At 39.8% G+C, this 144,179-nt stretch overlaps 1 protein-coding gene across 1 annotated transcript; it reads left to right on the top strand.

Moving 5' to 3' along the window:
- Window positions 1–26,499: 26,499 nt before the first annotated feature.
- On the top strand, window positions 26,500–134,491 carry LOC128650031 (histone-lysine N-methyltransferase SETD7). Its single transcript, XM_053703686.1, has 8 exons — window positions 26,500–26,633; window positions 46,734–46,863; window positions 75,246–75,447; window positions 78,047–78,233; window positions 93,262–93,343; window positions 99,270–99,387; window positions 121,131–121,288; window positions 134,015–134,491. The coding sequence occupies exons 1-8, from the start codon at window positions 26,594–26,596 to the stop codon at window positions 134,193–134,195; spliced, it is 1,098 nt and encodes a 365-aa protein (XP_053559661.1). The 5' UTR covers window positions 26,500–26,593; the 3' UTR covers window positions 134,196–134,491.
- The last annotated feature ends 9,688 nt before the right edge of the window (window positions 134,492–144,179 follow it).

Raw genomic sequence — 144,179 nt, 5'->3', positions numbered from 1 at the left:
AGGACAGAGACTCCTATTTTGCAATAACTTTTCATTTACTGAACAGACAGCAATTAAAAGCATTGAAAATTTTGAATAAATAATACAGAAAAAATCAACCAATGATATCACAGTAACAGGTTATGCAACCAGATAACATCCAATAATATAACATCCAAAGGTATAAGAGGTAACAGTCCAAACAGCTAATTCTCTTTTCACTTTGCTGAACAGACGTTAAGTATTATTTAAATTTCATTATTAAATAAATAATGCGTTTTTATTATTGTATTTGATTATTGCCTTTATTTTATTTTATACATTTTTTCCTTTGTCTACTGTTGTTTTCAACTTTTTTTTTGCCCCAATATCGTTTTTTTCACATTTATTGCTTATTTGTTTATCACTAATTTGTTGTTGACAGTTTGTTTTGAAATATAATTTTGTATTTGTTATAACATCAGTTTATCATCGTTTTCGTTCGTTTCCCTTTACCTACGGTGTTTCCCTGCTCCTCCGGTGTCCTCTAACCTTCTATGTCAGGGTTTCTTCATTGTCGGCCCTTTTCTCCGCCCCCTGTTAGTGACGCATCACTTTTTCCTTTCCCGCCCTCAGACCCGCCTCAGTCCTGTCAGCCACGGTCATTACCTCACTGGTTCTCTCTAGATTTTGAGTTTGGCAACTTTTGTTGCAAATCGTTTTGTTTTTTATTTTCATAGTGTGTCTTAATTTTACTTGTTAAGTATTTCATAGCTTGCCAATTCCTCTAATATTAACTTTAGCTGTGTGGTTAATTTGTCAGCCTTTAGTTCACAAGGTCCTAGGTTTGATTCCCCATATTTTCAAGAAAGATATTTCATTTAAATTTTAGATTTTAACTTGTATATGAATTAAAAAAATTATTTCAAATTTAAACACACATATTTATTAGCTGATTTAATATTTTATCTTATTCTAAATATCTCTAATGAAAACATATCTGAAGTTTCTAATAAATCTTTGCAAGACATTATGTCTTCTATGACTTGTCTTCAGCAACAAATGCAGTCTGTCATGGCTGCAGTTAATTCCTCTAGCACTATTCCCAAAAAAGCGACCAGTAAAAGAAAACATTTAAATTCTAATACTAATGATAACTCTACTGTCATTTCTACTGACAAATTAAATAAAAGTCTGCCTAGTTCAGACAATGAGTCCGCGCTTATAACAAAATAAGAAAAATACGGCTAGATTTAGAGTTTTGTCGGTAACGACCCGCGTAGCTAACGCCGGCTTTTTTCTGGCCGCACCATAAAAATAACTCTGGTATTGAGAGTCCACATAAAGGCTGCGTTAGGCTCCAAAAAAGGAGCGTAGAGCATTTTTAACGCAGCTTCAACTCTCGATACCAGAGTTGCTTACGCAAGCGGCCAGCCTAAAAAACGTGCTCGTGCACGATTCCCCCATAGGAAACAATGGGGCTGTTTGAGCTGGAAAAAAACCCTAACACCTGCAAAAAAGCCGCGTTCAGCTCCTAACGCAGCCCCATTGTTTGCTATGCGTAAACACTTCCTACGTCTGCACCTAACACTCTAACTTGTACCACGAGTCTAAACACCCCTAACCTTACACTTATTAACCCCTATTCTGCCGCCCCCGCTATCGCTGACCCCTGCATATTATTATTAACCCCTAATCTACCGCTCTGGACACCGTCGCTACTTACATTATCCCTATGTACCCCTAATCTGCTGCCCTAACATCGCCGACCCCTATATTATATTTATTAACCCCTAATCTGCCCCCCACAACGTCGCCTCCACCTGCCTCCACTTATTAACCCCTAATCTGCTGAGCGGACCTGAGCGCTACTATAATAAAGTTATTAACCCCTAATCCGCCTCACTAACCCTATAATAAATAGTATTAACCCCTAATCTGCCCTCCCTAACATCGCCGACACCTAACTTCAATTATTAACCCCTAATCTGCCGACCGGAGCTCACCGCTATTCTAATAAATGTATTAACCCCTAAAGCTAAGTCTAACCCTAACACTAACACCCCCCTAAGTTAAATATAATTTACATCTAACGAAATTAATTAACTCTTATTAAATAAATTATTCCTATTTAAAGCTAAATACTTACCTGTAAAATAAATCCTAATATAGCTACAATATAAATTATAATTACATTGTAGCTATTTTAGGATTAATATTTATTTTACAGGCAACTTTGTAATTATTTTAACCAGGTACAATAGCTATTAAATAGTTAAGAACTATTTAATAGTTACCTAGTTAAAATAATTACAAAATTACCTGTCAAATAAATCCTAACCTAAGTTACAATTAAACCTAACACTATACTATCATTAAATTAATTAAATAAAATACCTACAATTACCTACAATTAAACCTAACACTACACTATCAATACATTAATTAAATACAATATCTACAAATAACTACAATGAAATAAACTAACTAAAGTACAAAAAATAAAAAAGAACTAAGTTACAAAAAATAAAAAAATATCTACAAACATAAGAAAAATATTACGACAATTTTAAACTAATTACACCTACTATAAGCCCCCTAATAAAACAACAAAGCCCCCCAAAATAAAAAAATGCCCTACCCTATTCTAAATTACTAAAGTTAAAAGCTCTTTTACCTTACCAGCCCTGAACAGGGCCCTTTGCGGGGCATGCCCCAAGAAGTTCAGCTCTTTTGCCTGTAAAAAAAACATACAATACCCCCCCCCAACATTACAACCCACCACCCACATACCCCTAATCTAACCCAAACCCCCCTTAAATAAATCTAACACTAAGCCCCTGAAGATCTTCCTACCTTGTCTTCACCATACCAGGTTCACCGATCGGTCCTGAAGAGCTCCTCCGATGTCCTGATCCAAGCCCAAGCGGGGGGCTGAAGATGTCCATGATCCGGTAGAAGTCTTCATCCAAGCGGGGCAGAAGAGGTCTTCCATCCGATTGAAGTCTTCATCCAGGCGGCATCTTCTATCGACATCCATCTGGAACGGAGTGGCAGCATCCTGAAGACCTCCGACGCGGAACATCCATCCTGGCCGACGACTGAACAACGAATGACGGTTCCTTTAAATGACGTCATCCAAGATGGCGTCCCTCGAATTCCGATTGGCTGATAGGATTCTATCAGCCAATCGGAATTAAGGTAGGAATATTCTGATTGGCTGATGGAATCAGCCAATCAGAATCAAGTTCAATCCAATTGGCTGATCCAATCAGCCAATCAGATTGAGCTTGCATTCTATTGGCTGTTCCGATCAGCCAATAGAATGCGAGCTAAATCTGATTGGCTGATTCCATCAGCCAATCAGAATATTCCTACCTTAATTCTAATTGGCTGATAGAATCCTATCAGCCAATCGGAATTCGAGGGACGCCATCTTGGATGACGTCATTTAAAGGAACCGTCATTCGTCGTTCAGTCGTCGGCCAGGATGGATGTTCCGCGTCGGAGGTCTTCAGGATGCTGCCGCTCCGTTCCAGATGGATGTCGATAGAAGATGCCGCCTGGATGAAGACTTCAATCAGATGGAAGACTTCTTCTGCCCCGCTTGGATGAAGACTTCTACCGGATCATGGACATCTTCAGCCCCCCGCTTGGGCTTGGATCAGGACATCGGAGGAGCTCTTCAGGACCGATCGGTGAACCTGGTATGGTGAAGACAAGGTAGGAAGATCTTCAGGGGCTTAGTGTTAGGTTTATTTAAGGGGGGTTTGGGTTAGATTAGGGGTATGTGGGTGGTGGGTTGTAATGTTGGGGGGGTATTGTATGTTTTTTTTACAGGCAAAAGAGCTGAACTTCTTGGGGCATGCCCCGCAAAGGGCCCTGTTCAGGGCTGGTAAGGTAAAATAGCTTTTAACTTTAGTAATTAAGAATAGGGTAGGGCATTTTTTATTTTGGGGGGCTTTGTTGTTTTATTAGGGGGCTTAGAGTAGGTGTAATTAGTTTAAAATTGTTGTAATATTTTTCTTATGTTTGTAGATATTTTTTTATTTTTTGTAACTTAGTTCTTTTTTATTTTTTGTACTTTAGTTAGTTTATTTCATTGTAGTTATTTGTAGGTTTTGTATTTAATTAATGTATTGATAGTGTAGTGTTAGGTTTAATTGTAGGTAATTGTAGGTATTGTATTTAATTAATTTATTGATAGTGTAGTGTTAGGTTTAATTGTAGGTAATTGTAGGTATTTTATTTAATTAATTTAATGATAGTATAGTGTTAGGTTTAATTGTAACTTAGGTTAGGATTTATTTGACAGGTAATTTTGTAATTATTTTAACTAGGTAACTATTAAATAGTTCTTAACTATTTAATAGCTATTGTACCTGGTTAAAATAATTACAAAGTTGCCTGTAAAATAAATATTAATCCTAAAATAGCTACAATGTAATTATAATTTATATTGTAGCTATATTAAGATTTATTTTACAGGTAAGTATTTAGCTTTAAATAGGAATAATTTATTTAATAAGAGTTAATTAATTTCGTTAGATTAAAATTATATTTAATTTAGGGGGGTGTTAGTGTTAGGGTTAGACTTAGCTTTAGGGGTTAATACATTTATTAGAATAGCGGTGAGCTCCGGTCGGCAGATTAGGGGTTAATAATTGAAGTTAGGTGTCGGCGATGTTAGGGAGGGCAGATTAGGGGTTAATACTATTTATTATAGGGTTAGTGAGGCGGATTAGGGGTTAATAACTTTATTATAGTAGCGCTCAGGTCCGCTCGGCAGATTAGGGGTTAATAAGTGTAGGCAGGTGGAGGCGACGTTGTGGGGGGCAGATTAGGGGTTAATAAATATAATATAGGGGTCGGCGGTGTTAGGGGCAGCAGATTAGGGGTACATAAGGATAACGTAGTTGGCGGTCGGCAGATTAGGGGTTAAAAAAATTTAATCGAGTGTCGGCGATGTGGGGGGACCTCGGTTTAGGGGTACATAGGTAGTTTATGAGTGTTAGTGTACTTTAGAGTACAGTAGTTAAGAGCTTTATGAACCGGCGTTAGCCCAGAAAGCTCTTAACTACTGACTTTTTTCCTGCGGCTGGAGTTTGGTCGTTAGAGTTCTAACGCTCACTTCAGACACGACTCTAAATACCGGAGTTAGAAAAATCCCATTGAAAAGATAGGATACGCAATTTACGTAAGGGGATCTTCGGTATGGAAAAGTCGCGGCTGGAAAGTGAGCGTTAGACCCTTTTTTGAGTGACTCCAAATACCATAGTTAGCCTAAAACCAGCGTTAGGAGCCTCTAACGCTGGTTTTCACGGCTAACGCCAAACTCCAAATCTAGGCCTTATTCCTCTGGGGATTCTGATATTGTTTCTTTTATAACCAGGAAATAAAAACTTAAGCGCAAAATTGATGTTGACTCTGATTCAACAACTGAGTCTAACGACTCCTGTACTTTTGACAAATTTTATGATGATAAAGATTCTATTTATGAGGATGTTTCGGACTCATCGTCCTCAGATGACGATTCCCCTAAATATAAAAGATCCAAAAAGTCTAGTAAGTCCAAAAAACCTAGATTATTAGATAATGCTGGGGAATCTTATTTAGACCCTGATGATATAGAACACCCCAGGTCCTCTAATTGGAGAGCATCAAAAAGAGTCTCCAAATGTATTGCTTTCTATATAAGGAGACCCCTTTCTAAAAAATCTAAAAGTATTTTAAGGGCGGAATGTCCTAAGCCAGAGTTACCCAGTTTGGCTCATGCCACTCCCGAAATTGACCTTAACTTATTGAAATTTATTGGCACAAAAAATTTTAATATCAGGAAAGGACCTGACAGGTTTTTGAAGGCCTGTCAGGATAAATTACTGGATACTTTGGGTCCAGTGACTAAATTATTGGAATTATCTGAGGATGCAATTTCTAAGAATTCTCAGGTTGACCCTGCTGTGATTAAACAATGGGTTCAGCGTTTGGTGTATTTAATTGGTGATTCCAACTCTGCCTTATCCTGTCAAAGAAGGAGAATTTTACTTAGGAAGATTGATCCCAAATTGTCAGACTTTGCCCCCAAAGAGATGGGTAGAAAGGCTAAAGGTTTTTTATTTGGAGATGCAGGACTAAAAGAACTGTCCAATTATGTTTCATCCCTAAATTCACTTAATAAAATTAAAACTCAAAGAAAATATTCAGTCAAAACGACAGAGTTTTTGACAGGGCCGGGAAAGGAAGTGGCCGCTTTCCTGGCCGTTCATCATTCTCCTCAAGGCCTTTCTTCCAAAACAACCAAGTACCATCAACACCATTCAACAACTTATTTCCTACAAGAGGCAGACAATGGCCAGCAAGATCATTTAGAGGAAGACCTTTTAGAAGACCATTCTCAAGTAAGTTTGAACATTTATTATTCCATTCCTTTTCCCCCTCAAAATGTAGGAGGCAGACTTGCCCTATTTATTCACAATTGGAAGAGTATAACACAAGACCCATGGGTACTTCAATCAGTATCAGGTCTCCATCTTAATTTCATATCAATCCCTTATCAGTCTGTTCTTCCAAATCCAATTTTCTTCTCCCTTTCAGACTATCTTCTACTAGACCAAGAGATATCAGATTTAGACAAAAAACAAGCTATAGAATTAGCTCCATCAGAAAAAGATTCATCAGCAATAAGTTTCTGGTCAAAAAGAAAGAAGGATCTTTTTGCCCTGTTATAAATCTAAGAAATCTAAATTTTCATCTAGAGTACAATCATTTCAAAATGGAGGGAATTCATCTCCTCAGAGACTGTCTCCTTTCCAAGGATTGGTTAGTTCGTTTAGATTTGAAAGATGCTTATCTTTCTATCCCCATTCATCATTCCTTCAGAAATTTTTTGAGATTTCTGTGGAAAAACAACCTTTGGCAATTTACATGCCTTCCTTTTGGGCTTTCTTCTACACCTTGGGCATTTACAAAAATCCTTCGTCCTGTAGTTGCTTGGCTACGAATGAGAGGTGTTCGTCTCATAATCTATTTGGACGATATCCTTATCATGCATCAGGAATGTCATTGTTTGATTTCTCATCTCAAACTAACTATAAATCTCCTTCAGAAATTAGGATTTGTTTTCAATTTTGACAAATCAGAGATCCAATCCTCCCAGTCTCTAAAATTTCTTGAATTTCTTATAGATACCCAATCTGCAACTTTGAGTCTTCCTTCAGACAAAATCAACAAAATAAAGAAATAGATATCTTACCTTCTCAAGAGACCTCTCTTTCCAATTCGGACTTTAGCCCGTATTATTGGTCTTCTTTCATCATCTATTCAAGCAATTTTTCACAGCTCCCCTCTATTACAGAGCTCTTCAAAGATTGAAGATTTTTTATCTCAGACAAGATTTCTCTTATTTTCACAAGATCTCCTTGTCCAAAGAAGCAAGATCAGAGTTATTATGGTGGTTAGCCAATTTAGAGGCTTGGAATGGGAGAGCAATTTTTGGTTGTTCTCCCGAAATAATTTTGGAATCAAATGCCAGCAAGTCGGGTTGGGGAGCCAGATTGGGTTCTTCCATCACTGGTGGAAAATGGACTTCAGAAGAAAAGAGTCTTCATATAAACTGTCTAGAACTTTTAGCAGGTTCTTTTGCTGTGAAGAGCTTTATTCATTCAGATCGTCCTATTTCTGTCTTACTCAAGATGGACAATATTTCTGCTGTCAGGTACCTCAACCGTTTAGGAGGTACTACATCAAAAATATTGTCGGATCTAACTTCAGATTTTATCCATTCTTGTTTAGATCGCAACATTTATATTCAAGCGGAATATATTCCAGGTCAAAACAACATCATGGCAGATTGGGGTTCTCGTCATCTTCAGGATTCCAGCGATTGGAAACTAAATTCCAAATGTTTTCAGATTCTGTTTTACCGCAGAGGTCCTTTCTCAATAGATCTCTTTGCTTCCTGATTGAATCATCAACTGACTCCATATTACAGTTGGAAGCCAGATCCCTTTGCTCTTCTTCATGCTTTTCTTCAGACATGGCCAGAGAAGGGAGCTTATGCATTCCCTCCTTTTTCAATGATTCCTCAGACAATATCGTTTGTCAGGAGAAATCTTATTTCAGTTCTTCTCATAACTCCATGGTGGTCAGCCCAATCCTGGTTTCCAGCTCTTCTAGAGATGTCACACCTTCCTCCTCTCCTTCTTCCTCTACAGCAAGATCTTTTGTTGGACCCGACAGGATAACCTCACTACCTCGTTGTTCAAGGATCCCTTCGACTGATTGCTTGGATGATTTCAGGGGTTCCTGGTCATTTGAAGGACTTTTGGAATAAAAAGGGGGCATATTGTATTTAAAAAAATTTTTTTTTAAATACAATATGCCCCCTTTTTATTCACCAGTCACTATCCGTTGTTAAGGATCAACCTTAATATGCCAGTTCACATCACTTGCATTCGTCACTATAGGGGACTGGGTCTGTGCCACCTATTGTAGTTTCGCTATGCCCTTCTTAACCATTTGTTTTCCCGTATGAGTTTTAATTTTTTTTATGTATTTTACATAATTGTCTCCCTTATGAGCTTTGCCAACGCATATACAGGGGACACTCCTCTCCATGCCTGTAACATTTGGACATCCTGTATCAGTGTACCTAGCCGTACCTGTCAGCTGTTTTTTGCTGTTTTTTTGCTGCTGACATCATAGGGTTCTGTCTCCTTCAACCAATTACCATTCACATAGCAGTTGTCTTGGGGGCGTAGGATGTATCTAGATACGCATGCGCAGGACACCTTGCCTATCGCGCCTATGATAACACATCCCAGCAGTAACTCTGTAAACCCCTCAGGTATCTACCAGCTCCGTATCTGTGCGCATGGAATTATTCACTGGTTATGTTATGATCACGGGTTTGGGTAGTCCCACTTACTACCAGCGCTACACGGACACTGTTATGAATATGATAAGTCTCATTACATATGCTTAGGACACCCCCTGTAATATATGCCCCGCAGTGTGATTACTGCTTAGGTTTACACCATACATAAATATTTTTACCTGCTTGAATTTTGGTGACCTATAGCCCTATATATATATATATATATATATATATATATATATGTGTATTGATTGCTCAGTATTAGCTGGAAATGATACCTTTGATCTCAGCAGCACTCAATTACTGCTTTAATTACTGCTTATCTGTTACATATTTGCAATCTATGCAGAATACTATTTGCTACTAGGTGCTATGTTTGATAAATAATAGAATCTGCCGTTGACTATATGACTACATGAATATACCCATTTGTGTTGTATATGTACTTTGATGCAATGTTTACATTTTTGGTGTATTTTATGTCTTGCAAATTTTTAATTCGTTTGGATGGTGTTTGTTGACACTTGGTGGTTGCCTTGGCAACAGTTTTGGCGGTTTTTCTACACTGGGGGAGGGTTTTATATAACAGTATAAATGTTTGCTTCATTCTATGTACTTTGGTCTGATGAAGGGGTGTATTCCCCAAAACGTCACTGAATAAATCCAGTATTGTCAAGACCAGTGAGTGCTGTCTCCTGATTTCCATATATATATATATATATCCTTCTCTATGTCTCTCCCTCACCCTCTTGTTGTCCCTCTCGCTATTGCTTTCACTGTCTCTGTCTCTGTGTCTGCATCAAGATGAATCTTTGTGAACAACACATGGCTCTTGCTAACCAATCAACTCCCTTGTTAGTACAGAGATTGGCACCTCAGTTGCAGTTAGTGCCAGTCTCACTATTTAAAAGATTGCTGCTTTATAGCAACTGCATCCCATGAGTATGTTGTGGCTTTACATCCAATTTCTAGGTCTAATAAAAAATAATTATATGGTGACATTTCCTATCAAATGTGTTTTCCTCAAAAAGAGTGCAAATTATTATTCATCTCAGTGGCATTTTTGGTCAGAGTGTCTTCTTAACACTTTTGATAATGATTTACCAATTCTACAATACAATATAATTTTGAAAAGCTATTTTGCTGTCACTCAGGGTTTTTAAAAACAACACCTGCTTTACTGTAGGACTATAGTCAGTGCTTTATAAGTCATATATATATATATATACGTAATAATCATATGCTATATAACCATTAAGGCTTGCAATCATCACCTACTCCTAGTGACTGTAACTAACAACTAGGGGACGAATTATCAACCCCCGTATTGAGCCATATTCACCTGTTAAGACCGCTGCTCCTTAAAGGGACATTAAACCCAAATTTTTTCTTTCATGATTCAGATAGAGAATACAATTTTAAACAACATTACAATTAACTTCTATAATCTAATTTGCTTCATTCTTTAGATATCCTTTGTTGAAGAAATAGAAATACACATTGGTGAGTCAATCACACGAGATATCTATGTGCAGACCCCAATCAGCAGCTACTGAGCCTATCTGGATATGCTTTTCTGCAAAGGATATCAAGAGAATAAAGCAAATTAGATAAGGGAAGTAAATTAGAAAGTTGTTTAAAATTGCATGCTCTTTCTAAATCACGGAAGAAAAAGTTTGGGTTTCATGTCCTTTTAACTCGCCTGCCACCTCTGAGGTGGTGGACAGAAATCATCCCAATCGGATACTATCAGGTTGGTTGACACCCCCTGTTAGTGGCCGATTAGCCGCAAATGTGCAGGGGATGGCATTGCACAAGCATTTCACAAGAACTGCTTGTGCAATGATAAATGCCAACAGCGTATGCTCTCTGCATTTATCAATGTGCGGGGGAAATGATCCGATACAGCGAATCATGTCCGCTCGCACTTTGATAATTCGGCCCCCTAGACTGTTTCAATGTGCAAGTTCTTGAAAAGCCAGTTAACACAGTTGAAATATATGTTGGTACTTGCTTTGAAGGGATATGAAATTCAAAAATGTATTTTGTGATTCAGATTAGATTAGATTAATTTTATTGTCATTGTACAAAGTATAAAAACAAAGACAATGAAATGTAATTGAGTATCTAGCCCGTCCATAACAAAATGTACTATAAGATGGTAAAGCCAATAAGTGAACAAGAATAAAATTATCATCATACCCATAAGTGCATGGTACTTTCCAAAAGAGAGAAAAATATATACCACAGAGAAATATGTAAGGTGCATTGTGCAGCAAAAAAAGAAAAATTACAACCTAGAAGAGGCTAAGTGTATATACATACATTAAGAGTATGAGGCCTATCTATGAAATGTCTGTCGGACCTGATCCGACAGCACGGATCAGGTCCGACAGACAACGCTGAATGCGGAGAGCAATACGCTCTCCATATTCAGCACTGCACCAGCAGCTCACAAGCAACGCCGCCCTCTGCAGACTCGGGCCGCCAGCAGGGGGTGTCAATCAACCCGATCGCCAGAAACACTGGGCGTCAAGCTCAATTCGGAGATTGATAGATAGGTCCCTATGACTCACAATAAATATATATAAAATGCATGGATTACAAGGAGAAACTAAGTGTATATATACATTAATAAAAATGTGATATGCAGTGTTTATTAATGTAAATAATGAACAATAAAGTTCATCAAAAGTGCACTGTGCAATGTATATGTAATGAATTTAAAAAAAGGACAGTAGAGTCCTTAATACTAATGATAAGTTGATAAAAGTTGACAACAGAATAAGGATATACAAAATAAGCAGCAGTTATAGTCAGAATCTTTCAATGTAAGATTAAAAAAGTCAATCACAGAATTAAAAAAAAAAATAAGAGTTTGTGTTTAACAAGGTAGCAACTCTGGGAAAAAAACTGTTCCATAGCCCGGCTGTCTTGCCGTGCAGACTCCTATATCTCCTCCCAGATGGTAAAAAGGGCAAATAATCCATTACTAGCATGGAAAGGATCATTGATAATACAGTGAGCCTTTTGGAGGCTTCGTCTGCACTGGAGGTCCTCGATAAGAGGTAACTGAACACCAATGATATACTGGGCAGTTTTTCCACCTGTTGCAAAGCCCTACGGTCAGAGTTAGTACAATTTCCTTACCACACTGTAATACAGCGATAAAAATTGAGCAGAATCTGAGGGGACAGATTAACTTTTTTTCAGTGTCCTTAAAAAAATAAAGACATTGTTGCGCCTTCTTCACTAGGATAGAGGTATTCAATGTCCAAGACATAGCTTCAGAAATGTGAGTTCCCAAGAATTTAAAACTTGTCACACATTCAACCATAGATCAATTTATATAGATAGGCATATGTGTGAAGCGTTTGGTCTTTCTTTAATCAATAATGATCTCTTTGGTCCTTCATGGTATTGAGATCCAGATTATTTTCAGCGCACCATGTCACCAGGTGCTTTACCTCCTCCCAATAGGCTGTCTCGTTGTTGTTACTGATCCGACCTACTACAGTAGTGTCATCTGCAAACTTAATAATGTCATTGAACACATACCTAGGCAGGCAGTCATAGGTGAAGAGGGAATATAATAATGGACTCAGTACACAACCTTGTTGAACGCCGGTGTCAAGGTAGCAGAGATATGATTGCCTATCCTCACTGACTGAGGTCTGTTTGTCAGAAAATCCAGAAACCATGAATAAAATGTTTGTGTTTTATGTCCCTTTTACTAATTAAAGCACTGAACACTCCTACTAGAACATTTATAGAATATAGGAAGACTCTATGATTTAAACTTTTATTGGGAGAGTCCCAGAATAGTTAGAAATGGAGAATGAAGACAGAAAAAAAGACTGTGCACATAAACCATTGTCTTTAACTGACACAGTAAAACAGCAAGCAGATAAGCATTTATTTGGCATCATATATGGTAGCACATTTACGTAATAAACGTTATGGGGCAGATTTATTTATCGATGTGTGCCGCACATCGATAAATGCCAACAGCATACGCTGTCTGCATTTATCATTGCACAAGCAGTTCTGGGGAACTGCTTGTGCAATGCCGCCCCCTGCAGATATGCAGCCAATCGGCCGCTAGCAGGGGGTGTCAATCAGCCCGATCGTATAGGATCGGGCGGATTGAAGACTGCAGCCTCAGAGGCAGCGGACAAGTTATGGAGCAGCGGTCTTTTGACCACTGCTTCATAACGACTGTTTCCAGCTAGCCTAAAGACTTACGAGGAAACAAGGGCATCAAGCACCATTCAAAGCTTGATAATTCGGCCCCCTATATCTGAAATCCATTTAACCTTAACTTTCCTACTGTAGGAAGGAGTGTGGCTTCAAGATTTTTTTATTATTATTATTTATTTATTTTTTTGTAATTTATTCTTCTTTTTCAAGGTATTTGTTTGCACCTTAGACACATAGGTTACTTTCCTATTGCCCCTCATTATCACAGTCCATAGGTTGAATGTACACCACTAGTAACTAATGATTGGTATACTAAACAGTCTATCCAATGAAGCTGGCAGGACTGTATCTGAGTGTTCCGGGAAAATGTAGTCACTGCCGGGAATAAGCCTACTTGGGTGACATCAGCATTAAGTCACTTATTTTATCAGTTTTTCAAAATTTTAAAGTAAATAAGAAACAATGAAATATTTTAATCAAAACCTGAGAGTTTGTAACTAAACTGCATTTTAATTTAACACTTAAAGTAACCTTTGCAGATAAATTTCTACAGGTGTAACAGGGATATCAATGTTATTTTGTATTCATTCTTTTGTATATACATTTCTGTGTATACATTTACTGAACAAAAACTAGTATCTTTCATAGAAATATGACAAAGAAGAAGCATTTTTTTTTTTTGCATATCTGTTAAACTAAAAATGCATTTTTTTAATTTACAGCAGCTCCTTAGTGGAAACTGTGGCTGGTTAGTATAGCACAGAACTACATAAAGAACTGCACTACCTGTGCACCATAGGTTTAGCTCTCGAGAGATAAAAGTCTATTATGTGTAAATGCTTTGTATACTAAACCGTCCATCCAATGAAACTGGCAGGACTATATCTGAGTGTGCCGGGAAAATGTAATCACTGCCGGGAATAAGCCTAGTTGGCTGACATCAGCATTAAGTCATCCATTTAATCAGTTTTTCCAAATTATATAGTAAATCAGAAACAATTAAGGCCCAGATTACAAGTGGTGCGCTAACTCTTTACAAATTGAAAGTAAATGTGAACGCATGACATGAGCGCAATGCGATTTACTCTAGAATGATTAGCGCAACCTCAGAGCTCTGGTTAACTGTTACGCAAAACAAAAAGTGTCACAAAATACATTGAAAATACATTTAAAAGTACAGTTACACTCATAATAACACTGTCTAATACAAATATTAACACTATCTAATAAAAAATAACAAGAAAAAATATTGCACAAAAAAATTATAAGGGCTCAAAGATATGAGGTCTCATGTGTTAAAAAGAAAAACAAAAGTAAGGCAAAGGGCTTTAACATATTGCATTCCACTTATTAATACCAGTGCACGCAAATGTGCCCAACGTGTGCAAAAAGCTTTCTTCTAGCAGAGTTAGCGTGTGAGCAATAAATAGCACTCCACTCGTAATCTAAGCCTGAATGTTTGAATCAAAATCTGAGAGTTGGTAGCTAAACTTAAAGTAACCTTTGCAGATCAATTTCTACAAGTGTAACAGGGATAATAATGTTATTTTGTATTCATTTTTTGTATATACATTTCTGTGTATAAATTTACTGAACACAAAACTAGTATCTTTCATAGAAAATGTCAAAGAAAAAAGCATTTTTTTTTTTTAGTAGATCTGTTAAACGCAAAAAAAAAAAAATGTATTTACTGCAGGTTCTTAGCGGAAACTGCGGCTGGTTAGTAAAGTACAGAATTACATAAAGATCTTCACCACTTGTGCACCATAGGTTTAGCTCTCGAGAGATAAAAGTCTATTATGTGAGCAATTCAGATGTAGCGCTCCCTAGACTATCGCCTGAGCAATAACAAAATAACCCAGTGCTGATTTTATATTAATATGCAAGACTACTGGGCTACCTCACTGGATCATGAACTTACTGTATATGTGGTTGTACCTCCTCAGATTGATCACTACAAGGAATATCAAATATGTCAAAAATTTCAAAAAGTGTTAACAATAAAATAATGGCTAGAACAATTATAAATACTGTAATACTAATGTACCAAAAGATGGTATTGTTGCATATGGTAGCATCCTTTACCCAATTATGAGTCAGATTACGAGTGGATCACTATATAACGCTCCTGCTCGAGAGTTAAAGGGACATTATGCACTCATTTTTTCTTTGCATAAATGTTTTATAGATTATCTATTTATATAGCCTATAAAGTTTTTTTTTACAAAAATGTATAGTTTTACTTATTTTTAAATAACATTGCTCTGATTTTCAAACTTCTAACCAAGCCCCAAAGTTTTATGAGAATACAGTCAGCTACCTCTACTCCAGCTTGCTCCTGTTTGTGTAAAGGGTCTTTTCATATGCAAATGAAAGGGGAGGGGGAGTGTCTTATTTCCCACTTGCAGTGGGCTTTCCAGCTACCTTTTCAACAGAGCAAAACTGAGAGCTTCTAAGTAAGTTTTTAAACAGTTTTAAACTGGATTTTTATATCAGTATCTGTGCATCTTATTCTTTATAGTAGTGTCTATTACATGCAGTTATATGAAAATGAGTGTATACTGTCCCTTTAACTGTGCTAGTAAGCTTTTCATGCTCCTTGAGTTGTGCTCGTATTATGAGTTGAAAGTAAACTGTTTTCACTCACTTACCCGATGACCGTAAAAAGCCAAAGTTATAATATTGCATGCACGTTCACGTATTCCCCTATAAAAGTCAATAGAGCAAAAAAAGGGGAAAAAAACCTAACACCCTACTAGCGCGCACACCTGATCACATATTCGAACGTGCGCTAATCCAAATGTTAACTCTACACTCGTAATCTGGCACTATATTATATATTGCAAAATGAATGTGTCTTAAAATTAGACAAATGATGAGGGTGTGGCCGGGTAGTAAACAGTTGGTCAGAGGCCTCAAATTGTCTTTGCATTATGAAAAAAAATAGTTTCGGTCAATTGTGCTATTAAACTGTTATAAGCATCTGAAATGTTGCTCTAGACACTGAACTCTGAAGAGTATGAACAAGTCTGTGTGTTACAGTAACAACAACGTTTGGGAAGGTAGTGATGATGATGATGTGCTAGAGATGATATATTTCAGTATGTGTTTTTCTAGGAAGTGATGAGTAACTGAGTCTCTGAGGAGAAACACTGATGAAATGAACCAAGCAGTAGAAGTACAGAGAATCAGCTGCAGCAGCTGTCACATGTGAGCAGAGGAAACATTACAGAATACTAACTGGCAGACAGGGGAAACCAAAGTAAAGGGATTATTACTGAGCACAGACTGGTAAATGTGAAAAAGTAACCGGAAAGCAAAACAAGAGAAGAATATGACTAATCCTAAACTGAACGGTGTTCAGGTGAACAGATCTTAGGGCATCCAATAGCCTGGTGTAGAACCTTGTGGCTAAGAGCAAATAAAGGGATTTAAAGTTCTTAAAGGGGCATTATAGTGTGCATGAGTGTATTTATATTTGAATAGAAGCAGTTTTGCAATATATTATCAATATATTATAATCAACATATTTCATCAGTATCAACAAAAATGCTTCTAGTAAAAGCTATAACTGTTTAGCAGTACACATGCATATGCTGTCAATGCATACCTGCATTCAAACACCATGCCTGGTCAACTCCAGAGCAGCAATGCACTATGGGAACAGGCTGTTAAATGGTGGCTATGCTATGGCTCTTGTCATTAAATTGCTCACATAATAGACTTTTATCTCTTGAGATCTAAACCTATGGTGCACAAGTGGTAGAGATCGTTATGTAATTCTATACTAACCAGCCACAGTTTCCACTAAGAACCTGCTTTTTCTTTGACATTTTCTATGAAAGATACTAGTTTTTTGTTCAGTACATTTATACACAGAAATGTATATACAAAAAAAGAATACAAAATAACATTATTAAAGGGACACTGAACCCCAAAAAAATTATTTCATGATTCAGATAGAGCAGGCAACTTTCTAATTTACTCCTATTATCAATTTTTCTTTGTTCTCTTGCTTTCTTTATTTAAAAAAGAAGGCATCTAAACTAAGGAGCCAGACAATGTTTTGATCAGAACCCTGGACAGCCCTTGTTTATTGGTGCTGTCCAATCAGCAAGGACAACCCAGGCTGTGAACCAAAAATGGGCCAGCTTCTAAACTTACATTCTTGCTTTTCAAATGAAGATAGCAAGAGAATGAAGAAAAATTGATAATAGGAGTAAATTAGAAAGTTTCTTAAAATCGCATGCTCTATCTGAATCATGAAAGAAAAAGTTTGGGTTTAGTTTCCCTTTAAATTGATCTGCAAAGGTTACTGCTTTATAGCTGACTTTAAGTATTTGTTTAACCTTTTGCGTGGGTTAAATACATAATTATATGCAAGTAATATAATACATAAGACCATTTTCTTTTAGTACTTCTATGTCAGAACTTTTTTAAGGGCTGTATTTTTTTCACCAAATAAACCTAGCCAGATTTCAAATGGCAAGATTAAACATGCATTTTTCTGCCACTAAATTGTGAGCAAGTTTTTTTTTCCATCTGACTTGAAAGAAAACCCTGAGCACATTTAAGGAATGCATTGTTCCAAATCTTCCCCAGCACTGCAATACATATTTATTTACATAGGAAAGGTAATGTATATAATGTTCCACATATATTCAAACATAATGCACATTGCTATTTTATTTGTTAACCGTTTCATGGCGTTAGGACGTTATATGCTGTCCTAACAGCGCTGAGCTTTAACACCGTTAGGACTGCATGGGAGCCTCCTCCTTTTAGATAATAATAAATCTGGGGGTGCCTAGCAGTGTAGGCAGTCCCCCATCATCCAATCCCGGCCTTGAAATCACATGATCGCATCAACGATCACGTGATTTCATTTTACCAGCAAGTGTTTACAACTGAACTTCCAGTTGCCCCCCCCCCCCCCCCCCCCCCCCCCCCCCGACATGAAAGGGTTAATGCAGTAAAGGGTAAAACTTGTGACATGGAGAGAAGTCACAAACATGTTTTTTTTTTTGTTTTGTTTTTTTTATAAAAGAAAGAATCAAAGATAGATAGATATTAGGAGTAAGAACTAGCAAAAACTAGTTGAAATTATAAGTAGACATTGCAGAGAAAGGGAAATGAACCAGAAGCTAATTCCATACAAACATCTGAAGTTATTGTACAGTTGCTAGACAGACCCTACAGCAGAACATGGTATGAGCTACAATCAGTAACACTCTAGGGGGAGGCAGAGTCCTAGTCAAGCTATGGGAGCCATGCACACAACACTCAGAGGGAGGGTCTTAGTCAAGCTATGGGAGCCATGCATACAACACTCAGAGGGAGGGTCTTAGTCAAGCTATGGGAGCCATGCATACAACACTCAGAGGGAGGGTCTTAGTCAAGCTATGGGAGCCATGCACACAACACTCAGAGGGAGGGTCTTAGTCAAGCTATGGGAGCCATGCATACAACACTCAGAGGGAGGGTCTTAGTCAAGCTATGGGAGCCATGCATACAACACTCAGAGGGAGGGTCCTAGTCAAGCTATGGGAGCCATGCACGCAACACTCAGAGGGAGGGTCCTAGTCAAGCTATGGGAGCCATGCATACAACACTCAGAGGGAGGGTCTTAGTCAAGCTATGAGAGCCATGCATACAACACTCAGAGGGAGGGTCTTAGTCAAGCTATGGGAGATATGCATACAACACTCAGAGGGAGGGTTCTAGTCAAGCTATGGGAGCCATGCACACAACACTCAGAGGGAGGGTCCTAGTCAAGCTATGGTAGCCATGCACACAACACTCAGAGGGAGGGTCTTAGTCAAGCTATGGGAGCCATGCATACAACACTAAGAGGGAGGGTCCTAGTCAAGCTATGGGAGCTATGCATACAACACTCAGAGGGAGAGTCTTAGTCAAGCTATGGGAGCCATGCATACAACACTCTTCCTTTCTTTTATGAACCCGCTTTCGGCTCTCTAACCTTGCCTATTTTTTCTCATAAGGTGGATTAACACAGTTGCCACTTGCTTAATTAACAGCTGGTTAATTGATACATTGAAATGTGTTTATATATATATATATATATATATATATACATACAGACCTTCAGACCTATAAGCTTTTTGGACATCCTATTCCAAAATCATGGGCATTAATATGGAGATGCCACCCCTTCTGTGGCTATAACAGCTGCAACTCTTCTAGGAACAATAATTGGACGGTGTCTGTGGGAATTTGTGCCTATTCAGCCAAAAGAGCATTTATGAGGTGAGAGGCTGATGTTGGATGAGAAGGTCTGAGTTGTAATCGGTGCTCCAATTCATTCAAAAAGGGTTTAGTGGGGTTGAGGTCAGGGCTCTGTGAAGGCAACTAAAGTTCTTCAACATCAAACTTGTTGAACTATGTTTTCATGGACCTCACTTTGAGCACAGGGGCCTTCCCAAACTGTTGCCACAAAGGTAGAAGCTTGATATGTGCAATTCATTTCGGATCGATTCGGAAATTCGGAAATTCGGAAAATTTGGCAAATTCGGAGATTCGGATCGAACAGAATTTCCAAATTAAAATACTGTCGAATTTACCGAATAAATCCGTTCGGATTTATTCAGTAAATTCGGATGGCCATGGATTACACTAGTATTGTACAGTATATTAGGTTATATCACTCTGCTATGGGTTACACCTAATATACAGTACATAATACTAGTCTAATCCCACCTAACACTTACCGAAATTCCGAATTTCCGAACCGAATCCAGCCGAATTTCTTCGAATCCGAATGAATCCGAAATGAATCCGAACCGAATCGATTCAAAATTTTCCGAATTCGAATCGATCCGAACCGAAATTCGAAAAATTCCGAATCGATCCGAACCGAATTTTTTCGCCATGCACATATCTAGTAGAAGCATTTATTTTTATCCTGTAGCATTAAGATGACCCTTCACTCAAACTAAGGGGCCAGGTCAAAACCCGAAAAAATAGCCCCAGACCATTATCCCTCCTCCACCGAACGTTATTGTAGCCAATTTGCATTCCAGTAGGTAGTGTTCTCCTGGCATCCTCCACACGCAGATCCTACCATCAGACTGCCAGATAATGAAGCATAGTTTATCACTCCTGAGAACACATTCCAGAGTCCAGTGGCCGCATGCTTCATACCACTCCAACCAACGCTTAGCATTGCAAATGTTGATGTGTGGCTTATGTACAGCTGCTCCGCCATAAAAACCCATTTCATAAAGCTCCCAACACACAGTTCTTACCTGACGTTACTTCCAGGGGCAGTTTAAAACTCTGTATTAAATTATGCAATAGCTAGACAATTTTTCCACTACACCCTTCAGCACGCTGGGATTTTGTGTGGTCTACCACATTATCGTTGAGCTACTAAGCATAGTCGCCAACTGTCCTGTTTTTTCCATGAGAGTCCTGTTTTTCGCTTTTTGTCCCTGCATTTTAAGTCTGTCCCTTGTTCTATTTAGTCTGTATTTAGTTTAATAATAGTGTGTGCAGTACACCATAGGTGCCGGCCCATTTTTGGTAGCCACCAATCAGCAAGTGCTACCCAGGTTCTGAACCAAAAATGGGCCAGCTCCTAAGATTACATTTATGATTTCTCAAATAAAGAAACAAAGAGAACGAAGAAAAATTGATAATAGGAGTAAATTAGAAAATTGCTTAAAATTACATTCTCCATCTGAATCATGAAAGAAAAAACATGGGTTTCATATCCCTTTAATTATTTTGACATCTCTATGCTTTTTTATGTTTGATTGGGAACTAAAACTCTGGTAGTAATGCAAGTTATCTGTCATTGAAAGTTGTAGATTATTTATTGATGCTGCCCTCCTGGTTACAGCACCATAAAGATCAATATCTGCAAACTTACAACCCTCACAAATGTCTACAGAGCCTAACTTGATTTGACTGATTTTTTTCTGAGCATGCTTTTTATACTAAAGAAAAACACTTTTATTAGTGGGTCACTCAAGTTAAAACTTTCATTACTCAGATAGAGCATGCAGTTTAAACAACTTTACAATGTAATTCTATTATCTAAAGTGTTATGTTGTCGTGACATGTTTGGTTGACAAGCATACCAAGGCAGGCTTAGCAGCTGCAGCATTGCACTACTAGAAGCTAGCTTTTGATTGGTGTCACCACATTTATGCCTCTTGTCATTTCTCACCACCAGATGTGTTCAGCTAGCTCCCAGTAGTGCATTGGTCCTCCTTTAACAAAAGATACCCAAAAGTAAAGTCAATTTGAAAGTTGTTTAAACTTGTAAGAAATATCAGAATCATAAAAGAAACATTGTAGGTTATATACCCCTTAACGTTGCAGTGATTTTTCCCTAAAAAAAAATTCCCAATGGTTGCTTACTCTAAAGATAATTAACTATTTTACTTAAAATTCAATATTTCCAGTCACACGATACTGCTAAGTTTCAAAGAAATTTGTTCACCCAACACAAAGTAAAGTTTATTATATGGTGTGTGAACGTAAAGCGACAGTCTACTTGAAAATTCTGATTGTTTAAAAAGATAGATAATCCCTTTATTAACCATTCACCTGCTTTGCTTAACTAAAATTGTTATTTTAATATACTTTATAACCTCTAGGTTTGCCTGTTTCTAAGCCCCTGCAGCCTGCCCTTATCTCAGTGCTTTTTGTAATCTTTTAATACAGCCAGACAGTACTAGTTCATGTGTGCCATACTAGTTCATGTGTGACAGTACTAGTTCATGTGTGCCAGACAGTACTAGTTCACGTTCTAATTCCCGTGGAGAATGATAATAGTTTTACAAAAACCAGCACTGATTGGGTAAAATGCAAGATTGTAAAAAGAACTGAGATAAGGGGGCAGTCTGCAGGGGTTTAGATACAGGTAATCATAGAGGTAAAAAGTATATTAATATAACTGTGTTGGTTATGCAAAACTGGGGAATAGGTAATAAAGAGATTATCTTTTTAAACACTAACAATGCTCAAGTAGACAGTCTCTTTATTTGTATTTGCTTAGGTTTTTTTTAAACATTTTTGACCTACTTAGATTAAACAAAAACTCATATTTGTCATGGCATGTACCCTTAGCTTTACCCTTAGAAAGCATTATATTGTGCAATGTGTGTGTGACTGTATAAATATATATATATATATATATATATATATATATATATATATATATATATATATATATAAATAAAAACTTTTTGAGTTTGTAGTATGCATCCACCCCTTTTTTTCTCAAGGGGAGATCTGGGATACTCCTTCCCCAATAGTTTTTTTTCCCCAGAATTAAATGATATTAGTTTGTAATAAAAAAAAAACGACTCCCTTTCACAGTGTGAAAATGATTAGCCATAGGGCTCCATTTAAGAAGGGCTGGACAGACAGGGGCGGACATCTTTGCCTCTGTCCGCTCTTCATCGCTGCTACCAGGCAGCAATACGCTGTCCACATTTATAATTGCACAATTCACTGTGTGTGCAACACCATGAGCAGGGGCATCAATCTCCCGGGTCTCCAGGGGAAATAAGAAATGCCACTTAACAGTTGGTGTAGCAGGTTAAGAAGCAGCAGTCTCATGCGAGCCTGCAGCCGAAGGCGCTCTGAAGCTACATTTGTAGCTGCTTAACATTTTAATGCGGTTATGCCGTTGTATTCCGTCACAACAGCACTGGGCTTTAAAGCCGTTATGACGGAATACAACGTCATCGCAAACGGCTGTCCTGAAGCCTACTAGGCTTGCAGGATTTGATCGCAGTCTGGAGGGCGTTCCTAGCGTCATAGGGACGCCCCCCAGACCCGATCCCATAAATGAAATCTCGCGATCGTGATTTAAATTTGTCTACATCGGAACAACTTTATAACCCTGTCATGAAAGGGTTAAATGGAGCTCATAGTGTGATCTGGAGAAGAAAATAAAAACAGTGTGTCTGTGTGACTTGACTAGACACTAGCAACCATTCAAAGGAGGGCTACAAAATACTTCTCAGAGGAGAAGAGAGGTAAACAGCTGCACCGCCTCAACAGCAGTACCACTATATTAAATTGTATTTGGCCAGCCCTAGTTGCTGCAGCCCACTGGGAAATCTGCTGGTGTCCTGGTAGGCCAATAACTGCTGATTGCCATGTACTCACCACCTGCAGATGTGCGTCTTTTAAAATAAACCAGCACATAACAAAAACATACAAAATGTATTAATCCAGTATAAAATGAAAGGTTAGCCTTCAAGAAAGTTGCAAAACTTTTTAAAAGCAAAGAAATGTATGTATGGATATTACACACACGCGTGCATCTTGCATACTTGCCAACTGTCCCGTTTTTGCCGGGACAGTCCCGGAATTTGGGACTCGGTCCCGGCCATTTAAATGTCCCGGACTGTCCCAGCAAGTTAGTAGCAGGCTGCAGCTTTTTGCTTTACTGCGATCATGTGTGCCACTCCTGAGCCCTCCTCCTAATTTTTCATGAATCTCTCGCGATTGCGCGGTCAGCGACAAGCACCTGTGACGTCACCATGATCATCACGTGACCATCCCACGTTGCCGCTCACTGGAGCAGTGCGACCAGCCTTCTCACACGCGACAGCAGAGGAGGACAGCCAGGAACAGTCGTGTCTCTGTCACACACACCCAACTCAGAGACAGTCGAGTAGACTCAGAGAGCCGATCAGTGACCAGGTGAGACTCAGCCCTGCATGAACCGGGGGCTGCTGCAATAAAGCCAGCTGCTTTTGTTAAGGTGACAGACCGTGAATCACCATTATTTAAAAAATAAAAAAAATGCTGTGACTTCACTGTTTTGTTAAGGTGACAGACCGTAAATTAAAAAATAAAAAAACTTGACAAGTTGTGTTTCTAAGTTAAAGTAATTAAATAACAAATAAACTACCCAGGTAGTCATGATTTGCTAATAACAGGGTTAATTAACAAATAAATGAAGCTACAACCTTTACTACATTCAAAATATTACAGAACCAACAGCAGATAATAACAAAATAAACTGTATATAACAGTGGCAGATTATTTGCTAATATCAGGGGTAATTCAAAAATTAAGAAGCTTTTAACTGAAAAATATCTACTTTTATACACAGTTTATTTGTTATATATGCTGGTTGTATAATAGTAACAGATCATTTGCTGTACCCTATTGTATTCATTAGAATGAAAGGAAAGGTGAAAATTGCTTGTCCTTCCTCTTGTTCTTGTTACCTAACTCTGTCTTCTGACTTGCCAAAGTTCCAAGGTCAGTTAAAATCTCTGCAAAATGCCATTAAAAAGGTTGAGAATAACCTGTTTATTAGTTTTTCACATTTAACCAGTGTCCAGTATATATTATAATCATACACAACTCTGGCCTTTTTTCTAACTTTATTACTTAAACAGTTCAAAATGTTTAAAATAGTTATGTGCCAAACCAAATCTGAGCTAAACATGAGGTTTTCAAAGCAAGTTCTTAAATTGGGTCCAGTATGGGGAAAAAAGGAAAACTTTGACAGCCCCCATCCCCCCTACATAATATTATATAGCCCTGTCACCCAGCATAATATCTAGCCCCCATCCCCCCTACATAATATTATATAGCCATGTCACCCAGCATAATATCTAGCCCCCATCCCCCCTACATAATATTATATAGCCCTGTCACCCAGCATAATATCTAGCCCCCATCCCCCCTACATAATATTATATAGCCCTGTCACCCAGCATAATATCTAGCCCCCATCCCCCCTACATAATATTATATAGCCCTGTCACCCAGCATAATATCTAGCCCCCATCCCCCCTACATAATATTATATAGCCCTGTCACCCAGCATAATATCTAGCCCCCATCCCCCCTACATAATATTATATAGCCCTGTCACCCAGCATAATATCTAGCCCCCATCCCCCCTACATAATATTATATAGCCCTGTCACCCAGCATAATATCTAGCCCCCATCCCCCCTACATAATCTTTTGCGCCTTAGTGCTAACCCTGCATGATAAATATCTGGTCCCCATGTGCGCCTGCCTCCTGCATATATCTGGCCCCATGTGTCACCCAGCATAATATCTTATCCCCATGCCCCCTCTACATAATATCTGGCCCTCATGTGCATGCTACTTGTTCCCCATGTGCCCCTACACTCTGGCCCCCATATGCCCCCCTCCCTGCATAATATCTGGTCCCTAATGTGCCCCTGCAAAATGTTTGTCCCCTATGTTCCCTCCTGCATAATATCTGGTCCCCACATGCCCCCTGCATAATATCTGGTCCCCACGTGCCCCCTGCATATTATCAGGTCCCCATGTGTGTCCCCTTTACAGTGTCTAGCCCCAATGCTCTCCCTGCATAATATCTTGTCCCCATGTGTGTCCCCTGTACAGTGTCTGGCCCCAATGTTCTCCCTGCATAATATCTTGTCCCCATATGCCCACCTTCACAGTGTCTGGCCTCTATGTGCCCCCCCCCCCTGCATAACATATGGCCCATTTGAGCCTCACATCACACAACTAAAAATCCCACACTTTGCAAAGTGTCAGCATTTTCTGCTCATTCCTGCAGCAGAGGGCAGGAAAATGTGTATGGCCAGAGTGCCAGCTGTTTGTACAGGATGTATATAACCCATCTGTCTGCTGGTGATATAACTCCTTATTAGCTGCTCTAGATTTCTCCCTGTTTAGTATGGCTATATATTGAAACAAATGCTACATATAATAGGCGGGGCTTAATTATGCTAATTATGTGGGTTTGGCAAAGTGGGCGGTACTTTAGGGCAGAGGGTGTGGTAAAATATTTCATGCAGGTAATTGATAGCTGCAAAGTGTCCCTGGAATTTTTTTTCAAATGTTGGCAACTATGATCTTGTTTGCTGCTATTGTTTTTCATATGCAGCAACTCAACTCTGGGCTTGTTAATCCACAATTTTCAGATATAAATTACAGGAAAAGAGATCGAATTTATATTGCAAAGTTGTTCTAATACAAAAAAATTAAATTACAATATCAAAGTGTTTACTGTCTCTTTAATAAAAAAAATATTGCTCTCTCTATATATTATTTTATAATACCTATATTCAAATTTAATTAAAGTGTAATGTAAATCTTTTGAAGGGAGGGGGAGGTGGGGTTACATGCTTGAACATCGATGATGATATATTTTTTTTGTGGGGGGAGGCACAAAAAAAATCCCCAGGACAATTAAAGCTTGTATCTTTCTCCCTTTGTTGCTATGTATATTATATATTGTATATTTAATTTGTCAACATGAAACAACATTATACTTATTTTTCAACCATTAGCTCGGATCCAAAGTTGGCTAATAGAAGAACACGTGAAATATAGATGAGGAGCCTTGTAAAGTAACATGCAGTTTAGTATGATTCAGTAGATGATGATGAGCAACTGTACTAAACCACCTTAAGAGAGTAAGGGGAGAGGGGCTGTGTCAGATATGGGGGCGGGGTATGGAGCTGGCTTCTGTGAGAGATACAGGAACTGCTAGGGATACAAAGCTTGTCGCCACAGTCACACGCTCTCTTTAACTTGTCAAGCACAGAGGAAGCCATGGATAGCGACGATGAAAATGTGGAAGAGATAGTGGAAGGTTGGTGGCTTTATATTTAGATCTCTAGGCTCTGTGACTTTATTTGGAGATACACTTGCCTAGGATGCATGTGTGATTTAGGTGGCTGTATTTTTTTTTTAATAAAATATTTGGAGCAGCAGAATGCGGTAAGGAAGAAAGGGGTTATGCACAAAGTATTAGCTGAAGACTAAATATAATATATAGTAGCACTTGGAATGGTCGATTCATAGGAGCCTATCAATAAGCAGAACTGAAGCATGCAGTCCATAGAAGGGAAGAGGAGAGTATGCTCACCTAGGATAGGGCACACAGCTAGGAAGGCAGTGCATGTGCACATATCCACTGGAAGAAAGCTTTTTTTACACAGGGTGGGATCAAGGAAGGATTTCTGATATATATATACTGTGTGTATGTATATGTGTGTGTGTATGTATGTGTGTATATATATATATATATATATATATATATATATATGTGTGTATATACTGTGTGACTGTGTGTATGTATGTATATGTGTATATGTGTATATGTATGTATGTATGTATGTACGTGTGTATATATATATATATATATATATATATATATATATATAGGCTGCAATGCTCAAATAATCTGACTACAGAATTACTGCTAACAAAATAAATAACCATACTAGCTACAAAAGTTAAAATAAGCCATTCATTATATAAAATAGGAAAATGATTTGCTTTACATATTGTGGAATGGATAAAATATGAGGCGTTATCTATTAATGAACTAGGCCAAACACTGCTAGCAAACCTTGTTTGTAATTGTGTTACACTTATACATATTTATTCTCCCATAGCTCAGGAAATTTGTGTATAAAATAAGTTGCTGAACTCACAGTGTGCCTATTAATAATGAGAACATTCTCAAACAGCAGCAGCAGCTGCTACGTCTGCACACGAGTCTCTCAACACACAAAAAGAAAACAAATGATACTGAAATGTTGTTGCCAAAGAACAAATGTACTGTTTTATGTGGCTGTACAAATGGTGGCAAATATCGCTTGTAACTATTGGGCATCTCCATACTGATTATACAAGTCTGTATTCTAACACGGCTGGGAGGTAAAATACATAGACTTTGTGTGCTGCTTTTCTCTTGTATACGGACAAATGGTGATCTTATAAATTGGTAGACACAAATAGTTTGATTAATATAACTGCTTTTATTTACAGAAATATTTTGCATTGATAATGATTTCTGCATAATGTATATCTTTAAACATCTCACCCTTGTTTATATAACTATAATACATATCTGCTTGCACTGGCACTTTTTATGTCTTATCATCTTATCAAGTTCCAGGAGTAAACATTTGACAATATGTTTAAATAGTGATACAATTAAATGCTCTAATTCATGATTAGTCATTTTATAACTAGTGACACAGAAAATCTATGTGTTTTAACCACCACAAAGGGGTTAAACTCACAGTTAAAGTACAGCTAAGGACCCACAGAACACTGCTGGTCCATAGTGGAAACAGCTGCTAAAACATCAGCAGTGCTAGTCTCAAGACCCAGTTGTGTAACTAGAGCTGCTGATTGGATCAGCGGCAGTTTGTCACCTCACTTGTGATAAAATGGCATGCTCTAATGAATTTTGTCACTATAGTAGCCCTTTAAAGGGACATGAAACCCAGAATTATTATTTAAGTTTCAGATAGATTATACATTTTTAAACAACTTTCCAATGTACTTCTTTTATCAAATTTGCTTCATTCTCTTGGTATATTTTATTGAAGAAGAAGCAATGCACTCCTGGGAGCTAGCTGACCACATTTGTAAGCCTATGAAAATGGGCATACAAATTCAGCCACCATCAGCACCAAGCTCTTGAGCCTATCTATGTATGCTTTTCAACAAAAGTATACCAAAAGAATGAAGCAAATTAGAAAAAAATTAAATTGGAAAGTTGTTTTAAAATTGTATGCTCTATCTGAATCATGAAAGAAAAATGTTGGGTTTCATGTCCCTTTAACTGTTTAAAGGCGTTAAGCACATGATAAAATAAGGGGATTTTGTATATAATTGTTTTACACTAGAATGCCCCATTTAGCCAAGGCCTTGTGGGATAATGTTTTAAAACAACCCTGGATGTCAGTAATTTCACTTACTGATTAATGGTAAAGACCGTGCAGTCCTGTTTTTTTTTTTTATCATTTTAATTAAAAAAAAATGAACACACCTAACACACTATAGCCTGTGGTTGCTATATATTGTAACCGTTCTCTTGTTAGTTGTATACAAACATTAGTTTTACCCATAGGAAAGACTGGATTAGACACATACCAGTCCTCTGTCAGAGTAATGAAATTATTATTTATAGATAAATATCTTGATAAAATCAAATCCATTTTTTAAGAGTAAAGTTTTACAAACTTTTTTTCAATAGCGAGTTAAAAACTGGTATAAAATGCTTTTATGTCTTTATTGGCTGCTTCTTCAAGGAAAAATAAAATATTTAAAATGAGAAATATGTCTAAGCCTACAGTGTCATGAGACGGTCGTACTGAAATGCAATGCACAGGCATGAAAAGGTATCTAGGCAGTTAGAGGTGATGTCTGTGGTATACAGACTAGACACAGCTATCTTATGCTGTCTCTGTATTCTCCAAATTCTTCATCTGCCAGCCCAGCATGTAATCTCTTCAACTCTCCTTTCTCTTCTGTTCTTTCACTCTGAATTCCTATCTGCAAATTTGTATTCTCCTATTCTGCTTAGATCAGTTAGTGTAGTAATATAGGAGGTTAGAGGGAGAAATATGGCACTGGGTATGTTTCCAGGCACCTTGTGGGTCTTGTAACTTATTACTTAACATTTTCATCTATTTTCCTATGAAGTACTCAGGGATATACCTGATGTACTGCACTTCCAATTGTCCATAGAGCTGCTCAGGAAAGTGCTTGCTAGATCACATGTGGTTCCGGGAAGTATGTGACTTTGTGTGACACTGACTGTATGAGTATACATACACACATACATACACACATACATACATACACACACACACACACACACACACACACACACACACACACACACACACACACACACACACTTATTTTTTGTTAAAATGTTGCTAATTCTGACAACAGGTCTGTGGTGAAATGTAGTATCAAATATAACTGTATATATTATAGATACTATTCTCATGAATAATACTTAACTATGGTGTGTGTTAGAACATTATAGAGTAATGATCAGTTCCTGCAAGATATTAGTAACCTAATATTTCAAGAGAGTCCATGAAACCCACATTTCAGATATATGTAGTAAGTACAGTAAATATTTTTAGCCCTGTAAAACAGCTGCACATATCCGAGGTACATAGCACAAAAGTTATAGATTCAGCAAATTCCTTGTGATAGATTCCAGAGGTTATATGGATTTTAGCTTTCTCTGATTATGTTCAAAACTGGGACCAGTTAAATGTCAGCGCTGTCGGAAAGCACACTATTTAATTGATTCAGCATAAAACTAGAATAATCTTCCACTGAAAGCAAGTGCACAATGTGCTTTGCAAAACCCTTAGAATTTTTTTTGTGTGTTCATTGTCAGTAAAGCTGATATTCTGATTGGGTTTGCAGTTTTATTTCAAGTAACTTCATTTTGTGGTTATGGAGAAAAATATGATGCTATAGTTTTCAAGCATTAATACTGATGAACACTGTATTAAAGTTTATTTTTATTTATTAATTTGCATATAGTATATATCCACAATTAAAGGGACATAAAAGTGCAAAAAGACAGTGTCCTAATATATTAAAGCATTGTATTATTGCACTAGTGCTTACATATAACTGTTTTTAATGTTTTAATTTAATGATATACAGTATGACTTAAAGGGACAGTCAACACCCGAAACAACTTTATCCCATACCTTCGATCTGCCAGACGATGCGCCTGCACTGCATCCCATTTTCAACACCTCTAGCGTTTATACGAGTAATAGTCCAAAGCACATACATTTTTCTAATGGAGATATGGCAGCCATGCTCCCCCCACCGTTGCGTAGTAAGTTTCAGTTTAATTGAATCAGCCAATCAGAATCGAATCCTCAGCTGGATTCTTAACACGCGTTCATGCTTGCACTTCCGATTTTGGTTTGAAAACTTACAGAACTTAAAATGCGCATGCATCGGGGGGCGGAGCCTGATAGCAAGGAGAGCAGACGTGTATGTCTGGAGCTCCTCTGACATAACTTGTTAAAAAAGGGGCAAATATCCAACTTTTGCAACAGCATTATTTTCAAAATACTCTGGAAGTAAAGATGACCACGTATACCAGCCCTTTAGTGATTAGACTAATGATCTAAGGACTTTGAGCCACCTCAGAGACAGTACGTTCTGAGGCCTTTAGTAACTGCCTGGATTGTATGGATGTGATCTCTCCAAATATCTACGGAGTACTATCCTCTTTACTTATGCCAAATGGATCCGGAGGCTGCATTAAACAAATTTGAGGCTACCGTTTGTGGGATGCTGGAGGAATACTACTCTGAGATTAGCCTGTCATTTGCACAGCTCCTTGAACGGATTTGCACCCTATACGGTGCGCAAGATGGCGGCGGCAAATTAGGAGTCATTACAGCAACACACTTGAATCCCCTACAGATGCAAGATGTCTATACACCTTTAGAAGCAGCTGATGTCGGGGCAGAAGTGAGCAAACCTTACATCGGAACAAGTGGAGAGAGATCGCAAGACGGCATAAGAAGGTCAGCTCTCTTATATAACGCACCGGATTTAGAGGAAAAGACTGTACACGCGGAGGCCCCAGGAAGAGTTAAAGCACATGGTGTCAACTGTGTAACTGAACTGAGCACTGCAGTCTACCTGCTAGAAGATGACCACGGCTCCCCAAGTCTGCATCATAAGGGAGTGATCAGGAGAGAGACTATCGATAGCCTGCCAGTAGCAATAACATTCCCAGAGAGATACGGTATGCAGGTAACCCCTGGGCTCATGCTTCCAGTAAGCTTAGACGCTCCCCACGGATATTCCTCTCCAGTTACCGGAGTCGGCTAAAGCAACAGAGTTCACTGCTGTTGAGGAGTAATAAAAATTCAATACTCCAGATACTCTCCTTTATTGAACTTACAATCCCCAGACGCTCATTTGGATCCTTAGTGCCTTGTGGACTTCTAATATGGAGGCTACCCAATATGCTCCCTCCTTCTTATGTGTCCCACTATTAGGTAGACCATAACGCAGTGTTTTGGCTAGCACATTCTTGTATACTATTAATGTACTTAATATTCTTGGTTCTCATACCGGTTTATGGTATCATGTTATACTTATGAGAAATCGCCTCTGCCAACCTTCTTATCATGGATACTGGGCTACGTCTCTAATATATCACAGTAATTAATGATAACATTACGATTTGATATTTTATTGTGATGTGCATTACGCTATTGGGGTAACCATAATTTTTTCAAATATCAGACTGTTTATACCCTACCTAGAGATTAGCCAGATCCGTTAAACTAGTGACACACCAGACAACATTGTTACTTGCTACTTAAAATTTTGATTTATGTATATAGCTCTACATATATGCTTACATTAGAGTTGAAGGAAGAGCTATCTCATGTCAAAAGCTCCCCCATGAAAATTTCATTGTGGGGGGGGGTGAGGTTTTGGAAGACTGTGTGAACTTTACATATTATTTTGTTATTAATGTACAGCATGAATAGTTTATTATCGCAAGTCTTAATGTTGCCTTTTTTCTTTTTTTTTTATGTTTTATATTAATCAGCTTATAGTTATACTGGTTTAGGTTTAACAACTTATATAACTTGGTTCTACTGCTGCAGATTACATTTATTATTTAGAGAGGTATCAATGTGTATGACTATATTTTGCTCCAGTGGTTTACCCACATGAGATATGTTCTAGACCCAGTTTTTGGGTTTTGCACAATACCTATTGCAGATGAATGTGCTTAATAAGAGAGTCTTGTGACTTCATATGCATATATATCCACCCAAGATTATTTCAAGGGAGGCAGCTATTTCTTTTATAATACATACGCCTAACATCTTTAGTGATATTCTATTGGGTCAGCGGCCGGGACCTCAGAGTATTACCACCTAACCCATGCAGCACAATATTAGATAGGCTTCACAGCAATGTAATATACTGGATAGACTTAACAGCAAATTAATTAAAGCACTGCAGGACATATGGAGCATTGCCCACAATGTGGAAGTAGACCCTGAAACACTGCTATATTCAAAGCTTTCTGGAGATATGTAATAGTTACACCTCATTTTATTAACTATTCTCCCCTAAGCTAGCCATGCCCCTCCGTATTAATTAAATGAACAACAGGTTGTTATCTTGAAGCCCAATTCTGTGACTATATAACTTTGCCCTTACGCACTCCGGTCACCTTAATATTACTACATCCTGTAAGGCTCTTGCCCGCTGCACCCCCTTTCCCCTTTCCCGCTAACTTGGCCCAAACGTGACCAAATTATAAATAATCCGCATTAGCCCCAATCCTTCTTTCTTGTTAGAATAGATAATTTTATGAATGGCGATGTGGAGAACATACACATTATTTCTATTAACCTTTACTTCTATCCACATGCCAAGAAGTAGATAACAGTTATTATTTAAACTGTTTATATAAAGTTCAGCTTCTTGGCTATTGTTCACCCCTATTCTTTGTGAACAAATAAGCGGTATTTATCCGCTGTTGTTATTATATTGTCATAAGTTGCTCCTATATCTCTTCCTTACTTATGTAGTCTCTGAAGACGGTTACCTACCGTATCCACTAAATAGGAGCAACATATTATGTTTTCCTATATTTTGTATAGTTTTAGATAATAAATACACCTTTATATTATGTTTACTATATCACTCTATAGGATGTATAAGTTCCTCAGGATGTTTGAGTTATTGAAAGACTTTTTTTTGTGTTATGACATAGGAAACGAAATAGAAAAGAGGTAAACACAGAATGTAAATGTTGCACTTCTTGTCTACAGCCAATGTCTTATCAATACCATGTGTGTTATGTATTATAGTAAGCCGCTGAATGTATACTGTTTGGTGTTTTGTATACTTGATATTACCTCAATAAAAAACTTTGATTATAAAAAATAAATAAATGCGCATGCGTCAACGGTTCATACATGAACGAGTGTGGAATTTAGTAAAGAAGGGGATGAAGGAGGAGGGGGAGGAGCTTGGCTGCCATATCTCCATTAGAAAAATGTATGTGATTTGGACAATTACTCGTATAACGTTAGAGGTGTTGAAAATGGGGATGTGGTGCAGACGCATTGTTGTTTCAGGTGTTGACTGTCCCTTTAAATCCTCAGACTTTTTATATTTGTTATCCATATGCAAATTATGTGCATTACTAGCTGCAGGTGCATGACTAGCCCTTTTCGTCATGAAGGGGATCGCCGATTAAACACTGTTTTCGGCGATCCCCCGCACTACAGGCCGGGGATCGTTGGTGGCCTAGTGGGCGGCGCTCCCAGGCTTCCTGTGGTGACGACACAAAGCGGGCAGAACCAAGAAGCTTAGTGTAGCTGCAAGGGAGCCAGATGGGGTAGGTTTTCAAAACCTTCAATCTCTGTTTTCTTAGCAACTACAAATCTCCAAGAGCCCTAATTTTTAAAGTGGATCATTTGCACTTTCAAATGGTGGTGGTGGTCTTAGTAGTTATACAAATAAGTTGTTAAAAAATAAATTGAAACAAAACATAGGGATTTTCTATGGAATGGGACCTTTTTATGATTAAAAAAAAAAATCTGGATTTTCTAGACTAGAGACCCTTAATAGTTTATTTTCTAGTAGAGTAGTCCCTCTTTATACAAACAAAATTATTTTTTTTTTTTTTAGTCAGGTGATATCTGTGGGAACAGTGAAATCCCTGCAAAAAGAAAAGTGCTTTTATTTAAGTACAGAAGTGATTCATGGTTTACTCTAAGCCCTGGTTTCTCAACAGCCGGGCCGTGGCCCAGTACCAGGCCGTGATAGCCCTGCTGGTGGGCCCCGACCTGTCATGCACCCACTGCACACTCTTACCCCACTGCACACCAGGGGCAGACTGAGACCAATCAAAGCCCCAGGAACACTGTCTCACACTGACCAAAATGTATTAAATTTTATGCAAATAAACATGGTAGCCTCCCTGACCTGCCCCTCAACCTCCAGGGCCAGACCCCACACTCTATGGCCCTCACAGCGACAGACCCCCTCCAGGTCCCCCACTAAACCCACACTTATTTGCTTAGTTACTGATAGGGCAACTGAAAACTCCAGCTTAAGGAATGCACCAGGATCCGTGGAGATGCCATTTGTGGGCCCCCCTACTTGCTGGTAGCTCAGCCCAGGTCCTATTTGCCTGGCTGATCAGCCGGCCCCTGATATATATATATATATATATATATATATATATATATATATATATATATATATATATATATATATATATATTCCTTTGAACTGCATAACACAAAAACATCACATGATCTCCCCATAAGCTATTAGGGCAGGTTTATGTCAACACAAAAGTTCATTTTTTAAAGTGGTAATGAGCAATGTTGTTTTGGAAATGAGGTAATCAAGGTCAATGGTTTAAAATTGCATTTTATCATGTGCCACTTTAGGTGTCATCATAGATATAAACTTTAAATCTAAGATGACCCCCAAAGTGTCATGTATCAAATGTATGTATCAAAAAAAGAGGAAATGGTGCACTACACAGCGCTAATCCCCTATTTCACTAATGGTAAGAGTGGTCACATAAAAAGATTATTTATATAATTGTGCAGTGAAATAACTAAATATCCCTGAAGTGTATATGAGTACTAATGTACCCTACACACAGATATATAGTATAGTTGCAAATACTCTGTTACTGCAGAAAGAGTGTTGGAGAATGAAAATAAAAACTAAATACAGCTACTGGGTACCATTTAAAACTAGTTGTATCAAACAATAGATCCACAAATAGTATATTGTACCAACAGTATATAATGACAGGAGGGGTCACAGTGATCTAACACCTCTCAGTTCTTTGTTGGATGTTCAACAGAATAGCTCACACTGTAAACACGTAAAGAATAGATATATAAAGCATATGAAACTTGTAAAAAAAAAGTTCATAGGATTAAGTAGTATGCTTCTTTATCGTGAGATAAAACACTTCTTAGCTGAGCATATACACAATTGGACCAACAATCCTCATTTGCGCTCACAGCCTACTTACATCGACAAACCTCATTCCTATGAGGTAAGAAGTGGGTGTTGTTACACGTATCCCGCTGTATTAGTCTCCGGGCGGCTGCTTTAGTTTGTAGGTGGTGACTTGCCAATCTTTCACAGTATCGGTTTTCTTTTTCAAGTTTCCGTTGATATTATGTGGAATGAAAGAGACAAATCGCACATAGCATAATATTGTTTGTAGATAAAGAAATATTTATTGTTAGCCACAGTAAAAAGGTACTCACAAACGTGACCTCAGTCTATATGAGGTATCAATAGCGCATATGATATATAGAAACAGAATACCAGATTCCAGCTAACAGTCCGTTACCATGATAAATCAAGACATTAAAAAATGGATAAAAGTAAAATAAAACTTTCCAATGCTTTCCAGTCCAGTATAGAAATTATTCCAATGAACAGCGTTATAAAAACACGCTAAATATAAAATCAAGCAGCCAGATTCAACACTATAGAAACAGCCTGACGCGTTTCAAAGTTGTAAATAACTTCTTCAGAGGCAATTGCCTCTGAAGAAGTTATTTACAACTTTGAAACGCGTCAAGATGTGTTCAGCTAGCTCCCAGTATTACATTGCTGCTCTGAAGGTAAGCACAAGGATATAACTGTAAAAGTTTCATATATAAAAAATCAAAGCAATAAATATATAATACATTTACAATATGCCTATAGAGGCAAAGGATACATTTAAATCAATCCCAGTTTGTATTTTATATGTAATTAATTCAGACCCAATCAATTGATTCTTCATACCTCCGATACAAAGCTGCAATATTGTGTGTGTGTGTGTGTGTGTATATATATATATATATATATATATATAATATATATATATATATATATATATTATTAACAATCAACCCCAAAGGTAGGAAGAAGGAACGCTTCACTCTCCGGTCTGTTCAAAAAGAGCTTTATTACATCTTCATATATCAATCATACATCCCAAACGTTTCGATACCGGTTGGTATCTTGTTCACTGGGTGTTGCAAAAATGTTTGTGTCCCAAAAACGGCTCCTAATCTAAACCATTTTTGAGGGTATTCACCTAATGTTTCAATGTTTCCTCTGACCCTCGCCGTATCAGAAACACATCGTCTATGTATCTCACATATAATTTAATGTGTTCAACTGTTAAAATGTGCATGATTTTGGTCTCATACCAGGACATGTAGAGGTTGGCATATGCGGGAGCCATATTTGAACCCATTGCAGTTTCTGATACTTGTAAAAAGAAATCCTTCTCGAATTTAAAAAAATTCTTCTCCAAACAAAAATTGAGAAGTTCAAGTAAGAACTCAATGGGTGGTCCCGCATATGCCAACGATTCACTCAGCATGGACCTGACAGCCTGCACACCGCCATCATGTGGGATGACGGTGTACAGACTGTCCACGTCCATGGTAACTAAAAGATCACCTGGTTCCAAACATTTCCAGCTTAGTAATTTTCTGATAAGTGAGGGGGAGTCCAATATAAAGGAATATGATTCCTTTACAACAGGTTGCAGGTGATGATCGATGAAAATGGTCACATTAGAACATAAAGAGTCCCGGGCAGGGCAGACACAATAGGCCTACCGGGAGGTTTTGTCAAAGTTTTATGTACTTTTAGCAACAGATATAGTACTGGAATTACCAGAAAGGGAGTGGTCATAAACTCAAATTCATTTTCATCGATCATACCTGCTTCCTGGACGCATTTTAATATGTAGTCTAATTCCTTCTTAAAGGAATTCATAGGGTTACCCCTAAGTTTACAATAGACCCTATTGTCGATAAGCCTCATCCCTGTAGTCAGAATAATTTTGAGCAACGATTGACCCTTCCTTATCTGCCGCATGAATGATGATAGAGTAATAATTTTTTAACTTTGTTAATGCCACTTTTTCACCTCTAGATAGATTAGGGAAAACTTTTTCCACTTTGGCTTGTTCACATGTATCACTAATCATGCGAGAGAAACTGCGAATAGAGGGGTTAAGGTTCACCGGGTCAAATTTACTCTGTGCCTTAAATCTGCTGGATATGGTCTGTTCATTGTCCTTAAAAAAAATCTTTAATCTTTAATTGCCTCTGTAGTTTGTAAACATCTATATTCATTTGAAATTTATCTAATGTTGGCGTAGGGACAAAGGACAGACCCTTATTCAGCAGACTTTTTTTCGTCAGCGCTCAGAGGGCGATCACTTAGGTTGTAAATAATATCTAACTCCTTTTTTTTTTTGTGTGGATTTTTTCTTTATATCCTCCCCTCCTCGACTGCTGTCTTGGTCGTTTTTGTTTCCCTGGGAGTGGGGGTTTCTTGGAGGATCTGGTGCTTACCCCGCCTAAAGGGTGTCCAGTATTTTCATTAGTATTGACTTCCTCAACATCCCCTTCTGATGAGTCCCCCCCACTACTATCCACTGTATCCGCAATGTTTTTATTATTAAAACGTCTCCTACGTCTGTATTGGGGTCTATTGTCGTCTTTTCCATAGAGCCATCTGTAGACTCTTCTTTCCCTATAATCAGTTTCCACAGTCGTTAATTTGTTATTTTTGAATGATAATAAATCATTCCTGTACTTGTTCACCTGTCCTTGTAGTTTTTTTACCCAGTCTTCCCCTGTATCTTCAGTTAAGATTTGATAGCTCATCTGCTTAACCTCATTGATCTCAACTCTAATTAAATGTAATAGTCTATTTGACTCCTCTATTACCAGCAGAATAAGATCATACAAGCATTTGTTCAGGATTGAACACCATTTTTTACAGAAATCTGGGTTTGACCTACCAATGGTAGGGATATTCTTTATACGGAAACCTTGTGGTATATTCTTATTGCGGTGGTAATTTGACAAATACACAGTGTGTAGGTGATGATCTATTTCCCTTTTTTGCAGATTTAATAATTTATGATATACATCCAGAGGTGTTTCCCCACTCAGCTCATGTAAGTCAGTGGTTGCTAAGATGCGTTCTGCATCTGCTTCAGTGTAAACAAATGATTCTCTATTCACAGTATCATCTCCTGTGTTAGACATATTGGTTGCAGTAGATCCCAAAGCCTCCATAATTTACTAACAATGATTGTATATGTTTAACAGTATTAGTCAGGTCCCAGGTATCCCAGTGTATCAGGGTAATATCACTTTAAAAACACATTTGTTAAAAGCAATAGCAGCAACATTTCTTGTTTAAAATAGCTGCAAATAACAGACAGCACTTGTCAGGGACAAAATAGGCAATAGTAGCTGTACAGTTATAATAATAACCAAAGTCTCAAAGCAAGATCAAAGTCATATATATAACATGTGCAGGGTGCAACTTCAACAATATTATGCCAGTATCAATTTTAGTGCACTCACTATTACTTCAACATCCGCCGGGGTGCTGCGTGGAAAACAAATAGTATTAACAATCAACCCCAAAGGTAGGAAGAAGGAACGCTTCACTCTCCGGTCTGTTCAAAAAGAGCTTTATTATATCTTCATATATCAGTCATACATCCCAAACGTTTCAATACCGGTTGGTATCTTGTTCACTGGGTGTTGCAAAAATGTTTGTGTCCCAAAAACAGCTCCTAATCTAACCCACACACCTCTCACCTGTTTATACCCCTAAGTGCTGATGTCACTTCTGGTGTATCGGGAACAGGCTCCACGCGCAGATAACACGGCAAGTCTTCAAACACATGGCTAATTTGCATAGCCCAGCCTGCTTAGTGACGCATATCATCATGTCAGTCACATAAATTCTCTAGACATGCGCATGTCGTGTGGCAGCCCATCCAGATCACGCCAGGAGGTTGTATTTAAAAAGAAACTAAAATCGGATTACTAAATAATCCAAATATCTAAGTATTTTTATTCTAAAAGTGTTAAACAACACGCAATAGGTTCCCTGATAACACTTATCCTGAGTTAGCCAAGTTGAACGCTTACATTAGTATCCCATCAACGGACATAATCATATGCCAACCATTGAGTTATATAGGTACTCATTTTTAACCAATATGATGAGCAAAGGGAAAAAATACAACCTCCTGGCGTGTTCTAGATGGGCTGCCACACGACATGCGCATGTCTAGAGAATTTATGTGACTGACATGATGATATGCGTCACTAAGCAGGCTGGGCTATGCAAATTAGCCATGTGTTTGAAGACTTGCCGTGTTATGTGCGCGTGGAGCCTGTTCCCGATACACCGGAAGTGACACTTAGGGGTATAAACAGGTGAGAGGTGTGTGGGTTAGATTAGGAGCCGTTTTTGGGACACAAACATTTTTGCGACACCCAGTGAACAAGATACCAACCGGTATAGAAACGTTTGGGATGTATGACTGATATATGAAGATATAATAAAGCTCTTTTTGAACAGACCGGAGAGTGAAGCGTTCCTTCTTCCTACCTTTGGGGTTGATTGTTAAAACTATTTGTTTTCCACGCAGCACCCCGGCGGATGTTGAAGTAACAGTGAGTGCACTAAAATTGATACTGGTATGTATATGTGTGTGTGTGTGTATGTGTATGTATATATATATATATATGTATGTGCCAAATGGCTACTTACATAAGATAGAGCTTTCCTAGCGCTAAGCTAAACATACAACTGTGTTTAAATTGTGTGCTACCCCAGTACACTGCATCCCTTCCAGAAGAATGTCCTCGGTAAGGGAAGTGTAACATTGTATACCACAGTGACGTGCTGTGTATCACAAAGTCACTCGGGGAATGAACCACTTTATTCATAATTTGGGTCGAAAACATTTTGTCTTAATGCGGATGGTGACGGATAACAATCTGATAATCGCATATGCAGGCAACAGTGCAATCATCAAACGCTCTAACATATTATTGCACGTTTGTTTTCCTATGAATGATTTCCAGGAACATATTTAGGAATGTATGTAAAACTCTCTTTATAAAAAAATACCAGTAATGATCTGTTTGTTATTGGCTAGCTATGAGGTGCATTGTGTAAGAAAGGTAGCGGCTTAAAAAAAGTACTTAAGATTTTAATAGGAATATGTGTCCTGTAATTGTAAGGGACGCGTAATTAAACCTTTTTCAATATTCAAACAGAGCATGCAATAAAAAAACAACAACTTTACAATTTAAATAAAGGTAGTGACTCTTAAGTCAAAATTTCACTTTTATGATTCAGATAGGAGCTTGCAGTTTTAAGAGTTTTTCCAATTTATTTCCATTATCCAATATTGTGCAGTGTGTGTTTTTGCATACTTTCTGAGGCACCAGCTACCAATGAGCATGTGCAAGAGTTCAGTGTATACTGGGCCGGCAAATTAAAGTGCAATTTAAAAATTGTCACAACAAACCGTACTAAAATTCAGCATAAGTTCTATTGCAATGCCCTTTTATTATTCATTATATCATAATTTGTTGATTATGTAATTCTACTGTATTTAATGGTATTTGCTTTATTCACTTAGTATCCTTTGTTGAAGAGTAAACCTAGGTAGGCTGATAGGAGCTCAGGAGAGTGCACTTGTCTTTAGCACTCTATGGCAGCAGTGTTTGCAACAATGTTAGGATATCAAATAATGGGGTTTATTACAATCCTTTAGAAAACCTTATCAAATTATTTATCTACAAAAAACTACTTCAATAGTGAATTTTGTACACTTTTCTAAAGGATTGCGATTTTTAATATAGGATACATCACAGAAGCACGCCCCAATTATTAATCTTGTGGAACGGTTTTGCTTTCTTTTTGTTACACTGAGAAGTGAGTTTTGTTCATACAAGTGCTATGGGCTACTTATGTTTAACTTTCCTGAACAATTGTGTCATTTCAGTTACGATACCAATTTTTTGTTTAACGGATGACGCCATTTAAAGGGACTTCTTCAAGTAAGAAACAAGATTGTTATTTACCCTGAACTTTACATTTGGACTTTCTTACTAGAGTTTGTGACATTATTTTGTGCACTATACAAGTTAAAGGGACTTTTTCTCATGGGACCCTTTATACCATGCTCAGGGGAACTAAAGTAGCAAGCAGTAGCTGGTCTGCCCAGGGGATATAAAGGTAGGGATCTGAGAGAGATGCTGCAGGGTCTGAAATGTGAGTCGTTGTTTTTTTAATTTGTATTGTTGCACTTGCTATTATCAAAACTGATTTTAAAAATTAGGCTGGCACACCTGGTATTAATTATCTCCCGATGTAAACCTTTATGTATCACTCAAGTATGCATGCATTGTTACATATAGGTTATTACTGCCTATCAATATGTAATCATTGTGTAGAATGCAGAATCTTTTTCAGTAATCTACTATAAAAAAAAAAAAGCTTAAAGGATTACTTTCTGTTATAATTTTTAAGCTAAACAACTAACATATTAAAGTTAATAAACATTAATTAAAACCTACTGACCTATATTTTCTCCAAAACGAAGTTTCATAACGTTATAAAAGTTATATCTTTTATTCGCCGATGATGTCACGTTATCCTGCCCACTATTTTCAGCACTGAGTGTTCAAAATACTTAAACCAATAACTTTGTGTTGAAAGCGCCATTTTGAAACCTAGGTATTGTAAACGGATTGGTACAGAGCAAAGGATACCCACGGAGTGGGTTTGGAAAACAATTAAATTTGCAGACAAGATTTCTGATATACGGTAGAGATATGTTAATGAAATGCTATTGATAAAAAGCGTATTTGGGGTGGGTAGTTAGTAACAGGCATAAAAAATATTTACTTACAGCAGCCCTTTAATTTGCTTGCCGACCATTTAATAACCTTATAATAGAGATTAGAAAAAATTTGAAAATGTGCCCAAATACATTTATACTAATAAATGATTGCTAAATGAGCTGCTTTTCACATTGGTACTATGTAAGTACGGCTGCATGGATATATTCCTTCTCACCCGGGCAAACCCTGTGCAGCTGGAAGAATAATCGCCTTTATGGCAGACAACAGAAGCTACTGTGACAGCAGGCAGACAATAGAGATGATTAGGAAGATGAGAAATAAAGGGTCTTAAAACTTGCTGTGGAGCAGTGACAAGAGGTGATATAGCTACTGTGGTGTAGTGCGTGTGTGCTGCTCTTTTTCTTGTTTTCACTGAACTGTACTGAAAATGCTTATCTGTTAATAATACGTAACAGGAAAACTAGTCCTGTTTGTCTGAAGCTGTTTGGCCCCAATGTAATCACCACACTATAATTCAGTAAAGGGGCATATTACTCACTTTTTTTTTTTCTCTCGTGCATATGAAATGCAAATAGTTAAAGCTCCTACGCTTTAAATTCCTGCTTTTTAAATAAAGATAGCAAGAGAACGAAGAAAAGTTTATGTTGGAGTAAATTAGAAAGTTGCTTAAAATTGCATGCTCTATCTGAATCATTAAAGAAAAAAAATTGGGTTTAGTGTCCTTTTAAGTGTTTTTAACATGTATGGATAAATCGGCTTCTTGAATCTGTGTACATATGGAACAAGGACAGTAGGACACTAAAAGGCACCATATGCAATGCAGAATTGGAAAGCACAGGGGTGGCAAAATGCAGAACACCACCTCTAGAACAACAATTTGAATAAGTAACTTATTGACCATGATTGAACTTCTCATAATTCAAAATGTAAATGTCATTTTTATGTAGCAAATAGTCTGCTTACTCTATACTTCTAATGACCAGTAGAAATGCATAAATTAGCAACAGTGTTCTCCCCAGGGCCTTTTTTAGCGGGAGCACCACCCAATTTATGTTTAGTTATACAATTAATTTTTTGCATTGGATAGCTTAAGTAACATTTATAAATGACAGAAATTTTTATAATATTGCAAAGTATTACACTGCCCCCACCCGGCAACGTCAGAATGCTACCCGGCTGAAAACAAATTCTGTGGTGAACACTGAACAAGTTGATATGAGCATGTGCAAGCCTGATAACTGTGCATGCACAAAGTAGTGCGGCTTCTGTAAAGGTTATACAAATCCTGCTACCTACAGACCATAACAACTATATTTATACTGAGCCACTTCATCAAGCAGCAACTGTTTGTAAGGCAGAATTAGTATTAGGAGTTTAATGTCTGACCATGCACAAACTATGAAGGCTATGGACAGGAAGCACTACAAACATACAAAGTGGCTTAAATGACTGAAAGCCCATTGGCTAGAGGTGTGGTGTTCTTTAAAGGGACATCAATGTCAAATATTAAACTTGCGTGATTCAGATACAGTATACAATTTTTAAAATCCTTTCCAGTTCACCTGCTGTCAGAGCTCCCTGCTTTTCTTTGGTCTTTTTTGTTGATAAGTTTCAATAAGCACATACTGAGGTAGGTTCGAGAGTGTGCCTGTGCTTACATGTTTCTTTAGGATTCTAGGGCATATTCCTGGCTCTACTGAGCGGGCCTGTTTTTTACTCCTAAACGCATTGTGGGAACGCTGTCTATTCACAACCGGCCCAATCACACTATTAAACACAATTTAGCTTGCTACAAGACCAGAGCGGGATCGAGCTACATTGAGTTTAATAGCGCAATCGGGCCGGCTGTGACTAGACAGCGTGCCGGCGATGTGCTTAGGAGTTAAAAAACAGACCTGCTCAGTAGAGCCAGGAGTTGCTTTCTGTAAAATTCAATTTTCGTTGTAAAACTTCTCTCTAATCCTTTGCTTTAGAAAGCTGGCACTAAGCTAATCCTATGTAATTCTGCACTATGTGCAGAATTATATAACATTATTTGCTAGGTTTACTGCCCCTTTAAACATTGTAGAGACTCTACCACCCAGCTTACTCGCTTGTATTAGTCGTCTTCCAAGTATATTCACTATGGGTGTGGTACAAACCTTTACTTTACCTATCTAAGTACTCTTCAGTTACCAAAATTTGATCATTCAGAGCAAATTTTCTCCCGTCATTATTTTTTCTTGGCTTCTGCATAAGTTTTTTTATTTATTTTTATTATAATTTATGCATCTTCTAGGGCAGTGATTTGCAACCTTTTTTTTGCCGTGGCACTTTTTTACATTAAAAAAAATCCTGCTGCACACCACCATCCCAAAATTTTACAAAATCACACATTGTAGCCTAATACAGGAGATTTTTTTTATATATATATATATATATATATATATATATATAATATATATATTATACCTGTCTCTTTGTAGTAGTTTTCCAAATTCCTTCAGATAGACAAAAAAAAAAAAATCATGTTAGTGGTCCACGGGATTCAAAATTGTGATTTTAGTGGTCCCTGAGGTCCAAAAGGTTGGTGACCCCTGATGTAGAGAATGCATTAGAAATTGTGCTAAATTTAAAACAACATTTATGACTGAAAATAAAATCTTATTATGCAATTCATATTTTTTTCCACTTGTGCAGGAAATCTTGAGTTTAACGAAACATTACTATGCATAAATTACATGCTCTAATTTGTTAGAATATCTAATTTGCACTACTCGCCACAAAACTCTAGGAAAAGGACCTTGGGAGCCACACAGAACTGCTGGTCCCCAGGAGAAAATGTCAGGCCTGACCTTTAGACACCCACCCAGGGCTCTGCACTTTGTACATGCAGTGTTCATCTTGTGTATATGAAGAAGTGTTTGTGGCATCCGGAGGTGAATATATAGTTTTACTCCTTATATAGGACACACTGTATTTTGGGACATGGCTTGCAATAGAGAGGGCAGGGCATACAAAAGGAGGGGCATAAGGATGCTAGGCTGAAAAGACACACAGATTTGTCTTGCCCAGGGCCTTACAAATGCTAGGGGTGGCTCTGGAAAATGACCAGTTAACCAACTGGCTGATGGTAGCCATATGGCCCTTCCAATCTCCAGCTGTGTTCAGCTCAGGGCCTGCATTGTTTTTGGCTCCATAGTACGACATTACCTATGTGTTTATCCACTTTGCGGTCGTTAAATACATAGTTACTCAGTAAATAGTGCAACAAATACATTCTCTGATAAATCAAAACGGTCCATTTTGCACTATTTTGTCCCTTTTTTTTTAATATCTACTTACATTAAAGAATTAAATTAGTAAGTTAAAAATTGTAGCAGATCAAAATATTACCTAACATATTTGAAGACAAATAAGCAATAATTAAAAGCAAATATTTCTAGTTTTATTTTATAACTCTGCAATACACAGTCAGAATTTTTTTTTATTTACAGTTAAAGGGACACTGAACCCAAATTTTTTCTTTCGTGATTCAGATAGAGCATGCAATTTTAAACAGCTTTCTAATTTACTCTTATCAATTTTTCTTCGTTCTCTTGCTTTCCTTTTTTGAAAAGAAAGCATCTAAGCTATTTTTTTGGTTCAGACCATGGAAAGCACTTATTTATTGGTAGGTGAATTTACCCACCAATCGGCAAGAACAACACAGTGTGTTCACCAAAAATGGGCAGGCATCTAAACTTACATTCTTGCATTTCAAATAAAGATACCAAGAGAATGAAAATAATTTTATAATAGGAGTAAATTAGAAAGTTGCTTAAAATTGCATGCTCTATCTGAATCATGATAGAAAAAAAATTGGGTTCAGTGTCCCTTTAACTGCATTATTACTTAACTAAATATGTAACAGAGTTAATCTGTTTTCAGAAAGTGTGATCCCACTCCCCTGCTCTGTTTGCATTGTGTAGGGTGTATCATAAAGGGATTAGCTAAGACCTTTTTAGGGTTTAAATACTGGGAAAAAGGGTAAAATTAAGATTTCATACTTTTTATTTTTTTTAATATTTGTGCAGTTAAATCCTGACAAATTTTTAATTTGCATGAGCAAAACAAACAGTGCACAAGACAATAAGGATTACTGAACATGTTGACATTAGTATAATATTTGTTGTGTTCTTGCTTCTGTATAGGCAGTCTCGATGACGATGGATTGCCACATGGTTTCTGCACGGTCAGCTACAGCTCCACAGATCGTTTTGAGGGACATTTTGTACATGGCGAAAAAAATGGACGTGGCAAATTCTTCTTCTTTGATGGAAGGTAGGTATTCATTTTAAAATGTTAAAATGTGCATCTGGACCAAGTTCTGGTAACCCATAGAAAGCAGCTTTATTTAAAGGGACACTGAACCCACATTTTTTTCTTTCGTGATTCAGATAGAGCATGAAATTTTAAGCAACTTTCTAATATACTCCTATTATCAAAATTTCTTAATTTTATTGGTATCTTTATTTGAAATGCAAGAATGTAAGTTTAGATGCCGGCCCATTTTTGGTGAACAACCTGGGTTGTTCTTGCTGATTGGTGAATAAATTCATCCACCAATAAAAATGTGCTGTCCAGAGTTCTGGGCCAAAAAAAAAAAGCTTAGATGCCTTCTCTTTCATATAAAGATAGCAAGAGAACAAAGAAAAATTGATAATAGGAGTAAATTAGAAAGTTGCTTAAAATTGCATGCTCTATCTGAATCACAAAATAAAAAAATTGGGTTCAGTGTCCCTTTAACCCTCCTTTACTATTGGGCCCTCTAATCCTTCTGTATTTGTTTCATACATTTTTGTTCTGTCTATTAAACATATTATTGTACTTTTATCTTTTTGGACAGCTCTGTGGAATTTGTTTGGTGCTTAATAATAATACAAGTGTCCTTGTCATTGTGACTAACTTACCTTCACTCAATAAGTGGTTTTCAGGTGTACTTAGGACCCAGTTCTCTAAAGTTCCCCAGCATGGAGTTAAATCATTATGCAAACCCCCACATGGGCAGACCTCATTCAATAAAAATAAAAAAAGTGGGACTGTGCCTGAGAATCCCAGCAAGTGGCAAACTGCCTCTTATAGGGTTTAAATACTGGGGAAAAAAGGGGAAAATTAAGAAGCTCTCTGGAATGTAGAATCCCGCAGGTGAACAGAAATGTAACGGGTACCAAGGATTGATAACATTTTTTTTTTGAAGCACTTATAAATCGGATTGTGCTGTTTTCAGCGTTCTTTACTTTATATTCACATCTAATTTCCTATACATGTCTTTTTCTATACGACTGCAATTTGTGTATTTTGAGACAAGCTTGCCAGCTCAAATTTGGTAAGAAAAACAGTGAGACCTGCAGGCATAACCTTAGATGTGATAAGACCATGTGAGAACTTAATATAGATCTAATGAACACCCTTGTTCAGCCCAGTTGTTAAGGCTTGGAGACATTTTACAAAAAAGTAAAATACTCTTTGAATTTAGTACTTTTTGTAATGATTTTCACTTACTATTTTATTTTTGCATTATATTTCATATTAAATGCTGTGTTTATTGTGTACATTTTTTTTTTTTTTCCCATCAATTTTTTTTTTTTATAAGTTTTACTGCATAATTTATTTTGGTATTTTGCTATGTACTCGTAATACAATTTTTTTTTTTGTGTGTACTTTGATTATGATTTTTAGATCATGCTTTCAGTATGCTTTTTATACTGTAAATTTTATTGAGCTCAATACTGTAATGTATGTGTTTTCACACTTTGTAGCACTGACAGATCTCTTTGGAGAGTCTCACCTTAGTGGAGAGCTTTACAGAATCAGTCCCTTAGGGCCCAGTTCTCAAAAACCCGCATGGAAAGACTGAAGAGAGAGGCAAGAGAAGAGAATTTTGGTTTTTCTGACTTTTTTCAGAAAATTTTTCATAGATAGGGAATCTATTATGGTCCCTAAGAAAAAACACCCTTGTAGCTGGAACAAGGGAACTCTTTTTCAGATTCACTTTCGAACCGTGGGAACGTAGAAAAGACAGCAAGATCTCTGTATGAGAGTTTGCTTGTTGAAAAGATGTCGCCTGAACCATTATGTCGTCCAGGTATGGCGCCACTGCAATTCCCCGATATAATATCAGAAATTATTTCTGCAAGACCAGGTCCGAACAAGGTCTTCCCCTTGTAAGGAAGTGCTAGAAGCTTGGACTTAGAGATAACATCAGCTGACCAAGAGTTTAGCCACAATGCCCTGCGGGCTAGTACAGTGGAGCCAGACATCTTGGCTCCCAGTCTAATAACTTGCATGTTAGCATCAGAAATAAAGGAATTGGCTAGTTTGAGAGCCTTAATCCTATCTTGTATCTCCTCCAATGGAGTCTCTACTAAATGATTCAGACAAGGCGTTGCGCCAATAAGATGCTGCACTTGCTACTGTAGCAATACAAACAGCAGGTTGCCATTGAAGACCTTGATGAACATACATTTTCTTTAAATAAGCTTCTAGTTTTTTGTCCATGGGGTTCTTAAAGGAGCAGCTATATCCTCTATAGGGATCATAATTCAGAGTAGAAATAGCCCCATCTACTTTACGCACCGTGTGCCAAGAATCTTTAATGGAGTCAGCAACAGGAAACATCTTTTTAAATACGAAGTAATCCCTGGCTTCTCTCATTCCTGGTACATAATCACACGGTCTGGGACAGGAAAAACCTCCACAGAGGAAGGAACATCATACTATTTATTAAGTTTACTAGACTTCTTAGGGTTGACAATGACATAAGTATCGGAGTTGTCCAAAGTAGACAATACCTCCTTTAACAGTACACAAAGGTGTTCAAGCTTAAATCTGAAGTTTACTTCTTCAGTATCAGATAAAGGGAAAAATACTGTCCGAATCTGAGATTTCACCCTCAGAGGCTACAGGCGTATTCTCCTCATCCAGATTTATGAGGGAGGGCAACCTGCGTAGCAGTATGTGGAACAGAAACCTTACTATTTGAATGTCTAATTTTCCTCTTGCCTTTTCCAAGCATAGGAAAAGCAGATACCGCAAAAGATACCTGTGCAGCAAAATCTGCAGGCAAATAAACTCCTCCAGGAGGCTGCGAGGAACTGCAGGGCACTGTATGGGACGCCATAGAGGCTTGGGACGTTTGAGGAGAAAGCTGTGGCATTGCCTGAACAGCATCATCCTGAGAGACATTGGGCTCAGAGGGCAACAATTTATCTTTAAATTGAAGTGTTCTAGCTAAGCATGCAGCACAGAATAGAAGAGTCTTGGTCCATGTCCATAATACTAAATAAAAAATTCCCCAAATTGTAGATATTTTTTAAATACACTGTCACTATAAGAATTTTTAATACCACAATTTGATTGCCAGAAGTCCTATAGTAGATCGACACTGAAGAGACTGAAATTCAATTATGCCGATCCGCTCCGTGAATATCCGACAGCAGAGATCAGTCACATGACCGGCAGAGAGGAAACTACGCAGCAGTGTTTCCCGCTGCCTACAACATAAGATGCAAGTAGATGCAGCTGGTTTCAAACTCAAGCAGTTTGTCAGTTAGCCTGTTCTAGCTAAGCAAGCGAAGAAAACCAACGGCCAAATTTTAAGTTTATACATAAATCCCTGTATAAAACATAAGCCACACACATACTAATAAAGCATTTCAACAAAATTAGCCCAAAGAGGAAAAACATCCCAATAAGGGTAAGATTAACCCCTAGTCTCAACATACATAATGTGCCTGCCCACTGCCAAAGAAAATCCTGTATAAAGGATTTTGAAAATGTCCCCATCTACTACATATTATTCTGAAGTGCAAGTCTCCAAGACCTAGAAGACAAAAGAACTTACCTGCAGTCTAGTTGTCCGCCAGGAAGACAGCTCACAAGGCGTGAAAGGACACATACTCCTTACAGAGACCTGTAGAAAAAGAAAGAACAGAGTAACCAACTCTGGCTTTCTGTATCATGGGCAGCAATGTGTTATGAAGTTGTGATATAGTCCTTGCTTTGTTTCCTAACTGCTTAAAAGCTACCACTACTCAACTGAAGAGATTGACGTGGACTCAGCTAAACCCAAATCCTTGCTTGCAGGGAAAAGTCCCCAAAAAAGGAATTAATTTCTTCAGACACCAAACTTCACCTCCTCCATTGACAGAGGCAAAGAGAATAACTGGGGATTATGGGTAAGGGAGTGACACTTAACAGCTTTGCTGTGGTGCTCTTTGCCTCCTCCTGCTGGCCAGGAGTGATATTCCCACTAGTAATTGAATGACGTCATGAACGTCATATCTTAGGAAAGAAAACAGGCTCTGCCTCCTTCCTTCTCAGATGGGGTGGAGCACCGTCGTCGAGGGATAGCTGTTTTGCACTTGCGCAGTGGAGCCAACTAAGAGGCCGCATTTGAGATGCCTCTATATGAAGTTTTTTTTAACCGTGCTGCAGATACAAACCACCACTGGGTGCCGCAGCAGATCGGCTACTGGTAGCAAATCGTGCTACAACATTGTGCAATAGAGAGAAAGCCGACCTCTATGCTGCCTCTCTCTATTGCACAATATAGTGGAAAGTGGGGGGAAAAATGTAATTTTTAATTTTTTTTTTTAATTTTTTTTTTTTAAATAAAATTTCAATTTGAAATTTAAAAATGCCCCAAATGGCAGGTGCGGCAGTACCTCACCTGCCTCCTACGACTGCATGAGAGATAGAGAGAGATATATATATATATATATATATATATATATATATATATATAATTTCACAGTTTTATTTAATCAGTTTTCCTTTTTTCATCTTTGTAAGCTAACACATTTATATCGCGCCCCCCCTTTTTTTCTTTTCTCTACATAGCGCAATAGAGAGAGGCAGCATAGGGGTCAGCTTTCTCTATATTGCGCAATATTGTAGTATGCTTTGCTACCTGTAGCCGATCAGCTGTGCCACTTGTGTGTGGTTGTTTCTTTTGTTTTTTTATTTGCTACAGCGCGGTTAAAAACTTAAAGTGAAAGTAAAGTTTGAGCCTCTAGAACACATCAATCTACTCTATATGTCAAATATACTGAGATCGCTAACTTTTTTTTTATTTTTTTTTTATTCATTTTATATTTTCAACTTTATTTATCTATAGAATTTCCTACCGTTACCGCGCTAACTCCGCCCATCATCTACTTCCTTGATTTCTTTGTGCTGACGTATAGAGCTGTCACACCCGCTCCATACGTATATGTAAATCCGCGTTCACATTGAACAGGTCTAAAACGAGCATGCGTCAATCACGCTAGCAACATAGTATTGAATGAATACCAATAATGTATTGATTCAGTACTATGTTATATTTCAAACAGAGTGGCTATGAATTTTTTAAATACGTGACCGTTTTCCCTAGACCGCAACTATCACGACGTTTACTCTTTATTGCCGGGGGGGGGAGATTGCGCATGCGCGAAACGGGAGCGCGCAACAAAACCAAATCTGCAGAAAGTAAATTTGCGCATGCGCAGATTGAACAATACTCCGATGACGTAGCTTGACGGCCGCCTAACGGCCAGAATTTCAATTGGTTATTGGGACAGTGTGACCAGAAGCAAAAAACAAAATATATATTACGGGTTGAATTACGATACTATGTAAAACCAAATAGTTGCGGTCATAACTTTGTTGACAGATAATTGCTGCAAAATTGATGAATGAAACTCATATTATTTTGGCATAAAGAATGTTAATGAAGAACGTAAACAAGGTAAGTTTACCTTCACTTTAATATACGAGGTATCTCTAATGCGGCCTCTTAGCCAATGAGCGCCGGTCATGTATGTTCTCCTGGTGGTTGACCACACCAGGAGAACATGACCAGCGTCATTTGACTCCCTGCACAGTGTGCATGTGCAAACCAAAGATGTACAGAAAATACACAGGAAACAGCTCTGCATAAATGTAATATTTATAGAACATATATTTTGGATTTGTGGAAACTTGTGAAGCCTCTGAGCTGCGGGTACATTTTGGAAAGTACAAAAAGCAGTATACAGAGTACATTACCCCTCCACCTTAAATAACCAAATGGCTTCTGATAACGTCGAGCTGCGACCGCGGCCCGCATGCTGCAGATCCGGAAATCATGTGACCGGAAGTTGCGTCATCTACGTGAATCACGTAGATAATGTGTTTGTGTTTCTATGTGTGTATCATAGCCAGTGCCAAACTCCTGCAGACTCGGCTGTACTCAGACCAGGGTGCATCAAGGATACAATAAAAGAATTCACTCTTTGGATTTAAAAGTTTCGAGGCTTTTACCCCTTCCTCAGACAAAGAAATAGCGAACAGTGAAACATTATAAAGATATACATAAGACCCTCCCCCCAGTGCACCACCAATCAAATGTGAGTCTGTGCCAATAGCAACTAACTAGACTGATTAGCCTTGAGTCATATGTACATTTCATAGTATAACAAAAAGATACAATGCAATACATAACCAAAACAAAATATATGGCCAAATACACATTCAATCATGATATAAAAATAGAAATAAAACCACATATGTACTGATCAAACGATGTATACTTTTGTGGACTTATTTACTTAATACCTAATCACAAATTGAGGCCCTGTCTAAGAGATCTTAATGGGTGAACTGAGCTGCACGGACATGGGCAAGATTATGTCTGAAACTGTATGGAATGAAATAAATGTGTACCAGAGGGATTACAACTGCTTGTATTCTAATGTGGAGTCACGTTAATAACCATTATAATGCCCCACTCTGAGCCGTGTATCTATCAGCCCATATTAGGATACCTTGATTCCTATTGTGAGTAGCTTGTGTAAACAGCCTAGGACGCCATCCATATCAGCTGTACAACCGCCTTGCTTCCTGCATGAACGGGGAACGGGGGCGTGGCTTAATTGTGTGTTAAAGGGGCGTGGCTTAATCAGCGTGTGTACTGCGTAACACTGTTTGATAAGCCAATAGCGGTGAGGTAGGGGATTCCCACGCTCCATAATATTGCTAAACACAAGTAAAACAGCGTGTACTAGACTGTGTGTGATACAATCTATTACCATTTCCAATTATACTGGGGCTAATAAACTGCAATCAGCTACTGCTGGTTCTCCTCAAAGCCCCAACTGTATACATTTTAAAAGGGATTGTCAGACCTGATCTGCGTGTGGGAATGTAACAGATCATTAAGAGTATAGATCCATGGGCATACCGAATTTCTCTGTATATAAAAATGAAATGTCTGTCTGATCTATGCAGCTAAAATGCGATGTATAAGCCTGCTATAATAGTGGGTAATATTACATATTTATAGTGTATCAATAATAGCTGCATTCAGTCAGTAGAATTCACATTAGCCAAATTATGTACATCGGTTAATGTGCATCGCATATGGGTCCTATAGCACCTCCCAGAGAATCTGTACCCACCATCAGTGTAAGCTAAAATGACTCAACATAAAGAACATGGGATGGCAATAAAAAGCTATCAAAAGGGAACATAGATAGCAGGAATAACAATTTTGACAATATCATGTGCATGTTCATTTGAGAGATATCAATACTCCAAGGAGTATAGGTACACAAGATATCTATTATACCCACTAGTCATGGTAGTCATGTTATATAAGGGCAGGTAACCCTGTATGTGGTATTGAGTCCCAAAGAATGTTAAAGGAAGCAATGCCAATCAATATTGGCATTTAGACCTCTTGGGTGTAGCGTATCCAGTCTAAAGTTCCATCTAGCCTCCACCTGCAATAATTTCTTCTTCCTATCACCCCCTCAAAGTAGGGGGGGGCATGGTCTATTAGTATGAACCTTAAGTCTTTGACAGTGTGTTTGGCTTCTAGAAAATGACGTGCGACCGGTTGATCAGTCTTATTCGTATCCAAAGCTGCTCTTATCGCACTCCGATGGTTAGCCATTCTCTTCCGATTATCGTCATCAGTCTTTCCCGCGTAAAACTTCCCACAAACACAGCTCAATAAATAAACCACAAATTTGGTTTAGCATGTCATGTAATGTCGGATTTTATATTGTTTGTTGTTGTGGGGGTGCCGGAATGTAGATCCTTGTATCATGGCACTGCAAGTCGTGCAACTTGGGCCTCTATATGACCCATGTTTCTTCGTCTTTAACCACTGTTCCTGTTTGTAGCAGTGTGTTGGGTCCGTTTTCATTAAGAGATCCTTCAGATTGCTGTTCCTTTTGTACCCTATTCTTGGTACAATGCTTTTTGTAAATGGTAAGCTGGGGTCAGTTTGGAGAACCCACCAGTTTTTCTGTATGCCTTTTGCTAGTAGGTGGGATGTAGGACCAAATGTAGTGGTCATTGTAACCCTCTGTTCAGTGTCTTTTCTCTCCTTGCCAGCAAGTAATGTTCCTTGATCCATTTTGGTCACATCTTCCTTAATAGCTTTTATCAATTGTTCGGCATATCCTCTCTTCAGGAATTTTTTGGGCATCTCCTGTACTTGTATGATCACCTTCTCAGGTATTGTGGTATTCCTCATCACCCTGGTCATTTGAGCTTTAGGAATAGCCCTAATCAGTAACCGGGGATGATTGCTGGTAGCCAGAAGGATTGAATTGCGATCTGTAGACTTCTGATATAAAGTTGTGGCCAATATTGTTTCATCTTTTTGGTTATGTATTGCATTGTATCTTTTTGTTATACTATGAAATGTACCTATGACTCCAGGCTAATCAGCCTAGTTTGTTGCTATGGGCACAGACTCACATTTGATTGGTGGTGCACTGGGGGGAGGGTCTTATGTATATCTTTATAATGTTTCACTGTTCACTAATTCTTTGTCTGAGGAAAGACATGTACTGTAGTACCTCTGCAGTCTGCACGCCCAGCCACGCAGTATATGATAGGGGAAAAGCAGTCCAGCTGATGTGTTGTACAAGCCGGGTTAGTTATTATCTAAGCCTGTGACAGTCATTTTTCTAAGCCTGTGCCAGTGAAGAGCTGATGTAGCGGAGGCTTATACATTTATTTGATGTCCTCTGCAGCAGTGCATTAACACATTTGGGCAAATATATCACTGCCTAGTTTGGGACTCTTACTCTCTGTGGACCGGAGTGTATAACTTCCCAGTGGGTACTATAAATCTGGTCTGTACTATAATATGGGCATTCAGAGGTACACAGGGTACTATAAATTTGCTCGGTACTGTGGTATGGGCATATACTTGGCATAAAGGGGTACAGGGGGCTATAAACCTGCTCTGTGGTGTGATATGGGCATATACTTGGCATAAAGGGGAACAGGGAGCTATAAACCTGGTCTGTAGTGTGATATGGGCATATACTTGGCATAAAGGGGTACAGGGAGCTATAAACCTGGTCTGTAGTGTGATATGGGCATATACTTGCTATAAATGGATACAGGGCACTATAAATCTGGTCTCTAGTGTATTATGGGGATATACTTCCCATGTGTAATAAATCCATTTTTTACATTCCTTCTGCTTTATTCCATTTATATACAACGCTACTAGTAATTCTTTATATTTATTTCTCTTACAAAATTGGCATCAACTGTGACCTCATAGGCTCAAATTAAAGAGAAACTCAATTACATGCTCTAGGGAAATCTAGTTCATTAGAGCATGCAACTTTTGCATTACTGACTAGCCAACTAGGGGTAAACTAGTTTAAAGCGACACTGACTGCATTGCAGGCGCAGCTAATGAGTTCTATATTTATGCAGGCACTTTTTCACAGTTGTTTGCTTTTAAAGTTTTAATGTTTAAAATTTTAATAAACATGTTCAGTTTATACCATATTTGTGTATAAACTGTGTTGATTTTTCAAAATTTGAAATGTACAGAATATCGGCCCCTGATATCGGTTATCGGCCTGAAAGACGGCCGATTATCGGTATCGGCCCTGAAAAAATGATATTGGTCTATCCCTAATATATATATCTGCAAGACTGTACTTCAAATCTAAGTGTAGAAAGTATATCAGTAGTAACTCACTGCTCACCCTGTATACTGTGGTGGGCGATATTGAGGCCTTTTCACTTGGGGCTAGCGAAAACTTCAAAAATCATAATTTTGAAACAGCAAGGTGCAGAGTTGATCCATACAGGTATTTAAGCTGTATGACTTCTGAGTCTTTTGATATACAGCAGAATAACAACAAATATTGCAGCATCCATAAACACACACCCTTAGTGCAGGGCTCAACAAAGCCTGGGAGCCACTTATTCCTAGAATTTTACCCCGGCTCCTTACTTTTTGTTTTATTCTCCATATATCTATATCCTAATACCACTGTATGGCTCCTAAATATTTTTACTGGCTACTATATTTTAAATAGATTTGTCAGGCCCTGCTTAGTGTCCTTTTTATATATTAGTTGGTATCTTGAATTTTTGCTCTAGTTCAGATTATGGGCAAGCTAAAGAATGGCTGACTTTGTTTACTATTTTGTCATTATTATTATTTGACAAAATAGTTTGCTGTAATGTAGATGGAAATATTTAACTAAATATGTTGTTTACTCATCTAGCTGCGACATGGACTGTTTAAAAATAAGATACACATCAAGCAGTCTGGTGATTTTTTTTTTTTTTTACTAAATATGGCCTAGTTGTGGTAAAATAATGTATCACCATTAAAATCTATGGAGAATTTTTATGGTACCCCCCGTTTCCAAACTTTACCACTCCAATGGAAACTAGGCCTATGTTGGTAACTCATCCAGCTGCGGCACAGACTGCTTAAAAAAAATAAGATGCACATCAAAAGCAGTCTAATATTTTATTTACTCAGTGCAATTTCCAGTATAATTGCATATTTGATTCACACAAAATATATATTTTTTTAGACTTCTCCTCTAATACTGGTAATTTTTAGGTCCCTTGCAGCCACAAATACATTGAGAGCACATATCTTTCAGATAGCGGCAAGAGCAGGTTTTGATCCAGAATTAAAGAATTTCAGTTACAAAAAGCTGAATAGATCAATTTTCTAGTTTTACTATATTCTGTTTTTAAGAAATCAGAAAGTCCCTTTTTTTTTAATACATCAGTGTGATGATTTCCTTTAAGTGTTTTTTTTTTGTGGTCTTTTTGTGCAAAGACATGAACAAAAATGCATTGGCAAATGGACAGTAAACGTTCTGAGGGAATAATATAGTCACAGGATTCACTGGTTCTTGGAAGTCTTTGGCTTAGTGCCTTTGCAGCTGAGTTTTGTGAAAGAAAAGCTATGCATAACACAAATGATCCTGTAACCATGTAGTTTATTTACATTATGGAAGATTTTGATTTGTCAAATTGAAATTATGCAGATTTGCAATTTTGTTTAAGTTTTTTTTTTAAAAATAAATTAAAATTATTTATCGTGCATATGAAAAATAAACGTTCAAATTTTTTTGTGTGGTTTAATTTAAAGCCGTTTACATTCACTTTTAAACTGTGTGAATTTCAGCATAAAAGGGTGAATTGTTTGCAACTGTTTGTTGATTTAACCAATATGAAAATAATCATATTGTATCTTATTTCGTTGCAGTTTTATAAAGAAAGGCTACCTTGTATTTAATATAACAAATTATTGTGTCAGATGATACAAAATCTCTGTATCTCCCAATTCATGTGTTTAAAGGGATACTAAACCCAATTTTTTACTTTCATGATTCAGATAGAGCTTGCAATTTTTAGCAACTTTCTAATTTACTCCTATTATCAGTTTTTCTTCATCTCTTGACATCTTTATTTGAAAAAACAGAAATGTAAGGTTAGGAGCTGGCCCATTTTTGGTTCAGCACCTGGGTAGAGCTTGCTGATTGGTGGCTACATCTAGCCACCAATCAGCAAACGCTACCCAGGTGCTGAACCAAAAACGGGTCGGCTCTTAAGCATACGTTCCTGCTTTTTTCATATAAAGATAGCAAGAGATTGAAGAATTGATAATAGGAGTAAATTAGAAAGTTGCTTAAAATTGCATGCTCTATCTGAATCATGAAGAAAACAAATTTGGGTTTAGTATCCCTTTAATTCCCATATGTAACAAAATAAAAACGCTCTACTAGTGTGCCATGAGAGATCCTCAGGTGTGCCACGGCAGACTGACAACAGTGTGACATACTTTTTAAACTTGCTTGTTTTTTATTCCCAGTGCAGGGGTGTCCCTCTTTCAAATATTGGGAGGTATGTGACAGGCTCATCAGGCAGACAACCATGACATATTGACATTCATTCACAGACACAATGTCAATATGTCACGTATAGTTTGTAGGAGGCATGGCATCACAGCACAATACATACAGTATGTGTGTGTGTATATATATATATATATATATATATATATATATATATATATATATATATATATATATATATATACTGTATTAGGCTACAATGTGTGTTTTTTTTTTTTTTTAAATTTTGGGATGATGGTGTGCCACATGATTTTTTAAAGTAAAAAAAAGTGTGCCACGGCAAAAAAAGGTTAAAAACCACTGCCATAAACCAACACAATTAAACACTAAAGCAGCCAGAGTTGATTTGATTTAAAGGGACAGTCTACTTGATTTTTTTATTGTTTAAAAAGATAGATAACGCCTTTTAATACACATTTTCGGCTTTGCACAACCAACATTGTTATATTAATATTCTTTATAACCTCCCCTGAAGGCTGTCTCTAATCTTTGTGCATTTTATTAGCTTTTCACAGTCAGACAGTATTAGTTCATGTGTGCCATTAACCTTGTGCTCACTTCCATGAAGTAATGCACATACCAGCACTAATTGGGTAAAATGCAGGTTTGTAAAAAGCACTGATATAAGTCTGCAGAGATTTAGATACAAGGTAATCATAGAGTTAAAAAGTATATTAATATAACAGTGTTGGTTATGCAAAACTGGGAAATGGGTAATAAAGGGATTATCTATCTTTTTAAACAAACATTTTCTTATAGACTGTCCCTTTAAATCAAATAGAGTTAAATCAAAATTCCAATCACAGTTTAAAACGCTAGTCAGTAAGACTCTATTTTAAATTTTTATATTAAAAAAAATAATCATTTTTAGAATAATAACTTTTCAGATTATTTTCCAGTTTATATCAGAAAATTACTGATTTAGTTGTATACCATTAGAAATACATACATAATTATGAAATTATTGGGAGGTGAACTATCTCCACCTTAATAAGTTAATCATTCATATTTGATCAGCCTTTCAGCTGTACTTTATTGGAAGGATAAAAATAATTAATAGTTTTATTTACATAAAATAAGAACATAATATGTTTCAGTTTATTGTGGCTGTTTGCAAGCGTCAGATGGAATACTCATATTAGAAGTTGAAAGTAAACCTAATCGCTTGAGTGCAATTGACATTAACAAAAATACAGTTACCTGCGCGCAAAAGCTAAGTATAACAATGAATCTGTCTAAACTAGTATAAATAAATAGATACCTAAATAAATGGTACAAGTAAATATCCTCAGTATATACAATTTAATAATAGCACAATAAATACACATAAAATTACCACCTGTGGTTAAACAATAAAAGATCCTATAATGAATAGCTAAAATACTTCATAAGGTGTAGTCCCATTAAAGGCAATCAGAGGGTCATGTATAAATGTCTCAAATAGAAATGCTTCCACGCAGCATATAACTCACAGGGTGTAGGATAAACACTCGCTTCTCCCCAAGAACAAAGGTACATCTGAAGGAAAACGTTCCATTCGGTCACCATGTAATCCGACCGTTAGTTTTGCGGTTATACCTCTCTAGCGTACTGTCACCTTGGGTAGTTGCTCCGTCTTCTGCAAGTAGCAATCACGTATTTGTTCCCGTCCAATAGATACCCTCCGTTTGTGAGCTACATCGTTAGCAGAGTAGAAAATAAGAGAACAGCACAGCAGAAGAGGGGTGCCCGTAGGACCAAGGGACACTGCTAAGTCCCCAAACAATAGTATCAAAACTTGGGAAAAAGTCCTCTGCACTCAAAAACGTCTTCTTTATAGCAATTTATTGATACAAAACAGCGACGTTTCAGGGTCACAGCCCCACAAGCATGAATAAGGGGCTGTGACCCCAAAACGTCGCTATATCGTTAGCAGTAATATTCAAACAGTGTCCAAAAGTATCCAGCAGTCTATTGAATATGCAGAGTGCTCTGCTTCCAAAAACAGAAACAATTGTCAATCAAATAGTCGCATCTACACTTCAGCCAGTCAATGCCTTTATGAAGATGCTTCTGTTATGCCTCTTTTGCCTTTTTTATAGTTCTCTTGTGTATTGGATGGACCAATCACTTAGTCCCATTTTATTTAAACTGAACATATATCCCTGCATTGGTACACGTACGTTGTAATCAATGGATGTTCAAAAGGTGTACTTATAATTATTAAAGCCAATCGATACATTTTTTTTTTTACTAAAAATACATAAATATATACACACATTTGTCTATACAAAAAACTGTAATTATATCCAATAAATTAATGTTATTCATATAGATGTTAAAAAATGTGTATATATAGGGAGGAAGTTAGAAAAGGAGTATACATATGTGTTAGATATTTTGAATTGGTATTTTAAAAATGTAAAAACATTTTTTTGAATTATATTTAAAATTTAGGTTATAAAAGAAAATACAATAAATTAATTAAACCCTACAATCCTTGATAGAACTGAATCCCTAACTAATCCTTATAGGAGATCAATTATGCAAAAAGGGATTTAAATCAAGTTCCGCATTGAGACCCTCAGGATTAACCAAAATTATAAATTTGTTCCGCCTCATAGTATAAAATGTTTGTATTAAAATCCCCTCCTCTTGTAGCTTTATAAACTTTCTTAAGTCCCCAAAATTGGAGACCTTTTGCTTTCCCATTATGTGCTTCTTTAAAATGTTTAGACAATAAATGCCTTCTAAGCAATGCTTAATATTATAGAGGTGTTCCCTCACTCTGTCCCTCAAGGTGCTTTGGGTCTGACCTAAATATTGCTTCATACAAGGGCACTGTATAAGGTATATAATACCTTTTTTTATCAGTGCAACGTATAATATCTTCAATTTCAAATTTATAATTCCTGGTTGTGGAGGAAATGACGTTTCTTTTATTGTTATATTTGCAAGCACACAGCTATAACAGGGGAAGAAACCTTTCATTTTTTTGCCCATACAAATTCTTATCAACACCTTTTTATTTTAATTTAATGCACATCAGGATAGCGTGACCTTAGACCTCTGGTTAACTGTTTCAACAAACAAAAAAAGTGTCACAAAACACATCAAAAATACATTTAAAAGTACAGTTACACTCATAGTAACACTATGTAATAAAAAAAATAAAGAATAAGTAAAGTCAAAATTAAACTTTCATGATTCAGATAGAACATGCAATTTGAATAACTTTCCTATGTACTTACAGTATGTTATCTAATTTATTTGTTCTCTTGGTTTTCTTTTTTCTTCTATAAGATACGATGAGTACACGGATTCATCCTTTACTTGTGGGATATTATCCTCCTGCTAACAGGAAGTGGCAAAGAGCACCACAGCAAAGCTGTTTATATAGCTCCTCCCTTGACTCCACCCCCCAGTCATTCTCTTTGCCTACTCTAAGTAATAGGAAGGGTAAAGTGAAAGAGGTGATAAAATGTTAGTTTTTATTTTCTTCAAGCAAGATCTTTTTTATTTTAAATGGTACCGGTGAGTGCTATTTTCTCCCAGGCAGCAGATGGATGAAGATTTCTGCCTGGAGACTGATGATCTTAGCAGTTGTTACTAAGATCCAGAGTAGTTCCCACAGAATGTCTAAGGAGTACTTAAGAAACTTCATTGTGAGGAACGTTTTTCATGCTACAAGCATTGAGGTATGTTCAGTCATTTTTTTTTCTGGAGAGATTGTGTTATTTCTGAATTGGCTGAGAGTATCCCCATGAGGGAAAGGGTAAGCAGTAATCCTAATGTATACAGAGGGGTATTACTGGACCTGTATATTGGGCTATAAAAAAATGGTTGACACTGATGATATGATGTTTGTGGGCAAACGTTTCTATGTTGGGAGTTACAGATAACGTTTTTTATGGAAACGTTTTTTACTTTATTTATGGATGGAGGGTACACATGGCTTCACTTAAGGGGTTTATGGACCCACATGGCTAGGTTTTAGACCGCTCTGGTGTGGTTATTTTAGGCTGTGAGACATTGAATGAGATGGACGGGGCCTATTTTCGCCCCTCAGTTGCGCAGTTGTTTTTCCCAGACAAGCAGCAAGCTCCAACTCCGGTGGGCCTTTCAGAGATCGTGTGGGCCTAATCGAAGGGTTAACCCGATTTTACAGACCTCTGAGGGCAGGTAGGCGCCACAGCAAGGCTGTGGCGAGGTGCAGGGGGTGTTTTTGTTTGATTTTAATGTTTTATAGCACAACGTTTTTTTGGTAAGGGTTAAGTATTCCTTTGCTTGTGGGGCAATCTTAGCTGACAAGTTGGGATGCATTTATCATAAAATTGTGGTAATTTTATCATTTTAAAGCAGTTTTGGAAAAATTGTATTCTTTTTTTCTCTTAAAGGCGCAGTACCGGTTTTTCAGATTATTTTTTTCATAAAATAAAGTGTTTTCAAGTCTGTTTGTGGTCATTACTAGCCTGTTTTAACATGTCTGACATTGATGAAATTCAATGTTCCATGTGTATAGGAGCCATTGTGGAACCCCCACTTAAAATGTGTCCCTCATGTACCGAAAGGTCCTTGCATTGCAAAGAATATATTTTAGCTGATAAAAGTATGTCTCAGGATGATTCTCAGTCAGAAGAGAATCAGGTTATGCCATCTACTTCTCCCCAAGTGTCACAACCTTTAACGCCCGCCCAAGCGACGCCAAGTACTTCTAGTGCGTCTAATTCTTTCACCCTGCAAGATATGGCCGCAGTTATGTCTACTATCTAAACTGATAGAATGTTAGCAAATATCCTACAGCACTAGATGAATGACCTCTAGCTCCTTAACAGAGTGGGTCCCTAGCCACCCACAATACAAGTAAATACACACAAAAAAGCTGAAGGAGCGCCTAACCAAAGGCAAGGTCTAAAAACAAATGTTAAGTTTAAAAACAAAGAGTAATGGGGATGTGGTATATGTCTTAAAAAGTTTGTATATTTAATAACATTAATTACATAAAATATGTATCACAAAATAATGCATGGATCCATGACTTGATAACTACAATCTTAAAATACACCTAATATAAAATGGTAGAACCTATGTTCTTTAAAATATGACAGTCAGATGAGAACAGTTGAAATAAAAACAACAGACGTACAATCAATATGAAATATAGAAAACATACAAAACAAAAGAAAAAACAGTGAATATGAGGCAATCAATGCACGTTAGTACATAAGTTCATCAAGTAATAACTCAGTTCTCCTCCTAAGTGTTGTCCAAAGTGCAAGTGCAGAAAAAAATGATGATGTAAAATCCACAATGTAAATGCTGTGTTCCAAAAATCTCAAATATTGCAGAAATGTGAAAAAATTTGACAAAAAATATTAAAAATATATTAAAAATGAATACAGCTGTGTATATCCAAAAACCAATTTTAACTTTGATTTTTGCATCACTCATTGGTTTCTGGATATACACAGCTGTATTCATTTTTTTTTAATTTTTTATTGAAGTTTAGTTCAATACATACAAATAATGCCTTTCAATAAAATCAATATAAAAAAAATTGTTTTGAATTGTACAGTAGCAAGTTATGAAACCTTAATACACAAAACATAGCTATATGGCATTGAGTAAAATAAAACAGCAAACATCATGTATGCTCAAAGAATAATGTGTCTTCTAGGTGATATCAGAGGCCACTTTTGGACCTCACAGCATGGCATGAAGCTACAGAAGACAGCTATGGACAGTAGGGGACCACTTTTGGGACCCCACTAATAAACCTCTATTTTAAATTTTATAGAACATATTTATATAACAAGTTTTCATGTGCAAGTAGTATGGGCTCTGACAGAGAGAGAAAAAAACAAACAAACGCTATAATCTTCTATAAAGAGTGTCTAGGGACCCTTATAAACAATAGTATGTCTTGTATTCTATGTGGTAGACAAATGCAAACAAATGTAAAACAGGGTGCTGACATCTTGAGTGTGCTCATTTAGAAACTGACCTAAAACCTCTCATATTCATTGGCAAGTACAATTTTATAAAACTAATGACCTCAACTTACTAGCTAGAAGGCAGTGGGGGCGATACAGCTTGTGTCTTAAATGTAGGTGGGGAGAGAAGGGGCAGAAGAACAATTATATACAGGAGTATATACTAGGAGCAAGTAGTGAGGAGAGTGTTAGGGACAATTTTCAGAGGTAGTCCTATATCAAATAGCTCTGATCCAATGTTTACTATACTCTTTGCTTAAGATAGGCAGATGGGTTGTGACCCATATACATATTCCAAAAACATGCACGTGACATAAAGGTAAGTGCTAGAATTTTGGGGTATTAGCAAGAGAGCCAAACAAATACATGCATGGGATGTCTCCTTCAAAACACGTACCATGGTATAAACTATCTCCTTTAATCTAGTGTAGGAGCCCTGCCTCGGCCGCTGGCAGTTCGCCATATTGCTTAGAAACAATAAATAAAAGGAGAGAGGATAATAGTCATTCTGCAAACAATCGGCTCCTAAGTGTGCTTTAACCAGTATGTCAGGAAATTCAGCATAGTAACATATCAAGCTCATCCAGAAAGTGGAACTAAATGTATATGCACATAAACACTACTCAAGTAGAATTAACTAACAGTGCCATATTAGTATATTATGAACTATTAAACTTATCTAAATATATACAACCATGTGTTGAGATAAGCCAGACTGGTTTGTGTCCATTAGTCCATTCAGTACTTATAATATATTTAGGGGACGTTGGTTAGACAATAGAGTTTCCAAGGGGCATAACAGCCGAAAAATCCGTTCACCGTAAGCACCTTATCCCATGCCGGCTCTCACAAGAAAAGTTCCATCTGCAGGGTTTGTAGACAAACAAACAAGAGTCCCAGCAAGTGCAGCCTTGTATTGTAAGCCGCATCTGGTAAAAAGGATATTCTCAGTATCCATTGTCCGCCGCCAAAGCATATCCTGCTGCCTGCCTTTGGCTTTGAATTGGGGAGAAAGTCTCTCTAAAGGTTGGTTCCATGCATCTGAGGCATTTTGATGCGGTGTGTCGGATCCGGCATGGGTCTTCCTCCTATACTCATGTAGACTTCTCTCCACTATTTGTGTGCCAAGAGGGGAATCCCCTGACTCCTTGGAAACAGAGAGGTTCCCTGTGCTAATATCGGACCTACTAGTGCCCCAGGCTGCGGCCTGACTAGTACCCGGGTTAAGATCAATGTGCCCGGTCTTATACAGCTTTGCAGCATTAGTATTGCGGAGGGCAGTTCCTGTCTGAAAAGGGATCCTAGAATGATAGGTAAGTCTCTCTATCTTGGGGACCGCTGCGTCACCAACCTGCCCAAGCTTGATCTGAGATCCGTAGGTAATAGCTGGGGCCAGCCTAGAACTAGGTGTAAGGGAAGCATCCAATATGGCCACTGAATCGATTTATTTGTTGTGTGGCTACATCACCCTTGGTCTCGCCACCCTTATCTAGTAGCACACGAGGTTCAGCAGCCTGGAACTTATTACCGGTGACTTGCCTTATACTCCGGTGGGGAACAGTGAGGTCAGCTTTTTCCTCCTCTGGAAAGGCGTACTTTTTAGTAAAGCATCTGCTGATCAGCCGGAGCTTTGCAAAATGATCTTCCAGCAGCTTTGTCAGAGTTGCTTCAAGATACTGCTCCTCCATGTTTGTGACGGGGCCTCTTTTGTTGCAATGAGGGGATCGTTGTTAGACTCCACTTGTAGTTGATTAATTATCCTATTTCAGGATATCGTAACCCCGGAGTTGGGGGGGGGGGGGGGGGGTTATGAACGGCAGCCCCAGACCTGTGCTGCTTACTCTGCACAGGGCCCGTTTTCTTGTGGTTACCTCACAATACAAACGCTTCAGGCGGTAAAATGTCCCTTAGGCCTGTGAGAGAGTCCGCTACACAGCTGTTCCAAAGAGCATAGGCCAAACACAATCAAAGTATCCGCTCATAGGATTTATTCCCTCTTAACACAGTAGTTACCTCACTGGTATGAAAACGGATTGTCCACTATAATAAGTTTTAATAAAAATCTGTATTTTTCCTGGAGCTTCATCAAGATGCGTCTTGCCGCTTTGGAAGTAGGCTCCGTCCCCCCCGTATTCATTTTTATTTTATTTATTTTTTTTGTCACATTTTTTCACATTTCTGCAATATTTGAGATTTTTTGAACACAGCATTTACATTGAGGATTTTACATCATCATTTTTTTTCTGCACTTGCACTTTGGACAACACTTAGGAGGAGAACTGAGTTATCACTTGATGAACTTATGTACTAACGTGCATACACTTGGCATTGATTGCCTCATATTCACTGTTTTTTCTTTTGTTTTGTATGTTTTCTATATTTCATATTGATTGTACGTCTGTTGTTTTTATTTCAACTGTTCTCATCTGACTGTCATATTTTAAAGAACATAGGTTCTACCATTTTATATTAGGTGTATTTTAAGATTGTAGTTATCAAGTCATGGATCCATGCATTATTTTGTGATACATATTTTATGTAATTAATGTTATTAAATATACAAACTTTTTAAGACATATACCACATCCCCATTACTCTTTGTTTTTAAACTTAACATTTGTTTTTAGACCTTGTCTTTGGTTAGGCGCTCCTTCAGCTTCTTTTTGTGTATCTACTATCTAAACTGCCTGGTTTGCAGGGTAAGCGCAGTAGGTCCGGTATTAGAGTAAATGCTGAGCCCTCTGATGCTTTGTTGGCCATCTCCGATGTACCCTCACAGTGTTCTGATTTGGGGGTGGGGGAATTGCTGTCTGAGGGAGAGCTTTCTGATTCAGGAAAGATGTTCCCTCAAACAGACTCAGATATGACGGCCTTTAAAGGGACATGCCACCCACATTTTTTCTTTTATGATTTAGAAAGAGAATGCAATTTTAAACATCTTTCTAATTTACTTATATTATCTAATTTGTTTTATTCTCTTGATATTCTTTGATGAAAAGCATATCTAGATATGCTCAATAGCTGCTGATTGGTTGCTGCACATAGAAGCATTGTGTGATTGGCTCACCATGTGCATTGCTTTTTCTTCAACTAAGGATATTTAAAAAATGAAGCAAAATAAATAATGGAAGTAAATTGTAATGTTTAAATTTCTATTCTCTATCTGAATCATGAAAGAAAGATTTTGGGTTTAGTGGCCCTTTAAGTTTAAGCTTGAACACCTCCGCTTGTTGCTCAGGGAGATTTTAGCAACTCTGGATGATTGTGACCCTATTGTAATTCCACCAGAGAAATTGTGTAAAATGGATAGATATCTAGAGGTCCCTACTTACACTAATGTTTTTCCAGTCCCTAAGAGGATTTCGGACATTGTTACTAAGGAATGGGATAGACCAGGCATTCCGTTCTCTCCCCCTCCTACTTTTAAGAAAATGTTTCCCATATCTGACACCATTCGGGATTCGTGGCAGACGGTCCCTAAGGTGGAGGGAGCTATTTCTACCCTGGCTGAAAGCACAACTGTCCTCAATAGGTATAGTTGTATGCTTAAAGATCCTATGGATAAAAAATTAGAGAGTCTTCTAAAGAAATTGTTTATTCATCAGGGTTTTCTTCTACGTCCTATAGCGTGCATTGTTCCTGTAACTACTGCAGCCGCTTTTTGGTTCAAGGCTCTAGAAGAGTCTCTTAAGGTTGAGACTCCATTAGATGATATTTTAGATAGAATTAAGGCTCTCAAGCTAGCTAATTCTTTTATTACAGATGCCGCTTTTTCAAATGGCTAAATTAGCGGCAAAGAATTCAGGTTTTGCCATTTTAGCGCGTAGAGCGTTATGGCTTAAGTCCCTGGTCTGCTGATGTGTCATCAAAATCTAAGCTGTTAGCTATTCCTTTCAAAGGTAAAACACTATTCAGGCCTGAACTGAAGGAGATCATTTCTGACATGCCCTTCCTCAGGACAAGACAAATAGAATGAGGGCCAAACAAAATAATTTTCGTTCCTTTCAAAACTTTATAGGTGGACCCTCTACTTCCTCCCCTGCCACAAAGCAGATGGGGAATTTTGCTCAATCCAAGTCAGTCTGGAGACCTAACCAGACCTGGAATAAAGGTAAACAGGCCAAGAAGCCTGCAGACCAAGACAGCATGAAGGTGCAGCCCCCGATCCGGGACCGGATCTAGTAGGGGGCAGACTTTCTCTCTTCGCTCATGCTTGGGCAAGAGACGCTCAGGATTCCTGGGCTTTAGAAATCGTGACCCAGTGGTATCATCTAGAATTCAAAGTTTCTCCTCCAAGGGGGAGATTTCATCTTTCACGTTTGTCTGTAAACCAGACAAAAAGAGAGGCGTTCTTACGCTGTGTAGAAGACCTATATATTATGGGTGTAATCTACCCAGTTCCAAAAGCAGAACAGGGGCAGGGGTTTTACTCCAATCTGTTCGTGGTTCCCAAAAAAGAGGGAACCTTCAGACCGATTTTAGATCTCAAAATTCTAAAGAAATTTCTCAGGGTCCCATCCTTCAAGATGGAGACCATTCGGACAATTTTACCAATGATCCAGGAGGGTCAATATATGACCACCGTGGATTTGAAGGATGCGTATCTTCATATTCCTATCCACAAAGATCATCACTAGTTCCTCAGGTTCACCTTCCTGGACAAACATTACCAGTTTGTGGCCCTTCCTCCCAGAATTTTCACAAAGGTGCTAGGGTCCCTTCTGGCGGTTCTAAGGCTGCGGGGCATAGCAGTGGCGCCCTATCTGGATGATATTTTGATTCAGGCGTCAACTTACCATCTAGCCAAATCTCACACTGACATCGTGTTGGCTTTTCTAAGATCTCACGGGTGGAAGGTGAACATAAAAAAGAGTTCTCTTGTTCCTCTTACAAGAGTTCCATTCCTAGGAACTCTGATAGACTTGGTAGAGATGAAAATTTTTCTGACGGAGGTCAGAAAATCAAAGATCTTAACCACTTGCCGAGCACTTCATTCCGTTCCTGACCGTCAGTGTCTCAGTGTATGGAGGTAATCGGACTAATGGTAGCGGCAATGGACATAGTTCCGTTTGCTCGCTTGCATCTCAGACCACTACAACTATGCATGCTCAGACAGTGGAATGGGAATTATGCAAATTTATCTGCTCAGATAAATCTGGATCAAGAGACCAGAGACTCTCTTCTTTGGTGGTTGTCACAGGATCATCTGTCCCAGCGAATGTGTTTCCGCAGGCCAGCATGGGTCATAGTGATGACAGACGCCAACCTCTTGGGCTGGGGTGCAGTCTGGAATTCCCTGAAGGCTCAGGGTGTGTGGACTCAGGAGGAGTCCTTACTACCAATAAATATTCTGGAACTGAGAGCGATATTCAACGCGCTTCAGGCGTGGCCTCAGCTGGCTTCGGCCAAATTCATAAGATTCCAGTCGGACAATATCACAACTGTAGCATATATCAATCATCAAGGGGGAACAGAGTTCTCTAGCGATGATAGAGGTTTCCAAAATAATTAGATGGGCAGAGACTCACTCTTGCCATCTATCAGCAATCTATATCCCAGGAGTGGAGAACTGGGAAGCGGATTTTCAAAGTCGTCAGACTTTTCATCCGGGGGAGTGGGAGCTCCATCCGGAGGTGTTTACTTCCTTGTTACGGGTCCAGATCAAGGGATCCTCAAGCAGTACTGATAGATGCTCTAGCAGTACCATGGTCGTTCAACCTGGCTTATGTGTTTCCTCCTTTTCCTCTCCTTCCTCGTCTGATTGCCAGAATCAAACAGGAGAGGGCTTCGGTAATCTTGATAGCGCCTGCGTGGCCACGCAGGGCTTGGTATGCAGATCTGGTGGACATGTCATCTCTGCCACCGTTAAAACTGCCTCTGAGACAGGACCTTCTCATTCAGGGTCCGTTCCAACATCCAAATCTAGTTTCTCTTTGGCTGACTGCCTGGAGATTGAAGGCTTGATTTTATCTAAGCAGGGATTCTCTGAGTCGGTCATAGATACCTTGATTCAGGCTCGAAAGCCTGTCACTAGGAAAATTTATCATAAGATATGGCGTAAATATCGTTATTGGTGCGAATCCAAAGGCTACTCATTGAGTAGGATCAGGATTCCTAGGATTTTGTCCTTTCTCCAAGAAGGATTGGAGAAGGGGTTATCAGTTAGTTCCTTAAAGGGACAGATTTCTGCTTTGTCAATCTTACTACACAAGCGTCAGGCTTAATTCTAACCAAAGCCTGACAAAACGACTGAACGTCTGGGACATCCGCCAGTGTTTAAACCTGTTGCTCTGCCATGGTGTTTGAATTTAGTTCTTAATGTTCTTCAAGGGGTTCCGTTTGAACCCATGCATTCCATAGATATTAAACTTCTATATTGGAAAGTTCTGTTTTTAGTTGCTATCTCTTCTGCTCGAAGAGTTTCTGAGCTATCTGCGTTACAATGCGACTCGCCTTATCTTCCATTCTGATAAGGTGGTTTTGTGTACTAAACCTGGATTCCTTCCTAAGGTTGTTTCTAATAAGAATATTAATCAGGAAATTGTTGTTCCTTCTCTGTGTCCTAACTTTTCTTCTAAGAAGGAGCGTCTGATGCATAACTTGGACGTGGTTCGTGCCTTGAAGTTTTACTTGCAAGCGACTAAGGATTTCCGTCAAACATCTTCTCTGTTTGTTGTCTATTCTGGAAAGCGTAGAGGTCAAAAAGCTACGGCTACCTCTTCTTTTTGGCTGAAAGGCATCATCCGTTTGGCATACAAGACTGCTGGACAGCAGCCTCCTGAAAGGATTACAGCTCATTCTACTAGAGCGGTGGCTTCCACATGGACTTTTAAAAACGATGCTTCTGTTGAACAGATTTGTAAGGCTGCGACTTGGTCTTCCCTTCATACCTTTTCCAAATTTGATACTTTTGCTTCTTCGGAGGCTATTTTTGGGAGAAAAGTTCTTCAAGCAGTGGTGCCTTCTGTTTAGGTATCTGTCTTGTCCCTCCCGTTCATCCGTGTCCTGTAGCTTTGGTATTGTATCCCACAAGTAAAGGATGAATCCGTGGACTCGTCGTATCTTATAGAAGAAAAGGAAATTTATGCTTTACCTGATAAATTGATTTCTTCTATGATACGACGAGTCCACGGCCCACCCTGTCAATTTAAGACCGATTTATATTTTTTTATTTAAAACTTCAGTCACCTCTGCACCTTTTAGTTTCTCCTTTTTCTTCCTGTATCTTCGGTTGAATGAATGGGGTGTGGAGTCAAGGGAGGAGCTATATAGACAGCTTTGCTGTGGTGCTCTTTGACACTTCCTGTTAGCAGGAGGATAATATCCTACAAGTAAAGGATGAATCCATGGACTCGTTGTATCATATAAGAAATCAATTTATCAGATAAGCATAAATTTCCTTTTTTGAAAAACATACCTATGTAGGCTCAAAAGCAGCAATGAACTACTGAGAGCTAGCTGCTTATTGGTGGCTGTACATATATGCCTCTTGTCACCCAATGTGTTCATCTAGCTCCCAGTAGTGCATTGCTGCTCCTTCAACAAAGGATACCAAGAGAATTATGTAAATTTCATAATAGATGGGAATCTGAAAGTTGTTTAAAGAGGTATGTTCTATCATAAAAGAAAAATAAGGTCTATTTCTCAAGTTTTGTAGATTATTTTATTTATTTTTTAACATATTTTTACTGTGAAGAAATGGCAATGCTATTTCTGCAGACAAAAATTCAGTTGTAAGAACTACAAATCCAATAATGGGCCAGATTACTAGTGAAGTGGAAATGTTTGAGTGAGGCGATGAGGGGTTTATCGCGGGTGTTTGCGATCGTTAGGCTTACCACTGGTAGTAAGAGTTGAAAGCAGATGCAATCACTTTAGCGCAATTGCAATTTACGCTATTATGATTACCGTATCCTCAGAGCTCAGGTTAACTGTTTCGCTGAAACAAAAAGTTGCACAAAACACATAAAAAATAGATTATTTACAAAGTACAGTTGCACTCCTAACACCATCTAACAAAAAACATTGCACACAAAAGTTATAAGGGCTCAAACATATGAGGTCTCACGTGTTAGAAAAAAAGATACATAAAGATGTATATGTGTGTGTGTAAATGTTCATATGTGTGCACATATGTATTTATAGCAGGTAAGCAGTGATCAAGTGCACCTGGTGCACGAAACATGTCTGCATGGGGATCAGCTCACTTGCCTGATTGTTAGAGTCACTGCTGGCTCTGTACAGGACATCCTGGTTTTGTCCTTTTTAACATATGGAATAAAGTTCTTCTTTTATACTCTGCTGCCTGGAACTCGACATTATTTGCTCTTTTTGAGTATAGTGCTTTCTATAGCACTTTCAGCATCATATCCTTTTCTACCTGAGCGCCTTCTCTACTTCTGCATTCTATGTATTTATATGTGAATATTTATGTATTGACAGACACAAATACACACATATAAATACAGATGTATATATGTCCATTGGAACCCTTTGCAGTTAAGTAGATGAAAACATGAAAAAGCATATTCTACACATGTGTATTTATAAATAAATAAAATATATATATATATATATATATATATATATATATATATATATAATACATTTTGCATAGGAAATTAGTACATCTAGGCAAGTATCCCCACTTGCTTTTCCCCAATAAAACTCCATATACATTGTTACCAATGCACAAGAGGATTCTGGGTAAGATATGCAAAGTCTCAACATTTTTGCTTCAAATACTGTTTTAGCACAACAATCCCTTAATCGGGTTAATGCTAGACAGCCTGTTTCGTTATTTTTGGAACTCTTCAGTAGCAGATTTCTAATTGCTGCTTAGGTAAAGCTAATTTCAGGGTTAAATCAAAATTCATTAAAATTATGGTGGAGATAAAATTTTGAGATTAAAATCCTCCATGTCTCAAAAGTAAATCAATAAAACATTTTTGCATAGGAAATTGGGGGGGGGGGGGGGGTAGTGCGCATGAGAATATACTATCGGGTTTGTGCGAGTAGGGTGTTTTTTATTGATTTTTTTTTTGTTACATTGACTTAAATGGGGGAATACATAAACACACCCTCGATATTCAAAGTTCGTTTTTTTTTCCGCTCATCAGGTTAGTGCGAAATATTATACTGTTAGGTATTGTTTTGTGACATGGTATTGTATCAAGGCATGTTTTTCTGTCTTTAAAGTGGGTTTTTTTTTTTGTTTGCAAACAATTTGTTTTTAAGACCCGGGACATATCTTTTGAAAAATATCTTATTGCATCTGCTGTGGAGAATGTTTTTAAGGTCAGGATTCTGAAGTCTGCAGTATACTCCTGAACCTCTCAGGAAGTGAAAAAATACAATTTTATTATATAAATTACAGGAAAAGAGGGTGAAATAAAGGAGTCCATTACAAATTCTTTTTTTTTTTTTTTTTTTTTTAAACTTTGCTTAATTGAATATTGTATGAAAAAAAATTTTTTGGATTGGGACTGGTTTATACCTCCCTTTTTAGAAACCGCCTAGTCTAGTGGTATAGCTCCTGCAATCTAGAAACTGTAACATATGCTTCTAAATCTCCTTGAATTATTCCCTTTTTTACTTGCACCTTCTGATACTGTTATTGGAAAACGAGGGTTTCAGTCTGGGCCTGTGAATCTTAAACCTGAGCATTTCCAGGGCCGCCTTGTAGCCTGAAGTGGCTGAATCTATACCACAGCACCCTCCTTGTGTGATTTAAACTAGTTAATTTGCTTCCTGTAATTCCATTAGGCGTTGTTGCACTCTGAACCCTTTGTGTTCTGCTTACATTGTTAATCGCCAAGTTGCCAAATCCTCCTGTATGCTAAAGTACTGTTTTGGTCCTTATCTAAGAAACTAATTGACACAAAGCACAGCATTATACACAAATCCATTTGTATTATGTTTTTAATATAGTCAAAATCTACAATATTAAAAAAAACAAAGTCTTATATAATCAACTCCTATTTCTATAAGCTTAAAGGGATAGTAAATTCCAAATTAAAATTTCATGATTCCGATAGGGCATGTAATTTTAAAGAAGTTTATAATTTACTTTTATCATCAAATTTGCTTTGTTCTCTTTGTATTCTTAGTTGAAAGCTAAACCTAGGTAGGCTCATATGCTAATTTTTAACACTTTGAAGGCGGCCTCTTATCTGAATGTATTTGACAGTTTTTCACAGCTAGAGGGCATTAGTTCATGTGTTTCATATAGATAACATTGTGCTCACACACGTGCAGTTGTTTGAGTCAGCACTAATATGCAGAAGCTTAGATACAAGGTAATTAGAGGTAAAACCTATATTTATATAACAGTGTTGGTTATGCAAAACTGGGGATTATCTATCTTTTAAACAATAACATTTTTGGTGTTTACTATCCCTTTAAAGGGACATTGTACTCACAGTTAAATGAAAAGTTTTTCAGATGTTATAAATAGCCCCTTTTTATCTATTTGACTTTATCAAGCAAGTTTTTTGATGATATTTTTTTCTTGTTTCTTTAGCACTTTGGAGGGTTTTTATGTTGATGATGCAATACAAGGTCAAGGGGTGTATACCTACGAGGATGGAGGTGCCCTGCATGGAACTTACGTAGATGGAGATCTAAATGGTCCAGCTCAGGAATTTGATGTAGATAGAAGACTAATCTTTAAAGGACAATATAAAGACAACATTCGACATGGCATATGTTGGATTTACTATACAGTAAGATTATTTTGGCATTTTTTTTTAAAGTGTTGTATTCCCTAATATATTAAAAGAAAGGACTGTATGCATTTACATGTGAAACTCAATACCTGTTTATCTTGTGGGATAATGTTATTTGTATCTGCCTTACATAGTTCAGTATAAGAGCCAGGTGCCCAAGGAAGATGGAATGTGAACTGTGGGTAACTACCCTGTGTACCAACTAGCTAGGTTTTGATTGTTCATGTGGTGCACTAGGTTGCATGTCTTTTAGCCACAGGAGCAGATCCTCCCCCTTTATTCTACCCCAGCATAGCAAGGGTTTTATCTCTTGTCATTTTGGGTATTCTGGTCAATCAAGGGATTTAACACCGTTACAAGTTTTATGCATCAGTGATTGAACTCCTCGATTACCCATGCATGTTTCTGGCAATCAAGGGATTAAATAAAATGTGTCACGGATGTTAGACGGGTAGCAGAAATATATATATATATATATATATATATATATATATATATATATATATATATATATATATATATATATACACACACCCCACACACCCCTGTTAAAATGTCAGGTTTCTGTGATGTAAAAAAATGAGACAAAGATAAATAATTTCAGAACTTTTCCCACCTTTAATGTGACCTATAAACTGTACAACTTGATTGAAAATCAAACTGAAGCTTCTAGATGGAGGGAAGTAAAAATAAAAAACGAAAATAATATGGTTGCATAAGTATGGGGATGTAGCTGTGTTTAGAATTGAGCAATCACATTCAAAATCATGTTAAATAGGAGTCAGTACACACCGGTCATTTACAGTGGCTCTGATTAACCCCAAATAAAGTTTAGTTGGTCTTTCCTGACATATTCTTAGTCGCAACCTACAGCAAAAGCCATGGTCCGCAGAAAGCTTCTAAAGCATCAGAGGGATCTCATTGTTAAAAGGTGTCAGTCAGGAGAACGGTACAAAAGAATTTCCAAGGCATTAGATATACCATGGAACACAGTGAAGACAGTCATCATCAAGTGGAGAAAATATGGCGCAACAGTGACATTACCAAGAACTGGACGTCTCTCCAAAATTGATGAAAAGACGAGAAGAAAACTGGTCTGGGAGGCTGCCAAGAGGCCTACAGCACAATTAAAGGAGCTGCAGGAATATCTGTCAAGACAGAAGCCTTTGCTTACGGAAAAAAACATTGAAGCCCAGCTAAATGTTGCAAAAACACATCTGAAGTCTCCCAAAAGCATGTCGCAAAAGGTGTTCAGGTTTGATGAAACCAAGATTAAACGTTTTGGCCATAATTCCAAAAGATATGTTTGGTGCAAAAACAACACTGCATATAACCAAAAGAACACCATACACACAGTGAAGCATGGTGGTGGCAGCATCATGCTTTGGGTCTGTTTTTCTTCAGCTGGAACTGGGGCCTTAGTCAAGGTAGAGGGAAATATGAACAGTTCCTAATATCAGACAATATTGGCACAAAACCTTCAGGCTTCTACTAGAAAGCTGAACATAAAGAGGAACTTCATCTTTCAGCATGACAACGACCCAAAGCATACATCCAAATCAACAAAGGAATGGCTTCACCAGAAGAAGAATGTTTTGGAATGGCCCAGTCAGAGCCCAGACCTGAATCCAATCGAAAATCTGTGGGGTTATCTTAAGTGGGCTGTGCACAAGAGATGCCCTCACAATCTGACAGAGTGTTTTTGCAAAGAAGAGTGGGCAAATCTTGCAAGTCAAGATGTGCCATGCTGAAAAACTCATACCCAAAAAGACTAAGTGCTGTAATAAAATCAAAGGGTGCTTCAACAAAGTATTATATTAAGGGTGTGCACACTTTTGCAACCATATTATTTTAGTTTTTTTATTTCTACTTCCCTCTACCTAAAAGATTTTAGTTTGTTTTACAATTGAGTTGTACAGTTTATAGGTCTCAATAAAGGTGGAAAAAGTTTTGAAATGACTATTTATATTTTATTTTTCCTTTTTATTTTCTCTTTTCTTAAAAATCTTTTACTGTGAAAGTAGTGACGTTTCGGGGACAAAGTATCCCCTTCCTCAGATACTTTGTCCCCCGAAACATCACTACTTTCACAGTAAAAGATTTTTTCGGAAAGACCAGCGAGTGCCAGTTTTGTGTTCAGCTATATTTAATTACACTAGCAAGAAGTAAGTAAAGTAAGAATGCTTTCAAAAATAGGAATGTTAGTATATATGCCAGGATATACTAACATTCCTATTTTTGAAAGCATTCTTACTTTACAGCATTTTTTCACACCTGTGTTAAATGTCTGCACAGTACAGTATGTGTGTGTGTGTGTTTATACATTATAGGGGTATCCATTGATGCAAGTAATATATTAAAATTCAGAAATACAGGGACATTGCAATCTATCTGGTTTAAGAAAACATAGTATTTTGAAAAAAAAACAAATACTATGAGTGTAGAAATATGCAATGTCGATCTCAGTGACGTGATTCTGAGACCAACACACTTCGATTGTGTCATGTTAGCTATGTGGTTCTATACTTGCAGAACACCATTATCTTCATTATGAGCCACGTTGACAAAAGCAGGCTTTGGGTTCATTGGTTTGCAGGATGGAGGCAGTCTTGTTGGAGCTGTAAATGAAGACGGAGAGATGACTGGGGATAAGATAGCATACGTGTATCCTGATGGAAGGACAGCACTTTATGGAACGTTTGTTGATGGAGAAATGATAGAAGGAAAATTGGCCACTGTCGCCTATATAGAAGGAAAGCCATACTTTGATGTGGTCCCTGGGGGTATGTACTCTTGATACAAGCTTATGCTAACACATAGCATGTACTTAGTCACCTGTTATGCTCTTATCACTGGTTTATGTTAAAGGACATGTTAAAATTAAAGAAAAGCAATTATTTTTTTTTTTCATTAAGAGTTTAAATATCTTGGAACAAAACAAGGATTGCAAGACCCATATTGCTTAAAGGGACATAAAAGTCAAAATTAAACTGTCATGATTCAGTTCCTTTTTTTTTTCATTTACTTCTATTATTAAATTTACTTTTGTTCTCTTGGTATCCTTTTGTTGAGATCATCTGACGTGGTAGAGATAAAACTCCCTGAACACTTTTTTGCACAAGCGCAGTGCAATGGTACACTGTCCGCTGCCCGTTCGATGTGAAGGCAGGGGAACACGTTGCAGTGTTAGAAACCATGTCGATTTGACTTTTTAAAGGGACAATATACAACAATTTTCATATAACTGAATGTAATAGACACTACTATAAAGAAGAATATGCACAAATACTGAACCTTCTTAGAAGTTCCCAGTTTAGCACTGTTGATGAGGTAAGGCTGGAACACTCGGTGAAAGGGGCAGGTAGAGCAGACACTACCCCGCTACCCTGCACATGAAAAGACAAAATACACAAATAGGAGCAAGCAAGAATCTGTAGACTTCAGTCTACACCTGATACTTTGGGGCTAGGTTAGGAGTCTGAAAATAAGTACAATGATATAAAAAAAAAAAAAAAAGCAACACTATAAATTGTTACAAAAACACTCCCAGATGAGCTATATAAATGGATTGTCTACAAAACATTTATTCAAAGAAAAATCTAGTTTACAATGTCCCTTTAATACACAAGTCCCCTCCAGAGCAGCATTGGGACCTTGCTGAACACATCATGTAAACCAATGTAATATATGTGTAGCCACCAAAGAGCAACTACTCCCAGTCGTGAATGACTATTAAAACATACCTAGGTAGGCTCAGAAATGAAGGACAGCAAGAGAACAAAGTAAATTTAAAAAAAAAATGAAAAATTTTAACCTTGAAAGTTCATTTTTCACTTTTTGTGTATCTTTTTTAAATCTGTTTTTGTTTACCACTTCAATATGAACTAGTCTTAATAGCAGTTATTGTCTCTTGCTAATAAAATCACATTATTATCATCTAATAAGAGACAATGTAAAATAAAGCTAATGAATTATTCTGAATTAACTATAACAAACAAGAAATGTGATATGTTGTCACATCTCTCTAGACACTACATTTGCAGCCATTAAACAGATGTGCAAATTAACTCTTCTCACGATAGCTCTAAAATAGTTTAGAATGGGCATAAACCTGAGACTTCAGTCATACATTAAACTGGTGTAAAACATTAACTTATTGTAAATTTATCAAGATTGATTTCTTACATTATTGTTTATTTTATTCACATGACATATGTATATGGTCTTGATGTCAAACCCCCAAATAAATCATAATGTAAAAGTCTAATACAGGTACAAATCCCTAAATCCACAATTCCAAAATCCAGAGTTATTCCGAAATCCAGACTTTTTCATTAATTTTTTTTTTTAAATAAAATTATTAAAAATTACAATTTCTCCTGTTAAGTGTGGTCAGTCCACGGGTCATCATTACTTCTGGGATATTATCTCCTCCCCTACAGGAAGTGAAAGAGGATTCACCCAGCAGAGCTGCTATATTGCTCCTCCCCTCTACGTCACCCCCAGTCATTCTCTTGCACCCAACGAATAGATAGGATGTGTGAGAGGACTGTGGTGATTTTAATTAGTTTATTACCTTCAATCAAAAGTTTGTTATTTTATAATAGCACCGGAGTGTGTTATTCCTTCTCTGGTAGAATTTGAAGAAGAATCTACCTGAGTTTTTTCTATGATTTTAGCTGGAGTAGTTAAGATCATATTGCTGTTTCTCGGCCATCTGAGGAGAGGTAAACTTCAGATCAGGGGACAGCGGGCAGATTAATCTGCAAAGAGGTATGTAGCAGTTTATTATTTTCTGACATGGAATTGATGAGAAAATCCTGCCATACCGTTATAATGTAAACTCAGCCTTAAATGCAGTAGAGGTAGCTGGTATCAGGCTGTCATGTATGTATATTTTACACTTCAGTATTCTGGGGAATGGTACTTCACTGGATTTATACTGTATGCATAGACTTAACCTATTTTGCAGGGACTTGCAATAGGTTTTAAATAACAATTAATTTATTGAGGTTAAACGTTTTTTTGCTGGCATGTAAAATCGTTTATTTCTCTGAGGTACTGGGTGAAAAAATGTTTTGGGCACTATTTTTTCCACTTGGCAATAGTTTTGTTTAAATTAAAGCAGTTTACTGATCTCTCTCACTGTTATGTGTGAGGGGGAGGGGCCATTTTTGGCGCTTTTACTACGCATCAAAAAACTCAGTCAGAAGTTCATTTTCTTCCTGCATGATCCGGTTCATCTCTACAGAACTCAGGGATCTCCAAAGCTTGTTTTGAGGGAGGTAATCATTCACAGCAGAGCTGTGAAGATTGTAGTTGACTGTGATAAAAAACGTTTATTTGTGTATTTTTTTCTGCTGTCAGGGTTAGTTATCCTTTGCTAATGGGAACAATCCTTTGCTAAAATTGTATATTTCTTACAAAGATTTGATGCTATAACTTATTTATTTTCAACTGTCATAATTTTTTCTGTGCTTCTTATAGGCACAGTTCGTTTTCATATTATTGTAAATTACTTGAAAAGCATTTCCAAGTTGCTAGTTTATTGCTAGTGTGTTTAACATGTCTGATTCAGAGGAAGATACATGTGCTATATGTGCTAATGCCAAAGTGGAGCCCAATAGAAATTTATGTACTAATTGTATTGATGTTACTTTAAATAAAGGTCAATCTGTACAAACTGAACATATTTCACCTAACAACGAGGGGAGAGTTATGCCGACTAACTCGCCTCACGTGTCAGTACCTGCATCTCCCGCTCGGGAGGTGCGTGATATTGTAGCGCCGAGTACATCTGGGCGGCCATTTCAAATCACATTACAGGATATGGCTACTGTTATGACTGAAGTTTTGGCTAAATTACCAGAACTTAGAGGCAAGCGTGATCACTCTGGGGTGAGAACAGAGTGCGCTGATAATATTAGGGCCATGTCAGACACTGCGTCACAGGTGGCAGAACATGAGGACGGAGAACTTCATTCTGTAGGTGACGGTTCTGATCCAAACAGACTGGATTCAGATATTTCAAATTTTAAATTTAAGCTGGAAAACCTCCGTGTATTACTAGGGGAGGTGTTAGCGGCTCTGAATGATTGTAACACAGTTGCAATACCAGAGAAAATGTGTAGGTTGGATAAATATTTTGCGGTACCGGCGAGTACTGATGTTTTTCCTATACCTAAGAGACTTACTGAAATTGTTACTAAGGAGTGGGATAGGCCCGGTGTGTCGTTCTCACCTCCTCCGATATTTAGAAAAATGTTTCCAATAGACGCCACCACACGGGACTTATGGCAGACGGTCCCTAAGGTGGAGGGAGCAGTTTCTACTTTAGCTAAGCGTACCACTATCCCGGTGGAGGATAGCTGTGCTTTTTCAGATCCAATGGATAAGAAATTAGAGGGTTACCTTAAGAAAATGTTTGTTCAACAAGGTTTTATATTGCAACCTCTTGCATGTATTGCGCCTGTCACGGCTGCAGCAGCTTTTTGGTTTGAGTCTCTGGAAGAGACACTTCAATCATCTACACTAGATGAGATTACACACAAACTTAAAGCCCTTAAGTTAGCTAACTCATTTATTTCAGATGCCGTAGTACATTTAACTAAACTTACGGCCAAGAATTCCGGATTTGCCATTCAGGCACGCAGAGCACTGTGGCTAAAATCCTGGTCAGCTGATGTTACTTCTAAATCTAAATTGCTTAATATACCTTTCAAAGGGCAGACCTTATTCGGGCCCGGGTTGAAAGAGATTATCGCTGACATTACAGGAGGTAAAGGCCATGCCCTGCCTCAGGACAAAGCCAAACCTAGGGCTAGACAATCTTATTTTCGTTCCTTTCGTAATTTCAAAGCAGGAACAGCATCAACTTCCTCTGCACCAAAACAGGAAGGAGCTGTTGCTCGCTACAGACAAGGCTGGAAACCTAACCAGTCCTGGAACAAGGGCAAGCAGGCCAGGAAACCTGCTGCTGCCCCTAAGACAGCATGAATCGAGGGCCCCCGATCCGGGACCGGATCTAGTAGGGGGCAGACTTTCTCTCTTCGCCCAGGCTTGGGCAAGAGATGTTCAGGATCCCTGGGCGTTAGAGATCATATCTCAGGGATACCTTCTGGACTTCAAATCCTCTCCCCCAAGAGGGAGATTTCATCTGTCAAGGTTGTCAACAAACCAAATAAAGAAAGAAGCGATCTTTTATTAATGGGAGTGATCCATCCAGTTCCGCGGTCGGAACAAGGACAAGGGTTTTACTCAAATCTGTTTGTAGTTCCCAAAAAAGAGGGAACTTTCAGACCAATCTTGGATTTAAAGATCCTAAACAAATTCCTAAGAGTTCCATCGTTCAAGATGGAAACTATTCGAACAATTTTGCCCATGATCCAAGAGGGTCAGTACATGACCACAGTGGATTTAAAGGATGCTTACCTTCACATACCGATTCACAGAAGTCATTACCGGTATCTAAGGTTTGCCTTTCTAGACAGGCATTACCAGTTTGTAGCTCTTCCATTCGGATTGGCTACGGCTCCAAGAATCTTCACAAAGGTTCTGGGTACTCTTCTGGCGGTACTAAGACCGCGAGGAATTTCGGTAGCTCCGTACCTAGACGACATTCTGATACAAGCTTCAAGCTTTCAAACTGCCAAGTCTCATACAGAGTTAGTACTGGCATTTCTAAGGTCGCATGGATGGAAGGTGAACGAAAAGAAGAGTTCTCTCTTTCCACTCACAAGAGTTCCCTTCTTAGGGACTCTGATAGATTCTGTAGAAATGAAGATTTACCTGACAGAAGACAGGTTAACAAAGCTTCAAAATGCATGCCGTGTCCTTCATTCCATTCAACACCCGTCAGTAGCTCAATGCATGGAGGTGATCGGCTTAATGGTAGCGGCAATGGACATAGTACCTTTTGCACGCCTACATCTCAGACCGCTGCAATTGTGCATGCTAAGTCAGTGGAATGGGGATTACTCAGATTTGTCCCCCACTCTGAATCTGAATCAAGAGACCAGAAATTCTCTTCTATGGTGGCTTTATCGGCCACACCTGTCCAGGGGGATGCCATTCAGCAGGCCAGACTGGACAATTGTAACAACAGACGCCAGCCTACTAGGTTGGGGCGCTGTCTGGAATTCTCTGAAGGCTCAGGGACTATGGAATCAGGAGGAGAGTCTCCTTCCAATAAACATTCTGGAATTGAGAGCAGTTCTCAATGCCCTTCTGGCTTGGCCCCAGTTAACAACTCGGGGGTTCATCAGGTTTCAGTCGGACAACATCACGACTGTAGCTTACATCAACCATCAGGGAGGGACAAGAAGCTCCCTAGCAATGATGGAAGTATCAAAGATAATTCGCTGGGCAGAGTCTCACTCTTGCCACCTGTCTGCAATCCACATCCCGGGAGTGGAGAACTGGGAGGCGGATTTCTTAAGTCGTCAGACTTTTCATCCGGGGGAGTGGGAACTTCATCCGGAGGTCTTTGCCCAGATACTTCGACGTTGGGGCAAACCAGAGATAGATCTCATGGCGTCTCGTCAGAACGCCAAGCTTCCTCGCTACGGGTCAAGATCCAGGGATCCGGGAGCGGTTCTGATAGATGCTTTGACAGCACCTTGGACCTTCGGGATGGCTTATGTGTTTCCACCCTTCCCGATGCTTCCTCGATTGATTGCCAGAATCAAACAGGAGAGAGCATCAGTGATTCTAATAGCACCTGCATGGCCACGCAGGACTTGGTATGCAGATCTAGTGGACATGTCATCCTGTCCGCCTTGGTCTCTACCTCTGAAACAGGACCTTCTGATCCAGGGTCCATTCAAACATCAAAATCTAACTTCTCTGAAGCTGACTGCTTGGAAATTGAACGCTTGATTTTTTCAAAACGTGGTTTTTCTGAGCCAGTTATTGATACCTTAATACAGGCTAGGAAGCCTGTTACCAGAAGGATTTACCATAAAATATGGCGTAAATACTTATATTGGTGCGAATCCAAGAGTTACTCATGGAGTAAGGTTAGGATTCCAAGGATATTGTCTTTTCTACAAGAAGGTTTAGAAAAGGGGTTATCCGCTAGTTCTTTAAAGGGACAGATTTCAGCTCTGTCCATTCTTTTACACAAACGTCTGTCAGAAGTTCCGGACGTTCAAGCTTTTTGTCAGGCTTTAGCTAGGATCAAGCCTGTGTTTAAAACTGTTGCTCCGCCATGGAGTTTGAACTTAGTTCTTAATGTTTTACAGGGTGTTCCGTTTGAACCCCTTCATTCCATTGATATCAAGTTGTTATCTTGGAAAGTTCTGTTTTTAATGGCTATTTCCTCGGCTCGAAGAGTTTCTGAGTTATCTGCCTTACATTGTGATTCTCCTTATCTGATTTTTCATTCAGACAAGGTAGTTCTGCGTACTAAACCTGGGTTCCTACCTAAGGTGGTCACTAACAGGAATATCAATCAAGAGATTGTTGTTCCATCTTTGTGTCCTAATCCTTCCTCGAAGAAGGAACGTCTGCTACACAATCTAGATGTAGTCCGTGCCCTGAAATTTTATCTACAGGCAACTAAGGATTTTCGTCAAACGTCTTCCCTGTTTGTCGTTTATTCTGGTCAGAGGAGAGGTCAAAAAGCTTCGGCTACCTCTCTCTCTTTTTGGCTTCGTAGCATAATACGATTAGCCTATGAGACTGCTGGACAGCAGCCTCCTGAAAGAATTACAGCTCATTCTACTAGAGCTGTGGCTTCCACTTGGGCCTTTAAGAATGAGGCTTCTGTTGAACAGATTTGCAAGGCTGCAACTTGGTCTTCTCTTCATACTTTTTCCAAATTTTCCAAATTTGACACTTTTGCTTCTTCGGAGGCTGTTTTTGGGAGAAAGGTTCTTCAGGCAGTGGTTCCCTCCGTATAAAGAGCCTGCCTGTCCCTCCCGTCATCCGTGTACTTTTGCTTTGGTATTGGTATCCCAGAAGTAATGATGACCCGTGGACTGACCACACTTAACAGGAGAAAACAAAATTTATGCTTACCTGATAAATTCATTTCTCCTGTAGTGTGGTCAGTCCACGGCCCGCCCTGTTTTTTATGGCAGGCTAAAAAATTTTTGGATTATACTCCAGTCACCACTACACCCTTGGGCTTCTCCTTTCTCGTTGGTCCTTTGGTCGAATGACTGGAGGTGACGTAGAGGGGAGGAGCTATATAGCAGCTCTGCTGGGTGAATCCTCTTGCACTTCCTGTAGGGGAGGAGATAATATCCCAGAAGTAATGATGACCCGTGGACTGACCACACTACAGGAGAAATGAATTTATCAGGTAAGCATAAATTTTGTTTTTCCCTGTCAGTAAGTCACAATCTTCTCTGCCTGTGTCTTTTTGGTTTGGCTTTTGTGTTCTAAAATGCAAATAATAGTCTGTGTTTATTTAAAATAACCTTTACCTTTCTGATTACTGTGCTAGTGTTCTGATGGTACTATGTATACAAAAGTAATAAAAATTAAAACTGCCTTTAGGTTGCATGTATAAGCTGTATTATGACCTGTAAATATTACTTAAACTTCTTCCCATTTTACAGATACAAACTATACAAGTGTTCTGAAATCCAAACTATTACAAAATTCTAACCTTTCCCGATCCCAAGCAGTTTGGATAAATGGTTTTGTACCTGTAATTACTTTTCATTTCCTTGATTTGGTTGCACCAGGTTAGAGACAAGCTGATTACTAGAAAAGGGAACTAAAGTTCAACCAGAGAATTATGAACCTATAAACCTGATGTAAGAAGTGGGGACTTTCCTAGAAAGATTACTAGGAGAAAATGTTCTGTGCTACATTTAACAAGATTATTAATGGAAATCAGAATGGTTTCATAAGAGACGTGAGATGTTAAACTAATCTAATTTCTTTTTAAGAGGTAAACATGGGTATGGACAAGGTGCGTGTAGAGATGTGCATTCTGCAGTTGCCGAATATTGAAGTAAGAATCTCTTTTAAGAGCCGAATAGCCTCCTTGTGCAAGTGAAACACACTAAGATATGGATTTGCACAGATCTTAGTGTGTTTCACTTGCACAAGAGGATATTTGGCTCAGAAAAAACAAAATTTATGCTTACCTGATAAATTTTATTTCTCTTGTGGTGTATCCAGTCCACGGGTTCATCCATTACTTGTGGGATATTCTCCTTCCCAACAGGAAGCTGCAAGAGGACACCCACAGCAGAGCTCTCTATATAGCTCCTCCCCTAACTGCCACCCCCAGTCATTCGACCGAAGGCAACCAAGAAAAAAGGAGAAACTATAGGGTGCAGTGGTGACTGTAGTTTAAAAATAAAAAACACCTGCCTTAAAATGACAGGGCGGGCCGTGGACTGGATACACCACAAGAGAAATAAATTTATAAGGTAAGCATAAATTTTGTTTTCTCTTGTAAAGGTGTATCCAGTCCACGGGTTCATCCATTACTTGTGGGATACCAATACCAAAGCTTTAGGACACAGATGAAGGGAGGGACAAGGCAGGAAACTTAAACGGAAGGCACCACTGCCTGTAAGACCTTTCTCCCAAAAATAGCCTCCGAAGAAGCAAAAGTATCAAATTTATAGAATTTAGAAAAGGTATGAAACGAAGACCAAGTCGCCGCCTTACAAATCTGTTCAACAGAGGCCTCATGTTTAAAAGCTCATGTGGAAGCTACTGCTCTAGTAGAATGAGCTGTAATTCTTTCAGAAGGCTGCTGGCCAGCAGTCTCATAAGCTAAGCGTATTATACTTCTTAGCCAAAAAGAAAGAGAAGTTGCCGAAGCCTTTTGGCCTCTCCTCTGTCCAGAGTAGACCACAAACAAAGCAGATGTATGACGAAAATCCTTCGTAGCTTGTAAATAAAACTTTAAAGCACGAACCACATCAAAATTGTGTAATAGACGTTCCTTCTTTGAAGAAGGATTAGGACATAGTGAAGGGACAACTATCTCCTGATTGATATTCTTATTAGATACCACCTTAGGAAGAAATCCAGGTTTGGTACGTAACCGTACCTTATCTGCATGGAAAATCAGATAAAGGGAATCTCACTGTAAAGCAGATAACTCCAAAACTCTTCGAGCCGAGGAGATAGCTACTAAAAACAGAACTTTCCAAGATAAAAGCTTAATATCTATGGAATGTAAAGGTTCAAACGGAACCCCTTGAAGAACTTTAAGAACTAAATTTAAACTCCATGGCGGAGCAACAGGTTTAAACACAGGCTTGATTCTAACTAAAGCCTGACAAAACGCTTGAACGTCTGGAAACTCAGCCAGATGTTTGTGCAAAAGAATAGACAGAGCAGAAATTTGTCCCTTTAAGGAACTAGCTGACAATCCCTTCTCCAATCCTTCTTGGAGAAAAGATAATATCCTAGGAATCCTGACCTTACTCCATGAGAAACCCTTGGATTCACACCAATGAAGATATTTACACCATATCTTATGATAGAATTTCCTGGTGACAGGCTTTCGAGCCTGAATTAAGGTATCAATGACCGATTCGCAAAAAAACACGCTTTGATAGAATCAAGCGTTCAATCTCCAAGCAGTCAGACGTAGAGAAATTAGATTTGGATGTTTGAAGGGACTCCTGCTTGATCTTGGCAATCAGACGAGGGAGCAGAGGAAACGGTGGAAACACATAAGCCAGGCTGAAGGACCAGGGCGCTGCTAGAGCATCTATCAGCGCTGCCTTGGGATCCCTGGACCTGGACCCGTAACAAGGAAGCTTGGCGTTCTGACGAGACGCCATGAGATCCAGTTCTGGTTTGTCCCATAGTTGGATCAACTGGGTAAATACCTCCGGATGGGGCTCCCACTCCCCCGGATGAAAAGTCTGCCGACTTAGAAAATCCGCCTCCCAGTTCTCTACTTCTGGGATATGGATAGCTGAGAGATGGCAAGAGTGAACCTCTGCCCATATAATTATCTTTGAAACCTCCAACATTGCCAGGGGGCTCCTTGTTCCCCCCTGATGGTTGATATAGGCTACAGTCGTGATGTTGTCCAACTGAAATCTGATGAACCTGACCGCAGCTAGCTGAGGCCAAGCCTGAAGAGCATTGCATATCGCTCTTAGTTCCAGAATGTTTATCGGAAGGAGGGCCTCCTCCTGAGTCCATGAACCCTGAGCCTTCAGGGAGTTCCAGACTGCACCCCAGCCCAGAAGGCTGGCATCTGTCGTTACTATAGTCCATTCTGGCCTGCGGAAACTCATTCCCTTGGACAGATGGACCCGAGATAGCCACCAGAGAAGAGAATCCCTGGTCTCTTCATCCAGATTTAGTAGAGGGGACAAATCTGTGTAATCCCCATTCCACTGATTGAGCATGCAAAGTTGCAGTGGTCTGAGATGTAGGGGGGCAAACGGAACTATGTCCATTGCCGCTACCATTAATCCGATTACCTCCATACACTGAGCCACTGACGGATGAGAAGTGGAATAAAGAGCACGGCAGGAAGTTAGAAGTTTTGACAACCTGACCTCTGTCAGATAAATCTTCATTTCTACTGAATCTATCAGAGTTCCTAGGAAGGAAACTCTTGTGAGAGGGGAGAGCGAACTCTTTCCTTCGTTCACCTTCCACCCGTGAGACCTCAGGAATGCCAGAACAATGTCCGTATGGGACCTGGCGATTTGAAAAGTCGACGCCTGTATCAGGATGTCGTCTAGGTAAGGGGCCACTGCTATACCCCGCGGTCCTAGAACCGCCAGAAGGGACCCTAGAACCTTCGTAAAGATTCTTGGTGCCATGGCTAACACGAAGGGAAGAGCCACAAACTGGTAATGCCTGTCTAGGAAGGCAAACCTGAGGAACTGATGATGATCCCTGTGTATCAGAATATGTAGATAAGCTTCCTTTAAATCCATGGTAGTCATATATTGACCTTCCTGGATCATAGGTAGGATGGTTCGAATAGTCTCCATCTTGAAGGATGGGACCCTGAGAAATTTGTTTAGGATCTTGAGATCCAAGATAGGTCTGAAAGTTCCCTCTTTCTTGGGAACTATAAACAGATTTGAATAGAAGCCCTGCCCCTGTTCCTCCTTTGGAACTGGGTGGATCACTCCCATAACTAGTAAGTCTTGAACGCAATGTAAGAATGCCTCTCTCTTTATCTGGTTTGCAGATAATTGTGAGAGATGAAATCTCCCCTTTGGAGATGAAGCTTTGTAATCCAGAAGATATCCCTGGGAAACGATCTCTAGAGCCCAGGGATCCTGGACGTCTCTTGCCCAAGCCTGGGCGAAGAGAGAAAGTCTGCCCCCCACTAGATCCGGTCCCGGATCGGGGGCTACTCCTTCATGCTTTCTTAGAGGCAGCAGCAGGCTTTTTGGCCTGTTTCCCCTTGTTCCAAGCCTGGTTAGGTCTCCAGACTGACTTGGACTGGGCAAAATTTCCCTCTTGTTTTGTAGAAGAGGAAGATGAAGCTGTTCCACTCTTGAAGTTTCGAAAGGAATGAAAATTAGTCTGTTTGGTCCTTAACTTGTTGGACCTATCCTGGGGAAGGGTGTGGCCTTTTCCTCCAGTAATATCAGCTGACCAGGATTTAAGCCATAGCGCCCTACGCGCCTGAATGGCAAAACCTGTATTTTTAGCCATTCGCTTGGTTAAATGAAAAACAGCGTCAGAAAAAAATGAATTGGCTAACTTAAGAGCTTTAAGCCTGTCAAGGATATCATCCAACGGGGTCTCTACCTGTAGAGCCTCCTCCAGAGACTCGAACCAGAAAGCCGCTGCAGCAGTGACTGGGGCAATGCAGGCAAGAGGCTGGAGAATAAAACCTTGTTGTATAAAGATTTTCTTAAGGAAACCCTCTAATTTTTTATCCATAGGATCTAGGAAAGCACAACTGTCCTCGACAGGATTAGTTGTACGCTTAGCTAGGGTAGAGACTGCTCCCTCCACCTTAGGGACCGTCTGCCACAAGTCCTGTGTAGCGGCATCTATAGGAAACATCTTTTTAAAAGCAGGAGGGGGGAGAGAACGGTAAACCTGGTCTATCCCATTCCTTAGTAATAATTTCTGAAAACCTCTTAGGGATTGGAAAAACGTCAGTGTAAACAGGCACAGCAAAGTATTTGTCCATTTTACACAATTTCTCTGGGACTACAATGGTGTCACAGTCATCCAGAGTCGCTAAAACCTCCCTGAGCAACACGCGGAGGTGTTCAAGCTTAAATTTAAATGCTGTCATTTCAGAGTCAGACTGAAGTAGCGCCTTCCCTGAATCAGAGAAGTCACCCACAGATAGAAGCTCTCCTGCTTCAACTTCTGCACATTGTGAGGGTATATCAGACATAGCTACTAAAGCGTCAGAGAGATCTGTATTTGTTCTAGCCCCACAACTGTCTCGCTTTCCTTGTAACCCTGGCAGTTTGGACAATACCTCTGTGAGGGTATGATTCATAACTGCCGCCATGTCTTGTAAGGTAAACGCATTGGACGCGCTAGATGTACTTGGCGTCCCTTGAGTGGGAGTTATAGGTTCTGACACGTGGGGAGAGCTAGATGGCATAACCTCCCTTTTGTCAGTCTCAGAAACCTCAGGTGATATCTTTAAGAGCCATAATAGGGTCTTTAGAACTTATAGAAAGGTTAGTGCATTTGGTACACATTCTAAGAGGGGGTTCCACAATGGCTTCTAAACATAATGAACAAGGAGTTTCCTCTATGTCAGACATGTTTAACAGACTAATAATGAGACCAGCAAGCTTGGAAAACACATTAATAAATGTGAAAAAAGCAATAATATAAAAACGGTACTGTGCCTATAAGAGAAATAAACTAGCACGTAAACTGCAAAACAGTGTTAAAAAGTAGTAAACTCTACGAAATTTTTACAGTGTGTATAAGGGACTAAAACAGCATTGCACCCACTTGCAAATGGATGATTAACCCCTCAGGCCCAAAAACGAATTAGAAAAACATTAAACCTGTTAACAAACAGTCAAACACACTGCCACAGCTCTACTGTGGCTCCTACATGCCCTTAAATACGATTTTTGCAGGAACAAAACCCTCTATAGAGGTCCTATAAGCCAGAGGACTTCTTCAGGGAAGCTGGATGTCTCAGACTGAAAACGAAAATAGGCCCGTCCCACCATGCACTCAAAGTCAGAGGGCCTTAAAAAAGTACTCCTAGGAGAAATCTAACAAGCCATGTGGAAACTAGGCCCCAAATAAAGATTTATCACCCTCAGAGAAAAAACGTTTTTATTTATAAATCATGCAAACGTTTTTACACTAAGTAATATAGGCATTAACATGAATATTATCCCTTTTTGCAAGCATGATCTCAGTTGTTAAATCACTGTATCAGGTGTACCTTAAATATACCAGGCACTGTCAGCATTTTCTAGACCTTGTCATCTTTCTAGAAATAAATATACTGAACATACCTCAAAGCAGGCAATCTGCAGACCGTCCCCCCAACTGAAGTTTTCTTTCCATACTCTTCAGTTATGTGTGAGAACAGCAATGGACCTTAGTTACAAACCGCTAAGATCATCAAACCTCCAGGCAGAAGTCTTCTTCCAATTTCTGCCTGAGAGTAAAAACAGTACAACGCCGGTACCGTTTAAAAATAACAAACTTTTGATTGAAGGTAAAAACTACACTAAGTCACCACATCTCTCTTAATACTTCCTTTCTTGTCGAGAGCTGCAAGAGAATGACTGAGGGTGGCAGTTAGGGGAGGAGCTATATAGACAGCTCTGCTGTGGGTGTCCTCTTGCAGCTTCCTGTTGGGAAGGAGAATATCCCACAAGTAATGGATGAACCCATGGACTGGATACACCTTTACAAGAGAAAAGGTAAATACCGAAAGCAACCTCTCACTATATAATATTTATTTATTATGGTGCTAAGTCGCTTAGCACCATAGTAAATATTTGAAACTAGATTAAAAGATAGGACAGAATAAAAAATAGTGTAAAGGTGTATTAGGGGTTATTTGGGAGATGTGATGTATAGTTCACAACTTATTTCAATATTAAAAATTTTCTCTCCTCTCCTTAATAATATTATAAGGAATGATTTGAGGAACATTTTAATAAAAAAACGATTTTAAGGACCTGTGAGTGCCCTCAAGTCATTCATTGTATGCAAGTCATCTTTTGATGGCATCACTCGGACATTTAACCACAGCTATAAGTGAGTGCTTAGTTACACTGTTTCGCAGCCCAGGGACATACCTTTTTAAAATTCTGATATAGTATTTGTTGAGATGAATGAGAGGTAGATATAAATACACTAATACTGTGATCAAACAGTCCCTGTGTAGAATGTAGCATGGTTAGATAAGTCTGGAATTTGCACTTACAATTCTCATGGAATTAGGGGGAAAAACACATTTTTCAGAGTTAGATTACAGAAAAAGGGGCAAAATAAAGCATAAAGGTGTGTTGAAAAGATTTTTTTATTATACAACATTTTGTTGAAATTTCAGTTTTAGTTTTATGCCCATTTTAACGTAAATATGTATTTATTGTTGTTGGTTTTTTTGCATTAAAAAGAATAAGTAAATTCTTTGCATCTATTGCCTGCTGGCTGGCAGGTACAATATCTATAGGAAAAGCTGGTTTATTCAGCACAGGATAATTTATTTAAAAAAACAAAATGACTAATACATTATGGAATACTTTATTTTAGATTGTACAAAGATTTTCTTTTTTATGTACAGTGTCTCTTTAATGACCCTTTCTCTTTTCTGGTGCTAATGGCAACGTGTGCATTTCTGTCATCTTGTGGATTGGCACTTTGGAACAGTCTTTATTTTAGAATCTTTCTTTCTAGGTGCAGTTTATACTTTTGATAAATCGACTCCATCTTGTATTTCTACAAATCCTCTGCTTCCTGACCCTTACGAATCTGAAAAGTAAGTTTTTTTTTTTTTGTTTTGTTTTCTCACTGGAAAACGAAATTCTCACCTGTTGAAAGTGGCGCAAACTGTGCATTTACATTTAACTTTTATTAAGTAGATAGAATAAATATAGATGGCAGCCTATTAAATATCTATTTTTTCTTCTTAAACGGGAAGAGTCCACAGCTGCATTCATTACTTTTGGGAAATACAGAACCTGGCCACCAGGAGGAGGCAAAGACACCCCAGCCAAAGGCTTAAATACCTCCCCCACTTCCCTCATCCCCCAGTCATTCTTTGCCTTTCATCACAGGAGGTTGGCAGAGAAGTGTCAGAAGTTTGAGATAGTCTCTTATGGAGGGTAGTACTCTTCACAATGGGACTGGAATTTCAAGTAATCCTGTCAGCCTCTCAGTGAGAGCATGGATGAAAGTTAGAGTCTGGAGATGCAGGGAGAGTTTTCCTGCAAACTTATCCCAACTCATAACAGCTCCTTGGTAATCAGCGTTGACGAGTTTCGCTGCCTACCTTTATTCACTCAAGTCCATGTCAGAGGCGAGGCTACTATCTGTCACGCTTGAAGGGCTGTGTTCCTGTTCCACAGCGTAGATTCTGGTAAGATTGTTTCATTTTATTTTGATATGTGAATGTAATGTTTACGTAACAAGGTAGGGTCCCAGTGCAACTCCTTTTATCTTAATAAGGAATCATGGGTTAATATCTCCTGGGGGGGGGTTATTGAACAGGGGGGACTTTAGTCATGTTTCTTATGTGGTTCTATCTGCTGTGTAGCAATACCTAGGCTCACGGTCTTTACAGGACATAACGGCCTTATCTTAATGGCGCAATCTCTCCAGATTGCGTGCCCTTTTGATGACTGGCACGGTGCACCTCGTGACGGGTGCGGTTACATTGTTTCTCACTTCCGTATGCTGACACTGCGACAGAGAGAGTCTGGCTCGTGAGTTGTCTGGTTCACAGGAGGTGGGGTGTGCCCCAGCCATTGGTGCCAGTTAGTTTTTGTCTTTTTTTTTTTGTAATCCCAAGATTATGGAGGATTCTGATATGTTAGACATGGATGTCTCCGATATGGAGAATGCGTCTTGTGATGAATATGAAATGGCCCGGGTGATCAATGCCCATCAGTTATGTTCCAATTGCTGTTCTAGAGTACTCTCTTCTCCCGAATCAGGGAGCTTAGTGTGCATTGAGCCATCCGCCTCAGAGGTTTCCATGTCCCGTGAGGCACGTGTCCCAGACCCTTTCTCGGTTACGCAAGCAGGTGTCCCTATGGCCTTTTACTCCTCCGGAGGGTGGCTTGTTTCCTCCAGAGGTTACGACATGTTTCCACATGGCCATTTCTATGGCGTTAACTCATTTATGTCTCCCAAGTGAAATATTTCTAAAATACTGTCCATGTTCTGTTAACCAGGGCCTGTCGGGCGTGGGATCGCCTGATTCAGTTCGGCCTTCTGGGGAAGCGTTGGCCTCTGAGGCTTCAGGGGCCCCAACCTCGGGGCCAGGGTCTTTCGTTGGTCCGTTAGATTTTCTTTTTTAAGAACGTTCTTCTCTGGAACCGATACTTGCGATTTTGTGGTTGCTCGGGCACTTCTTTGGAAGTTGCGCAGCTTTTGAATATTAGGATTATGTTTTCTAGTTCATTTATCGTTCCTTTGGGTCGGATTTTCTTGGACCGTGGGCAGTTTTGGAGTGTCCTTATACCAGGCAGGTACTGGTCGGACGCCTTACTGCTGTTTCCTGGGTTCATGTCACCCTTGTGGTGCTGATTTAATCCTGTCGGATTCTGAATGTCTCTTGGCCTATTGCTATGGACTCCGGGCTCGGATCCTATTCGAAGTATGAGGCCTACTCTTTAAATACAACCCCTCTGAATAGAGGGTTGTGAGTGCTGATCTAAGGTTGGCTGTTTCTGGCGACTCGCCTGGGATACAGATCTGTTTTTTGCAGACGTCGTTGTGGTTCTTTCAGGTCCCTGGGGACTCAGAACTGTAATTTCCATTCCTTTTAGAGTTGGGAGATGTGAGTGACCTATCTGGTGTTCCGAGTTGGGAACGATTTGCGTCTTCACTTAAAGTTCTTCCGGATGCTGATTCTTTAGCCTATCAAACGTTTACTTGCGGTGGCGGAGTCTCCTTCCTTCCCACCTTGGGTGGATCATCTGGTCTGGAAGCGCGGACATATCCTTCTTACTCGGCTCAGAGTTGCATTACTCTAAGAGGTGGTGTGCAGGGGTTTCCTGCCTTCTGTGGGGTGCTGCAAGGCTTCCAGCTTTTACCCTGTTATAGAGGTTTTTTGGAAGATTGATCCTACAAGGATCTCTGGCTGTTGTCTCTTCCATATTATACCCTTGGTCTGACCACGGTCTTCGACGTTCAGATGTTTTCTGCGTCCTCGATGCAAATCTAGCCTTGGGGCTTAACCGTGATGAGTTGAGGTCGGTTACAGACAGTCGCCCTTCTGGGGGCAGGTAGTTGACCATTTATCCTCGATGTTCCGTTGGGGCTTCTTGGAGGGTGCCTTATATTTAACTCTCTGGATGGCAAGCAGGATCCAGCGTTCTCATTAACCTTCGGGTGTTAGTTGCTACCTTGCCAGTGTGTGCAACACGTGTTAAAGCTTGTCTACGAGATTTTCCTTGCAACCCAAGTGCACTGATGGCCAAATTCTTAAACTGTTCAGGAGCTCTTTCAAACTCTTGGGTTTGAGGCTGTTGCTAGATCGCCAATTCTGCGGACTTTAGATGGTACACTCCTAATCATAGGAGGCAGCTTAGGGTTCCTCGGGAAGTTGGATCTTTCGATCGATTCCATTTTTCGAGGAACCTGGCCATGGTCCATGTCTCTCCCTGGATGGGTGTGGATGGTTCGGTCTCACCTTTGGTGTCTGTGGTCCCGTGTGCCTCTCTCTGAGGGGGTGGGGCTCTGTTTTTCATGGGAGATGCCTATTTGCCTGTGGCTTAGGCTCTAGGTCCTTTTGACGGGTCCCTACTGGTCTTCTAGTGCATTTGATGTTTCTGTAGACTCCAGGTGTCTTTCAACTGGGTTGGCGATATGGTCGAGGGGTCTCGCTTCTATGGTAGGGTGGTTTTCCGTCGCTTTAGTTCCCTTCTCTCTAGAGGGGGGGATGGGTTCTCCTGGTTCGGAATTACCTTAGTATCTGTGGTGACCTGTGGGTCCTTGTTTTCTTGCCTTGTAAGGGTTGTTTGTTTGTTTTTTTGTTTGTTTGTTTGTTTGTTTTTTTAGTAGTAACTGGTTCCACCGTTCCTGCAGCGGGAGGCTGAGGGTTTGAACCCTGTTGGGACTCCTGCTAAATGTTGGATCTGATATATAGATGCTGGGGGTCTGAGGGCTCTCTTCCCTTGGGAAGGGTTTCTCTTGGGGAAGACAGCAGTGTTGGGGGTCTCGTACCCGAGCACAATGTCTATCCTTACGGTAGCATGCTGTTTGTAGTAGCGGTTAGGGGTCTACCCGGGAGCTTTGTTCCTCGTTGACCCTTTTCTCTTCCAGAGGTCTGGGACTCTTGTCTTTGACTAGTCTTTGGGCTGGGACCATTGTCCTGGAGGGAAGGTCGGGGATCAGTTACTCTATGCAGTGTTGACCGTCCTCTTCCATAGTCGGTCCCCCCTGTGGTGGGAGGACTTTTGATGTCCTCTTCTTTTCTATTGGTGCTGGGAGGGGACGCTCCTTGGAGCGGAGGGCTGTTGTGGAGTCCTTGGAAGGTTTGCGGTCCTAAACCAGCTGCAGCTTTTGCACTTTGAATGTGTGCTAGCAGGCTTTAAAACGCCTTTTGCTGGTTTGGGTTTCACTATGGTTGAGTCAGCTTTCCTACCAGGAAGCTGGTCATTGAGAGTTCCTGTTCAGACGGTTTGGTGTTCTCTTGGAGAGCTCTTTACTAACTGCTGGGATAGTTATCCTATTTCTGCTATCTCTGCTTGCCTAGCCTGCAGGTTTCGATCTGATACGAGGCAACAGGGAACTCATGTTTTTCTGGAGTACCTTATGTATGTTACTGAGCCAGGGATATGTGAGTGTCCCTCGAGTCCTTTTTGGGACGTGTTTCCTTATGTTTTTTTATTAGGTCCTTGTGTTTCTAGGCAGTTTGTTTCCCTGGGCGCTACTATCGTAAGACAACCATGGGTTGTCCTATGTATGTTGAGCCGTGTGGAATCCATCTCTTGGTGGATCCATCCGGAACAACTGTCCCAAGGGACATCCTTCCTGGGAAATTGTGATTACGGACGCGAGTCTGGCAGGATGGGGTGCTGTTTGGGATGCCAGGATGGCACAGGGAAGGTGGACTAGAGAGGAGTCTCTCCTTGCGCTCAACAGACTCTAGGACTGAGTGGTCTCTAGTTCGGCTTTGCTGGCAGTGTAACTAATGTGCAGTTACCTGGGCTTTGGGTTTTCGGGTAATTTCAGGCTGTGGTGCCTTTCGAAGGGGCCGCATTTTGTACCCACCCATTGTTTGTATTCAGTGTCCTCTAGATTGGGTATTGTTTTGCCAAAATTAATAAATGCAGCAGTGGACTCTTCCCGTTTTAAGAAGAAAAAAATAAATTTTGCTTACCTGATCATTTTTCTTTCCTTCTGACGGGAAGAGTCCAAAGTTCCCGCCCGTGTTTTGTCTATGAGGTGGCAGTAATTTTTTGTTCTTCTGGCACCTTTTTCACCCTGATATTTTTTCTTCTGTTCCTTGTTCCCTTGGCAGAATGACTGGGGGATGAGGGAAGTGGGAGAGGTATTAAGCCTTTGGCTGGGGTGTCTTTGCCTCCTCCTGGTGGCCAGGTTCTGTATTTCCCAAAAGTAATGAATGCAGCTGTGGACTCTTCCCGTCAGAAGAAAAGAAAATTATCAGGTAAGCATAATTTATGTTTTTCTTTATTTAAACAATGTGTTACTTGTGTTAATTAAGTATGACTTCGTTTTGTGCTTTGTGATATTTAAGTGGACTGTGTTTAATAGGATACAAATAGAGGAATATGGCTACAAGCTATCTGCAAATCTACATTTTCTGTGGTAATCTCTTACCATACTATGGCCTAGATTACAGTTGTAAAGTGTACTAGATCCACCCTGGCTTCTCCAGAGTCAGTAGAAAAAAACAAAATGATCAGAGTTAAAGGGACATGAAAGTCCAAATTTAAACTTTCATGGTCCAAATAGAGCATGCAATTTTAACCCCTTGCACCAAGTGGATGTAGGTACTACGTCACATAGTACATTGCCCAGTGCATTGTGTTGACATAGTACCTACATCCAGCACAGGCACAAGTTGTGGTCCCCGCTTTCAGCGGTAGCCGCAACCAGGGGCAGAAGGCATCTACCTTCATATGGCAAGGGAGCATTGATAAGCTGTCTGCATTTATCATTGCATTTCACAAGTAATGCTTGTGCTATGCTGCCCCGTGCTCACTGGCAGCCAATCGACTGCTAGCAGGGGCTGTCAATCATCCTGATCGGATTGGGATGATTTCCTGCCGGACAGGTTAAGGAGCAACATTCTTAAGAGTGCTGCAAATGAACTATCATTTTAGGTAAGCCTGAAACAATGGGCCTCTGAAGCAGCAATTTCTGTTTTGGTTAATGGAGCCCAATATCTTCCCTCTTCTACATACTACTAATTAGAGCCCCTGTGATATTTGACAATATCTTCCCTCTTGTACATACTACTAATTGGAGCCCCTGTGATATTTGACAATATCTTTGGCATTTCTGTCTAGAGTTGATATGTGTTGAGGTTGTCTATGCTGCTGGAGGACACAGTTTAACAATTTACAGAATGTATTATTGAGGTGCAGACTAATACTGTAGTTTAATGTTTAGTGCCCTGAATTATAAAACCTGTATAAGTTGTATGGTTGCTTTATTTTGTACATTATTCCAGATCTTGCTGTTTTATTTGTATTTTTTCTTTCTTTAAGAGTTTACACAGCAGTTTCCATGATTTCTAATGCTGGTGAAGGCCTGTATGCCAAGATAGCCTGTGGGCCTCAAACTGTGATGTCTTTTTACAATGGTGTACGGATAACGCATCAAGAGGTAGGAAACCAAAGCTCCACTGTATTAGGTTTATTGAAAGTTATACTGTTTCAAAAATTGTTGAATCATTTATTTATTTATGTATATATATACACTCACACTATCTCACTAAAGTGAGTACACTCCTCACATTTTTGTAAATTATTTTATAATATCTTTTCATGTGACAAAACTGAAGAAATTACACTTTTCTACAATGTAAAGAAGTGAGAATACAGACTTTATAACAGTGTAAATTTGCTGTCCCATCCAAAATAACTCAACACGCAGCCATTAATGGCTAAACCGTTGGCAACAAAAGTGAGTACACCCCAAAGTGGAAATGTCAAAATTGGGCCCAAAGTGTCTATTTTGCGTGGCCACCATTATTTTCCAGCACTGCCTTAACCCTCTTGGGCATGGAGGTTACCACTGGAGTCCTTTTCCACTCCTCCATGACGACATCACAGAGCTGGTGGATGTTAGAGACCTTGCGCTCCCCCACCTTCCGTTTGAGGATGTCCCATAGATGCTCAATAGGGTTTAGGTCTGGAGACATGCTTGGCCAGTCCATCACCTTTACCCTCAGATTCTTTAGCAAGGCAGTGGTTGTCTTGGAGGTGTGTTTGGGGTTATCATCATGTTGGAATACTGCTCTGCGGCCCAGTCTCTGAAGGGACTGGATCATGCTCTGCTTCAGTATGTCACAGTACATGTTGGCATTCATGGTTCCCTCAATGAACTGTAGCTCCCCAGTGTCGGGAGCACTCATGCAGGCCCAAACCATGACACTCCCACCACTATGCTTGACTGTAGGCAAGACACACTTGACACCATCTGAACCAAATAAGTTTATCTTGGTCTCATTGGACCACAGGACATGGTTCCAGTAATCCATGTTTCTTTCATGTAATTAGCAAGAGTCCATGAGCTAGTGACGTATGGGATATACATTCCTACCAGGAGGGGCAAAGTTTCCCAAATCTCAAAATGCCTATAAATACACCCCTCACCACACCCACAAATCAGTTTTATAAACTTTGCCTCCCATGAAGGTGGTGAAGTAAGTTTGTGCTAGATTCTACGTTGATATGCGCTTCGCAGCAGGCTGGAGCCCGGTTTTCCTCTCAGTGTGCAGTGAATGTCAGAGGGATGTGAAGAGAGTATTGCCTATTTGAATTCAATGGTCCCTTCTACGGGATCTATTTCATAGGTTCTCTGTTATCGGTCGTAGAGAGTCATCTCTTACCTCCCTTTTCAGATCGACGATATACTCTTATGTACCATTACCTCTACTGATTCTCGTTTCAGTACTGGTTTGGCTTTCTACTACATGTAGATGAGTGTCCTGGGGTAAGTAAGCCTTATTTTTTGTGACACTCTAAGCTATGGTTGGACACTTTTATATAAAGTTCTAAATATATGTGTTTAAACATTTATTTGCCTTGATTCAGGATGTTCAATATTCCTTTTTTCAGACAGTCAGTTTCATTATTGGGATAATGCATATGAATTAAAACATTTTTTCTTACCTTAAAAATTGACTTTTTTCCCTGTGGCTGTTAGGCTCGCGGGGGCTGAAAATGCTTCATTTTATTGCGTCATTCTTGGCGCAGACTTTTTTGGCGCAAAAATTTTCTTTGTCATTTCCGGCGTCATACTTGTCGCCGGAAGTTGCGTCATATTTTTGACGTTTTTTTTCGCACCAAAAATGTCAGCGTCACCGGATGTGGCGTCATTTTTGGCGCCAAAGCATTTAGGCGCCAAATAATGTGGGCGTCTTTTTTGGCGCTAAAAAATATGGGCGTCATTATTGTCTCCACATTATTTAAGTCTCATTTCTTATTTGCTTCTGGTTGCTAGAAGCTTGTTCATTGGCATTTTTTCCCATTCCTGAAACTGTCATTTAAGGAATTTGATAAATTTTGCTTTATATGTTGTTTTTTCTATTACATATTGCAAGATGTCTCAGATTGACCCTGAATCAGAAGCTACTTCTGGAAAATCGCTACCTGATGCTGGATCTACCAAAGTTAAGTGTATTTGCTGTAAACTTGTGGTAACTGTCCCTCCGGCTGTTTTTTGTGATGAATGTCATGATAAACTTGCTAATGCAGATAATATTTCCTTTAGTAATGTTGCATTACCTGTTGCTGTTCAATCAACATCTAATACTCAGGGTGTTCCTGTTAATATAAGAGATTTTGTTTCTAAATCTATTAGGAAGGCTATGTCTTTTATTCCTCCTTCCAGTAAACGTAAAAGGTCTTTTAAAACTTCTCATTTTCCAGATGAATTTTTAAATGAACAACATCTTTCTGATTCTGTTTCTGATGATGATTTGTCTGGTTCAGAGGATTCTGTTTCAGAGATTGACACTGATAAATTTTCATATTTATTTAAAATGGAATGTATTCGTTCTTTACTTAAAGAAGTCTTAATTGCATTAGATTCTGGTCCTCTTGATACTAAATCTAAACGTTTAAATACGGTTTTTAAACCTCCTGTAGTTATTCCGGAGGTTTTTCCCGTCCCTGATGCTATTTCTGAAGTAATTTCCAGGGAATGGAATAATCTGGGTAATTCATTTACTCCTTCTAAAAGGTTTAAGAAATTATATCCTGTGCCATCTGACAGATTAGAGTTTTGGGACAAAATCCCTAAGTTTGATGGGGCTATCTCTACTCTTGCTAAACGTACTACTATTCCTACGGCAGATAGTACTTCCTTTAAGGTTCCTTTAGATAGGAAAATTGAATCCTTTCTAAGAAAAGCTTATTTATGTTCAGGTAATCTTCTTAGGCCTGCTATATCTTTGGCGGATGTTGCTGCAGCTTCAACTTTCTGGTTGGTGGCTTTAGCACGACAAGTGACAGACCATAATACTCATAGCATTGTTAATCTTCAACATGCTAATAACTTTATTTGTGATGCCATCTTTGACATCATTAGGGTTGATGTCAGGTATATGTCTTTAGCTATTTTAGCTAGAAGAGCTTTATGGCTTAAAACTTGGAATGCTGATATGTCTTCTAAGTCAACTTTGCTTTCCCTTTCTTTCCAAGGTAATAAATTGTTTGGTTCACAGTTGGATTCTATTATTTCAACTGTTACTGGGGGGAAAGGAACTTTTTTACCACAGGATAAAAAATCCAAAGGTAAATTTAGGGCTGCTAATCGTTTTCGTTCTTTTCGTCACAATAAGGAACAAAAGCCTGATCCTTCCCCATCAGGAACGGTATCAGTTTGGAAACCATCTCCAGTCTGGAATAAATCCAAGCCTTTTAGAAAGCCAAAGTCAGCTCCCAAGTCCACATGAAGGTGCGGCCCTCATTCCAGCGCAGCTGGTAGGGGGCAGATTACGATTTTTCAAAGAAATTTGGATCAATTCGATTCACAGTCTTTGGATTCAGAACATTGTTTCTCAAGGGTACAGAATAGGTTTCAAGATAAGGCCTCCTGCAAGAAGATTTTTTCTTTCTCGCGTTCCAATAAATCCAGTGAAGGCTCAAGCGTTTCTGAAATGTGTTTCAGATCTAGAGTTGGCTGGAGTAATTGTGCCTGTTCCAGTTCTGGAACAAGGTCTGGGGTTCTACTCAAATCTATTCATTGTGCCAAAGAAGGAGAATTCCTTCAGACCTGTACTGGATTTAAAGATATTGAATCGTTATGTTAGAATACCAACATTCAAAATGGTAACTATAAGGACTATTCTGCCTTTTGTTCAGCAAGGGCATTATATGTCCACAATAGATTTACAGGATGCATATCTGCATATTCCGATTCATCCAGATCACTTTCAGTTTCTGAGATTCTCTTTCCTAGACAAGCATTACCAGTTTGTGGCTCTGCCGTTTGGCCTAGCAACAGCTCCAAGGATTTTTTCAAAGGTTCTCGGTGCCCTACTATCTGTAATCAGAGAACAGGGTATTGTGGTATTTCCTTATTTGGACTATATCTTGGTACTTGCTCAGTCTTCACATTTAGCAGAATCTCATACGATTCGACTTGTATCGTTTCTTCAAGAACATGGTTGGAGGATCAATTTACCAAAGAGTTCGTTGATTCCTCAGACAAGGGTAACCTTTTTAGGTTTCCAGATAGATTCAGTGTCCATGACTCTGTCTCTGACGGACAAGAGACGTCTGAAATTGGTTTCAGCTTGTCGAAACCTTCAGTCTCAATCATTCCCTTCGGTAGCCTTATGCATGGAAATTCTAGGTCTTATGACTGCTGCATCGGACGCGATCCCCTTTGCTCGTTTTCACATGCGACCTCTTCAGCTCTGTATGCTGAACCAGTGGTGCAGGGATTATACAAAGATATCACAATTAATATCTTTAAAACCGAATGTACGACACTCTCTGACGTGGTGGACAGACCACCATCGTTTAGTTCAGGGGCCTTCTTTTTTTCCTCCAACCTGGACTGTGATCTCAACAGATGCAAGTCTGACAGGTTGGGGAGCTGTATGGGGGTCTCTGACAGCACAGGGGATTTGGGAATCTCAGGAGGCGAGATTACCAATCAACATTTTGGAACTCCGTGCGATTTTCAGAGCTCTTCAGTCGTGGCCTCTTCTAAAGAGAGAGTCGTTCATTTGTTTTCAGACGGACAATGTCACAACCGTGGCATATGTCAATCATCAAGGAGGGACTCACAGTCCTCTGGCTATGAAAGAAGTATCTCGAATACTTGTATGGGCGGAATCCAGCTCCTGTCTAATTTCTGCGGTTCACATCCCAGGTATAGACAATTGGGAAGCGGATTATCTCAGTCGCCAAACATTACATCCGGGCGAATGGTCTCTTCACCCAGAAGTATTTCTTCAGATTGTTCAATTCTGGGGACTTCCAGAAATAGATCTGATGGCTTCTCATCTAAACAAGAAGCTTTCCAGGTATCTGTCCAGATCCAGGGATCCTCAGGCGGAAGCTGTGGATGCATTGTCTCTTCCTTGGAAGTATCATCCTGCCTATATCTTTCCGCCTCTGGTTCTTCTTCCAAGAGTGATTTCCAAGATTCTAAAGGAGCGTTCGTTTGTTCTGCTGGTGGCTCCAGCATGGCCTCACAGGTTTTGGTATGCGGATCTTGTTCAGATGGCTACTTGTCAACCATGGACTCTTCCGTTAAGACCAGACCTTCTATCGCAAGGTCCTTTTTTCCATCAGGATCTCAAATCCTTAAATTTGAAGGTATGGAGATTGAACGCTTGATTCTCAGTCATAGAGGTTTCTCTGACTCCGTAATTAATACTATGTTACAGGCTCGTAAAACTGTATCTAGGAAGATATATTATCGAGTCTGGAAGACTTACATCTCTTGGTGCTCTTCTCATCATTTTTCCTGGCATTCTTTTAGAATTCCTAGAATTTTACAATTTCTTCAGGATGGTCTGGATAAAGGTTTGTCTGCAAGTTCTTTGAAAGGACAAATTTCTGCTCTTTCTGTGTTGTTTCACAGAAAGATTGCTAATCTTCCTGATATTCATTGTTTTGTTCAGGCTTTGGTTTGTATCAAACCTGTCATTAAGTCAATCTCTCCTCCTTGGAGTTTGAATTTGGTTCTGGGGGCTTTACAAGCTCCTCCGTTTGAACCTATGCATTCTCTGGACATTAAATTACTTTCTTGGAAAGTCCTGTTCCTTTTGGCAATCTCTTCTGCTAGAAGAGTTTCAGAGTTATCTGCTCTTTCTTGTGAATCTCCTTTTCTGATTTTTCATCAGGATAAGGCGGTGTTGCGAACTTCATTTAAATTTTTACCTAAGGTTGTGAACTCTAACAACATTAGTAGAGAAATTGTGGTTCCTTCATTATGTCCTAATCCTAAGAATTCTAAGGAAAGATCGTTGCATTCTTTGGATGTAGTTAGAGCTTTGAAATATTATGTTGAAGCTACTAAAGGTTTCCGAAAGACTTCTAGTCTATTTGTTATCTTTTCCGGTTCCAGGAAAGGTCAGAAGGCCTCTGCCATTTATTTGGCATCTTGGTTAAAATCTTTAATTCTTCATGCTTATGTCGAGTCGGGTAAAACTCCGCCTCAAAGGATTACAGCTTATTCTACTAGGTCAGTTTCTACTTCCTGGGCGTTTAGGAATGAAGCTTCGGTTGATCAGATTTGCAAAGCAGCCACTTGGTCTTCTTAGCATACTTTTACTAAATTCTACCATTTTGATGTGTTTTCTTCTTCTGAAGCAGTTTTTGGTAGAAAAGTACTTCAGGCAGCGGCTTCAGTTTGATTCTTCTGCTTATAATTTCAGTTTTTTTCATTATAAGATTAAAACTTTATTTTGGGTTGTGGATTATTTTTTCAGCGGAATTGGCTGTCTTTATTTTATCCCTCCCTCTCTAGTGACTCTTGCGTGGAAGTTCCACATCTTGGGTATTTATTATCCCATACGTCACTAGCTCATGGACTCTTGCTAATTACATGAAAGAAAACATAATTTATGTAAGAACTTACCTGATAAATTCATTTCTTTCATATTAGCAAGAGTCCATGAGGCCCACCCTTTTTTTGTGGTGGTTATGATTTTTTTGTATAAAGCACAATTATTCCAATTCCTTATTTTTTATGCTTTCGCACTTTTTTCTTATCACCCCACTTCTTGGCTATTCATTAAACTGATTTGTGGGTGTGGTGAGGGGTGTATTTATAGGCATTTTGAGGTTTGGGAAACTTTGCCCCTCCTGGTAGGAATGTATATCCCATACGTCACTAGCTCATGGACTCTTGCTAATATGAAAGAAATGAATTTATCAGGTAAGTTCTTACATAAATTATGTTTTTTAGTCTGCTTGTCTTTAGCAAACTGTTTGCGGGCTTCCTTCTGGGAAGACAGCCATACAGACCAATTTGATGCAGTGTGCGGCGTATGGTCTGAGCACTGACAGGCTGACCCCCCACCCCTTCAACCTCTGCAGCAATGCTGGCATCACTCATACCTCTATATTTCCCAAATACAACCTCTGGATATGACGCTGAGCACGTGTACTCAACTTCTTTGGGCGACTATGGCGAGGCCTGTTCTGAGTGGAACCTGTCCTGTGAAACCGCTGTATGGTCTTGCCCACCGTGCTGCAGCTCAGTTCTCGGATCTTCTTATAGCCTAGGACATCTTTATGTAGAGCAACAATTCTTTTTTCAGATCCTCAGAGTTCTTTGCCATGAGGTGCCATGTTGATCTTCCACTGACCAGTATGAGAGAGTGTGAGAGCGATAATACCAAATTTAACACACCTGCTCCCCATTTACACCTGATACCTTGTTACACTAATGAGTCACATGACACCGGGGAGGGAAAATAGCTAACTGGGCCCACTTAGGGGTGTACTCACTTTTGTTGCCAACGGTTTAGACATTAATGGCTGTGTTGAGTTATTTTGAGGGGACAGCAAATTTACATTTATACAGCTGTACACTCACTACTTTACATTGTAGCAAAGTGTCATTTCTTCTATAAGGTACGACGAGTCCACGGATTCATCCTTTACTTGTGGGATATTATCCTCCTGCTAACAGGAAGTGGCAAAGAGCACCACAGCAGAGCTGTCTATATAGCTCCTCCCTTACCTCCACCCCCAGTCATTCTCTTTGCCTACTCTAAGTACTAGGAAGGGTAAAGTGAAAGAGGTGATATTAGTTTTTTATTTCTTCAAGCAAGAGTTTTTTATTTTAAATGGTACCGGTGTGTACTATTTACTCTCAGGCAGCAGAATGAAGACTTTCTGCCTGGAGGCTGATGATCTTAGCATTTGTCACTAAGATCCAGAGCAGTTCCCAAAGAATGGCTGAGGAGTACAAGAAACTTCAGTGTGAGGAACCCTTTCATGCTATAAGCAGTGAGGTATGTTCAGTAATTTTTTTCTGGAGAGACTGTGGTACTTCAGAATTGGCTGACAGTATCCCCATGAGGGAGAGGGTAAGCAGTAATCCTAAAAGATATAGAGGGGTATTACTAAGCTTGCATAAGGGGCTAATTAAAAAATGGTTGACACTGAGTTTGAATGTTTGTGGGGAAACGTTTTGTGAACTGGGAGTGCTGATAACGTTTTTGGGACCTGAAAGAGATTATTTCAATAACGTTTTTTTTTTTTGGGTGACTTTATTGAGGGTACACTTGGCTTCTGGTTTGGGTTTCAGAACCCACATGGCTAGTTTGGAACCGCTCTGGTGCGGTTCCTTTAGGCTGTAAAAACATTGAGTGAGATGGGCGGGGCCTATTTTCGCGCCTCAGTTGTTATTGCAGAGCAAGCAGCAAGCTCCAACTCCGGTGGGCCCTTGTGGAAGTGTTGGGCCAAATCGAAGCTTTTACTCAATTTTTCCAACCCCTGAGGGCAGGTAGGCACCACAGCAAGGCTGTGGCGAGGTGCTGGGGGTGTTTTTGTCCGGATTTAGGCCTTATTAACGATCCGGTTATGCACAGTAAAGGGTTAACTGTTCCTTTCTTTGTGGGGCAATCTCAGCTGCATTATTTGTATATCATATCAAAAAATTGAAAGGATTGGTGTATTTTAAAGCAGTTTTGCAGAACATGTATGCTTTTTTTCTCTTAAAGGCGCAGTACCGTTTATTCAGATTATTTTTTTCACTAAATAAAGTGTTTTCAAGCTTGTTTGTGGTCATTACTAGCCTGTTCAACATGTCTGACATTGAGGAAAGCCAATGTTCAATGTGTTTAGACGCCATTGTGGAACCCCCACTTAAAATGTGTCCCTCATGCACTGAAAGGGCAATAAATTGCAAAAAACATATTTTAGCTAATAAAAGTATGTCGCAGGATGATTCTCAGTCAGAAGGGAATCAGGTTATGCCATCTTATTCTCCCCAAGTGTCACAACCGTTAACGCCCGCACAAGCGACGCCAAGTACTTCTAGTGCGTCTAATTCTTTCACCCTGCAAGATATGGCCGCAGTTATGAATACTACCCTCACATAGGTTTTTTCTAAGCTGCCTGGGTTGCAGGGGAAGCGCAGTAGGTCTGGTGTGAGAGTAAATGCTGAGCCCTCTGACACTTTATTATGCATATCCGATGTACCCTCACAATGTTCTGAGTTGGGGGTGAGGGATTTGCTGTCTGAGGGATAGATTTCTGAGTCAGGAAAGATGTTCCCTCAGACAGACTCGGATATGACGGCTTTTAAATTTAAACTAGAACACCTCCGCTTATTGCTCAGGGAGGTTTTAGCGACTCTGGATGATTGTGACCCTATTTTAGTTCCAGAGATATTGTGTAAAATGGACAGATATCTAGAGGTTCCTGCCTACACTGTTTTTCCGGTCCCTAAGAGGATTTCGGACATTGTTACTAAGGAGTGGGATAGACCAGGTATTCCATTCTCTCCCCCTCCTACTTTTAAGAAAATGTTTCCCATATCAGACACCATGCGGGAATCGTGGCAGACGGTCCCTAAGGTGGAGGGAGCTATTTCTACCCTGGCTAAGCGTACAACTATACCTATTGAGGACAGTTGTGCTTTCAAAGATCCTATGGATAAAAAATTAGAGGGTCTCCTAAAGAAAATATTTATTCATCAGGGTTTTCTTCTGCAACCTATAGCGTGCATTGTTCTTGTAACTACTGCAGCTGCTGTTTGGCTCGAGGCTCTGGAGGAGGCTCTTCAGGTTGAGACCCCATTGGATGATATTCTGGATAGAATTAGGGCTCTCAAGCTAGCTAATTCTTTCATTAGATGCCGCTTTTCAACTGGCTAAATTAGCGGCAAAGAATTCAGGTTTTGCCATTTTAGCGCGTAGAGCGTTATGGCTTAAGTCCTGGTCTGCTGATGTGTCATCAAAATCTAAGCTTTTAGCCATCCCTTTCAAAGGTAAGACCCTATTCGGGCCTGAACTGAAAGAGATAATGTCAGACATCACTGGAGGAAAAGGCCATGCCCTTCCTCAGGATAAGACAAATAAGATGAAGACCAAACAAAATCATTTTCGTTCCTTTCGAAACTTCAAAGTTGGTCCCTCTACCTCTTCCCCTGCTGCAAAACAAGAGGGGAATTTTGCTCCATCCAAGTCGGTCTGGAGACCTAACCAGACTTGGAACAAAGGTAAACAGACCAAGAAGCCTGTTGCTGCCACCAAGAGAGCATGAAGGGGTAGCCCCCGATCCGGGACCGGATCTAGTAGGGGGCAGACTTTCTCTCTTTGCTCAGGCTTGGGCAAGATACGTTCAGGACTCCTGGGCGTTAGAAATCGTAACCCAGGGGTATCTTCTATATTTCAAAGATTCTCCTCCAAGGGGGAGATTCCATCTTTCTCAATTGTCTGTAAACCAGACAAAAAGAGAGGCGTTCTTACGCTGTGTAGAAGACCTATATACCATGGGAGTGATCTGCCCAGTTCCGAAAACAGAACAGGGGCAGGGGTTTTACTCCAATCTGTTTGTGGTTCCCAAGAAAAGAGGGAACCTTCAGACCAATTTTAGATCTCAAGATCCTAAACAAATTCCTCAGAGTCCCATCCTTCAAGATGGAGACCATTCAGACTATTTTACCAATGATCCAGGAGGGTCAATATATGACCACCGTGGACTTAAAGGATGCGTATCTACACATCCCTATCCACAAAGATCATCACCAGTTCCTCTTCCTGGACAAGCATTTCCAGTTTGTGGCTCTTCCCTTCGGGTTGGCCACAGCTCCCAGAATTTTCACAAAAGTGCTAGGGTCCCTTTTGGCGGTTCTAAGGCCGCGGGGCATAGCAGTGGCGCCTTATCTGGATGATATCTTAATTCAGGCGTCAACTAGCCAAATCTCACACGGACATCGTGTTGGCTTTTCTAAGATCTCACGGGTGGAAGGTGAACGTAAAAAAGAGTTCACTTATCCCTCTCTCAAGAGTTCCATATCTGGGAACTCTGATAGATTCGGTGGACATGAAAACATTTCTGACGGAGGTCAGGAAATCAAAGATTTTAACCACCTGCCGAGCTCTTCATTCCATTCCTCGGCCGTCAGTGGCTCAGTGTATGGAGGTAATCGGACTAATGGTAGCGGCAATGGACATAGTTCCGTTTGCTCGCTTGCATCTCAGACCACTGCAACTATGCATGCTCAAACAGTGGAATGGGGATTATGCGGATTTATCTCCTCAGATAAATCTGGATCAAGAGACCAGAGACTCTCTTCTTTGGTGGTTGTCACAGGATCATCTGTCCCAGGTAATGTGTTTCCGCAGGCCAGCATGGGTCATAGTGACGACGGACGCCAGCCTATTGGGCTGGGGTGCAGTCTGGAATTCCCTGAAAGCTCAGGGTGTGTGGACTCAGGAGGAGGCTCTCCTCCCGATCAATATTCTAGAACTGAGAGCGATATTCAACGCGCTTCAGGCGTGGCCTCAGCTGGCTTCGGCCAGATTCATAAGATTCCAGTCGGACAATATCACGACTGTAGCATATATCAATCATCAGGGGGGAACAGAGTTCTCTAGCGATGATAGAGGTTACCAAAATAATTCGATGGGCAGAGACTCACTCTTGCCATCTATCAGCAATCTATATCCCAGGAGTGGAGAACTGGGAGGCGGATTTTCTAAGTCGTCAGACTTTTCATCCGGGGGAGTGGGAACTCCATCCGGAGGTGTTTGCACAATTGATTCATCAATGGGGCACACCGGAATTGGATCTGATGGCGTCTCATCAGAACGCCAAACTTCCTTGTTACGGGTCCAGATCAAGAGATCCTCAAGCAGTACTGATAGATGCTCTAGCAGTACCCTGGTCGTTCAACCTGGCTTATGTGTTTCCACCATTTCCTCTCCTTCCACATTTAATTGCCAGAATCAAACAGGAGAGAGCTTCAGTGATTTTGATAGCACCTGCGTGGCCACGCAGGACTTGGTACGCAGACCTGGTGGAGATGTCATCTCTTGCACCATGGACTCTGCCACTGAGACAGGACCTTCTGATTCAAGGTCCGTTCCAGCATCCAAATCTAGTTTCTCTGCGGCTGACTGCCTGGAGATTGAACGGTTGTTTTTATCCAAGCTGGGAATCTCTGAGTCGGTCATAGATACCTTGATTCAGGCTCGAAAGCCTGTCACTAGGAAAATCTATCATAAGATATGGCGTAAATATCTTTATTGGTGCAAATCCAAAGCTACTCATGGAGTAAGATCAAGATTCCTAGGATTTTGTCTTTTCTCCAAGAAGGATTGGAGAAGGGGCTGTCAGCTAGTTCCTTAAAGGGACAGATATCTGCTTTATCAATTTTACTGCACAAGCGTCTGGCAGATGTTCCAGACGTTCAGTCGTTCTCTCAGGCTTTAGTTAGAATCAAGCCTGTGTTTAAACCTGTTGCTCCGCCATGGAGTTTGAATTTAGTTCTTAAAGTTCTTCAAGGGGTTCCGTTTGAACCTATGCATTCCATAGATATTAAGCTTCTATCTTGGAAAGTTCTGTTTTTAGTTGCTATCTCTTCGGCTCGAAGAGTTTCTGAACTATCTGCATTGCCATACGACTCGCCTTATCTTGTTTTCCATGCTGATAAGGTGGTTTTGCGTACCAAACCTGGATTCCTTCCTAAAGTTGTTACTAATAAGAATATTAATCAGGAGATTCTTGTTCCTTCTCTGTGTCCTAATCCTTCATCTAAGAAGGAGCGTCTGTTGCACAACGTGGACGTGGTTCGTGCTTTGAAGTTTTACTTGCAAGCGACCAAAGATTTCCGTCAAACATCTTCTCTGTTTGTTGTCTATTCTGGAAAACGTAGAAGTCAAAAAGCTACGGCTACCTCTCTTGCCTTTTGGCTGAAAAGAATCATCCGTTTGGCATACGAGACTGCTGGACAGCAGCCTCCTGAAAGAATTACAGCTCACTCTACTAGAGCGGTGGCTTCCACATGGGCTTTTAAAAATGATGCTTCTGTTGAACAGATTTGTAAGGCTGCGACTTGGTCTTCGCTTCATACCTTTTCCAAATTTTACAAATTTGATACTTTTGCTTCTTCGGAGGCTATTTTTGGGAGAAAAGTTCTTCAAGCAGTGGTGCCTTCTGTTTAGCCATCTGTCTTGTCCCTCCCGTTCATCAGTGTCCTGTAGCTTTGGTATTGTATCCCACAAGTAAAGGATGAATCCGTGGACTCGTCGTACCTTATAGAAGAAAAGTAAATTCATGCTTACCTGATAAATTAATTTCTTCTATGGTACGACGAGTCCACGGCCCGCCCTGTCATTTTAAGACTGATTATATTTTTTGATTTTAAACTTCAGTCACCTCTGCACCTTTTTAGTTTCTCCTTTTTCTTCCTGTACCTTCGGTCGAATGACTGGGGGGTGGAGCTAAGGGAGGAGCTATATAGGCAGCTCTGCTGTGGTGCACTTTGCCACTTCCTGTTAGCAGGAGGATAATATCCCACAAGTAAAGGATGAATCCGTGGACTCGTCATACCATAGAAGAAATTAATTTATCAGGTAAGCATAAATTTACTTTTCTTCAGTGTCACATGAAAAGATAAAATAATGTATTTACAAAAATGTGAGGGGTGTACTTTTGTGAGATACTGTGTGTGTGTGTGCGTGTGTGTATGTATGTATGTATATGTGTGTGTGTATGTGTGTATGAAAGAGAGATATAGGAGGATAACTATTTCCTCCTGTAAAGAAAGGGAATTCAGCACGCTCTTATTATATCAAAACAATCAAATATGATTCAAAGAATATCTGTGTGACACACACAATAAAAGAAACAAAACAAATTAGACCCATACTGCACATACCTGAGTACAATGTAACCATTTAGCTAAAACTAGCTGTTATCCTAGGTGACAGACTAAACAAACATTCATAAGTGATAAACAAAAAAGCATACAAATATACTGCTTTAGCACATAAATTGATACAGCGCTAAAATGCTGTACATTGCACAGGCTGTAGATATCAATAAGATTCAAAGTCAAGGATAATCCTCCCGGTATGTGACCGCAGCATTCGCAGCACTCTAGGTCAGTCTGGACTGGAAAGTTAATCCTTGATGTAAAGGTGCAATGTTAGTGCCAATAGGCAATTTGTTTATGTGATCTTGTGTGGAGCGGCTTACATTCCCCTCCTGGGACTCCCTTTCATGAGAGCTCGTGTGCAAATGAGTGGCATAGTTGCATCTTATAAGCCCTCCTGCTCCTCTGACGTCACTGTGTTTACTCCAACGATACAGGTATGATGATTATAAGCCTTTCAAGAATATCGCTGATACATGGGACATCTAGCTTCTGGGAGAGAGCGTCCGTCTCCTTACCCCCAAAATGCTTTCCTCAGATCTTTTCAACACAATATCCAGCAAACAAAGTGACCGAAGCCAAACAGGATCAACTTGAAAAAAGGTGCTCTGTACCTTACACTTACGGATATAAAAGTCAGTATAGGTATAAGAATAAAATGTCCAGACTAGAGTCTCTTGGTAAAGTATAAAGAAAAGGCCTTTGCCAACAACATATGTGTTTCACCCCAAAGGCAATCTCATGCTGGGGCTTCGTCAGAGCTGTAATTTCCTTAACTCAAACAGCCTTTTTAAACTTGATGTGGCCCAACCTACTTTCTGCAAGCTACCTGTTAGCTCTTAAAGGGACATTTTTCCTTTGCTCAATAACTTAGCTTAACATTAGACATACTCCCTACATAAAAAAATGCATACATCTATTCACAAAGAGAATTGTCTTTCATAACAAAGTGTTTACACCTCCTCAGACACCAAAAGCAATTTCATTAGATAGTATCTCCTATTTTACATTGATCAAGTCTTCTTATATGTATCAAAGGCTCAGACATACTTTGAAGTCACTGTCAACTATTCATATTTTATTAGAGAAAACATGCATAATCCAATTTATTATTGAGGCCTAGAGGAAATCTTGTTTTTAACACAGAGATACACTTGGTCTCTTTTTGAAGAAGTAGTTTGTCCACATCCCCACCCCTATTGTTAGAATCCCCCTTATCGATATCCATACATCTAAGAGAGCTTGGTTCACCTACATGATATTTCTTAAAGTGTCTAGCAACATTTGTATCTCTCTCATAATATGTCATCTCTGTGTTCCTGGATCCTATCTTTGACGATGCTGTGGCAAACCTAGCCACTTCTGGACTATAACATAAGAAAGGTTGTCTATAGGCTGTATATTGTGCTATGTAGATGTGACAGACCCTTCTGTCAGCACTGAAAGAGTTAACTGTGTTCAGCTTTAGCCTCAGCTATTGTGCACTGTCATTAATGTTATTGATACACAGTCCATTGTTTAATCAACCTCAGAGAGCAGACCCTAGATGATAAGGAAAGCCAAGTGTGTGTCTGTGTTTAAATTGTTATCAGCTTGAGCAAGGTATTCTATTGTATCATGTAAAAGGGCGTGTTCCCTCCATCTAATGTACAACATTCCTTCAACCCCCCTTCTGGGGGGGGTCAGACCTGCATAAATACTGGGCATATGAGCCTTAATAAAAGTCATTCTGTTTAAAACCTGAAAACTGGCTGGGTTGTGAATTGCTGATTCCCTATGCAAGACATTGTTCCCTGGTGTTAACCCTTGGTATCCGGTTGGTACCGTTACAATTGGTGGCAAGCGACGGGATGAACCTTATCGCCCAGAAGAGCAACTACACAAGCCAGTAACCTCAGGAAGAGGGGGATTACTACAATACTGACTAAGATAGAAGGAGTACCAGGGACCGAAGTGAATGGAGATGGATTATTCTAAGCTAAAGAGACAAACGTAAAAGGAACTGCTAGAAGCCAGGGGAAAGATAGGCAGCAGCAAACCCAAGGCTATATTAATTGCTGAGCTGATGGAGGGAGACAGAGCTCGCAGCGCTACGCCTCCAGCAGCCATGGAGGAGACCCTATACCAGAGGGAAATGAGGACCAGGCTGGAATTTTTACCCCAACCTGTACCACGGGATATGCTATCCGTGGTAATGGCAGATGTGCAGGAGTACGTGATGGCACACAGTCCGCGGAATGCATCCTCCCGAGCAGAATCCATTTTGGACGCACTCAGCAACCCAGTAAGACCCAAAATCCCATACCATGCATTTAAAATGTTTTGTGAGGAGAAGGATGAGATTGATGGGTATTTACAGGATTTTGAGAGACTGTGCGAGTTACATGATTTGGAGCAGTCCGTATGGGTGCCGGTGCTAGCAGGCAAGCTAGCCGGTAGGGCAGCGGAAGCGTATCGCGCTGTACCCAGGGAGGACAGCAAGGATTACGCTAAAGTGAAGAGAGCGATCTTGGAAAGATATGCCATTACCTCAGAGGCATACCGGCGCAAGTTTAGAGGCCTGCGCAAGCCAGAAAGAGATTCCCATGCAGAGTGGGCCCACAAGCTGGATCAAGCATCTCAGGGGTGGATACAGGCCAGCCAAGCTACCACCATGGAAGAATTGCGACAACTGATGCTGTTGGAGCAATTCTTTAACGGCTTGTCCCCAGAAGCCCAAGAATGGGTGAGAGATCGAAAACCCCTCACCTTAACCGAAGCAGCCAGATTAGCAGACCAGCATTTTGATGCCAGGAGGCACCATGGACTACAGCCTAACAACGGACGGGCTAATATACAATGCCACACCTGCAAGCAGTGGGGACATATGGCACGTGAGTGCACCCAAAATCGGAGCAGACAAGCTTGGAACCAGGTCAGACAGAACCTGGCCCCAAGGGCGGCTGCTCACCATTACCAAACGGAGCCAGCCGCTCATGAGGTGTTGAGCACCCAAGCCGAGGAACCCCTGGGAATTCTGCATGAGGTGATGTCGGTCCAGGGACTTCGGGATTCGGGAGCTACTTTAACCCTGATAGCTCCCCATTTTGTGCCGGATACAGCACCCACTGGCGGATCCGTGGCAGTACGAGGGGCAGGGGGAGCAGTATACCGATTGCCCACTGCTAGAGTGGAGTACAGACCCCCAGTCACCCCAGCAGCTGCCAGTTACCAACCCCCGGCGCACCGCTATACCACACGGCCTCCGGCCACGAACTACCCTCAGAGAGCCCGGTTCAATTCGCGGGGCTACTCACAACCTATTCGGTGCTTTGGATGTAAGCAACTAGGGCACAAAAGACCAGAGTGTCCCCTAAACGCAGCGAATCAAGCACAGTCCTGGAGAAGACCCGCTGGCGGAATCCCACATAATCCTCAGCCTGTGGCCCGCTACGTAGAGGCGCCAGAATGCTGGGGCAGCCTACATGAAGCAGACCCCGTGCAAGCTGCCCACCGGAATAACCGGCAACGGGTTAAAGTGAATGGGAAGGAGGTCAGTTGTCTACGGGATACTGGTGCTACCATGACCTTGCTTCAAGAGAACTTGGTGCCTGAGAAACAGCACACTGGAGACACTGTGGCTGTGAGGGTAGCAGGGGGCACTGTGTTCCGCCTACCTGTTGCCAGGGTACATTTGGATTGGGGAGTGGGCGCTAGACTTGTGAATGTGGGGGTCAAGAAGGACTTACCTGCTGATGTTCTCCTTGGAAATGACTTGGCCCCCCTTGTTTCTGCCTATGCTCCCATGGATCCCGCTGATGTTAACCCTGTGACTACCCAAGCCCAGTCCCTCCGGGAAGAGACGCTTCCATGTTTGGGGTGGGGGCAGTACTGAGCCAAGTTGGAGCAGATGGCGGAGAACACCCCGTAGCTTACTTGAGCCGAAAGTTGTTGCCCCGGACATCCCCAAGCCGATCCGTTGGGATCAGACTGTGTATGCCGGCTTGGTTCTGGGGGAGCATTGTGGCAAACCTAGCCACTTCTGGACTATAACATAAGAAAGGTTGTCTATAGGCTGTATATTGTGCTATGTAGATGTGACAGACCCTTCTGTCAGCACTGAAAGAGTTAACTGTGTTCAGCTTTAGCCTCAGCTATTGTGCACTGTCATTAATGTTATTGATACACAGTCCATTGTTTAATCAACCTCAGAGAGCAGACCCTAGATGATAAGGAAAGCCAAGTGTGTGTCTGTGTTTAAATTGTTATCAGCTTGAGCAAGGTATTCTATTGTATCATGTAAAAGGGCGTGTTCCCTCCATCTAATGTACAACATTCTTTCAACCCCCCTTCTGGGGGGGGTCAGACCTGCATAAATACTGGGCATATGAGCCTTAATAAAAGTCATTCTGTTTAAAACCTGAAAACTGGCTGGGTTGTGAATTGCTGATTCCCTATGCAAGACATTGTTCCCTGGTGTTAACCCTTGGTATCCGGTTGGTACCGTTACAGATGCGTTTAGTTTTTCCTACGTAAAACCGGGGGCAACCACAGTGCAATAAATATACTACCCCCACTGAATCACAGTTGAAGAAAAAAATATCAAATTCTTTATTGCAATTGCCCAAGAATCTATGACCCATTTCCATATAGGGACAATTAACACATTTCCCGCATGGGAAGCTTCCTTTTATGCTCCTATTCTTCCTGCTGCAGAGTGGCTTTTCTCAAACTTATCTCTTAGCAATTTATTTTTCAAGTTGGGAGCTCTTTTTGCTGTAAGCAGTGGATAATCTCCCACCACCTCTTTCACCTTATCATCCAGATGCAGAATATGAGAATTTTTTTCAAGTGTATATCTGAGGTTTTTCTATTGGTTTTTATATGTTGCAATTAATCTTATTTGTCTGGTGTTATCTTTTTGTTTACTTTGATAGAGAAGATCATCCCTATTTCTTTTTATGTAAGGAGTATGACTAATGTAAAGCTAAGTAATTGAGCAAAGGGAAAATGTCCTTTTAAGAGCTAACAGGTAGCTTGCAGAAACTAGGTTGGGCCACATCAGGTTTAAAAAGGCTGTTTTGAGTTAAGGAGATTATAGCCCTGACGAAGCCCCAGCATGAGATTGCCTGTGGGGTGAAACACATATGTTGTCGGCAAAGGCCTTTTCTTTATGCTTTACCAAGAGACTCTAGTCTGGACATTTTTATTCTTATTCCTATACTGACTTTTACATCCATAAGTGTGAGGTACAGAGCACCTTTTTTCAAGTTGATCCTATTTGGCAATGGGAGCAGAGGCTCTAATATAGCCGGTCACTTTGTTTGCTGGATATTGTGTTGAAAAGATCTGGGGAAAGCATTCTGGGGGTAAGTAGACGGCCGCTCTCTCCCAGAAGCTAGATGTCCCATGTATCAGCAAAATTTTTGAAAGGCTTATAATCATCATATCTGTATCGTTTGAGTAAACACAGTGACGTCAGAGGAGCAGGAGGGGTTACAAGACGCAACTATGCCACTCGTTTGTACACAAGCTCTCATGAAAGGGAGTCTCAGGAGGGGAAGGTAAGCCTCTCCACACAGGATCACATAAGTGAATTGCATATTGGCACTAACATTGCACCTATACATCAAGGATTAACTTTCCAGTCCGGACTGACCTAGAGTGCTGCGAATGCTGCGGTCACATACCGGGAGGATTATCCTGGACTTTGAATCCTATTGATATCTACAGCCTGTGCAATGTGCAGCATTTTAGCTCTGTATCAATTTATGTGCTAAAGCAGTATATTTGTACGCTTTTTTGTTTATCACTTATGAATGTCTGTTTAGTCTGTCACCTAGGATAGCAGCTAGTTTTAGCTGAGTGGTTACATTGTACTCGGGTATGTGCAGTATGGGTCTAATTTGTTTTGTTTCTTTTATTGTGTGTGTCACACAGATTTTCTTTGAATCATATTTGATTATAAATAAGATTGTTTTGATATATTAAGAGTGCTGAATTCCCTTTATTTACAGGAGGAAATGGTTATCCTCCTATATCGCTCTTTCATAAGTAATTTGCTATTTTATATAAAGGGTCTGTACCATTACCTTTTAAAAAGGCACAATACAAGCATCAGGATTACTATGCCTGCTTTGGGATAAAGTTTTTTTTTCTTCTCTCGTATATATATGTGTGTGTGTGTGTGTGTATATATGTATGTATGTGTGTTCATACATACATACATACATGATCAAAAATCATGGCACGCCTGCATTTTTGTCAGATAATGCACCACTTCGCCCAGAAAATTGTGCAATTACAAATGTTTAGGCATTTTCATGTTTATTTCTTTTGTTTGTATTGATATGACACAAGCAAGTGGAGAAAAAAAAAAGCCAAAACTGACACATTCCACACTAAACTCAAAAGATGGACTGAACAAAATTAATAGCACCCTCAATTTAATATTTGGTAGCACACCCCTTGGTTACAGGAAGCAATTGATTGCAGTTATTTTTTTTTCCATCAATGAGTTCCTTACACCTCTCTACTGGAATTTTGGACCACTCTTCTTTCGCCAACTGCTCCAGGTCTCTCAGATTGGAAGGGTTCCTTTTCCCAACTGCTGTTTTTTGATCTCTCCACAGGTGCTATATGGGATTTAGATCTGGACTCATTGCTGGCCAGTTTAGTACTCTCCAGCGCTTTGTCGTAAACCATTTCTGGGTGCTTTTTGACATGTGCTTTGGGTCATTGTCTTGCTGTAAGACCCATGACCTCAACTTTCTGACACTGGGCCCTACATTGCACCACAGAATTCTTTGGTAGTCTTCAGATTTCATAATGCCATGCACAGTCAAGACATCCAGTGCCTGAAACAGCAAAGCAACCCCAAAACATCAGTGAACCTCCACCATGTTTGACTGTAGGGACTGTATTCTTTTCTTTAAAAGCCTAATTTCTTTTTCTGAAAACATTAGAATAATGGGCTTTATCAAAAAGTTGTAATTTGGTCTTGTCTGTCCACAGCACAAAGGATTTTGGCTTCCTCAGGTAAGTTTTGGCAAACTTCAATCTGGCTTTTTTATGTTTCTGTATCTGCAGTGGGGTCCTCCTGGGTCTCCTACCATAGCGTCCCTTTTCATTCAGATAGCGACGTATAGTGCGAGCTGGCACATTTGTACCCTGTGTCTGAAGGTCAGCTTGATATTGTCTGGAAGTTGATCAAGGTTCTTTATCCACCATTCGAACAATCCTTCGCTGCAATCTTTGATTGATTTTTCTCTTTCGTGCACATCCAGGGAGATTAGCTACAGTACCATGGGCTGTAAACGTCTTGAAAATGTTGTGCCCAGTGGACAATGAAACATTAAGATCTCGGGAGATGGATTTGCAACCTTGAGATTGTCTATGCTTTTCCACAATTTTTGTTCTCAAATCCTCAGACAATTATTTGCTGCTTTTTCTCTTATCCATGCTCAGTGTGGCACACAAAGACACACAACTGAAAGGTTGAGTAAATTTTTCACCATTTTAACTGGTTGCCAGTGTGATTTCTGTATTGTCAGCACCTGTTAATTGATACAGGTGAGTTGAATTATTAATTACAGAAGCATCACAAACTTGGAATGCATTTATTTCTTACAATTTTGAGAAGGTGCCAATAATTTTGTCCAGTCCATTTTTTTGAGTTTTGCGTGGAATGTGCCAGATTTGGCTTTTTCTCTCCACTTTTTTGTGTCATACCAATACAAACAAAAGAAATAAACATAAGAAAGCCTAAACATTTGTAATTGCAACAATTTTCTGGGCTAAGTGGTGCATTATCTGACAAATGCAGGGGTGCAAATATATTTCGCCATGACTACGTGTGTGTGTGTGTGTGTGTGTATGTATTTGTGTATATGATCTTTAACATTGAGTGGACTAGTAATAACAAGTACTCATAATAAAATTTGCTAAAAAGTTAAACCTTCTAAAAAGATTTTTGTAAACAAGTAGAATTTTTTTTCTTATTGCATTATAATAATTTGATATAAATAATAAATGTAATTTATATTGCATTGTTGTACCCTAAGGTGGATAGTAGAGACTGGGCTATGAATGGCAGCACAATATCTTTAGATGATGAAACTGTTATTGATGTACCAGAGCCATACAATGAGACTGCCAAATATTGTGCATCCCTTGGACACAAAGCCAACCATTCCTTCACGCCTAACTGTATATATGATACGTAAGTATTACTCTTTTCTACAAGACCTTGTTCTTAGAACTCCTGTTTGATGGGCTGAATTATTGTATGAATTATTGTAGTTTCTTACCTTCCTTTTTTAATGCCTGTAAATTTTTATCTTTTATGTTCTCCTGTTTTTTTTTCTTCACATCCCTTTATTTCATTTTGCTCTATACTTCCCATGGTTCCTCCCTTTTTTCTCTCTCTTTTCTCTGTTCTTTTTCCCAAATAAATACATTTAATTTATTTCATCATACATACTCTATGCTATGTAGGTTTTGCACCTTTTAATGTTTGGTCGATATTTTATTATCTTTGTCCGTGTAATGTAGGGAGCCCGTTAATGTATGCCTTGGATTTGTCTACAACATATTATATATTTATTGCTAATTATAGCATGCTTCACGTTACTAAGTAATGTAAATTTTTTGCCACTTCTAATATTGTCAGTATTTTCTGATTGACTTAATAAAAATAACTTAATAAAAACTGGAGAAATGCTTCAAGCATAAAAAACACATTGTTTAACAAAATCAGCGTGAGGCCAGAGTTACAAATCAGGCCTCCCTAACAAGCCAGGTTTTCAGGATTATCTTTAGTGACAGCAAGTAAAATAACAATGTTTACTAATCTGGTATTACAGGTGGATGTTTTAATAGTTTAACCAAAACATCATAATGTGGCTGAAACTTTTTTAGTGCACCCTATACTTTAAATAGATGTTGTAGGAAGCACTATTAGCGCACTCATTGGGTTAGTATTACAAGTGTTGAGTTAAGTGATGCGCAGAAGCACATTAAATATTACCACTGTAAAATTAAGACCTGAAGTAATCCATTATTAATAGTATAACACAGAACTGCATGAAGAACTCCACTACTTGTGCACTATCAGCTTAGCTCATCCTCAGCTTAGCGCTCGATATATTCAACATATTACTCCCCCCCCATATAGATGTGCGTTATGTGAGCGATTTAGTGCACCATCCCTATCCAGTGTTCTACACAGAAAACGTTGTCAGCTGGGTGGGGCAGTGTAATACTATTTATTATTATATCATTTTCTGCTATCTAAAGCACACATTTATTGCACAAATTATCATTAAAAATCTGCAATTAAACAATGCAAAAATTTAATTGGCTAATTTTAAAGTAATATTGGGTTAAATTTTCTCCGGGTGGCCAATAAAATTAGCTGGTTGATGCGACCATTAAATAGGTCCAGGATAAAACACAGCAACATACAGATGTTAGTTCGCCCTAGACTATCGCTTGAGCAATAAAAGGTAACTCTTGACTTGTAATATATGAGCACATATGGAAGCTCTGTTGATTTTGCTTGAGTGAAATTAAAGCACAATAGCGCTAACATTTTTGTGCTCCACTTGTAATCTAGGTCTAGACTATTGAAATATTAGTCGAGAGCTCTGGGGCATCTAACTTTTCTACATTAAACATTTTTTTTATATATAAATTTACTGGCCATCAATTCCTGTAATAGTTTCTGTAATGTAACTAATTTACAACTACAAATTTAGCCGCTTGCTCTGGGAGATCTGTCATTTATACCAACTCCAATCTGGTTACTTACCCTGCTCTTTATTTTTTATTAAAGAACAAGGGGATATGGGAACGCGCTGTAAAAAACAGCATATGAGAGGTAAAAAACTTTATAAGGAATGTAGATTACACAAGCTTATAATAAAAGTTTATAAATGTATTACAAATATTTGTATTACAATAACCGATGCCGGCATCTGATACAAAGTAAAATAGTACAATTAAAATAGGATAAGGATCAACATATAATGTAAAACATCAGTGTGTAATGATGTAAGTAGCTGAAAAAATATATGTTGCAAAATAACACAATGTTAAAATTGAAACAGAGTCAATGTTACCGTCCTTAACACAATCAGGCCAGTGATTAGAGTGTTTGGTCCAGCTGTTTATATGAATGCAGGTATAACTTGGGTGATTCCCTCTGCGTTGTTTATAAAACAGCGAAAAACTTGCAGAATCTTCTGGCTTGTATCCAATGACTGAGAGTTAAATTTCAAAGACACTTTCACAGCCCTATTTGCTGGATGTCCCGTGCTGTGGGCCTGTTCCAGTCAGGAGGTCAAATTGCAGGAGTAATGGTAGGTAACGACAAACTTCGTTTCTTTGAAGTTAAAATGAATCAGACTGCTTTTAACAAATGTGGGTCATGGGTGGGAATTACGCATATAGAGTCAATTCTTATATTAAAGTGGCTCAATGCACCGCACCTACCGCATATGTAAGTCAAGCAGATGTATTGCAAGTAAAGTTTGTAACAGCGTCCATATTATTCAGATTCCAGTGCTGGACATAAGAAAGTAGATCATGGGTATGATGGTATTTCCAAGAGAAAAACAACTCTGTGAATTAGAGTTGGTCTCAACCACCTTACCTACTACTTATTTTCACAAGTTATGAGCAAATTTCTACGCGTTTCAGCCTAGTCAGGCCTTTATCAAGATGCTCATTGTGGTCTTTCATGAATTTAAATACACTGTGGTTCTCTGTGATTGGATCAGAGAGGGTCATGTGGTTAGATGAAAGAAAGTCATATGACTTTGTTTTACCATGATTTTTCACAGTTTAATCAGCATTCCTTATATGTTTGAAGATACCTCCACATTTTGTTCGATTTTGATGAATGTTAGAACTAATGAGGATTGGAGTAAAAGCATTTAGATTGTGCAGTAGATCTATATACCAGAGATAATACAAGAAAAAATTGTACATGAAATATTTACATGAAAGATTATGCAAAAAAAAAATATATATATATATATATATATATATATATATATAAAAAAAATCACGAGCAGTTCGTATTTGCAACAAAAACTTTTTTAGTGGTGATTAAGTCGTGTGTATAGTTAACTCTAAAAAATATTGAAGTGAAATACTATAGAAATATGATATCAAAAACCCATCTTTATTTGAAAGACATATCTTTTTTTGAGAAACATTTCTTTTTTGAAAGACATATCGTCTTTATTTTTTATTTCCATCTAAAGGGGAGGAGAGTCCACTGCTTCATTCATCACTTGTGGGAAATAAGAACCTGGCCACCAGGAGGAGGCAAAGACACCCCAGCCAAAAGCTTAAATACCTCCCCCACTCCCCTCATCCCCCAGTCATTCTTTGCCTTTCGTCACAGGAGGTTGGCAGAGAAGTGTCAGAAGATTCGGAGTAGTCTCTTATGGGGGGTAATACTCTAAGCAATGGGACTGGAGTTTTAAGTAGTCCTGTCAGCCTCTCAGTGAGAGCATGGGTCTGGAGATGAAGGGCTATTAACAGCTCCTTAAGCAATCAGTGTTGACAAGTTTCGCTGCCTGCTTTTATTCTCTCAAGTCCATGTCAGAAGAGACGCTACTAACCTGTCACACTTGAAGGGCCGTGTTCCTGTTCCACGGCATTGATTCTGGTAAGATCGTTTCATTTTATATATATATATATATATATATATATATATATATATATATATATATATATATATATATGTATGTATATGTGATAAAGCAAGAAGACAGGGTCACAGTGGGACTCCTTTTATCTGTATAGAATCTAGGGTATTACCCTCGGAAGGAGGTTATGGAACAGGGGGGATTTTTAATATACATAATAATGTTTGTGTTTTTTTGCTCCACTTGTGTGAGATGAGGCTCTGTCAGTGTGGAACAATTAAAGAGAGATTGAGGCGGGCCTTTTTGGCGTGTCTCTCAATCAGTGCAGGGGCGGTCCTGCATGGCACTCCATGTGACCGGGTGTGGCCTCAGTAACTTCCTCTTTCTCAACCTGTGTTCGGAGGAGACGAAAGCTGTTTCTTGTAGTCCGGGTCATAGGAGGTGGTGAGTGCCCCGGCCACTCTACTAACTGTGTATACTGTAAGGAGGTTCCGGTGGAACAGCCGTTACAGCTCTGTTCCACATGTTGTGACAACATTACTCCTTCCAAAAAGAAAAAGGTATTTAGTACAACCGAGCCGTCCACCTCTGAGGGTTCTCCGTCCGGCGCGGTGCGTTCCCTACAAGCATCTCCGATTACACAAGCAGTTCCCCAGGGCACTACTAACCCTCCTGTGGGATGGGGCCCTTTTGGCTTCCAGATTTCGCCAATCAATTGCAGACGGCGGTCTCTGCGGCCATAAATGCGATGCCTCGTCCTACTAAGCAGAAGGTACGGCACAGCTATTCGTTTCAGGGGTATTTGACTCCGCTGGCTATCTCGGACTGATTATCCGCGGAGGAGGACAATTCCGACTTGTTGGAGGATGTCGCTTCTGAGTCAGAATCGGCTACTTCTAGGCTTCCGTCCATGGAGGAACCAGATTTCAAATTTAAGACGGAGCATTTGCGTTTCTTGCTTAAAGAAGTGTTTGCTACGCTGAAGGTTCCGGAACCGAAGCTACTGGAGGAACCTTCGATTCCTAAATTGGATAGGGTTTACCAGGACAGTAGTGTCCCCAGGCCTTCCCGGTTCCTATCAAAATGGCGAACATTATTAAAAATGAATGAGAGAAACTAGGTTCACCCTTTTCTCCCTCGTCGTCTTTTAAGAAGCTTTACCCCGTTCCAGATGTGCAGCTTGAACTGTGGGGAACTGTCCCTAAGGTGGATGGTGCTATCTCCACGCTCGCTAAGAGAACGACCATTCCGCTTGAGGATAGCTCCTCTTTTAAAGAACCCATGGATAAAAAGATGGAGTCCATGTTGCTGAAGATGTTCCAACTGACAGGGTTCCTTTTCCAACTGGCGGCTGTCGCTGCAGTGGCTACCTATTGGTGTGACGCACTAGCAGCAATGGTCGAGGTGGAGACCCCCCTCAAGGAGATTTTGGATCAAATCAAAGCCTTAAGGGTAGCGCATTTGTTCATTTGTGATGCAGATTATTCGCCTGAATGCTTAGACGTCAGGATTTTCTGTTTTAGCATGCAGGGCTCTGTGGCTAAAATCGTGGTCTGCTAACAGTACATCTAAGTCCTACTTGCTTTCCCTTCCATTCAAGGGGAAAGTTTTTTTTGTTTTGCCCAGGCCTGGATTCTATTATATCTACAGTCACGGATGGCAAGGGCGCCTTCTTACCTCAGGATAAGAAAGCCAAACCTAAGGGATCTACTTTTCGTCCCTTTCGTGCAGACAAGTCTCAGCGCCAGCAGCCTTTCGCAAAATCTGAGCAATCCAAGGGATCTTGGAAGCCAGCAAACTCTTGGAATAAGTCCAAGCCGAACAAGAAGCTCACCGAGTCAAAGTCGGCATGAAGGGGCGGCCCCTCGACCCGTCCTTGGACCAGGTAGGGGGCAGACTATCTCTTTTTGTGGGGGCCTGGAGGGGAGACGTTACAGACCCTTGGGTCCTGGAGGTCGTCGCCCAGGGGTACAGGATAGGTTTCAATTGTATCCGCCCAGAGGCAGGTTCCTCCTGTCAAACATCTCTTCAAAACCAGAAAAGAGAGAAGCCTTCCTGGGGTGTGTGAGGGATCTCTCATCTCTCAGGGTAATCGTCCCAGTTCCTCATGTAGAAAGAGGTCTGGGGTATTATTCAAACCTTTTCGTGGTCCCAAAGAAGGAGGGCACATTTCGTCTAATCCTGGACCTAAAGGCCCTAAACAAGTTTTTGTCAGTCCCATCGTTCAAGATGGAGACGATCAGGTAAATTCTGCCCCTGGTTCAAGAGGGGCAATTCATGATGACTATAGACCTGAAGGATGCTTACCTTCATGTTCCAATCCACAAGGATCATTTAAAATTCCTAAGGTTCGCCTTCCTGGACCAGCACTTCCAGTTTGTGGCCCTTCCGATTTGGTCTGGCGACAGCCCCAAGAGTCTTTACAAAGGTTCCGGGAGCTCTTCTCGCAGTAGCGAGAGCCAGAGGAATTGCAGTGGCTCCGTATCTGGACGATATCTTGGTCCAGGCTCCATTCTTTTGTCTGGCCGAGGATCATTCGAGAGCTCTCCTACTTCGATCCCATGGGTGGAAGATAAACTAAGGGAAGAGTTAATTGGTCCCCAGCAACAGGGTGGCGTTCCTGGGTAAGATAATAGATTCTTCTGCAATGAAGATATTCCTGACAGACCAGAGACGTTGCAAGCTGGCGTCCAACTGTCTAGCCCTGCAGGCATCCTCCAGGACATCTGTGACCAGATGTATGGAGGTAATCTGGCTTATGGTATCCAGCATAGAGGTCATTCCATTCACCAGGTTTCATTTTAGACCTCTGCAGCTGTGCATGTTGAGACAAAGGAACAGCGATCATTCAGACTTGTCCCAACAGATATCTCTGGATAGACCGGTGAGGGAATCCCTGTCTTGTAGGACCCGACCGGTGCAGTTTTCCCAGGGAACTTCTTTCCTGAGACCTTCCTGGGAGATTGTAACCACGGATGTGAGTTTATCAGGTTGTGGAGCTGTTTAGGGTGCCAGAAAGGCACAAGGCAGATGGACTCGAGAGGAATCAAGCCTACCTATAAAACATTCTGGAACTTCCAGCGATTTTCAATGCTCGGAGGGCTTGGCCCCCTCTGGGGTCGTCCCAATTCTTCAGATTCCAATGGAACAACATCAACTCGTGGCTTATATAAACCACCAGGGAGGGGACAAGAAGCTCCCTAGCAATGAGAGAAGTATCTCAGATTCTGGAATGGGCAGAGACTCACAATTGTTCACTCTCAGCGATCCACCCCCGGGTGTGGACAACTGGGAAGCGGATTTTCTAAACAGACGTTTCATCCAGAGGAATGGTCTCTCCACCCCGAGATGTTTGCGGAGATCTGCAGCAGTTGGGGGACGCCGGAAATAGATCTCATGCCGTCCAGACTCAATTGCAAGCTACCCATATATGGGTCATGATCCAGGGATCCCCAAGCGGAACTAATAGACGCCTTGGCAGTACCCTGGAACTTCAACCTAATCTACATATTTTGACCGTTGCCTCTTCTACCTCGAGTAGTGGCCCGCATCAAGCAGGAGCAAGCTTCAGCGAAGGACGTGGTTTGCTGATCTAGTGGCGATGTTGTCTTATCCATCGTGGAAGTTACCTTGTTGCAAGGACCTGCTAGTTCAAGGTCTTTTTCTATATCAAAATCTCGATTCTCTGAGGCTAACTGCGTGGAGATTGAATGCCAAGTCTTAGCCAAGAGAGGTTTTTCGGAGAGAGTGATCGACACTCTCGTCCAGGCCAGGAAGCTGGTCACTAGATGCATCTACCACAAGGTGTGGAGGACCTACTTGTCCTGGTGTGAGGAACGAAGATACCCTTGGCACAAGGTCAAGGTATCCAGGATTTTAGCCTTTGTCCAGGATGGTCTTGATAAGGGTCTTGCCGCCAGTTCCCTGAGGGGACAGATCTCGGCTTTATCCGTACTGTTGCGCAAGAAGCTCGCGGAGCTTCCTGATATTGAGTCCTTTGTTCAGGCTCTGGTTAGGATGAGACCGGTTTTCAGGAATCCGGCTTCTCCCTGGAGCTTAAACTTGGTGCTTAAGGTATTGCAGAGGGCTCCGTTTGAGTCTATGCATGCTCTGGACATTAAGATTCTTTCATGGAAGGTCCTGTTGTTATTGGCTATTGCTTCGGCACGCCGAGTCTCTGATTTGGTGGCCTTACAATTTGAGCCTCCTTACTTGTTTTTTCATGCTGACAAAGCCGTTCTGCGAACCGGAATGGGATTTCTTCCTAAGGTAGTGTTGTCATAACATTAACCAGGAAATAGTGGTTCCTTCCTTGTGTCCTAACCCATCCTCTTCAAAGGAAAGGTTACTTCATAATCTTTATGTGGTTCGGGCCTTGAAGTTTTATCTTCAAGCCACGAAGGAGTTCAGACAGACGTCGTCCTTATTCGTTGTGTATTCTGGAAGATGCAGAGGGCCTCTGCAACTTCTCTATCTTTTTGGATGAGGAGTATGATCCGTCTGGCTTATGAGACAGTGGGACACAAGCCTCCTCAGAGGATTACGGCTCACTCGACTAGAGATGTGGCCTCTTCTTGGGCCTTTAAGAATGAGGCTTCTATGGAGCAGATTTGTAAGGCAGCTACCTGGTCATCCTTACATACTTTTGCAAAATTTTACAAATTTGACGTTTTTGCTTCGGCGAGAAAAGTTGTTCCTTGTTCCCTTGGCAGAATGACTGGGGGATGAGGGAAGTGGGGGAGGTATTTAAGCCTTTGGCTGGGGTGTCTTTGCCTCCTCCTGGTGGCCAGGTTCTTATTTCCCACAAGTGATGAATGAAGCAGTGGACTCTCCTCCCCACGATATCAGGTAAGCATAATTTTGTTTTTTAATATTTATATATATATATAGATAGATATAGATAGATAGATATAGATAGATATATAGATATATACCTTTAAAAACAATGATGTTTACAAAATATTGTTCAAAATATAAAACTTCTATTTTTTCACATTTTTTAGCACACTACAAAACATAGTTTTAAAAAAAAGCCATATAAATTTTAAGCCCCAAACTTGTTAGCTGAGGGTGGGATAGAGGAAAAATTCAAGACACTCAAAAATAATATAGTAACTGGCGCCTAGATGGAATACAAGCTCACTATAAAAGAGTCCCTAACAGATTCTTGGATAATAGCAGTTGTAATGTATAGGAGCGCCAAAGGCTAAAGTATTACACAGGTTTCTTTAAAAAGAAGGTGGCAGAGCCAACTGGAATAACCAAACAATGTCAAAAGTGCTTATGGGGACAAAATTACTATACCAATTAAACAGGTAGACGAATAAACTCAGATCAATAAGTCAAATAGTTAGTAAAACCTATATATTTTTATTTATAGAGAGCAATCTCTCAAGATACGATAAAATGTAAGAATACAATATATCATAGAATACTAGTATGAGGATAAAATTAAAAATAATGTACACGGATAAAAATTTAATAAAAGGTCCACACTGGTATATGCCAGGAAGAATACAATATAATCTAGAAGAGTTCATATAAGATATATCATCAGAGAATAAAAGAAATATACAATTCGGATAATGTGTCAAAAAATACCTTGATTAAATGACAGATAATGTGAACTATGCAAAATTTTACAAATAAGAAAAAATACAGAAATAATAATATAAAGAATGATATAAAAATTGGCTTATGGCCACTAAGAGAGTGCCGGCACACTAATAAACTAAAACAACTAAAAAAAAAAAAAAGAAAGATCTCTAAAAATTAGTAAGTATTGTGACAAAACCAATCTCGCCACTGTACATTGGAGGGCCTGTTATGGAACATTCTTTGGGCTGGAGGTACATGGGCTTAAGGATACCCAGAGACTGCATGGAAATATGGAATTTTATATGCTGGACACCCCATGTACTTTCATAACTCTGTCTTATGTCTATGTCACCCTGTATCCATAAATACAGGATGGGTACAGGGTGTGAGTGCCCCTTGTGGGAGCAATTGTGACTCTATAAGCCAAGTGGGCATAAAAGACTTTATAGCTAATAAGAACTGTTCCTATATTCTCTAATAAGATGTATTCTATGTATGTTTCAGATCTGATTGTGTCTCAGGAGTCTGTCTGGGTAAACTGATTGTGTTTTGTGTAATTATGTTAACTAGACTGCCCAACATCAGATTGTCTGAGTAAACGTTCTTCCCTAGTTAATTAACTTAATATGTTAATCTGTTTTACCTGTGAATAGACAATTGTTAGAGGTTTGATGCATTGTTCATATGTTTGCTTTACTGTTAAACCAATGCCCTTTGTAACCTGAAGCCAGGGTGTATAAATCTGTGTGCTGCCTTCAAATAAAGGAGATATTCTGTTTAAACCTGAAAACTGGCTGGTTTGTGAATTGCTGATTCCCTATGCAGGACGTTGTTCCCTGGTATTAACCCTTGGTACACTGTTGGTACCGTAACATTGGTGGCAGCGACGGAATGAACCTTATCGCCCAGAAGAGCAACTACACAAGCCAGTAACCTCAGGAAGAGGGGGATTATTACAATACTGACTAAGATGGAAAAGAGAAAAGTAAATTTTGCAGCTTTTAAAAACTTCCTGGAAACAGAAGGAGAGATTGATGGGTACCTTGCGGATTTTGAGAGGCAATGTGCACTACACAAGGTACCCGCAGAGGACTGGGTCACGATATTATCTGGAAAATTATCCGGCCGGGCCAGAGAGGCTTTTCGGGCCATTCCAGATGAGGAAGTCAGGGATTATAATACTGTAAAAGAGGCTCTGCTCTCCAAGTATGCGGTTACACCGGAGGCATACCGGAGACGGTTCAGAGACACTGTTAAATTAGCTGGAGATTCCTACCTTGAGTGGGCATGTAAGGTGCACCGCACAGCAGCTCACTGGATAGCGGGGTGCCAAGCCATATCTGGGGAAGAGGTGCTGCAGCTATTCCTGTTGGAACATTGCTTCGACAAATTACCCGCAGGAGTTCGAGAGTGGGTTCGGGACCGTAAACCCTCCACCCTGCAGGAAGCAGCTCGCTTGGCAGATGAGTATACGGATGCCCGCAAACTGGACACTGCTACCACTAAGCCCCCTGCTAGAGTGGAGTACAGACCCCCAGTCACCCCAGCAGCTGCCAGTTACCAAACCCCGGCGCACCACTATACCACACTGCCTCCGGCCACGAACTACCCTCAGAGAGCCCTGCGGTGCTACTCACAACCTATTCGGTGCTTTAGATGTAAGCAACTAGGGCACAAAAGACCAGAGTGTCCCCTAAACGCAGCGAACCAAGCGCAGTCCTGGAGAAGACCCGCCGGCGGAATCCCACGTAATCCTCAGCCTGCGGCCCACTACGTAGAGGCGCAAGAATGCTGGAGCATCCTACATGAGGCAGACCTTGTGCAAGCTGCCCACCGGAATAACCGGCAGCTGGTTAAAGTGAATGGGAAGAAGGTCAGTGGTCTACGGGATACTGGTGCTACCATGACCTTGCTTCAAAAGAACTTGGTGTCTGAGAAACAGTACACTGGAGACACTGTGGCTGTGAGGGTAGCAGGGGGCGATGTGTTCAGCCTACCTGTTGCCAGGGTACATTTGGATTGGGGAGTGGGCGCTAGACCTGTGAATGTGGGGGTCAAGAAGGACTTACCTGCTGATGTTCTTCTTGGAAATGACTTGGCCCCCCTTGTTTCTGCCTACGCTCCTATGGGTCCCGCTGATGTTAACTCTGTGACTACCCGTGCCCAGAATTGCTGATTCCCTATGCAGGACGTTGTTCCCTGGTATTAACCCTTGGTACACTGTTGGTACCGTAACAAGTATAAACGTCCATGGGCCAACACTTATGGTCCTAATGATATTTAACAAATTAGAGAGTCCCAAATGTGGTGACCAATGGGTGCAATGATGGTGAAACAAATAGGTGTATCCTGTTCCAAGGTTATCCTATGTTTGTATTATCCGGATATAGATGAAAACCTAAATAAAAGAAAAAGAGGGAAAAAACCTATACAAACTGCAGTTGCTTGCGGGTTCTATAGGTAATAGACTCACCCAAACAAACGATCCTGGAAAGATAAATAGGCTCGCAAATCCTGCTGCGGAATAACGTCTACGCGTTTCAGCCCTATACAAGGGCCTTTCTCAAGACATAATGAGGCTAGATCTACTGTGTTTATTTAAAAGGAGTGACGGTACGTCAATAATGGCATACCAGAAGTGACGTTATCGTCGTCACGTGCACGGCTGACTTTAATCTTTGGCGCCAAATATAGTTGGTTTTGATCGGACCTCCCTCCTTTTAAATAAATGGTACTTATCTACTCCATTAGCAAGTCCGAATTGGCTCCTCCAAGTAAGGCAAATGTTTGGGAGAGTTTGGCCATTGAAAAATAATTGAAGCAAGCAAGGTATTAATGTTTTCACAAAGTTTTTACACCCAGTCAGTATTGCAGTTCTACAGAAAAGTATTTTAATTACAATATGTGTTATGTCCCATCAAATAAAAGCAGTTTAAATTTAAAGTAAAACTAACAAGAAGTGTATGTATGTGTTTAATGGATATCTAGGAATATATTGCCCTCTGGCTCATATGATAATTCCCCTAGAAATTGTTACTTTCTACAGCGAAGGGACATCTTCCTTTTTTTTTTTTTTTTTTTTTCAAGAATAGTAAAAGGTTTGTAAATCTTTCAGATGTAATAGAGAACATGTTTGAATACAGTGTCCCTTTATACACAGATTATGCAGCCAGTGCTTTATATTTCTAAATCATGCTTTTTATTTGATGCATTATAAGTGTCAGATTCATTAATTTCTTCAATAGCAAAACACAGTGGCTTAGATTACTGTTACACACCAGCAATCCCGCAGGCTTTATAAACAGGGGTGCCCAATATGTTTTACAAATTGGAGTGCAATGTGACACTTTTAGAAAACATTTCTCTGTTCAATAATGCTTAATAAAAATGCATAATAAAAAGAAAATACAATAACACTTACTCTGAATTTCAAATGAGATATTTTTTTGACAAGTTAGAAAATGTCTTTCCATTTCCCTGCCACTTCTATCACAGCCATCAGCTAATCACAGACTTGCACATGCTCAGTAGGAGTTGATGCCTCAGAAAGTAATGGTAGCAAATTTGAAAGTTGTTTAAAATTGCATGTTCTACCTAAATCATGAACATTTAATTTTTACTTTTAGTTTACTTTTTTTTTTTTTTTTTTTTAAAGATAACTTTAAAATGTGCACCTTCTGGTGTTTTAGGTTTACCCACCCTCGCTTTGGTTCCATAAAGTGTATCCGGACAATAATGGCTGTAGAACCAGATGAGGAGCTGACTGTGGCCTATGGTTATGACCACAACTCTTCAGAAAAGAATGGACCTGAGGCACCAGAATGGTACCAGCAGCAACTCATGGAGTTTCAAGTGACCCAGAAGAAGTGAACAGCAGCTACTTTTTACAGGGCTTGGGGGGAATTTGGGTAAAATGATCTATGCATTATATTTCTACAGAAGATAGGACATCTGGAAACTAATAAACATTACCGGAAAACCTAATTAGCCTGAAATGTTATTTTAGCATATTAGGCCTGACTAGTCCAGTATCAAATGTTTAGGACTTTGACAATGGAAATTCCATTTAACACTTAGGCAAATCAGTGTGACAGCAGAATTTTATTTATCGTTTTGTTTTTTTCTTTTACAAATGCCAAATGGAAATAAAACTCACTGGATAATTATATTGTTTATATATTTTCAATGTAAGGGTTTTGTGTATATATGTTACAAATTAACTTATATATTGTGTCACACTAAAAGAACGTTTTATATATATTTTTTTTATTATTATTACAGTTGAACTGTAAATTTCTTGTGCATTTAGTAATGGCAAAATCCTTCAGCTTTGGAGGATATATCTAGTCTACTGAATCTTTAACTCATAATATTCTACATCATGTTAGTAGAATGTGATAGGGGTTATTTCTAAGTCTCTCATCTGTTAAAATTATGGACTAAAGTGAAGGATTCTGATGACCATAAAGCAACCTGCAAATTAATTTAGCTTAAAGGGACATGCAACCCAAAAAAATGCTTTCATGATTCAGATAGAGAATACAATTTTGAACAACTTTCCAATTTACTTATTTAATTTGCTTCCTTCTCTTTTTGTACTTTGTTGAAAGGTTTATCTAGGCAAGCTCAGGAGTAGCGGAGAACCTAGGTTCTAGCTGTTGATTGGTGGCTGCATATATATTATATATATATATATATATATATATATATATTTTCCAAGTTAAGGAAAGCACAATCTTACACAGATAGATTGCCAAGGTGCTCCCCAAACCACAATACAAAAGTTCTCCACAAATGCAGGCACTCACTGGTCTTGGTTAAAACAAGATGATTTATTTAATTCATTAACAAGGTATCCATGACGTTTCGGTACATTCCTGTACCTTTATCAAATGTTACTGCTATACTAACAAAAAATTAAAACCTCCTGACAAACTTACCTACATCTTACTCCTAAATACCCCCAGTGTTCACTGAATAGCCGCCACAATGCCGTCGACGGAGTAGGCGTCTGACGTCATCAATGCGCATCACTATGCGCAGCGTCATCACTGAAATGCCAAAGTTGCCATAGCAACCTCCGTTAAACAACCGGCCCGTACGGCTATTCATATGAAAGCTATTAGATTGTTGCTGTCCTGCCTCTGTACATGGATGCGATCCTAGCAATATATCAATTTTAGACTCAAGGAATCATATGTCACAGCTCTAAGGCATCTGTATATGAAAAGTGCAGCAGCAACGATCGTTATCATTAAGTGTACAATAATAAAACCAATAACCTCTGGTGTGACTAATCGCTAAACTTAGCTATATTACAAATTAACACCACTGATGATAGATCACTGTATAAAATGACAAATCATATTGCATAAGAAATCACAGCATTGTGGCGGCTATTCAGTGAACACTGGGGGTATTTAGGAGTAAGATGTAGGTAAGTTTGTCAGGAGGTTTTAATTTTTTGTTAGTATAGCGGTAACATTTGATAAAGGTACAGGAATGTACCGAAACGTCATGAATAGCTTTTTAATGAATTAAATAAATCATCTTGTTTTAACCAAGACCAGTGAGTGCCTGCATTTGTGGAGAACTTTTGTATTGTGGTTTGCGGAGCACCTTGGCAATCTATCTGTGTAAGATTGTGCTTTCTCCTGTTAAGTGTGGTCAGTCCACGGGTCATCATTACTTCTGGGATATTAACTCCTCCCCAACAGGAAGTGCAAGAGGATCACCCAAGCAGAGCTGCTATATAGCTCCTCCCCTCTACGTCACCCAGTCATTCTCTTGCACCCAACTAATAGATAGGATGTGTGAGAGGACTGTGGTGATTATACTTAGTTTTTATACCTTCAATCAAAAGTTTATTTTAAAACAGCACCGGAGTGTGTTGTTCCTTCTCAGGTAGAATTTGAAGAAGAATCTACCTGAGTTTTTGTATGATTTTAGCCGGCGTAGTTAAGATCATTTTGCTGTTCTCGGCCATCTGAGGAGTGAGGTAAACTTCAGATCAGGGGACAGCGGGCAGGTTCACCTGCAAAGAGGTATGTAGCAGTATATTATTTTCTGAGGAATGGAATTGACTGAGAAAATACTGCCAATACCGATATAATGTAAGTTCAGCCTTAAATGCAGTAGTAGCAACTGGTATCAGGCTGTCATGTATGTATATTTACACTTCAGTATTCTGGGGAATGGCACTTCACTGGGATAATACTGTATACATAAAACTTTTAGCCTAACTTGCAGTGGGAACGACTAGCAGCAGGCTTTCTAATGATACTTCATTTTATTTGATGTTAAACGTTTTGCTGGCATGTTAAATCGTTTATTTATCTGAGGTACTGGGTGAAAAATTGTTTTGGGCACTGTTTTTTTCCACTTGGCTGTCGTTTTATTTAATTTAAGACAGTTTACTGATCTCCCTCACTGTTGTGTGTGAGGGGGAGGGGCCTATTTTGGCGCTTTTACTACGCATCAGAAATTCAGTCACAAGTCTGTTTTCTTCCCTGCATGATCCGGATCGTCTCTACAGAGCTCAAGGGTCTTCAAAAATTATTTTGAGGGAGGTAATCACTCACAGCAGACCTGTGAGATTGTGTTTTGACTGTGATAAAAAACGTTTATTTTCTGTACTTTTTTTTTTTTCTGCTGTTTAAGGGTTAGTTATCCATTGCTAATGGGGGCAATCCTTTGCTAAATTGTATTTCTCCAACATAGGTGTGTCCGGTCCACGGCGTCATCCTTACTTGTGGGATATTCTCTTCCCCAACAGGAAATGGCAAAGAGCCCAGCAAAGCTGGTCACATGATCCCTCCTAGGCTCCGCCTTCCCCAGTCATTCTCTTTGCCGTTGTACAGGCAACATCTCCACGGAGATGGCTTAGAGTTTTTTGGTGTTTAAATGCTTTATCTGTTTTACTTCACAAAAAGCTGGCGGCTGTGCCAGATGTTCAAGCTTTTGTTCAGGCTCTGGTTAGAATCAAGCCTGTTTACAAACCTTTGACTCCTCCTTGGAGTCTTAATTTAGTTCTTTCAGTTCTTCAGGGGGTTCCGTTTGAACCCCTACATTCCGTTGATATCAAGTTATTATCTTGGAAAGTTTTGTTTTTGGTTGCAATTTCTTCTGCTAGAAGAGTTTCAGAGTTATCTGCTCTGCAGTGTTCTCCTCCTTATCTGGTGTTCCATGCAGATAAGGTGGTTTTGCGTACTAAACCTGGTTTTCTTCCGAAAGTTGTTTCTAACAAAAATATTAACCAGGAGATAGTCGTGCCTTCTTTGTGTCCGAATCCAGTTTCAAAGAAGGAACGTTTGTTGCACAATTTGGATGTAGTTCGTGCTCTAAAATTCTATTTAGAGGCTACAAAGGATTTCAGACAAACATCTTCCTTGTTTGTTGTTTATTCTGGCAAAAGGAGAGGTCAAAAAGCAACTTCTACCTCTCTCTCTTTTTGGCTTAAAAGCATCATCAGATTGGCTTATGAGACTGCCGGACGGCAGCCTCCTGAAAGAATCACAGCTCATTCCACTAGGGCCGTGGCTTCCACATGGGCCTTCAAGAACGAGGCTTCTGTTGATCAGATATGTAAGGCAGCGACTTGGTCTTCACTGCACACTTTTACTAAATTTTACAAATTTGATACTTTTGCTTCTTCTGAGGCTATTTTTGGGAGAAAGGTTTTGCAAGCCGTGGTGCCTTCCATCTAGGTGACCTGATTTGCTCCCTCCCATCATCCGTGTCCTAAAGCTTTGGTATTGGTTCCCACAAGTAAGGATGACGCCGTGGACCGGACACACCTATGTTGGAGAAAACAGAATTTATGTTTACCTGATAAATTACTTTCTCCAACGGTGTGTCCGGTCCACGGCCCGCCCTGGTTTTTTAATCAGGTCTGATGATTTATTTTCTCTAACTACAGTCACCACGGTATCATATGATTTCTCCTATGCAAATATTCCTCCTTTACGTCGGTCGAATGACTGGGGAAGGCGGAGCCTAGGAGGGATCATGTGACCAGCTTTGCTGGGCTCTTTGCCATTTCCTGTTGGGGAAGAGAATATCCCACAAGTAAGGATGACGCCGTGGACCGGACACACCGTTGGAGAAAGTAATTTATCAGGTAAACATAAATTCTGTTTTTTTACCGGGTAAAATTTGATTTTATAGTTTCCCCGGTTCATTGTTACTCAACTGTCATAATTTTTTTCTGTGCTTCTTAAAGGCACAGTACGTTTGTCATTTTACTTGTAAATTGAGTTGAAAAGTATTTCCAAGTTTGCTAGTTTAATTGCTAGTGTGTTAAACATGTCTGAGGAATATCTCTGTGCTATATGTGCTAAAGCCAAGGTGGAGCCCAATAGAAATTTATGTACTTATTGCATTGATGCTACTTTAAATAAAAGTCAATCTGTACAAATTGAACATCTTTCACCAAACAACGAGGGGAAAGTTATGCTGACTAACTTGCCTCACGTGTCAGTACCTGCATCTCCCGCTCGGGAGGTGCGTGATATTGTAACGCCGGGTACTTCAGGGCGGCCATTACAGATCACATTACAGGACATGGCTAATGTTATGACTGAAGTTTTGTCTAAACTACCTGAGCTTAGAGGTAAGCGAGATCACTCTGGGGTGAGAACAGAGTGCGCTGATAATAATAGGGCCATGTCAGATACTGCGTCACAATTTGCAGAACATGAGGACGGAGAGCTTCAATCTGCAGGTGACGGAGCTGATCCCAATAGAGTGGATTCAGACATTTCAAACTTTAAGTTTAAGCTAGAAAACCTCCGTGTACTGCTAGGGGAGGTATTAGCGGCTCTGAATGATTGTAACACTGTTGCAATCCCAGAGAAATTATGTAGGCTGGATAGATACTATGCGGTACTGACGTATTTCCTATACCTAAGAGGCTTACAGAGATAATTACTAAGGAGTGGGATAGGCCCGGTGTACCCTTTTCCCCCCCTCCTGTATTTAGAAAAATGTTTCCAATAGACGCCACCACACGGGACTTATGGCAGACGGTCCCTAAGGTGGAGGGAGCGGTTTCTACTCTGGCTAAGCGTACCACTATCCCGGTGGAGGATAGCTGTGCCTTTTCAGATCCAATGGATAAAAAATTAGAGGGTTACCTTAAGAAAATGTTTGCTCAACAAGGTTTTATATTACAACCCCTTGCATGTATTGCGTCTGTCACGGCTGCGGCCGCTTTTTGGTCCGAGTCTCTGGAAGAAACTCTTGACTCAATAACTATAGATGAGATTTCAAATAAGCTTAAAACACTTAAGCTAGCTAATTCATTTGTTTCAGATGCTGTAGTACATTTAACTAAACTTACGGCTAAGAATTCCGGATTCGCCATTCAGGCACGCAGAGCACTGTGGCTGAAATCCTGGTCAGCTGATGTTACTTCTAAATCTAAATTACTTAACATACCTTTCAAAGGGCAGACCTTATTCGGGCCCGGTTGAAAGAAATTATCGCTGACATTACAGGAGGTAAAGGCCATGCCCTGCCTCAAGACAGAGCCAAACCTAGGGCTAGACAGTCTAATTTTCGTACCTTTCATAATTTCAAGGCAGGAGCAGCATCAACTTCCTCTGCTCCAAAACAGGAAGGAGCTGTTGCTCGCTACAGACAAGGCTGGAGAGCTAACCAGTCCTGGAACAAGGGCAAGCAGGCCAGAAAACCTGCTGCTGCCCCTAAGACAGCATGAATCGAGGGCCCCCGATCCGGGAACGGATCTAGTGGGGGGCAGACTTTCTCTCTTCGCCCAGGCTTGGGCAAGAGATGTCCAGGATCCCTGGGCTTTAGAGATCATATCTCAGGGATATCTTCTGGACTTCAAGACCTCTCCCCCAAAAGGGAGATTTCATCTTTCAAGGTTGTCAACAGACCAAATAAAGAAAGAGGCGTTTCTACGCTGTGTACAAGATCTCTTACTAATGGGAGTGATCCACCCGGTTCCGCGGTCGGAACACGGACAAGGGTTTTACTCAAATCTGTTTGTGGTTCCCAAGAAAGAATGAACCTTCAGACCAATCTTGGATTTAAAGATCCTAAACAAATTCCTAAGAGTTCCATCGTTCAAAATGGAAACTATTCGGACAATCCTACCCATGATCCAAGAGGGTCAGTACATGACCACAGTGGATTTAAAGGACGCTTACCTTCACATACCGATTCACAAAGATCATTACCGGTATCTAAGGTTTGCCTTCCTAGACAGGCATTACCAGTTTGTAGCTCTTCCATTCGGATTGGCTACGGCTCCAAGAATCTTCACAAAGGTTCTGGGCGCTCTTCTGGCGGTACTAAGACCGCGAGGAATTTCGGTAGCTCCGTACCTAGACGACATTCTGATACAAGCTTCAAGCTTTCTAACTGCCAAGTCTCATACAGAGTTAGTACTGGCATTTCTAAGGTCGCATGGGTGGAAGGTGAACGAAAAGAAGAGTTCTCTCTTTCCACTCACAAGAGTTCCCTTCTTGGGGACTCTTATAGATTCTGTAGAAATGAAGATCTACCTGACAGAAGACAGGTTAACAAAGCTTCAAAATACTTGCCGTGTCCTTCATTCCATTCAACACCCGTCAGTGGCTCAATGCATGGAGGTAATCGGCTTAATGGTAGCGGCAATGGACATAGTACCCTTTGCACGCCTTCATCTCAGACCGCTGCAATTGTGCATGCTAAGTCAGTGGAATGGGGATTACTCAGATTTGTCCCCTACTCTGAATCTGGATCAAGAGACAAGAAATTCTCTTCTATGGTGGCTTTCTCGGCCACATCTGTCCAGGGGGATGCCATTCAGCAGGCCAGATTGGACAATTGTAACAACAGACGCCAGCCTACTAGGTTGGGGCGCTGTCTGGAATTCTCTGAAGGCTCAGGGATCATGGACTCAGGAGGAGAGTCTCCTTCCAATAAACATTCTGGAATTGAGAGCAGTTCTCAATGCCCTTCTGGCTTGGCCCCAGTTAACAACTCGGGGGTTCATCAGGTTTCAGTCGGACAACATCACGACTGTAGCTTACATCAACCATCAAGGAGGGACAAGAAGCTCCCTAGCGATGATGGAAGTATCAAAGATAATTCGCTGGGCAGAGTCTCACTCTTGCCACCTGTCAGCAATCCACATCCCGGGAGTGGAGAACTGGGAGGCGGATTTCCTAAGTCGTCAGACTTTTCATCCGGGGGAGTGGGAACTTCATCCGGAGGTCTTTGCCCAAATACTTCGACGTTGGGGCAAACCAGAGATAGATCTCATGGCGTCTCGACAGAACGCCAAGCTTCCGTTTTACGGGTCCAGATCCAGGGATCCGGGAGCGGTCCTGGTAGATGCTTTGACAGCACCTTGGACTTTCGGGATGGCTTATGTGTTTCCACCCTTCCCGATGCTTCCTCGATTGATTGCCAGGATCAAACAGGAGAGAGCATCAGTGATTCTAATAGCGCCTGCGTGGCCACGCAGGACCTGGTATGCAGATCTAGTGGACATGTCATCCTGTCCACCTTCGTCTCTGCCTCTGAGACAGGACCTTCTGATCCAGGGTCCCTTCAAACATCAAAATCTAATTTCTCTGAAGCTGACTGCTTGGAAATTGAACGCTTGATTTTATCAAAACGTGGATTTTCTGAGTCAGTAATTGATACCTTAATACAGGCTAGGAAGCCTGTTACCAGAAAGATTTACCATAAAATATGGCGTAAATACTTACATTGGTGCGAATCCAAGAGTTACTCATGGAGTAAGGTTAGGATTCCTAGGATATTGTCTTTTCTACAAGAAGGTTTAGAAAAGGGTTTATCCGCTAGTTCCTTAAAGGGACAGATTTCAGCTCTGTCCATTCTTTTACACAAACGTCTGTCAGAAGTTCCAGACGTTCAGGCTTTTTGTCAGGCTTTGGCCAGGATTAAGCCTGTGTTTAAAACTGTTGCTCCACCATGGAGTTTAAACTTAGTTCTTAACGTTTTACAGGGTGTTCCGTTTGAACCCCTTCATTCCATTGATATCAAATTGTTATCTTGGAAAGTTCTGTTTTTAATGGCTATTTCATCGGCTCGAAGAGTCTCTGAGTTATCGGCCTTACATTGTGATTCTCCTTATCTGATTTTTCATTCAGACAAGGTAGTTCTGCGTACTAAACCTGGGTTCTTACCTAAGGTGGTCACTAACAGGAATATCAATCAAGAGATTGTTGTTCCATCATTGTGTCCTAAGCCTTCTTCAAAGAAGGAACGACTTCTACACAATCTAGATGTAGTCCGTGCCCTGAAATTTTATTTACAGGCAACTAAAGATTTTCGACAAACTTCTTCCCTGTTTGTCGTTTATTCTGGACAGAGGAGAGGTCAAAAAGCTTCTGCTACCTCTCTCTCTTTTTGGCTTCGTAGTATAATACGTTTAGCTTATGAGACTGCTGGACAGCAGCCTCCTGAAAGAATTACAGCTCATTCTACTAGAGCTGTGGCTTCCACTTGGGCCTTTAAGAATGAGGCCTCTGTTGAACAGATTTGCAAGGCTGCAACTTGGTCTTCTCTTCATACTTTTTCCAAATTTTCCAAATTTGACACTTTTGCTTCTTCGGAGGCTGTTTTTGGGAGAAAGGTTCTTCAGGCAGTGGTTCCTTCCGTATAAAGATCCTGCCTGTCCCTCCCGTCATCCGTGTACTTTAGCTTTGGTATTGGTATCCCAGAAGTAATGATGACCCGTGGACTGACCACACTTAACAGGAGAAAACATAATTTATGCTTACCTGATAAATTCCTTTCTCCTGTAGTGTGGTCAGTCCACGGCCCGCCCTGTTTTTTATGGCAGGTCTAAATTTTTAAATTATACTCCAGTCACCACTGCACCCTTTAGTTTCTCCTTTCTCGTTGGTTCTCGGTCGAATGACTGGGTGTGACGTAGAGGGGAGGAGCTATATAGCAGCTCTGCTTGGGTGATCCTCTTGCACTTCCTGTTGGGGAGGAGTTAATATCCCAGAAGTAATGATGACCCGTGGACTGACCACACTACAGGAGAAAGGAATTTATCAGGTAAGCATAAATTATGTTTTCCTTAACTTGGATTATATATATATATATATATATATATATATATATATATACACTGTATATATTGATTTTGATTGGCTCACCCATATGTTTAGATACCAAGAGAATGAAACAAATTAGATAATAGAAGTAAACTAGAAAGTTGTTTAAAATTGTATTCTCCATCTGAATCATGAAATAAAAAAAATTGAGTTTCATGTCCCTTTAAGGCAAAAGTAAGAGAGTCTACCTCTATATTTATTTTGGCTTTTAAAACGTTCTTCTTTGAGGCCCCTTGCCTATCTATAGGATCCATGAAAGAGAACATAAATATGCTTTATGAGGGTAGGAGTATATGAATTCACTATGCCTCAGAAATGAGGTTTGGGACAACAGATGAATAAAAAAAACATTTACCCCATAGCATTAAATGCATCCCCCACCCCCCCACCCCACCCAAAAAGTGCAAACTCTAGACCTCTCTGAGGGCCTGATGATCAAACCGTGCTATGTTAAAAAGTTTTTTGCATCGCAATTGAGATTTCCTGCAAAATGTAATAAAGGGTTCGATGTCATAATTGAAGGTACTATCAGAAAGAGGCATTTAAAGACACTTTGCTTGGTGATGAGAGGGTTTACTTAAAGGGCCACTGTAAGTAAATATTTTCTATGCCTGTTACTAACTAACTACCCCAAATACGCTTTTTATCAATAGCATTTCATTAACATATCTCTACCGTATATCAGAAATCTTGTCTGCAAATTTAATTGTTTTCCAAACCCACTCCGTGGGTATCCTTTGCTCTGTACCAA

Source organism: Bombina bombina, chromosome 2 (genome assembly GCF_027579735.1).
Source record: "Bombina bombina isolate aBomBom1 chromosome 2, aBomBom1.pri, whole genome shotgun sequence".
Classification (NCBI taxonomy): Eukaryota; Metazoa; Chordata; class Amphibia; order Anura; family Bombinatoridae; genus Bombina; species Bombina bombina.
The sequence above is the reverse complement of the archived record's forward strand: the minus strand, read 5'-3'. Positions and strand labels throughout refer to the sequence as shown.

Coding starts and splice junctions, on each gene's coding strand:
- LOC128650031 (XM_053703686.1), top strand. CDS start 26,594: ATGGATAGCGACGATGAAAATGTGGAAGAGATAGTGGAAG. Junction 46,864..75,245: donor TTCTTCTTCTTTGATGGAAG/GTAGGTATTCAT, acceptor TTGTTTCTTTAG/CACTTTGGAGGGTTTTTATG. Junction 78,234..93,261: donor CTTTGATGTGGTCCCTGGGG/GTATGTACTCTT, acceptor CTTTCTTTCTAG/GTGCAGTTTATACTTTTGAT.